General features: G+C 52.4%; 2 protein-coding genes and 1 long non-coding RNA gene across 6 annotated transcripts; 1 reads left to right on the forward strand and 2 right to left on the reverse strand.

Annotated features, from left to right (window-relative positions):
• Positions 1-51,957: 51,957 nt before the first annotated feature.
• Positions 51,958-54,435, reverse strand: LOC134169278 (uncharacterized). Its single transcript, XR_009966847.1, has 3 exons — positions 54,307-54,435; positions 53,940-54,019; positions 51,958-53,529 (listed from the first exon to the last, which is right to left on the reverse strand). It is a non-coding gene; the product is annotated as an uncharacterized LOC134169278 (long non-coding RNA).
• Positions 54,436-65,792: 11,357 nt separating this feature from the next.
• MRPL14 (mitochondrial ribosomal protein L14) lies at positions 65,793-74,872 on the reverse strand. The gene is made up of 3 exons (XM_062629639.1): positions 74,738-74,872; positions 67,878-67,971; positions 65,793-66,410 (listed from the first exon to the last, which is right to left on the reverse strand). The coding sequence occupies exons 2-3, from the start codon at positions 67,949-67,951 to the stop codon at positions 66,044-66,046; spliced, it is 441 nt and encodes a 146-aa protein (XP_062485623.1). The 5' UTR covers positions 67,952-67,971; positions 74,738-74,872; the 3' UTR covers positions 65,793-66,043.
• Positions 74,873-75,160: 288 nt separating this feature from the next.
• Positions 75,161-120,563, forward strand: TMEM63B (transmembrane protein 63B). Of its 4 annotated transcripts, none has more exons than XM_062629635.1 (24): positions 75,161-75,249; positions 102,330-102,528; positions 103,160-103,239; positions 105,025-105,063; positions 108,577-108,667; positions 109,405-109,442; positions 110,165-110,307; positions 110,577-110,628; positions 110,892-111,000; positions 111,528-111,598; positions 112,416-112,496; positions 112,605-112,728; positions 112,809-112,942; positions 113,088-113,225; positions 113,504-113,657; positions 113,863-113,969; positions 114,778-114,864; positions 116,420-116,485; positions 116,625-116,787; positions 116,914-117,019; positions 117,174-117,341; positions 117,464-117,579; positions 117,815-117,895; positions 118,937-120,563. In XM_062629635.1, exons 2-24 carry the CDS (start codon positions 102,352-102,354, stop codon positions 119,099-119,101), a joined length of 2,490 nt encoding a protein of 829 aa, XP_062485619.1. In that variant the 5' UTR covers positions 75,161-75,249; positions 102,330-102,351; the 3' UTR covers positions 119,102-120,563. The 4 variants fall into 4 exon arrangements, with proteins under 4 accessions (XP_062485619.1, XP_062485620.1, XP_062485617.1 ...); XM_062629636.1 differs by having other exon boundaries at positions 75,174-75,198; XM_062629633.1 differs by lacking the exon at positions 75,161-75,249 and adding an exon at positions 76,782-76,804.
• Positions 120,564-121,896: the final 1,333 nt, after the last annotated feature.

Raw genomic sequence — 121,896 nt, forward strand, 5'->3', positions numbered from 1 at the left:
CTGAGCAGTGGGATCACAGCACCGGCTTCTCTAACATGAGAAAACAGCCACTCAGGCAATAGCCAGGTGGACTACACAAAGCGGTGCATAGCAAGCACACTTGTTCGAAAACCCAAAACCAGTGTTTATCATGAACTACACATGAAAGAGAAGCAAGTTTCTGGTTTAGAGTTTGCTGATGAAATGACCCAATATTAAACGAAAGAAACTGCCCTTTTCAGAAAGGCAGTGTCAGTGCGTGACAAATTTTTGGATGTTAAAGCCAATGAGGGCTATGTAGTTCATAACACAGACCAAAACACCTCCCCACAAAGCCAGGGCTCAGTTATATCCATACTTTACAGAATGTTGTCCTGTGTTGCCAGGTAAAATTAATTTAAATAAGGGAGAGGCACGGTTCATGTCTGCTCGAGGCTTTGATGCAATGCTGAAACTTGCACATACATAAAAAAATATAAGCTTACAGCAGAAAATGTGAAGCTGACACAGCAAGGTGCCTGCAGACTTGGCTCATGTGGCCAGTGGAAGCTGACCTTCAGTAAGAAGGACATCTGCAAAGGAGTAGAGGATAAGGAAAGGTTCAGTGGCACATGGGTGTCCTTTCATACATGGCTCATTCAGTCCATTTAGTCCATGTTGGCTGGTGTCACATCTCCCAAAGGCTTCAGGGCTCTTTCCTGCCCCAGGGTTTCAGAGTTGTTTCAGCTGCAGAGTCCACCTTCACCAGCCCACCATCAGCTGCAGTATCTGCGTCCCAATAAATCACTTCCAAAAGGATGGCAAGTCTCCATCAAACAGCTTCCCCTCTGGACTGACACAATGTCAAGTTTCCTATGCCTGTCACTCCCTACACATCCAGGGACCAACCTGCTGCAGCCAGAACAGGGGCTGCCCTAGCTGGGACCTGGGACAACCTCCACAGTGGGCATGAATGGGTGGTGGTTCAAGAGAAGGCAGTGAAAATACTGCGGTTCACACCACAGTGAGAGACCCTGCACTGTTACTGTTGAGCTCTGTCCCTCGCTTTACCTGCGTGCCTCCTCCTTTCTCATCTCACCATTTCTTCAACCTCCACCACAGCACAGGCCTCCCCAGCAGGCCTGTGCCCTCTCAAACAGCTCACATCAGCAGCATCCCAGCCACAGGCTGTGTTTTCTATTCTTTTACTTGTTCTATTAAAACACTCACAGTAACACATTCATTAAGAGGACAGAGCAAGTAGGAAACACAAGGTGGGGTGGAGTGAGTTGACCAGCTATTAATAACAGGTAGAATAAACAGACAATTGTGAATTATGGGCTGCTGCTTGGTATGGAGGGAGCACTTGCTACTGGGAGACCAGTCTATTTGTTTGCTGTTAAAATAAAAACTGTTTATAACGATGAACTCCAGGCTGACAGATCTGCTGCTTTCTGGGAAAACATTACCACTTAATGGACACTTGCAGGTGTTTTTCCTACCTGCTGTGCAGTACTTGCCCCGCTCCACATGCCAGAGGCAAGGCAGAACCTTCTGCACGCGGACTCCCCCTGCCACAAAGCCTTGGGATGTGCTGGCAGCCTGGCAGCAGATTAGCAGGATGGGTCACAGCACATTAGCTGAGCTTAGGGGAGGTTTAGGGCTTTTCACAGAAATGAAGGATTTGGGAACAGAAGGTGTGGGTAGATGAGGGGAGCACAGGGAAGGCTCTGTCCTCAGGGGAGCACAATCAAGGCACAAGCCCAAAGGCCCATCAAGGGAAGCATGACCAGCACCACGGATGAGCATTGCAAACATTTCTGAGCTGGGGGAAGAAAGGATGCCAAGACAGAGGCTTGTCCTGAGACGGCCACAGAGCCTTCATGGAAAGGTGTCCCGGGCAGCAGGGATGGTGCCTCTGAGCAGCCCTGCCAGAAGCCGCTGGAAGCTCTTCTAGGGCGCAGAGGCTCCAGTATTTCGTTTTCCCAGGAGGGCAGGTTGTTGCAGAAAGGAGGGGTTGCCCAGTATGGCTCTCATAGTGGTTGGCACCAGGTCGATGTGGGTGAACAGCAGACATGTTCCTGCAGACGCAGCAATGACTTCTCCTGGCCACAGGCCACCACTCAAAGACCATTGCCTGTGGCTGCTTTCATACAGACTAAACCCTGCCTTCCCCCAGGCGATAAAATGATGCAGGCTTCTTTGGGCCATGCAAACATCAAAGCCCGTTTTGAAGGTGATTGTGCTCACCACTGCCCTGGGACAGTCCCTGTGGGTGAGGTGTTTGGGCGAATGGTGTCTTTTTCTTCCTGAATGAAGAAACAGCAGGACTTCTCAGTCTGACTAATGCTCTGCTATACATCACCAGCAGCTGAATTTCAGCCATTGCTGCAGCTGAGCTCAGTACCTTGCTTTTATCTCCCAGAAAATCAGCCTGTCTGGACACAAAGCCGCTAAAAGATGGGGAGCCCCAGACCCCTCCCGCTCTGTTTCAATGTGTGCCAGCACCCCCCAAGCAATGTGCCTCATTTCTTATTTACATTTGCCTGGCTTTCAATTGCAATCCCTGCTGCTTGTTACACCTCTCTCTGCTAGATTAAAGAGCCCTAAAATGTCACCTTTTCAGTGTTATCATCTGCCCTCTGCTATTATTGCCTCGCAGTAAATAAAAGGGACTTCCCAGTCATTATTTTATACCCCACAATCACAGTGCTTTCTCAGATCAATTAGTTTTCACTCCTCTTATCTGCATTCAAGCCTCACCTCCCTTTCAGTGTTTCCATTGCCTACTCGGGGACCTTTCCTATGTCTCCTCTGACCTCTGGGAGAGGAGCCTAGCTGGCTCAAAAGGGGGGCCTGGTGAGAGGACATCCGATCTGCTTACACACCAGCCAACCTAATGCTGAACACAGCCAATGCTTTTGTGCATGTCTGAGCTCCTCACTGCACATCCTGGGAAGATAACATGATTGCTTGCTTGCCTGTAAAGTTACATCCCCTTTGGCACGATCAGCTTGTATAAGACATGTCAGTTTGCATGACTTGGTACTTATCTGTAAGGACTTTCATCTTCTACCTTGTGCTCGATTACCTTTCAATAGGATACTCTTAACTGAAACCATTTTATTTTGTACACTCTCCCTTTCCTTCATGGAGTACATAGAAACATCAGGGCAAAACCCCATCTGGAAACAACTGCAAAAACTAACTTGACTAGGGATGCTCATTGGATTTTCTTCCTCTCTGTTCTAAATCGGTATCTTTTTCATTTTGACAAGAACCCATGCAATTCCCCAGTCACTGCTTCATTATACATGGGAACCAGAAATTAATCTTAAAAGGGTCAGACCACTTTCGTTGCCCAGCTTGAGAAAAGTTTAAAATCTAAACTATCAAGAATACACATTAAAAGCCCCTCGGAAGCCATTGAAGGCTCGTTTGGACTACGTGCCAGCAAAATGTCTTTTAAGGGCTGGTAGGAAACTGAGTTTAGCTTTAAATATAGCTTTTCAACCCCCTGGTATGGATTTACAAAGTAGAAGCAGCATCACTATTCCCCAAAATATCCTAACCAGATCATGTCAGGAACGGAGCTTTACTACTTCACTTTGTTTCCTAGCTACCGACAATTTTTTTAGCTTAGTAGTAGAGATGAGCCGTGAAATTTGGCATCCAGGCTGTGACTCCATAAAAGCCTTTAAAAGATCTCATACATATATATACACATGTATAGATAGATCTGCAACAATTGCGGTTGCTGGCATAGTCACTCTTTTCAGCAGTGTTTCAATTACCAACCTGCATCCCGGATGCGCACTCATTCCTGTCCTGCAGCCCCCTCCACCCCAACCCCCCGGCTCTACCCTACACTGCTTTCCCACCCAGTCCCATATGCTGTTGGAGCACTCTCTCGTCTCTCCTCTCACCCTTCCAACTCTACCAGTCCCTTTGCATTCATCACATTAAAGAAAACATTTCATGGTCATCTCTTTTATCTCCTTCAGTGAACAGTTAATCAGAAAAAATGCTTTCATGTTGCTAAATCAGGGCCAGTGGGCAAAGCCAGGCTGACAAGAGACATTTTCCTCTGCCACTAACCTGGGCTAAATAGTATTAATTACAGAGGCTGGGCTTTGATTGCTGGAGTGTGGTGGGGCTGGCGAGAGCTCCCTCCTCCCCTCTGCTCCCTCCCACCAGAGACCCAACTGCGCCTCCCTACCTGCCTGCCCTTTGCCACCATCCCCATTCCATGTCACAGCAAAACTGCAAGGCTTAGAGGTCCCCTAAGTGTTCATCTGGGCTGCTCAGGCAGCATCTCTTGGAGGGTTGGGTCCCTGGGATGGAGGTCAGGGACGGACCTCCCACCCCGCTGGGGGTTGGGGTATTTCTGCCCTTGTCTCCCCCCAAGGTGAGGGCCTGTCTGACCAAGGTGATGCTTTTTCCAGGGTAGGGACTGCTTCTTCCTACATGTTTCAGAAAACCCGAGGGCTGGGAGGCAACTCAAGAGCCATCACCCTGTTCAGTGTTTTTCAGCCTGTGGTGTGTGGGCCACAAGTGGTCTGTCAGATGTCTAAAGGACCACAAAATGACTGCAGACAATTTTAGGGGACAACACATCCATCCTCACCCATGCCAGAAGAGGAGCAAAGACAACAGGCAGTGGGAGTAGACGGCAATTTGAGGGCACTGTGCTACAACTCAGCCCTCCATGGGGAGATCTAAAGGTGTTTATTGTTCTTTTCAAAGAAAGAAAGTTCAAAAAACACCACCAGGCCAACCTAGCCCTGCAGAGATGAGCTGTCCCGATCTCTGCACATCTCTGTGGACATTATGAAGGAAGTGATGGGAGCTGGACATGCCTGGAAGGCTTCACTTGAGCCTGATGCTGTGCCCCTCTCTGTGTGGGCATTAGCATGCCCCAGGTCTTCCCGGTGGAGAGGGCAATAACCTCACATCACAACAGCAGCATCAGCAAACAGCGGGTTAGCAATTCTGCTGAACTGGCTTTCCACAAGTTACCAAAACATGCCAAATCCCGAAACACATGAATCACGGCTGAAACACGGCTGCAGAATGCCACTAACTGCTTTCCCCACTGCTCTCCGAGCTGGGCAGAAGCTTACGAAAGTGACCACAGGAGGGATGCGCGCAGCGGTCACTCTCTGTTTCAGACACCCTCCCTTGGGATGGGTGGCACAGCTGGGGGCCTGAGTCAAGCCGTGGTTTAAGCCAATTAAGGTGCCTGTTCCTGGTGACCCATGGGGATAAGTTTTGCTCTCTGCAGCTGGTGGGCAGCCTGGCGGGAGCACAGTGCCCAGGGCAACTGGTGCCTCCAGACTCACTACAAATCTCAGCTGGAGCAGCCAGGCAGGCCAGCTGTTTAAAATGCTTTTTTCTTTGTTTTGAGTGTTTGGTGCTGTATTTCAAGACCTGTTTCTCCAGCCAGCACACCGGTGTGGTTATAGCTGGTTATAGTTGCCTTTCCACCACATAAATACCCTTGGTGCAATTCCAGCTCCATGCCCTCTGCAAGTCAGGGTCCCGTTTCCATCCTATGATAACTGCAGACCCCAGGTCCTTCCTCCTCCAGTCTGCAGCTGGGTTCTACAAGCTCATCCTGCCTTCCAAGCCAATGTTTTGCTCTACCCTGCAAAAGCACACAGAGAAGCAGAAGGTAGATCTGCTCCATTTTGCCCCAGTCCACACTTTGACCTTTTATGTGCTTTTCACCAGGACACACGGATACATTCCTCCCAGACAGCAACAACAGATTGGAGTCTGCACCCAGGTAGATCAGCACAGGGCCTTGGAGGTCTGCTGGCACATTCTAACTGCTCTAGCCCTGTTTGTCCTGAACACCAAAGAACTGAAGAATTGGGACAACACCTAAGGTGCTCAGGGTCCAGAAACCAAAGTCAGCTAAAACTTGACATACCAGTAGCTTGCATAGATCCAGCAGCTCAAGGCAGGTTAACTCCAAGTTCTTTGGGAACAGGCCCCTCTGGACTATCTGGATCTCTAGGGCAAAAGACCACAGACTTGTCAATAGCTTAATTCACAGCTTCACATTGAATTCCAGCACTTAACAGGCTGAAATATGCAAGTAACCCAACCAGGCCATTGTTCCCATGCTATTCTTTTTGATATTCAGATGTATTTTAAGCTGACAGAGCTGTGTTTACAGAATACAGCACAGCAGTTACATGCGACACCCTAAAAGAGTTGTTAAGGAGGCAGAAAGTGGGATTTTATGGCTAGGAGGGCACTAAAGAATCTAGGGGATAAGCACATTCCCAACCAACATGCAGTAGTGAAGAAAGCTAAGGCTTGAGTTGCCATTACTGAGCTGAGAGTAATCAGACTTTTGACACAAGTGACACTTCAGAGCCCTTGTTGCAGCATACTTCAGACCACAAACAATGCAGTTACATTTTTCTGTATTAGCTTCAAATATTTAGGGTTCTCTTCATTGCCAGAAAGATGCAAAAGATCTCTTCTTTTTTTCTTTTCTTTTTTTACAGTAAAAATGCAGACGATAAGAATGGGCAGCCTGGATCAAATTAAGCTTCCATCTAGACCAATGTTTTCTGGTGGGCTGGTTTTGGTGGCTTCTGAGAGAAAGGCAAGAAGCTTTGCAGCAGTGGGATACTGTGCTTTGCCAAAAGAGTTTCTCCTTTAGAAGTTGTCTCTCTTGCTTAGAAGTTGTCTTCTGCCCTGAGGCAGGATGGTTTATGTCCAAAGCTACTTGATTTGACTTTGTTCTTTGTTTGTTTTCAGCTCTTCAGGCTGTCACTGTGAATAATGGGTCTTTGGTGCTGGAACACAATTCTCAGACAAATATTGGCTTCCCTGGTAAGTTCCAGGGCTGCTGAATTGCAGAATAAATCCTACCTCCATTGAGTGGGTGGCTGGTGTCTTTGGGGAAGGTACAGGGTGCTGCTATGGCTCCTCCCTGGCAGTCCACAGGAGGACATAATTCCTTGCTGAAGAGCTGCCTGTGGAGGGCCAGGCCATCCTCCAGCCTGAGCAATGAGCTGGGCCTGCACGAAGCTCTCCTGAGTTCCACACTTGGGTATCTGCTGCCACATGGTGGCATCCACTCTCTCTTCCTGGCTTTAGGAATCTCTCCTTGGCTTCCAAGAGGTAGCACGTGTGGGAAGAGCACTTCTGAGCTCTGTATTGCAACTACCCACCAAGTTTCCAGGGACCAGCTCTGGAGCTGCTAGGGGCTTTCCCAAGAGCATTATTTCTTGCTCTGATCTACACAAAAGCATCAAGGATGTTGGCAAAAATCCTGAGAGGATCTTAGATGCTTTGGGGTCAGTGGGTAGAACCTATAAATGAAAGTCCTTTACCAAACCTGATGGCATTAGAGGTATTTTTACAAAGCAGACCAAAGTCTGCATCTGTCTGCTCTCATTTCTGCTCTGCAGCAGTTACAAGGGCAGCACCAGGCAGGAAAGGGAACTGCTGAGATCATTCCTGTTCCTGACAGAGACTGAAAAGCAGAAAGTCAATTGTCACAAGAGCTGGTGGAGAGCATCAGTCTCTGGCTGTGTGCAGCGCTGTGAGTTTTCAACACTGTAGCTCACTTCTTGAGGCCACAGGTTGCTTTGTCCTGGGTAAGGCAGCCATGAGCTGCTCAGAGAGAAAGCATTTACAAGGCAGCAGCTCAAAACAAGGCTTGGTGCTCCCTTCCAGAAGGGTGGTGGCACCTGTGGGTGGAAAACCCATGGGAAGTGCCCTGGGGACACCTTTGAGACTGCGAGGCAGCATGCTCAGAGCCTGCTGTTCCCACCATGCTGCTGTGCACAGTGACGGAGATGGCAGCTTTAGCCAGCAGGCTTGCGCGGCTGGGAAAGGCAAGGAGCCATTCAGCTGAACAGGGAGGGTGGCAGAGCAGTGGGTCACCGAGGTAGGGTCACTTGGTTTGCAGAGGAATGTGGGGAACCTGCCCCAAACCAACAATTCCCTGTCTGGAGTCTGGGGACTCCAGAGTGATGTCTGGAGTTGATGGCATTCCTGCTCTCCACAAAGTTCAAGTCCACCCAGGAGCAGCTCCTGGATGCAGGAAAAATACAAATTCTGCAAGGGTGGAGACTTACCATGGACCTTCTTCTCATCCCATCACAGCCCATGCCCAGGGGTAAAAGCTGCATCTCTTTCCTGTTCCAGCTTCACCTCCACTGCAGTCCTCTGGCAGTGAGAATAATGTTGGGTCCAGCTAAGGTCCAGCTGTGGGGAGGAACACAGGATAGGCACTGGGAGCACTAAAGCCTGAGAATAAGGATGGGGTGGTGTGATCCCCAAGGAGGGAGAGTGACTGTCCAGGAAGCAGAATGGGGAGGGGGAAAGGAATAAGGGTGCTGTGGGCAACATATTAGGAAACTCTGTGCCATGGTGACATCTCTGTCTTGGTAGGACATTGCTGCCCAAAAGCATTTAGTACTGAGGCTTGCAGAGCAGGGATTGGAGAGAGCATCTCGCCAGTGGGCCAAAGGGACATCTTCATGACATGCCAGAGAGTTGCCCCATCTCCTGCCTCTGCTGAGCCTCAGCTGCCTGAGCTGTAAGGGAGGAAAGCGTGGCCAAAGAGGGCAATTTTGTACATGTTGGGACAAAATAAGCAACAAAGCTGTTGCAGTCCCAGGCACTGTCATTCCCCATGGTTTGGTGTCCTGTGGCAGTATGTGCAGGCAGGAGGCAGGCTTTGAGATCATCAGTATCCAGCTGCTGAGCGTGCAAGCCTCCAGCCTGTGTGGCTGTGAGCAAGCCCACTCATTCATCTGTGCCTCTCTTCCTCTCCTAATGGAGACTGGCTAGCCCTCTGCCCCAGATCCTCTCTCCCTGCTGCTGCTCTCTGCCCTTGCTTGCTACATCTTGTTTCATGGAAAAAGATTCACAGTGTGGGGCAGAGGCCACATCTGTGCCCTGGAGGGTCCTGCTCTGCCTGGGAGACCTCAGATATCGAGGTACAATTAAGAGCAGTGGAAGGTATGGAGAAGTGCTAGGGTTGATTATATGGGCCGCAGCAGAGGCTCTGGGTGAACACATCAAAGGAGGTCTCCCTTTCATCTCAGTGCTCCAAGCGGACGGCTCTGAAGCATCTCTTCCAAGGACAATATGGGGGAGAACTCTAATAACCTTACAGTGTGGAGCCCTGCCAGCGCTCCCAGCGGCCGCTCCGGCGGCGGCTAAAGGGGCGCCTTCTCCGCTTCCACCCTAATTGCCCTTAATTGGCTCCTGCCTGCTGGCAGCAGAAAGGAGAGGGCTCTCCAAGGATCACTGCTCCGGAGAGACAACCTCTGGAGCAGGACTGCCCTGCCCCACCGCCCTCCCGCTTTCCCCCGCCCAAAAGAGCAATACAATAAAACCTTCTGAAGTACGAGGCTTTGCTGTCTGTGCGTGACTTTTTCTTTCCGGACCCTACTCCCCGCTTCCTCGGAGGAGACTTTGCCACGCAGCTGGGGAAAGGGAGCGGTGCAGGGTCTTTGTCCTGAGCCTGGAGGGGTGTGTGTATGGTGGCGCTGGGCAGAGGGGGATATAAGTGTTGTCCCTTCACATAGCACTGAGGCTGCCTTGCCCAAGAGTGTGTGTCAGTGCTGCTCTGCTGCTTGCCCAGACTGCCTGGGAAGGCGACCAGAGCTTTGAGAACCATGCAGAACCAGCATCCCGGGGGATTCAGCTCACAAAATCACTTTTTCAAGGGAGAGGTGCTGCTATCCCAGGGCAGCCAAGCGGGAATGGAGCTCTATCCCAGTGTGGTGTCCTGGCTATGGCTTGCAGGGAGAGCTTCTCTTTGCCCCAGCTGCTTGTCCCAGCACTAGGTGAGGTCACATGGAGCAGAGGGTCCCCACTGCCCCCCTTCCCTGGGCAGGGCTCTCCAGGACATGCTGGCTCTCAGTGCGTCTGGCTCCGGTTTCCTGGGGCAGACCTCCCTGTGCTTTCCCCTCTCTGCTTGACACCTGCACCAGCCGCTCCCTCGTGTCAACAGGAGGGTGGGAAACGGCAACGCAAAAAGCACCTTGTAGCCCATCCAGGCTGCCTCCCTGTAGCCCCTACCCCACTGCCTCCCTGCTCCAGGCCAGGACAAACCCTTGCTGCTGCAGCAAAACAGAGCCAAGCATCTTCCCAGTCCCTCGTGGTTACCCGCATCCCGGCCAGGGCCAGCCTCCACAGGCCGTGGGCATCCATGTGAGCAACACGCTGAGCGGCGAGCTGGCAGGGGCACGGCAAGGCAAACACAACACAAATCCAATTCTGATGGAGGGAGCTGCGATGTCTTTCCCACTGAGGTTATTTTTAAACTGTTTATCAAAGGCCTGCTGCTCTTGGCAGCGGGGTGGTGGGCTATTTTCGGACGCCTGCTTCACCTCTCCACGGATATGGGCTGGCATAGGCTCATCCCTTCTCTTGCCTGGCACCCTCAGACCTCCAGCGGTCTCTGAGGTTTGCCCCACTAAGGTCACCGCTGTATGCTCACCCACATGCAGGGGGACCTCCTAAGCAGGAGCTACAGCCTCATAATTAGCACTTAATAGCAAAACTCCTCTCATTCTTTCCTGCTATGGGTGGTGACACAGCTGCTTGGGTGTGGGTAAAATGCACACTTTTGCCTGCCATTGTACTTCATGATGGTGACATTTGTCCTGGCCTAAGCCTGGCACTCTGGAGCTTTGCATTCAGGTGATGTCTCTGTCACTGCTTTTGCATTTGCTGCTGTCATGTCACTTTGGTTGTCTAGAAGAGCAAGGCCATATTTCCATGCTCCACTGGGTTGCTGGGACAAGTAATTGGAGCAGGCTCACTGAAAACTCAGTGTTGTCCTCAGAGAGCCTCTTCTCTGTGTATGGGTGAAGGACATGACAAGCTTCACTGAGGTGGGACATTGGGAAAGGTGGTCTGATAAGGTGGGGCTCAAAGCAAGTGCAGGGAGATGATGGAGGTGCATGGCAGCACTGCAGCTGTGTGTTGGAGTCAGTGAAAATGCAGACTAAAATGGCAACATGAAGCAAGCCATCAGGCTTTGAGGTTAATAATAAGCTGCCTGAGTCTTGACCATGTAGAAGAAAATCAGTCCTTAAAAGCTCACTGGCATAATACTTGGCCCTGACTTAGTTGTCCACAGGAGATCAAACAAATTACTGGCCTCATTACCAGCCCTCAGCCAGAAGCATGGTTTGAGATACTCCTGGGCTCACATAAAGAAATCAGTATTGTCCACACTGTCCTTCCAGTACCAGGGGAACAGTCTTGGAGAAGTTTCCCAAGAACATCAACAAATCCAGGGATTTCCTTTTGCTGACAAAGCACAGATCTTCTGCTGAAGGAAGATTTCCTACATTCAAATATGATTTCAGAGAGCCAAATGTATGTGCAGGCCAGGAGCATCTCTGCAGGAATGAAGACAGAAGAAAGCCAGTGCTGGCATGTGCAAGAGGATGGACATGTCTTTGCTTACAGAAAGGGGCTGGATGAAAGGTAAAAAACACTTAACCTTCAGTGTCAGGGGTGGTTAGGTACCCTACAATTGTACTCTCCAGCCCTGAGAGTTAAGGGGCTCTCCTAAATGAGAGACTGGTAGGAATTCAAAAGCCCCATTGGCACAGACACAGGAGAAAATGAGGGGGAGCCCATTGTCACTTGTGACAACAACCACCCAGTCACCCCTGTGGCCTCAGTGGTCACCATCTCCATGGACAAGACAGTCAGAGGGGACTGATAATGCTGGGGGCAGCAGATCAACAGCAGAGCTCAGGGGGGAAATCCTTGGGGTAAAGAACCGAGATAAACACCAAAGGAGAAACAGGGGTGAGGGATGGGAAATGCACCTCCATGTTGTGGACACGCAGCTATACCCAGCAGCACCCACAAGTGCCGGTGCGTGCCAGCACAAGGCAGCGTGCCTGGGGAAAGAGTCAGTCAGATTTCTAAGCAAGTTAGGAATAAAATGGGCAGGGTCACTAACGAGCTCCTGCAGACACACACCAGGGGAGGTGACCGCAGAGTGCTGCTGGCTGCAGGAGCCAGGGCCAGGGCAAACCTGCTGGGGAGGGCACGCTCGTGGTGTGAGTCCTTTGGGCACATGGAGGCTGCTGGCACACGGGAGCGCTGCTGGCGTGAGGTCTCGCTCAGGCGAGTTGCCCCGTGACATCTGTGGGCATGTGGATATGAGCAGACATTCCCGTGGTGAGTAAAGTTAGTGCCATGTGGCACAGGCAGGAAGGCACGTTCGCCATGAGAGGGTCCAGAGGAAAAACCATGCCCTTGGCCCTTCCTCTTACTAACTAGGGCAGTGACAATGAGAACCTGGAGCCTGCCTGGAATAGGGATGAGTTCAGTGTTCCCAGAGAACTCAAGAGGACAGACTTTTGGGAAGAGGAAAAAAAAAGAAGGGGGGTGGGGGTGGGTGGGGAAGTGAGAAAAAAAAGAAATACAGCATCAGAAGTGCTGTTGCTGTGAGCAGGATTCACAGGTTAATGAAAGCAAAATGCATCCTGTCACTCTACAGATGCCCCCCACGTGTGGAGTCAGAGCCCACCTGGTTGCTTTCTGACCTTGGTCACCTACCAAAGAGAGATGGAGAGAGATGTATTGAAGGGTTTTGCGCAGCGCTATGGCCAAGAGTCTGCCAGAGGACCTTGGCCTTTCAGGGGGCTTGACAATACAGAGGTCGGTTTCCCAGGTATCAGTGCAAAGACTTCAGGATGGAAAAGCCCTGGGTTAGAAAGCTGTCAGAGAAAGGACTTGGTGAAGCTAGAAAAGAGACAAGGATGTGAAGGAACGGTGGGGACATGGACATCATCTTGGGCATCACAGGGATGTTAACAAACATGAGAGCAAGCAACCCCTGTACACTGCTAATGTCCAGAAGGGTCCTGGTGTCTCCCTGCTTACCCTCCACCATCCTTTCAGCTGTCACCAGCAGACAACATATAGGCCCTGCAAGCACTGTCAACTGTTTCTGCCACTGTTCTGACGAAGGTCCTTGTCACCAGGCACTGCCGTGTTTTTTACCACCTCTTTCAGGCTCACCACCTACCCCAAAGCCTGAGCCAGGCCACCCAGCCCTGCGTGTCACAGCAGCACCCTGAGGAGACACAGGTGAGGAGGGGAAGTGATGGTTTAGCCCATGTTGGGAGAGGTCCAGGGTTGCAGCCCCACCTGCCAGCAGTACCCCTCTGCTTTGGGCAGCGGAAGCAGGGACCAAGACACAATCCCAGGCACAGCAGCTGCTCAGAGAGCACTGCTTCCCCATGGAGGACATGCTTCCAGCTTGGCACCAGTACTGTCCGCTCCTCCTTTGTGGCATGAAACAAAGAGCAGAGAGAGGGAAGGAAGTGACTTCTCTGGAAGCAGTTGAGGCAGTGGGATGAGCACCCATCTCTTTCCGGACAGGCAGAGCAGTGATGCCCCCAGCCCCTCTCCCATCCCCTCTTGCCTCACTGCTGGCATCCCCTCTCTCTCCCCCCACCTTGCCTTCTGCAACCGGGAGAGAGGAGAAAAAGAAGGGGGAAAAAAGGCAGCGAGAGAGAGAGGGAGGAAGCAGATCCAGGGCCCTGGCTGGCAGGAGGACAAGGAGCTCAGCAGGGGCGGCTGGCAGCCCGGGATGCGCGGCCGCTGCCAGGGCCTTCTGGGCTGCGGGCATGTACGTGCGGTCAGCAACGTGCGAGCCAGTGTGTGCCGGGGCCGGAGGCACGCGGAGCTGCCCAGGCTGGCAGCCGGCCTGCCCGTCAGCTGAGGCTCCCTGCACGCAGCCCCAGCAGCTGGCAGGCACGGGACGGGTGACGGGCGGCTGACGGCTCACCCCCCGAGCAGCACGTGGATGTGCCACCACGCACATCCCCAGCGGCCCTGCCGGCTGGGGCCATGCGGCGGATCACAAGCTCCCAAGCAGGCGGGTGTGCTGCTCTGTCACACCGCCCTGCCTGCCGGGCTCGACCTGGGAAAGAGACATCGTGACCCGCTCCGTCCCAGTCCCACCACCACACACCTCCTCCGGCTGGCTCGCAGGCGATGCCACGCTGGGGAGCACGCTGCTGCTGCTGCTCCCTTCTGCCACTGTCAGCAGTTTCTGAGCAGTTCCCAGGCCAGCACCACTCCGTGCCCTTGAGGAGCCTGCAGAGCACTGAGGCTCCCTCCCTCTGCTCAAACCCCTGCAGCCTCACTTGTGCTCCAGCACCGGGCTTTGGGAGCATCCTGCCCTGCTCCCTCTTCTCACCCACCAACTAAGGAGCAAAAACAAGTCACTCAAAAACGTCACCCCAAAAGCACCCAAAATTCATATTCCACACTCAGATACAATGTCCTCTGCATTCATAGCAAACTCACATGAAGGGAAGGGAAGGGAAGGGAAGGGAAGGGAAGGGAAGGGAAGGGAAGGGAAGGGAAGGGAAGGGAAGGGAAGGGAAAGATCAGACATAGTGCAGTATTCTTCAAGTGCACTTCTGTGCATTATGTCATGGGTCAGCTGGGAGTTAACCAAGTCTTAGTCGCCTTCTCCTCATCTCCTGGAAATGAATGAGGTTTCCAGCTGTTTTGGAGACTGGAGAGCAGTCTCCGGAGCCGGAGGTGTGCTGAACCCATGAGTCAGCAGCTGTCAGTAACAGTTACACACTCGTGGGTGACACGCTGGGATAGGAAAGTCCCTGTAACATCAGGCACCAGACAATTGGCACGTAGTAACTTGGCTACTCAAATCCAGCCTTGATGCAACTAGGAATATACTGGCACCACAACCAAGGTGTCCCTACATCCCAGAGAGCACGTACTGCTTCAGCCCCGCAGGGATAGTCTGCAGCAGCCTCCATGGGTCATGGCTCTCAGTTGCATTCCCTTGAAATCTGCACCTGCGTTTGCTCACTTTTGGGATATCCAAACCATTCCAACTGCTCCTCACAGTAAAGCAGACTCACTGAAACCCTCTAAGAAAGATATACTCGCTCTGCAGCAAACAAACACTGGGGAAGTGGCAGCACAAGGGGTTGTGAGGGGTGTCTGCTGCCTTTTCAGGGTACTGAGATGTCCCTGGGCAGCAGGTCACCTCCTTTGCTGGGTGTCACCTGCAGAACAGCCCGGCAGGGCACTGCCGCAGGGCCCCTGCTCTTTGCATGGGAAACATGGAAAAGGCTGTGTACAGGGAGAGGCGGATGTCACAGGGAGGCAGGAGCACCAGCTTTTGAACTCACACCAGTTGTGCTTGCAGATATTTTATTCATTTCTGTTATTCACTGTAGCAGGCCACCACCCAGCCTCTGGCTATGAGAGCAAAAGCGTTACAGAGCATTCAGTGTATAAGCAGGCCTGACATGCAACAACTGCTGCATGAAGGCAACACTTTTCATCTTCATGTCCTTACTGCAGGTTGCTAGCCCGGTCTCAGCCCCCCTGCTCTGCCTCTGCCCCTCACTGCTGCCCCGCAGCATGCCTGAAGGCCATTTAACACATAGCATACACAGCGGATTTGCTATCTATTCTCCCATTCCCAGAAAAATGTGAATTTTCTGGGGGGGTGGGAGTGGGGTGAGCCAAATAATAATGCAGGTTTCTTGAAGCAGATGAGTAATTACCCATCTATAAAATGGACAAAGCTAAGCTGGCAATGGGATGCCATCACATTCCCTTAAACAAAGGAGGCAAATGAGGCAGATCTAATCACATCCTTCATTCACCCCATCCTGCAAACTGCCTTTGCAGTGTTCAGCAAGGAAGGGTGAGCCTTTCATCCAGGTGGCCTGAGCTGAGCAGCTACGATGGGTAGAGACGAAAACAAAGTCCAAGCCTCTGGGTTCAAGCAACTCTAGAGAGCTCTCCAAATGTGGGGCTGTTCACTGCTGTGCTTCTAGCGAAAAGGCATCTTTGCCGATTGGCCAAGGTATGGCAAAGTCCAACAAAAACGTGTTGGACTTCATTTCAGACCACTGTGCACAGCACTGGGGTGACGTGACAGTGTCTTTGCCATCATGGGGCTAAATAAAGGCCCTTCTCCCCTGAAGAGCTCTGCCTATGCCAGGTTCTGGCTGGCTGCAGATAGCTTTCCAGCCCCAAGCCCAGCGCATCCCCTCACTTCTTTGCTCAAGCTGCTGAAGATGGGCATCACCAACATTTTCTTCCTCAGATTCTTCATTGTGAAGGGCATGACCAGGTGAGCTCAGAGCCTGTGCCAGCAGCAGCAGAGGAAGCACAAAGTTCCTACTCCCATTTATGAGAGCTTGTGGCACACAGGCAAAGCTGGCCACTGCAGAGACTTGTTTCTGGTGTCTATGGAGCAAATTCAGCAGGGCACTGCTGGGACAGGGAAGTGGGACTGTGGAGAACCTGCCTTCCATGTTCTCCAGGGCCTCTTTGTTTGACAGGTTTGTGTTTTCTGCCATTTGCAGAAGGAAAGGTGTGTGCTTACCCCAAGTGGATGTCAGAGGAGGTTCAGTTTTCCCTTTCTGCCTCTGGAAACCAGTCAGACACAGCTCTACTGGGAGCATTAAACCTGAAGGCAGGTGAGGGAACCTGGGTCTTGATGGCACAGAAAAGGAGATGCAAAGATGCCAAACTTGTCAGTCCAGCCAGGTGACGAGGGCAGATCCCCATCTGCTGTCAGCTATGGTGACTTCCCCTACACCAGCGGCCCTTTAGCAGGCACAGCCCGGCAGACCCAGTGCTGCTGGGAGGCTGCTGTTTGCCGTAGGAAATGGGAGCAGCAGCTTCTCTGACTGCATCTATGTGGAGAGCTCAGCCAGGGCATTGTGCTCTGGGCTTATCGCCTGCCCAGCCTTTTTCCTGCTCTCCGCAGGGGCCCGCAGCTCTCCCAGGGCATTCCCCACCCCAGACCCCTGGAACCCTCTGCCTGCACACCAGCAATGATGTCCCCTCAGTGCCTCACTCCAGGCAAAGGTGGGGACTGCTGAATCCCATAGCAGGGCAGCTGTGCTCCCACCCATGCTCCACCTGCTCCTCGATTTCCTACTAGCACTGATCCAAACAGCTAGGTGAGAGCTGCCTGTGGGAATAACAGAGGGTATTAGGCTGAGGCTACTTACTGGGGCTGTCTGTCCTAAAGCATTGGAAGCTTCTCCTGTGTCAGCCCCATGCTTGTCCCTCTGCTGCCAGTGTCAGGATGCTACACCTCTGAGTTTACTACTTCACCCCAGAGTCACAAGCACGGTGAGGATACCCACGTGTCTTCCCTGTCTCCTTCACCACAAGCAGCTCAGTGGTTGAGAGGAAGAAGAGGGGCCAGGAAATAGCAGAGGCAGCAGCTGGGATGAGTAGAAAGCAGGGATGAAAAGTTAAATGAGTGATGGGATCACACAGGGGAAGGGGCAGAAGGAAGGAGCCAAGGTAAGGGATAAACAGAAAGGACTGGAATTACAGGGGTCGTTTAAACCAAGAACTACCTGGGACAGAGACTCTCTCCATGGTTGCTCAGCCTCCAGGCCTGGATCCCAAATGAGCAACAAATTAATAGAAGTGAGAACTAAAACAGAGTTTAGAAGGGAGGTGAATGGGTGGGAATTACCAGCATTCGGAAAACAGAGACCTCCAGACCCAGAAAGGCAAACATAGAAAGAAGCTGGAAATGCAAAAGCAGCCAGGTCTCTGCACTGAAATCCATAACACAGGGAGGGAGCATGAAGTAAATGATGGAGCCAAGCTGGCACACTGGGAAACAGCCTGGCCCTGCCGTGTATTGCCAGTGCTGCTTCAGGGGAGCTTAGCACCGGAGCACTCCATTTGGGAAATGCTTCTCTGGAAATAGCCCACTTGGTAGTGAGATCATTCATTCTTCTCAGCTGGAAACCTGACCCTGCTGCCAAACTTATTTTCCAGACTAGAAGCTGATGTTTATGGAAAACTTTGGCCCCAAGGTGCAGAGAGATCCTGAGCTTGTCGGTGCCAGGGTTCAACACCTCGGCAGGCTGCACAGTGATCTCGGAAGTCTCTCTGGCCTTGTTGCAGCCTGGCTGGTGCCTAGGTTGGGGAAGAGGAGCACAGCCAGTGTGACGCTCCACGCACCATGACCAGCTCCCAGGCAGCCCATGGGCTGGCTAACCTCGGGTGTGCGTGGAGTGCTCATTGGATGGCCTTCAAACAGGTTTTACAGGGGCTAAAACCGGGCAATAAGTGGCAAGGGTATAAAAGGGCTCACATACCTGGTTTGATATTAGGCCTCCTGGCTGCCATTAAAGGGAGTTAATTCCTCCTGGCTCTCTGGCAGCAGGGGGGGACATGTTTCTGGAAGACTTTTCTGGCTCCAAGCATCACATGAATGAGTGGAGATGTCAAAAACTTTCAGTCATGGCTTTTGTCACGGAGTCATGACTCTGCCAAACCACCATCCGAATTCTGAGGTTTTGGGCGACTTCCACCACGCCATGCCGGGGCTGTGAGCCATTGTGTCGGCAGGGTACCCCCCCCCCCCCCCAGCTCTGCACTACCTGCCATGCACACTGCTTCGGCTGCTTTTCCATAACCAGCTGGCCCCAACCCAAAGAAAACAGCAGCAGCAAAGCCATGCCATTGCGAGCGTCTGCGGGAAAGCCAGGCCTGCCACAGGCAAGCAGCCTTCATGGAGCTCGAGGGGAGGCTGGGCACTCTCCAGGCCCTGTGCCTAATATTTGCCGTGACACCCAGATAATATTTGTGCGCGCCTGGCAGGTGCTCACCTCGCCTCGGCCGGGTGGTATTTGTGTGTGTGGTGAAGGCGTGAATTATGCCCTGTTTCAGGCACGCTCCACTCAGGCAGAGTGCTTGAGGGACAGCCAGGGCTGCAGGCATCTCCCCTGCCTCCAGCCTTGGTTGCAGACACTTCTGCAAAGCTCTGCCCTCCCTGCCTTGCCCTCTCTGCAAAAAGCACTGGTCAGGAGGGATTATGGCAACACCGTAAGCCTCCAGCCACTTTGTTGTCAGGCACCCCAGGGGAAGCAAGGGATGATGCTCCTGAGGATCTGAATTTGGAGTGTCAGGAGCACACCACCTGGGAGGCTGGAGGGAACTGAAATCCCAGGTGCCCGGATGGAAGGGTGGCCCACGGGGGCGAGAGTCCGTGCTCTGGCCAGCAGTGAATAACCATTATCCAGGCTGCCTACAAAGGCCGATGCCTGTGGGCAGACGTGATTGCAGGCACAGCCTCGGCTCCCGCGCTTGTGGGAACCGGCGGAAACCCTCCCGGTTTCCCTTGGGTTCAGCTCAGCTACGCGGGGAGATTTGCATTGGCAGCGGGGCGCCCGCCCCTTGCCCATATGCTGCCAGCGTCCTCCAGTGCCGGCAGCCTTTCCCCTCTGTGAACTTTTTGTCTCTCGTGTGAAAGGGGAATGTTTTTCAAAGGGATCATTTAAACATTGGCATCTTAATTAGAAGTGGGCAAATGGCACGAGGAGCGTACCTTTGGCTTGGAAGCACACCTTTGCCCATTGCTCCTCTCTTGCCTATAGGCACCCTAGCCTATAGGTCCAGTGTGTGCCTGTGCGTTGCCTGTGCAGGTGTCCAGCGAGCTCCTTGCTTTGTCGCAGAGCCGTGTCCTGCACTGAAGTGACTCTTTGTTACTACTGTAGCTCGGCACCAGGTCCCTGGGAACCTCAGTGGGCCAAGCCCCTTGATCCACCCTGGCAGCCTGGAGCATGCCCAGAGCATGCCCAAAGCCCCCCACTGCCCCCAGCCCAGCTGCGTGTTACGCACGGCTGGGTCAGTGCCCCCTTCATCCCCTATCCCAGCCTCCTGTGGCTCTCCCAGCCCTGGGACCCTGCCCCCTTCCTGCCCCCCTCGCCCCTGACCCTGCTGTCACCTATAGCTGTAGCAGCTATTCAGTCTATATCCATTTCTAAACGAAGAATCCTCTGTGAAGCAGCAGAAAAGCCCCGGTTGTACAATGCAAGGGGAGTGAAAAGGGAAGGCTGTTAACACCACTTGGAAAGGGGCCGGCATTTGACAACAAACACGGCCAAGTTTCAAGCTCCTCGCTAATTAGTCTATTAGCTATATGAGCAGAGAAAGCCTCTCACCATCCAGCGCCGCTCGGCTCTCGCTCTTCAGCCCTGTCACCTCAGGAATCCCCTGCCCCATCTCCGTGGCGCGGTGCTACGTAGGCATCACACCAGTGGCTGCCTGGCCATTCGCCTGCGCCTGGATGGGAGAGCCAGCCGGAGATGGTTCCTCGCCGCCGATTTTCTCTGAGGGACAAAAGCTGCTTAAAGAAAAGGGAGCCAAAGCCCCAGGTGCTGCTGGGATGCTGTGCTGCGGGAGGAGAGGGCACCCTGCAGTAACCCACAGACCCATGTGCCAGCGGGATGGATGTTCCCAGCCTGATGGGGATGGCAGAAGCCAAGGGAACAGCCCTATGGAAGAAGATGTTGGCAACAACCTGTCCCCCTGCAAAGCCCCACAGCTCCCAGCCATGCCTAAATGCCAGCGGAGCTAAGGAAGAGGCCACTCTCTGATGCACCTTCTAGCAGGGAGCAAGCAAAACCATTGCTGTTCCCCCCAGTGCACAAACCCACATGCCTCTGTACCCCCAGCCTTGTAGCACCTTTCTGGCAACCTGGCCAGCCAACCCAGCAGAAAGAGGCTCCCAGTGCTTCAGCAGCAGCTGGGGAAGCATCTGTCTGTCAGTCCACCCATCCTTCCATCCGTGCGTCCATCTGTCCAACCTAGGGAACGGGTTAAACAGTCCGTGCCCCACCCCTCGAGGCCAGCCTGGGCTTCCAGGCATGGAAGGGAGAGGTTTACATCTGGGGCTCATTACGGGGCAGCCATAAAGAGGGTGGAGGCACTTCCTCCCACACTGATCAGAAGAGCTGTGCAACTGTGTGCCCTGGAGCCAAGGGATGAGGTCCAGGGCTTGTTTACCACCTTCTGTGAAACAGCAGAGTTCTGTCCACGCCAAGGAGAAAGACAGCTGGTCCCACCAAGAAGTGGTCTGTTGTGTGCTTCCCTGAAGTGAGGGGACCACTTGATGACTACCCAGTTTGGCTTTGGTTGACTTCTCCAAGTCAGGAGTGCCTGATCTGGCTGGCCTGGCTTGGGATATGTATTCATCTAATATTTCCCCCCACCAGGAGACAAGAGGAGATACTGCGTTCCCTAATCTTCTACTGAGGGTCTCCTGCTTACAGAGCTGTTGACAAGCCATGGGAATGACTCTGCTGCCTGAGAACATGGAGCTGCAACAGCAAAAGGTCCAATTCACTCCTGCCCTGTGCAGGACCCTCAGCAATCAAGGGAAAAGAAGACGCAGCCTTTCTCAGTTGGCCACAGTGCCCTGAGGGATTGACACCAAAATCTTCAGACGCTGAGCTCTTGCCACTCAGACTGTCCAAAAATCTTGGAGATCTTGGAGAAATTTAGCAAAATCCTGAGGGATGTACTAATAGCAGAGGAACTAAGCAGCTGCCATTTTGTCGTGGGGATGGCATGTTGCCTAGCCGGCAACAGATGAATGGAAACCCATGCGCCAAGGGATGCCAGAAGCGCGGCCTTTTCCCTTGGAATGACAGGGATCTCCACATGAAGAATGGATGACTCGCTCTCCAGAGCACCACAGTCAGACATGGAGGGGAGGAGGTCATGTTACTCCTCCAAATTCAGCCCCTGGAACGAACTTGCCAGATACCAAAATGAGATGTTATGAGATGTTTGGCTGGTGTGGCTGGTCTCCCTGCTTTACACCCTTCAGCAACAAAGCAGTGCTGGCTGGTAGAAATCAATACTGTAGATGTAATCCCCAGCGAAAGCTGGGAATGTCTGTAGGGCCAGTTGTAGCCTGTGAGGGTTGCTGGGATGGTTGTGTACTTCTTCATCCGGCAGAACGAGACAAACTGCTGGGCAGTCTCATCTTGGCTGAGCGGGACAGCCAAAGAGGGTACTTTCCAATATGTGAGCTGTGTTATCCGTTGTGACCCCTTTCTCTCCGCTTCCAAGCACAGGGGATTTTATACTCCCTGCAGGATGGCCTTATTAAATGGTCTTGAGCTACAATACAATGTCTTGGAGGAAGCTGTTCCCCTTGGTTTCATCCTGCACTGTTACACAGGGGCAATTCAGCCAAGGAGTTTGGAAGAACTGTTTATTAATGGGTCATGAGATCACTGAGGTCACTCCTCTGTGAAATCACCAAGGACCAGAAAACAGATCATTTGCCTCAGGTCCTTGAAAATCATATAAACCTGTGGGGAATGTCTCTGCTCCAACCCTCATCTGCTCTTGACAGATGTTTATACAACAGTGGCCTCTCTTGTCTCAGTGTTGTAATCCAGGCAACGGACAGCCCTTTCATTGCCAATGCCTCCTTCAGTGTGCGCGGTGGGTTGGCTTCTCAGTGTCAGTGAGGCTTAGGGTCTAATTTTTCCATGCAGCCTCCACCCAGCCTCTGTGAACAAGCTTACCCCCTGGCAGAGGCACTCATTTGCTTGTGCCAGCGTTTGCAGAGCATCTTGAGTTTGAAGGAGCAGTTTGTATGCCTCAGCACGGGGCTGACCCAGCACAGCCTTGAGAGGATTTCCCATACAGACTATGGCACCAGGCCTGCTCTGAACACCCTTCTGCAGAAGTTTGGTACACCTCTGGTAGTCTCCTTTAGGTTTGCTTTCCCACTGAGCCCCTGGAGGACTCACCAGCTTCAGTGTGCTCTCCTCCTGAAGGACTGCTGCAAAGTCTAGTGAATAATAGGCCCTCTTTTTTCTGCCATCAAGAAAGCTCATTCAAGGACTGATATTTACTCCACGCTTGCAGCTTGCCCTGCATTAGTGATTCAATTTCAGCCACAACAAAGGAAAGGCTTCATCCACCACTTATCTAAATCTTTACTTGTTAGCTAGCCAGTACCAGATGAGGGACCCATTCAGGAAGACTTCTCATCTGATTCTTGTAGATAGGAATGATGTAATGAGCCTTTCTGATTGATCCCCGGTTCTATGGAGTTAGGAGCCTCTGTGGTGTGACTAAACCACTGCGTTTACCAGTAAGCGGTGATAGCAGCCTGCTATCCTCTGTCTGCTGAAGGGTAGGGCTGTCTGAACAGTGGATTAAGCTTCATCTACACAACTGTTTTCTGGTGGTGTGCCGTGTATCCTGCAAGGCTATCCCCTTTTTGGAACAGCGAATATAGTGTGGTGTCTGGACAACATGGCAATGTGAGGAGAATTGCTGTTTACCGATCTTCAGCAATGCCCTTACTGTCCCCCTGCAAAGACCAACTCACTCCTGGAACTGCACAGCTGCGCCTGACCGTGTAACAACGTAAGACCAAAAGCAGGGCACCTAAGACATTATCTAGATGTACCTCTGCCAAGGAGGGGTACTGCTGTCTAACCACAAGTATTGGTAATACCTTGGGTTTGGAGATTTCTAGAGAAGGAGATTGTGTGGTCTCTGCAAGGCACTCTGAACAGCACAGGAGCCCTTAAGGGCTTAAGGAGCTGTAAAGTTTTTCTGGATGCCTAACCTTACGTTTCCTGAAGATGGAGAATAATCCATGCTGTTCCTTTTTCAGACACTTTTTACAAATCTGAAGGTTGTCATGTGTTTCCTTTCTTTCTCTCCTAAGCAGGCTAAACAAATGCAGTTCTTTCAACCTTGACTCATAAGCCATGGTTACTAGGCTGCTGATCATCTTCCATGGACTCCAGTGGGTACAAGCCTTTCCTGATCTGCATTGCCCCAGACTGGATCTATCCGAAAGTATGAGGCTTTCCTAATGCTGAATGAAGTAGAACAACTGCAGCACACATGGTGCTGGTGGCACTCTTGTTTATATAGCCTAGTAGGGAGGTTTGTTTTTCTTCACATCTGTGTGTTGTCAAGTCACTCACTAACGACACCCATCACCACAATGACACCCACATCCTTTTCTGAAGGTCTTGTTGCCCCCTTGTATATTCATACAGCAAATTATCCTGCTGTGGCTTGCATTTGCCTTTATGAATTGCATCCTGTTTATATCCATTTCACCAATGTCACAATCTGCCTGAACTCCCCTCCTGATCTCCAAAGTGCCTACAACAACCATGTGGCAAATCATCAGCAGCAAATGTAATATGCATCTTTGAAAACAACACCCAGGCTGATCATGCAAGTAGCTCACAGCATCAGAGCCAGGACACATCTTCTTCATCTTCTGCAGCCTTGCCCTCCAACCCTGTTGTAGAAGGAAACCAAGCTGTTACCAAACCCATATTGGCTCTTACTTCTCACCTGGCTATCCTGGTCAGTCTTACCAATAGGGCATCTGCTCCAGGGTCCTTGAAGGCAGACTGGTAGGGCTGCCGTCATGTGGCTACATTTCCTTTACTTCTTTAAGAACAGGTACCACCCCTCGCTCTTTTTTCCCCGAGCATCTGGAACCTCACCACTTCTCCTTAAGGTAATTGCTACCACATTTAAGACACTTCCAGCCAGGATTTCAGCAGCTAATCTGAAAGAAAGGGAGAGACTCATTTGAGGTCACCGGCAAAAGGATGCGGGAAGTGGTGACTGCCCTGGCCCAGGGGGGCACATGGCTCCAATCTCTGTGCCTGCCTCAGGGGTACGCTGCAGGTGCGAGTCCAGCATCTCCTGCAACGCAAAGAGAGTACGTGAGCCTGCAGACAGCATCCCACAGCATCTGTCCTGTTTACATAGCAAGGAGCTTTAGTTAACATCAGGAGGTTGGCCAACGAAGGGAAATTTTACAATTGCACCACACAGCTCTGTTGACTCAAAAGGAAGAGTTAGCTTCAAAGCAACAGAGGCTCCACGTAGCCAGGCTCACGTAGTCCAGCCAGCTGCACAATGAGGCATTTCAGCGGAGGGCCGGGAGGCTGCTGGATGGATGCACAACATTCACACGGGGCAGATAGCCGCTCTCGCTAGGCAGCTGGCAAACGGGCAGCTCCTGGGAGCCAGAGAGCGCCCTGGGAAAGGGGCAGGCAGAGAGGGGAAACAAAGGCTGTCGGGAGGCTGCGGGTGCGAGGCTGACATCCTCTCCATCAGGCAGGAGCTGGCAGCTGCCTCTGGGTACCCGGGAAGAGACGGGGGATGAACAGGCCGCCGAGTTCCCAGGCCCCTTGGGGGCTGTGACAGCAGCCACACAAAGTACAGTTCTGTGCATCAGTGAAGGGGGCTGCCCCAGCGTTGTCCCCACCACCTCACCCGCACTATTTTCCATTTCTTTTCCCAGATAGGAGTGGCCCAATTCTTTGGTGAACGCTTTTGCCTTGTCCTTACCTTTAGCCATGAATGAATTTATTCTTTGCCCTTCTTTTTGGTCCAGCAGTTTTCCCAAACAGGCAGTGAGAAAGGCAGGCAGGGGGAATGCTACACCCAGCTCTCAATCCCTTCTCCCCTGCTCTCTGCAGAGCCAGGCAGCCCTGCACACCATTAATTACAGGGGACGGAAATGCCCCGTGCCCAATATCCGGTGAGGCTGAGTGATGACAGCCCACTAATCATTTCCAGAATTTGTGATTGGAATTAAAGGGCCGTGTTTTCTTTTGGTGAGTGTGGGCAGGGCAGCTGGGGGAAGGGAACGGCCCTTGTTCAGGTAAGGGAAGAGTCAAAGCTGTGCAGACTATTACTGTGCTGCTGGAGCAGCTCAAGCACTCGCCAGCTGAGACGCGATGTATGAGCCTATGGGACAGCCATAGATGTCCTGTGGTACATCTCATGACAGCAAAAGATCACAGCTTTGTGGGACAGCAACTTTCCTCCCACCCATCACACCCAGAACCTCCACTTCCAGCATCCATGTGGTCCCTCTCCACCTTCCTTACACTCCTGGAAGAGTCCTGCCTCCACTCTGCCAGCCCTACCAGGCGATCAACACTGCCTGCATGCCTGCTTTCCCAACAGGCGCCTGCATGTTCCCTCCCTTCTCACCCACTTGTGCCTGGGAAAGGCTTCCAACACACCTCCTCCAAACCACTTTCTTCACCATGGTGCTTGAGAGCGTAGGAAGCCCAGCCACTTACTTTATCCCAGCTGTGGACTGGCCACTGGATTCCCTGGTCCCCAGTGGCCAGTGGTTGGGGCAGCTCCTTGGCTACTTGCTCTGGGAGATGTTCATCCTTGGAAAGCAGCCATCTTTCATAGTTTTGTGTCTCAGCAGTACACAGCAGCACCCCAGCGACTCTGCTTGCAGTAGGAGTGCTTGGTCAAAAATGGCCCCCTCAGCTCCCCCACTCCAGACACAAGGTGTGAGCCAGGGTGCAGGACACCAAAGGCAGCAAACCCCTTTATTATTATTTATGTCACCAAGAGACGAGCACTCCAGAAGAGAAACAAGCCTGTGCTTGCTGACCTGGCTCGTTGGCCTGAAGCCTCTTATCCAAAAAGCAGCCCTGGGAGGGCCTCTGAGATGCTTCCCTTTCTAAGCACAGGCAAGAGCTCTTTTCTCCTGGGAACAAGGCACTGGCCCATTTTCCTTCATGCCCCTTTTAGAGGCTCCTCACATCTTTGCCTGAAGCTAAGGGTCTGCACTATCAGGCAAGGAAGCCCCCCGTGGTCTTCCTGTACATCTCCACCCTGGGCCCCAGCTACAGCACTCTTCCGAAAGGAGACTCGGGGCAAAGTCCTGTAGAGATTGAGCTGGCAAAAGCTGTGGAGAGGGAAGCCAGCGAGAGGGTGGGATGCCTGCAGGGCTGCAAAGAAACTTTTAATTGTGTCAGAGGAAGAAGAGATTGGGCTGTGGAATGGAAATTAATAAGCTGTCTGCAGGGCATGTGCAGGACAGGCAGGGAGCCTCCTGGAGCTGGGCGGCCAGCTCCTGCAAGAGGGACATCATATGTAATACCCTTGAGTCGGTGCTATACAAGGAGCTTTGGCAGCAAGCCCAAAGCCAGCCTCATTTTGGGATGAGCCTCACTGCCTGACTTCCAGATAAGGATTTTACAGAGATTACTTGCTCCCAATTTCAAACCACTGCAGATGTGACGTTTCCAAGCTTCAGGTGGCCACTTTTTTCCAACTGCTGCAGGCAGGGGTGGGACCTCCTTTATCAAGGGTCATCAGTGTGGGAAACTTCCCTGCCTAGCCTGCCAAACGCAGGGCTTGACAGCCTTCTGCAGACCCCATCTGCCAAAGCAGGGCAAGGAAGATGCTTGCAGAGAGCTTGGGATGAAATCTCAGCCTGGGAGGTCCCTTACACCAATTTGCAGCCTCAGAGCTGAGCCCAGTGCCCAGCAAGGATCCACTTTATGAGCCGTTGCTTGATGTGAAATCTCCATCCTGAGCCCAGGGATTGAGATAGATACAATTAACAGATTTGATGAAATAACCGAGATAAAAGAAGGTGTCTGATGGATGCCAGGCCAAGCCCTGCCCAGGATCATGCCAACACATATTTTGGAGCTCAAACATGCATCAGGAGTGGGAATTAATTACCCAGGCTTGCTTATCACCGCTCTCCCTCCCTGCCTCTCACACCCCACCCCAGTGCCAGGCTGCACGTACGGTAGCAGGGCTCTGACTAAGGTTTGCCTGGGGATCACAGGCATCACGCTCCCATCAACACACCCCAGCTGTCTCAGGTCCTGCTGGGCTGGGTGCTCCCGCCCCAGCCTGGCAGGCAGGGCAGAGCCCTGGGGCAAGCTAGGCAAGAAGGTGGCAGTCTGCACCCATGAGACCTGAACCCAGCTCGTGCCAGCACCTTGCAGGCCACCATCGGGATTGCAGCTCTCTGGCTAATGGGGCTGATCAAAGCTGGGGGGATGCCGGGGTCCTGGTGAGCTTCCAGGAGCAGGACAGTAGCTGCTGAAGACCTGGGTGACAGTGGGATCTCATGGGATGATGTGGGGGAGGTCAGACTTTCTCATATGGAGAGCAAAGCAAGGAGGGACTTCAAGGACAGAGCAGTGGCATCGGGGCAGGCCTGCAGTGCATACTGAGGGACAGGGATGCTTGGGTGTCAGGGTGGGTTTGCCCTGCTCCGACTGCCAGGGCCACGCTGAGGGAAGCTTCCTCTCTCCAAACCTTTAGTCCCACTTCAGCACATCCCTGAACGCACAGCAGAGCTGGCATGTGGGTGCCTGAACAGGATGTGTGCCTGCAGCAGTGGAAGTGGTGAGGGGTGGGGGAAGCCAGACCTCCCAGTGCAGGGTGCCTCCCCCAGGCTAGCCCCATCTCCTGGGCCCTCCCCTGGCTCCTGATGGGCTGCATCTCCCATCACCCCACGGTCGCCTCTTCCACCATTGGCCACCAAGAGCTGGGTCCATCAATGTTGTTCAGATCAGCCCATCCCAGGTTGTTCCATCCAGGGATGCTACTGAGGAGCTGGAAACAAAGAAAACACATACCACTGCCCAAAGATCCCACACACACTCTGAGAGCAAAATCCCCCTGGCTTGCAAGTGAGATGCAGCCACTTTTGCAGCTTATTTGCAGACAGCACCCTGTGATCACCCTCCTAGCACCTCACTAAGGGGTCAGGGTAGTACAGAAACGATGAGAAGGTGGTATATCACTGATGCCTTCCGGCTAAAAAGACCCACAACTTTCTGAAACACCTCACGCTGTGCATGCTGACAGACTTCTGTGAGCACTGGCCATGCTGGGCCTGCAGCTTGCAGAAGAAGAGGGCTCAGATCTTTGAGAGAGCTTGGACATTGTTAAAATCTTGGGAGACAAAAGGCCAGGCTTGGATGTGGGATACTCCAAGGAAGAGAGAAAGCTTTTAACCAGCTCAGAGAGAGCAGCTCGTGGGAGGACAGGGAGCATGTTCTGCGGGATGGCACGTCGCAAGGTCTGCACACACAGAGCAATTCCTGTGTGCAATGAGCTCTTGGAGCAGCAGCAGGGAAGGGATTCAAACGTGAGTCAGATGGGTGCTTACTTAGAGGAAGGAAATGGTCCAGCGGACAAACACCGGACAGTCAGGTGGAGAGAAAGGCCAACAGCTCCTCTCCCAAAACACTGCTCTGACCCTCACTTACCGCAAGTTCTGGCAAGAGGAACCAGTAGCAGCACCTGGGGGAAGGGTGAAGATCTCCCCAGCTCAGATCAACAGAAATGGGGAGCTCCTTGACATGCTGGTTAATAAAGCATAGCAGCAGCCCAGGCACTCACCTTACAAACATGTCCTAAAACACCCTGCCCACCATGTGCCCCTTGCCCTCCAGCGATGTCTGAATGTGTATTCAGCCTGGACAGTGTGTGATACAAGGTGTGGAGACAAGGCACAGGGACTGAGACAAGCTGGTGAACTGCCCGATGCAAAAATTCCCCCCTTCTCCCACTCCATGTAAGAATTTACAGCAAATTTCTTGACTCCACTGGTATCTCACTCAGACACACAGCAGAGTACTTACTGATGGAGGGGACGGACTCTTGGGCTCATAGGATGCTTGTACCAGAGAGCATATGTGCTGTCCTTGCAAATAGCACAGCAGGCTGTGAAGGACTCTCTACCTGTCCCTAAGGATGTACCCAACCTGGCATTAAATCCAGCTGGCTTGAGTGCCAAGAGCAACGAAGCTCTGGTCCCACAGACTTCAATATGAATCATTTACCCCCTGGATCATGTCCTCGTGGTAACTAACTATTGGCACTGCTAGCTCAGAGGTGTCTGTATATGTTCTATACCTACCTAGCTGCTGTCCTTCCCTAAAGCAAAGTCATCCCACACACACAGTCAGCCCTTGGGCTCTACCAGCAGTACCTTGCACAGGTCCCACTCCTTCGCAGTGGCTTCTTCACAGTGCCCTTGCCTTGGCTGAGGGGCAGCACAGCTGTGCTGTGTGTGCTTTCCCTTCCCTGGTGCTGCAGCCAGTCTGTGGGGACACTGACTCTGTCCTAAGACAACAATGATGGCAGAAATCCACAGCCCACAAGCACTGATGCTAACCTGGTTGCCACACTCATTCATGACCTATAAAGCCTGTCCTTTCTGAGTCCCTGGCATTCTGTTTTCCTTGTCAGGGCAGACTACACCGAATGTTGGGTATTTAAAGAGACCCCCTCTCACTAGAAGGTTTCCTTGACCGTCCAAGTCCCACCAGCTGATGGGCCTCTCACACACATCAATACACACAAGTGTATTTGTGTTCTGGCCCCAGGTCGTGAGGAGGCTCAGCAAAGGGCTCTTCAGGGTTTGCCTGGTTGGTTACCGGGTCACCCTCCTTGGTTACCAGGAAATATTCCACTGGAAAAGAGAGGGAATAAGTACCCCTGTGCCCCTTCTGGGAGCAAACCAACCCCAAAGACACTGACCAGACCGCAGGGGAGAGACACAGAGGACCCCCACAGCTCTTCCCACTGGGAGAGAAGCAGCGCAAGAGATCTCAACCAAGCCATGGCTCCCAAAAACCTGCTTCTTCCCCTCTGCTTCCCAATACCCCACCAATGTCTACGCTCCTTCCCTCCCTGCTGCTGCTGGGTCAGTCCGGCTGTGCTCGCTGTGTGATTCGGTCATTTCCTGACATTCAGCACTGCGCAGGATGACCAGGAGCAGATGTACACGAACAGGGAAGAGTGGGAGATCTAACGCTGCATCCAACAGCATGCTGACAGCATGTCGGGCAAGGGAAGGGAAAAAAAAAAAAAAGAAAAGAGAAGGAGAGGAGGGGAAAAAAACCCAAGCCAACCCACACACGGCTCAATACTTTCCATGTGCTGCGCTGAGAAGGAAATCGCCTCCATTCGCTACGTGCAAAGCCGGGTGTCTGCACAGCGGGTCGGGAAGAGAAGGGAGCCTGTTTCCCAGGTGGGGAGGAGGGGCTGCCGCAGCATGCACAGAAGGGAGGAAGGTGCCCCCCACACCCACGAGGGAGCGGGATGGCGGGACGGGGTGAGGGGCTGAGCTGCAGGTAGCGGGGGGAATGCCGCAGGTCAGAGGCTGTGCTGGAGGAGCACGCTGGGAGCAGCGCCAGGTTGGGTGCTGCCTGGATTTCCCCATCGCCAGCCTGCAGAACAGGGCGGGAAATCACTGCGGGAGACCAGCTCCTTGTCCAGCACCCCACCTGGCTTCTTGAGCAGGGGTGCCCCCTCCCATGGGGTACAGCGATGGCAGAGGATGCAGCACTGGAGGGCAACTGTAGCCCCCACTGGGATTTTGGGGTCTTATCCTGTGGAGGCACCCAGCATCCCCCGCTGGAGCCAAGCACCTTATAGGATGGGGGTCCCCTCTTTCCAATCACTCCTCCCCATGCCTACTATCCCCACCAGCACAGCAGCTACCCCTGCTTCACCCACACTTGTTCCCAGGCTGATGCCACGCATTTCACACTCCTCACCCTACCCTACAGCACAGCAAGACATGCTGCAAGCAGTCAAAACATACCTCTCCTTGCCTGCACCCAGGACTGGGGTGCAGACCACGCCATATACAAGCCCTGCCACAACGCTACCTCCTGGCACCCAAAGTCCATGATCTGCCCCAATCACCCTTGGTCTTTGCAAGCCAGGGAAATTCCATGGACTACAAGATGAGTAAGATTAGGGTGAGGAGGGGGGTTTAGCCTGGACATAGGCTTGACATCTCATTGGGAGACTCTCACATCCAAAGTGTTTCTCCAGCTGTGAGTGAGGACCACCAGAAAGACTGGGAAAATACTTGTCACTGTCTATAGCATGCACCTCTGCTGTAAACTGTGAAAGTCAGCCTGGTTCCTCTCCAGGCTGCTTAAACACCCGCCCAGAGCCCTGAGCACCTTCCCCATGGCATCTGCAGGCTCGCAGCTGATGAGGAAGTTACAGTCCTTCCAGACACTCACTGGGAAGCCACTGCTCTGTCCCGATCTGACCCACATCCCATGGGCATTGTCTAACCTCATTTGCACAGGTGTCCCACAGGTGGGGAACCCTTGGAGCCCACAGATCTGCATCCATGTCAGTTAAAGCACAGTCAAGCTTTAGGCCACTGCTGTTCCCTGGGAAACAACAGGATTAACAGGGCCAAGCAACGGAAATTCAAATGGCCCCTTTCAGAAACTGGGCCTGCTACAGGAAAGGCTGGGGAGGGGAGACAGTATTTTGAAGGCTGTGGAGTCTTCGTCAAATCCATTGACCATAAAACACAGGGAAGAAAGTGTGCAGCACAACCCATACAATTTTGGCTGGTCCACCCCTTTTCCCAGAAGACCCATTTCAGGTTTTTGTGGGGCACACTGGGGTACAGATCACTTGGAAAAGCCTTCTGTGATATACAAAGGAAAGCTTCAGACCGACACAGCCAGGTCTCCAACATACCAGTGAGCAGAGGAGAATGGCATTCAAGCTCCCAAAAATGTCCCCTAGTTCACCTCCTGACCCAGAAGGCCCTCTGAGGGTTATGGTCTTTGCAGGATGACACAGGAATCAGGATCCTGGGCAGTCCACACTGAGGCCCTCCCCAACCTTTTGCAAAGAGCAGAACTTACCTCCAAACACCTCCTGACACGTGGGACTCTCCCCATTGGGATGTCTTATGGTTCCCTTGTAAGGTGCCATGGCTGGAGACCTCCTGTGCACCTACTGCAATGAAGAAGGCTGTTGGGCGCAGGGTGATGAGGCTGTGTGTCCTAGCTCTGCAGCTGGCAGCCAGCTCCTGCTCGCTGGAGGGGCTATCCAGCTCTGTATCCGCCACCTCTGTGCTCTGTGGCTGCACACTGTGGTCAAGAGCTGATGGTGACTACTGAGGAAGCTGCAGTCCATCTACCTGTAGGATGGATGGCCCCCTCAAAATATGGAGAGAGTGGAAGCAGCCCCAGAAACGGAACTGGGTGCAAAGGCATAAGTCAGTGGCTTGTTTTTTCTTGGGAGCCAGTGTGGTGCCCAGAGGAGCTAGCAGCCCCCAAGAAAAGCAGGAGGACTTCCAGCAGGGACCCCAGTTCATCTTCTAGGAAGGTGTTGGGTGGCAGCATCTTCTGCTTGCTGATGGTGAAGGCACAGTGGGGATGATAGCACACCACGCTGCCCGGGGGGGAAACAACTCTGAAAGTGGACATCCCCTTTTACTAGGCATCTCCCCCTCTGTTGGTTTATGGATTTACTTTTCGTTTTCCCTCCCTCCTTCTCTTCCTCCTCCTTCTTTCCCCCTAATCCATGACCAAGACTCTCAGAGCTAGAAGACAGGCACAAAGCAGCACAGCTGCACACTCCATCAGCCGCGCGCTGGCAGGCAGGCACACACAGCTGGAGAGGGGAGCATGCTCTCACACACACAAAGCAGCACCAAATGGAGCGCATGGATGAAGGCCAGCTGAGGACAGTGACTCACATACCCCAGCCTCCATTAGCTCCACACTGAGGAACATCAGCAGATGACCGAGGCTGGCAGGAGGTTCTGCAATGCTGGAGCCATGCTGGGCACCCACTGACCACCCCAGTGAAGGGTGGATAAACTTTCCTGATCTCAGAGGCTGCTCAACACATCTTGGTGACAGACAGATGTATATTCATGTTATAGTCTATGGATCTGAGTCTAAATATTTATTCCTTCATCCAGGTCTTGACAAGTCCTTCCTCCCTCCTTCCTTTGTCAGGTGTGTCCATATCACCAGTGGCAAGAGGTGCCTAAACTGGAGAGTGCCTGGTGCCACAGACCTGGCAGAGGGGCAGAAGAGCACCGAGATGTGGAGAGCCCTTCACATGGCCGAGCTGGGATGCAAGGAGGCTGTTGTAAAACTGCAGCTGCCACACCAGAGCCCCTGCTCTTGGGGTATTCTCTCCTCTCCCTACAACACAGCAGGGTATGCAATAGCTGCCAGATTCTCCTTGCTCAGAGGCTATTCAGTGTCCCAGAGAGAAAAAACATGCTTATGGGAGACTGGCAGCAGAGCAAAACTGGCACCTCTGAGGACATGTAATGCCTTTGCAAAGGGCGGTGCTGCTCCCCAGCCCTGCCTGCAACCACTGCAGCACCACTATGGCTGAGCAAGCTTCTCACCTTCTTCACCATTCCAGGTCACAGCAGCAGTGCAGGAGAGAGAGGAGGGAAAAGGGCACTGTGCTGGTGCAGCATCCATACCCACCTCTCAGTGCACAGTGCTGCAGTGAGTGGTGATAGCCAGGGCCTTCAGGCTTCTTCCATTCTTTTCAATGCCTCCACCACTGCAGTGTAGCTCTATGCCATTTGCTGTGGCCCAGCCATACATCCCAATGATGGTCTCCTTGCAGTACAAGTTCCTCTCAGTCCTGGGCAGCATCACTTTTATTTGGGATGCTGACTCCCCACCTTGACAGAACACAGACACACTACAGAGCACCAGAAGGGAGGCTGGTGAACAACCACTTCATCACACTGCAGAAAAACGGGAGGGGATACTGCACAGACCTGAGCAGTGGTACAGCCTCTCCCAGCCCTGCCTGCCCCTGGAGCGCTCATCTTCTGTGATTTCTTCTTGCACAGCCCCACTTCCCACACATCAGTCAGTGATGCCTGACTCCCCTCTCTCCTCCCCTCCTCACTCTGCTGCGAGGACCGCGCAGCCGCTCCCCGATGCAGCATGTGTTGCAGAGTACACCACCAGTCAGATCCATCATGAGGTATAAGTCTGAGATAGCTGGAAAGCACTGGTATAAGCTGACCAGCTCTCCTGTGCTTAAGCAACCATACCCTATCCGCCCCAACCTTCATCTCCAGACCAAGGCTGGAGCCTGGGTATCACTCACAGGTTAAAGACTGCCATTCTAGCCTGGGGCGAAAAAGATAGTGAAGGCAGGAAGGAAAAAAGGAAGTTTTAGGGCTTTCTTATACTTCCTTCACCCCAACCAAACATGATATGGCCACTTCAGCAGCTCTGTGAAAACAGAGAAATAAGAAAACAAGCATTGCAGGTAGGTGCACTCCTGCCAAGCGCTATGAACATGCTGTCACTCTTCCAAACCAAGCACCAGTTTTCAGCTGGTTTTAACTTGGCCATGCTTAAACTGTTTGAGTTGAACTTTGTCTTGCTGGTTGGTTGCCTAATAGTGAACTATCTATACAAATATAGATATAAAATATATAATTTCAGCCAAAATGTTTTATCTGCTTCCAAGAACATTGTAAGGGGAAATACTTCGGTTTCTCTTGCTTTTGTTACAGAGAATCTGATGACCTTTTCTTTGAAGAGCTCTCAAAACTGCATGTTTTTGGCATGCGGGCTTGAAGTTTGGCAAAAGAAGGAGCAGGGAAGGCCTTTGGTTTAGTCCAGGTGCACCCTTTGCTGCTGCCAAACTTAGCCAAGCCTTTGAAATATTCCATTTCACATGTGCTCTCTTAAGACAGCCTTACAGTGCTCACTGGCTAAACTCACTGAAACTTTTCCTCTTTCAGGATGTGCTCCAGCCAGGGGCTGAGGAGGATTTCCAGATAAGCAAAGCTGTGGATCGCTGCAATCCAGACCACAAATCCAGGGCCTCCCTGAAATTAGGCAGCTTCTGCCTCCTCACACTCCCCATCCTGGCAATCCCAGCATGAGCAAGGTATGCATGGGAAGATGGGGAAAGGAGCTGACCTAATTGAGAGACATGACCACAAGAACTGCTGGGAGGAAAGAGGATTTAGGGTAGGGATTTGGCTGAAGGAAAACTGGACTGGATCCAGGAGGAAAATGAAAGGTGAACCTCTATGGGGACTCAGTATGAAGAACTGCATCCAACTGAGAGCACAGCACAAGGATGCAGAGGATCCTGCAAGGATGCAGCCGTGGAGAAAGCCAGGGTATCCCAGGAGCCAGAGGAAATGAGGAGTGATGCAGGAGGAGGGTGGCAGCCAGCTGCTGAGTATCACCAGCACTAAATGAGGCAAAGGCCCTGGCAAAAACAAAGAGGTCTTGAACAACATCGCAGGCAGAGGTGGCAGCCAAAAGGTGCACAGGGTGCGTAACAGCTGATGTTTGTGGGTGTCAGGACGAGATCACATCTGCAAAGAAGTTTCTTTAACATGAGGCATAGAAGGGAAGTTGCACATCATGGAAACATTATTATGAGTGCTCCTCCTAGTAGGAGGTGACTCAGTCCTGCACCATGATATCAGGGTCCTGCCCTGCTAGTGGAAATCAGCAGAGCTCTGTAAGTGTGAGCTGAGGGTCTCATAGAGGAGTGCAGGACCCATGCTCTGAAGACAGTGGAGGAATTCATCAGAAAGTAATAAACTGTGACTCTGAACATTGCTTCCAAGCAGGGAGAGACACATCCTGCTTGGTATGGTGCAAATGAAACCCTCCAATGTGGCTGAGGCTCAGAATAGCTCCATTTGTTTATTTATTTTCATTGTGATGCTCTGGTTTTGCTTGGAAGCAGCCACACTGAAATCTTCGCAGCTCCGAGGTCTCTGACCTCAGCCTCAGCCCAAAGGAGGGCAGAAGGTTTGGAGCCCATCCAGGCAAACATTTGAAGCTTGTGAGCCTCGCTTTGCACTAGCATTAAGAGCCCCTTCACAGTCATACTTCATTAGCTCCAAGCACCAACGCAAACCATCTCTCTATGGACATTAGCTGGCCTTTCATGGGACTGCTGTTCTCCACGGATGAGCAGTCAACGCTACAGTCTCTGGTTTTGCTTTATTTTTCCTTTAAGGAGGAAAATGTTCTTACAACTTCCTTAAAAATAATTATTAAAAAAACAACACAGACAAAAAAAATGTACTTACACTCACAAAACAGTGACACCTTTTCATTTTAACCCCAGAAACCCACAGGAAGCCCAAGACAAACCTTATCACTTTTTCTGAGGAAACACATCTCCTCTTCCTCATCTCATACCTATGCAAGAGCAGAAAGTTTGCATTCAGGCTGTGTCAGCAGCACAGGGGTGACTTGTCCATCTTCCAGCTCGGGTGCCAGCCAGTGACTCATCGGTGATGGAAATCAGGGAGCATGAAGAGGAGAAGAATGCAGAAAGCAGTGGTCCATGTCATTCCCAGTGCGTCACTCCGCCAGGAAACGTTCTCCTGTGCAGATGGGGTCACAGGCCCTGGCAGACACGGTGGACCTCAAGCTGTGGGGAAAGCTGGAGTGGAGAGTGTTTGAGCATGCAAGCATCTTTGAGAAAGGGAGCATCTCTGGGCAGCTCTCCACTTAAATGCTTCCTCTATGGAGTGGCTGGACATAATCTGTTGGAGCTATTTCTTTGTATTGAATCTTTTATTTTAGTTCAACAGCAGGTTCTTGATCCTGAAGGAAGCTTTTAGTTTTTAACACAAACCTGAACTCCTGGAGGCCAGGCAGTTTGGCCAAGCACCATTCCTCCCTCAGGCCTTGAACCCCAGGTGCCCGAACCCTGCCTTGCCAAGCTCTGTCTTGCCATGCCATGCTCTACCCTACCCTGTCATGCTCTCCCCTGCTGTGCCAGTCTCCCATCCAGCACCGTGGTCATGCCACTACTTTTTGTTATCAGGGCACACAGTGGGATCAGCAGTCTAACCGGGGTGCTGGGCCTGCAAAAGGGCAAGAGGGGCACAAGCCCCAGGAGACAGCAACATCGAGAAGTTGTGAGTGTGACTTTTTTCTTGGCAGGAGCTGAGCATCTGGTGAAGGAGCAATTCTTGACCAGCTCTGCATTTTAGCCTCCCTCTCCAGAGGAGGGTCAGGCAGACATCCGAACAGGGGTAGTTCTCGGAAACTGAACAGCAAGAATGGCTTCACAGGAGCATTTGGAATTGGAAGAAGAGCCAAATGAGATTTGGCTGCTGAAGTCCTTCTGCCCTCCACTTTTCCTCCCCAGGCTGGCTCCTGCCAGCTGTTCCTCTGCCGCAGCACTGCCAGCTTTGGCCAAGCTGAGAGATGAGCCTTTCCAACCTCAAAACTAGGAGCCTGCCGAGGGAAGCTAGACCTTAGCAGAGATCCTTAACCTCACAAACTGATCTGAGAGCTCCTCATCGACACCATGAAAGAACAGTGAGCCCACCATTTCTCTGCCCCCTACCTCCACAGGTGTCTGCAGAGCCATCAGTCCTGCAGTGCTCAGTGACTCCAGGCATCTGCTCCACTTTCTCCAGGAGAGACAGCCAGGGTGCTTCCCTGGGCGCGAGCAGCTCCCACGCAGCGGGCCAGCGCTCAGTGCCAGGGGATGTGTGTGCAGAGCCAGCCGGAGGCAAAGTGTGAGCCTGCTTTCTCTGAGACAGCTAGAGTCAGGGTTTACAACCAGCCATAAATGGCCTCAGTCCCTAAAGTTCCCATGGTGACAGTCCTTGGGTGGGAACCAAGCTGTCTCCTGTGCCCCCTTCCCACGTCGGGGGTGCAGCTGCCTGGCACAGCCCAGCTAAGTGCCCCCAGCTCCAGTACCCCCTGAGATGGGGAATGAAGTGCAGCCGCAGCTCCAGGGGAGCAGCAGACAGGGCACCTTGTGAAGCATTCCTCCAGGGCCAGGCTGCAATTCAGCAGCTTTGAGGTTTGTTGCTTCTCATTTGGCCAAGTGCAGGGTTTGTATTTGCCTCCACTCAGGCTCCAAAAGGCAAAAGATCAGTGATGATAGCAATGGATGTACCAGCTCTCCCTAGGACACAGACACAGAACGCCTCCCACCAAAGCAAAGGCAAGCTTTCTGGAGAGAAAGACTGTTAGCAACCCATGATCTTTGCTATAAGCTTCTCTGGAATTCACTAGCTAGTTTGCTGGTTCCTGGCCAATTTGACTTACAACTTTCCCTAGCACATGCTTGTTTTATCAACTTGCCTATTCAATGCACCCACATGGGGGAAGGCCCGTTGCAGAAGCATTGGCATGTGACGCAGATCTAGGTTTGCTCCAAAGAAAGGCTTCCCTTTGACCTGCTGTGAGACCATGGGCAAATTACTTTATCCTTTTGTACCAAAAATACCCATGCATTAAAAAAAAGACATAGCTTTCAAAAAAAAAAAAAAAAGAAAGCCAAAAAGTTTAAAAAAAAAGTTTTTTAAAAAAAAGTTTTTTAAAGAAAAGACAGAACTTTTGCTCTGCCTTCCATGCTGTTTGAGAAAAATCTTGTGGAGATAGATGTATGTACTACATCCCACTGTGGGAGCTACTCTAGACTTCCTCCAAGTGGGATTGGTCCCACCAGACTATCCCCAGTATGGTTGCTGCTGCCTGAGCTAATTACCCCAGGTTGCCTGTATAGCTGGTGGGAAAAAAAAAGCATCTTTAGGACTTAATAGGGCTAACCTATTTCAATTGTCTACTTGAGGCTGAAAGAACTGATGCCCCCTGTAAGTACTGCTGGCTGCTCATGAAGCCCAGGACATCTTGGTCGCATTAGATGTCTCTGCTGCAGAGCCTGAGACACAGGCAGACAACTCATGTTGGCCACGGCAGCTGCAGTTTGGATGCACAGATGGTGTGACCCTGGTGAGTGAAAAAGATGACTTTCCCCAGTCATCTTCCCGAGCGAAATTCCACTTAAGGCAGAAGGCCTTCCCTTGGCTGCTTACAGCATCACTGTGCAACGAACGTGAGTCACTGCTGTAACAGCCTGAATTACGACTCCTTGGTTGCTGGGTTTAGAACAGAGGAAGGCAGCTTAAGCAAACGGAAGGGCCTAAGCATGTGAAAAATGTTCCCTTTTCAAAACTGCCATTAGCCAATTGAAAATCTTTGTATTTGGGCTGCAAGTCTGTGCCAAGACTCTGTCTGAAGCTCAGTTCAAACACTCAGGCTATATAATCCCTTCCAGTCTGGGCTCATAATGGAAACACCAACAGACCGTTAAGCACAGTGGTATTGCCAGGTTCTGCTATAATTAAACACACACAGGAAAAGGTATAAATAACCAGGTTAAATTAAGGCAGGGGCCTGTGGTTGATGGGATCTCCGGGAAAGCCGGCAGCCTGATTGTGTCTGATGGGTTCAGGGGTGGTCGACTGGGGATGGAGGCTTTGTGGCTGGCCCAGGTGAGCCCTCTCCAGCAGATGCTGTGTGTTAGAGCAAAGTCAGCAGGCTGTGATCACCTACAGGGCATCATGTTCCAGCCCCCAGGTCTGTGCTCCTGCCCTTGAGGCAAACTGCTTTCTTGCTTTCTTACAGAAAGCCAGGTGAGAAGAAACATGGGACCCCTGCTACCTTCCGAGCCAAGCACAATCTTACTGGGTTATTTGCCTCACTGGGAGCCCATGTTTGTTGTTTGCCACTTTGTCCTCAGTTCCACAACAACCAGATGAAGTACCCTGGGGAGATGATGAAGAAGAAGCCATAGATAGAAAAAGTTCAAAATACAGCAAAGAAAGAGTGTCGGGGGAGGCAGAGACCTCTTTCAGGGACATTGCTCCCTGGGGACCACTTCATCCACAACCTTGGGATCCTCCAAGGGAAGCACCTCCCAGCAGCACACAGGTATTGCAAAGTGGCCAGCAGAGACGTGACAGGTCTTGCTCTCTCTTCTCTGCAGGTTGTTACCATTTCCATGTCCCAGCTGCCTGACCAAAAACCTTCCTGCATGTAGATGCTGGAGAGAGGTGGGGCACCCGCAAACAGGACACTGGTCTGGCTGTACCAGCAGACAAGTAAAGTGAGGAAAAAAAAGGCAGATTGACAAGAGAAACAGTCCCACGCCAGCCTCTTTCCTTGTGCTGATGGGTGCAAGAAGTGACTCCAGGGGAATGCTGTAGAGCACTCAGGTATGGCAGAGCAGGCGGCAAGATGCACCAATGTCACCACAGAGTCCCATGCTCGCTCAGGACAGTGGTACTGGCTCCCGACCTTTTCAGCAGGATTAGCTGTACACGCATGGCCCTCCTGGTTTTCCTCTTGTGACTCCAAGCTCAGTTTGACTGAGTTTTCTGGGCCAACTTTTCTAAATGTGTACAAGTATCCAGGGAGCTTTAGTAAATAGTGCAGTAAATATTTGTTTTCAATATTTGTCTTTCAAAAAGACAATGAGGCAGCAGCCACGGAGCCACGCACGAGGACATGGCCACGCGCACGACCTTGTGCAATCACAAAGCATCAGAAAACCGAGCCTCACTTTTCTATCTGAAGAAACAGCTCCAGCAGGATTTACATGTAAAAGACCCCCTCTGATGAAACCAGATACACGCATGCTGCAGCACATATGTATATTTGTGTGCACTCATATATATTTTTCTGACCGCAGTCATCAAGCATCAAATCTTGCACTATCCAAAAAAAGAAAAAGCTCATTTCCAGCCTGCAAGACCAACTGTGACCTCAGCCTGTGCTTCCCCAGCTGAGCTAATAACACTCCCAACCCCCTGAATACGGAGGCAGCTCAGAATGGAAATGTTAAAGAGCTGTAATTCCAGAGGATGTGAATGGCTAATGCTGTACATTCAAATGAAACAGAGGGGAAATATACTGAATGGAGCCCATGTATAAGATCATATGAAATGTAAAAAGACTTGTTGTTCAGTGCACACACTGCCTCTTCAATCTAGTTCTGTTTAAATGCCCATTCTTTTCGTTTGGCATCTCCTTGTCCCTCGATGGCTGAATCAAAAGAGGAACGAAATAATGACACAAAGATTTTAAAAAACTCAGCCCCAGCTGCAGCAGGGAGAAGCCTGAAGCGAAATGTGAGAGCGTACGGCTCTTTGTTAAGGTTTCCGTGGCTATAGAATATGGTATATGAAACGCCTGGCGGATCCCATTTGGTCCTATGGAGGGAGAGCTCTTAAGGTGGCTCCCTTGGGTTTGGGGAGGGCTGCAGGAAGGCTTCCCCGCATTTACAGGCAGCAAGCATCCCACCTGCGGAGACCCCTGGGCCCGGCAGGTTCCCCCTCCAACCACTGCGGGGCCTGGGTGCTCTCTCCCCAGACAGTGGGTGGTCCAACCTTTTTATTTGTCTTTTTCTTCATTGTAGCTGCCACTTTACATTGGGAAACCAAACTCGGTGCTTCTTCATGGGAGATGGTTCCAATTTACATACATTTCCAGGAAATAAATGTTTTTTTCCGTGCCTCTGAGGTACGTTGTGCATTCCCATCCCCAGCCGGCAGAGCCATGCACACAAGCAGCTATGAGGCGCTGGTGCCAGTGGGGCACAGCCCACATTCTCTGGCCACAGCCCTTTCTAAACCCTGCATTTGGAAGCTGGTGGAAGAGCTGATGCCCTGAACACTGCAGGGACCCCAGTGTCTCCATCCCAGCAGAGCTAGGGCAGAGCTGGGGCAAGGCTGCCTGTCACCTCCTGGTCTCCAGTGCCCATGTCCACAGGAAAGACTGGCAGACCCTTGCACCAGATGACCCACCACAACCTCCTTGTAAATGATGCAGGAGACAATGCTTTTTAGGAGAGGGCATCGCCCAAAGCATCCACTTCTGGGAAGGAAACACACCCTTTGCTCAGCTCTCTGGCTAAAAGGAGCAACTAGGGACAGAAGAGTGATGGGGAGGAGGAGGCTTAACAGGACAGAGCCAACTCTTCCCGCTGCCACCCAGCCACTTGGCCAGTGCCATGAACAGAACACCAAAAGACATCTAGTAAGTGCTATGGTGACCAGCTCCCCACAGCTGAGCAGCTTTGAGCCATATTGCTTAATCTAAACAAATGTTCTGTGAACATCAGCACTAATTCATTTTCTGTGGGCCGTACAGTTTTCCTCTCAGAGGCTCTTCCAGCAGTTGCAGCTGATGTCTGCTTCTGCCCAGCATGTCTTCCCCAGGACTCCCCACCTTCACAGGCCCCAAGACGGTCCTCAACATATACACTCACAGACCCCACCCCTTGGGACATGCAGGAAGTGGGATCTTTCCCGGGATTCCCTGTGGGAAAACCCAGTGATGTTGGGATATCCTGAGCTGGCATCAGTACTGCAGGCCCAGTGCCCAACCTGTGCCACCAGAATAGGTACTAAAATTATCCTTGTCATTGAGGGATTCTCTGTATTGTGTGTTACCTGGCACAGACTCAGGCAGCAGAGTCCTTGTATGTTGTGCGCACCCATCTCATAGCTGCTGGGCACCCAGCACCAGCCAAGTGCCGTGCTGGGCCAGGAAGTAGGATCTTCCCCACTGCAAGGAGCACCAGTGTGCTCTGCTCAGCTCTTTGCCTGGCAGAAGGGCCTTTGCAAACCACAGGTGAGACATTTCCAAAGCATCAGGTCACCCCGACACCCGTGGCTATATTGGCTAAACCCCAGAGGAGGGGTGCCATGACCACCGCTCCCTCCTGCCAGGGCTGCACCCCAGCCACGTGTGCTGCCAGCACATCAGGAGACTTGTCACCTGCCTGTCCCCAGAGCTAGTGAGGAGGAGCACGTTCCTCTGAGGCCACTGGAGCCACCTCATGACGCTCGCATGCATGGCTGCCAGGAGGATGGCACAGTGCAGACAAGGACAGCCAGAGCAGCCATGTGATCCCCTCGCTGCTATTCCTGGTCCTGGGAAGGCTGGAGGACTGTCACAAGGAGCGAGAATCACCCAGCTGCAGCATACAAGCCAGGTGAGTCCAGCTGTGGTGACAGCAAATTCCTAATTAGCTCATTGCATCAGACCGGCCAAACACTCACAGTCATTACCCAAGGACGGCCTACGTGCCGGGCAGGGTGTACTCCCCTGATCCCTGCTTCCCAAAATGGGACTGGGAGAGCCAGACTAGCTTGCCCTGGGAAAGGGACATGCTGTGTTGCTGTGCCCAGCAGGCTGACCAACTCCAGGTCCTGCAAACCACATGGGGAACAAAACAGTGAGACCAAGTGCCAGGCGCACAGCTAATGGCCCGAGTGTGTCTGTCCTACATGATGAGCTCTCATCCTGCCCCATGCATTGATGTGGAATGGGTCTCTCTTACCCATGGGTCTCTCTTACTCATGCCATGGCCACAGGGACCTGGGCACAGGATAGTAGGGTGCACACTGGCTCACCCAAACTGCTCCCCTGTACCTGGAGCTGTAGGAAGGCATGGCCCACTCCTTTTGAACTGCTTCATGAGGTTGGGGAGCTGTGTGTGTGTGAGGAAGCCCCTCAACACAGTGGTGGCAGGGCAAGTTCTGTGCATGCTCAATGGCAGCTTTGGAGAGCTCTCCCTCAGACACTGCCCAAATGCTGGCTGGCAGGTCGGAGACCTGCCATGCACCCGCTCCCGGCAGCATCAACAGGCAGCAGCACCGCTGCCTCGGAGGTAGCGCAGGCAGGTTTGGCAGGGAACTATGTATCTTGGAGCTGTTTTCCCTGTGGTGGTAGCTGGAGTTCATTCTGAATATTTAGCTGGTTTAATATGCAAACAAAAAATCCCTGGATTGTCAGCTCCTCCAAGCTAGGGACCATCCAAGTGCTTGGCAAACATGCAGGGTGTGGTGGGAGCTGTGGAAGCCAAGTGGCAGTAGCCAGTGCTGATCACAGGGCAGAGGTAAGAAACTGCAGGCCCTCCGATGGGCTCTGTTTCATGCTTGCTCTGAAGTTCGGCTGCTTGCCCTCACTCAAGCCAGGCTTGCACAGGATGGCAAAGTGTGACCCAATCCTCCCTGGGCTTGAGATCCATCGAGGCCTGTACTGCTGGTGACTTTGAGGTACATCAGGGCCAGGCAGGGACCTCCTGCCAAACATGAGGAAGCACTCACACCACTGCAGGCTCTCCTGTCCTCCTCCTGTATCACCTCCCAGCCCTGGGGGCACTTCACCGCATAGGCTGGAGAGTCCCCCCCTTGCCTGCACTCTGGATCCTGCAGGATCCAGGATGCTGTTGAAGCATGGGCTCCTTTAGAGTGGCATGCAGTAATCACCTCCCAGCACACAGCAATCCTACCTAACTGGTTCGGACAAGGGGTGACAAAAAACCTAGTCCTGCTGAAACCCTTGTGGGATTTAGGTCAGGCAGGCGGGATCACCCAGGCTGGAGCAGGACCAGTGCGCAGGACATGATGCCCAAACAGTGCCAAAGGCACCACCAGATCTGCAGGATACCATGAGTGAGGCACAGCTGGCCACACTGAGGGTTGAGTGCTGCAGCACCAGCCTTGTCTATCCCACAAGTAATGTGGGCATTGCTGAGAAACGTGGCCCAGATGATGCAAGTGCTGGATTGGTGCTTTCTGCAGGGTCTCTTGCCCACACCCCGTGACAGCTCTGCTCCTCTACTGTGGCGCAGGGCTGGCACAAGGGTAGGCACCCCCCAGCAGGGACCAGATCAATATGCTGTTTGGAAAAGCCATGCTAGAATGTGTCTCCTGGAGAAGCACTGCTCTCAGGTGTCTCTTCCACAGCTCCCCTGAGCATCTCTGCACTGCCCCAGAAGCAAACAAGCCTCACCAATTCAGGCAGGCAAAGCTACTGATGGAGGAAATTCTATTCCCCCTGTGGCAGCATGGGCAGGGTGGATGGGAAAGTACCAGTTACCCCAGCCCACTGCCTCCTGGGAACTGCAAGAGCTGTCTGTGCTGTGCTGTAGGCACGACCCACACCAGCCAGGGTGTTAGAAGGAAGATTTGGGGGCTGTGCACAGTCACTTCGGCTGCTCAGTCATCCATCCCACAGATGTGACAATGATGCTAACGTCCAGGTCCCTACAGTGCGAAATCCCAGCTGCATCCAGAAGCCACACATGCAGTCCCAGGTGATGCCTCAGAGGCCCCAGGGAAAAAAAAAAAGGGCTTTTCCTCTCCTTATCTCAAGCACTCATCACCCCCAGCTACTCCACCAGCAAATGGCAGGGGGCTACTCAGCTTCTTCTCCAGCTTTCCCCACCAAAGGGGCCCTCTGATGCAAGTGGAAGGTCAAGGGAGAGCGGGGGGGGGGGGGGGGGGGGGGGGGGGGTGGTTGGTGTGAATGAACATCCCCCGGGGCACAAAGAAGCTGCAGGGGACGAGGATGCCCCACACTGCCTTGTGAGACCGGGCACAGAAATGGGTGGTGGGGAAAAGAGAGTTTGCTGACAGCCAAAGGCGGCCCAGCCTGCTCCCAGACCCCAGCACCCCCACACTGGGGCTGACAGCTCTCCCAGCGCACGCCAGGGCCCAAGGTCACGGTGGCAGCCCGGTGTAAAACCCATGGGGCCACGCTCACACCGACCCACGCTGCGCTCGGGGGTCGTCCTGGAACGCCGTTGCGGCGGGTGCCGGGTGCCAGGCGGGAAGCGGCAGCGCCGGCATCTCGGCGAGGACACCTTAAAGCCGGTGCCTGCGGGCTGCCTCCCCGCCGCTCCGCTCCGCTCCTCGCCGGGAAGCAGCTGACTCGGGGCGGCTGCCAGCGCTGTTGGCTGCTGGATCCGGCCTCTGCAACGTGCAGCCTGACATGTAAACCCGGGCAGGCCTATGCTAATGGCTGGGGGAGGGCGCCTGGCGCAGGGGCGAGGGGGAACGGAGGTGGAGGCCGGAGCCCAGCCAGCAAATTCCCCCCCCCCTTCTCCATCACCACCTCCCTTGATCCATCTGCCTCCCCTCCTCCTCCTCCTCCTCCTCCATTCATAAATCCGGGCGGCACTGCCACCTACCGTAGCGACCGCGGCCGGCACTGCTCGGCCCAGCGGCACCCCCCGACCTTCCGCCCTGCCAGCATCCCCCACCCGCGACCGTGGGTCCCAGCCCCACCGCGACCCCTCGGCCCAGCAGCGCTCCCAAAGCCCCCACGGGACTTTCCAAGCGGCAGAAAGGCGATCCTGCCCTCGCCCTTAGGGCCAAGTTGGGGTCTCTCGATTCAGCCCCTCACCCCAGCCTCAGGCCTGCCTCAGCTGTATTCAGGGGGTCTCCTCTCGTCACTCTCTGGGGCAGCATAGCCAAGATTGAGCAGTCAGCCCCACTGATGGCGACCAAGCAGCTAGAAATCCAGAGGCAGAGAGGCAGCAGTCCTCTGCTGTCTGGTCTCCCACCCTTAGGAAAACCCTCAGCTCGTGTTTAAAAGCACCTCCCTAAAACCTTTCTCAGCGCCAGGGGATTGGGGAGATAAAGCCCAGCTTCTCCTGAAAGAGCCATGGGCCCGAGGCTTAAAAAAAAAAAGATGGAAGCAGCACGTGCTGTCAGGAGAAGGGTGAGTTAGCCTGAGCCATAGTCGGGAAGAAACCCTCCCAGGCCCAAGCAGCCCTCTCCAGGAGGCTTTCCCTCTGCAGTGCATTCCCAGTTCCCCACTGGGGGGGGGGGGGCTGGGCTCCCACTCTGCTTTGCTTAGAGTTCTATTCTTCCTCCACAGTGTACAATGAGGCAATCCCTGGTTGGAACTTATTCCACACCCCTTACTATCACCCACAGGAGATTGTTTGGCCCCCACCCAGCCACATCAGGGGACCCTCCCAATTCTCCATGCCCTCCCTTTTCTTCCTTCCTTCCCTCTCCTTGCTAGGGAAGGTTATCCCTGTCAGCCAAGATGGCAACCCCACATCCCAGGGGGAAGCAAGCAGCCCTGCAGGGCAGCCCAGGCCAGACCTCTGGGCTCACAAGTAGGAGAGCAGGAGCAGTGGGCTCCCTGGCTGAGTCTCCCCCCGGCAGCATCTCAGCTCACACCAGCCTCCCTCTTTGTTCACCAGAGCTCCCCCTGCCAGCAATAAAGCCCCAGGGAAGCAGGAGGAGGGCAAGGGTGTGAATTTGCACCATCCCAATAGAACAACCTGCAGGCAGGTCAGCGTGTGCAATGCAGGTGGGAGACTTCGTGCTCGAAGCTGAATGGGGAGCACTGTCTGAGCATCAATACAGGGAAGAGAGAGGGAGGGAGGGAGAGAAGGGAGAAAAAAACTCTAGTGAGTGCAGCGTTTGCAAAATGAGCTGGCGGTAAATAGCTGGAGGATAGACAGCGTCTCTGTACGTGAGGCACGGCACGGAGAGCTGCACCTGAGCGAGGCTGGGCCACTGCTCGCTCCGGCATCACATGTCACTCACTGGTGCATCCTCCCCAGCCTGCCCTCTCCCTGCACCAGCTCCCCCGCCTCCGCCATGAAAATGCAGTGGGAAAAATGGGTTCACACACACACACCCAGAGCAGCCACAAAGCAGAGATCTGGGAGAGGCGCAGCTGAACTTGATTCAAGGTCCAGCTTGTGCCTGCCCTGGTTCCAAGGCACACTGAGCAGCAGGAACCTCCTGATCCCCTCATCCTGCTGGGGATCCCCACCCCGGTGAGCCCTGCCAGATGCTTTCTTCCCCAAGCAATGGCAGCTGTGTCTGCCAACACCCCCTGCTTGCAAGCGTCACTCTCACTACCTAAGTCCCTTTGTTCCCCTCGCAGGGCTGCTTTCCTCTGCATTCTGCAGCGAGAGGCTGAGTCTCAGCACAGCTCATCTCACGTGGGGTGCTCCAAGCAGGAGACCACCTCCTCTCCTGCCTCTCTGTGAAAGACCAGGCAAAATTCACACAGCACCTGGAAATCTTAGTTCCGTTCCTGCGTGCCGTGAGGAAAGGAGCAGAAGCCGCCTTTCCCCTATAGAAAGGAGCTCTCGGGGTACCGGTTACAGCAAACGCGGGCAGTGATTTCCCATTTTCCAAGGCTTCTTGTCCAGGCCCACTGGGCTGGCGGGTCCCACGGGTGCGAGCAGGCGGTGCTCGGTGGGAATGCCGGCACCCGCCTGACACCGTGTGGCGGCCGCCCGCCTTGCAGGGACGCGGGCAGGGAGCGGGCCGGACGGCACCGGGAAGGGAACCGAGCCCCCGGGAAGGCTGCGTGGCGCTGGGCATGCAGGGTATAGCCACGGCTGGCTCTCAGCAGAGCCTAAGGTTTCCCGCTCTTAGCTAGCCGGAGCGGGGAGAAGTCGGCAAGCAAGAGGATGCCTGACTCCTGCCACCCGCCATCCAGGGATAAAATGCTCCGTACTTTAATAAAGAAGCACATGTGTGTCCCTGCAGTTTCCATAAGTGCCCATGGATTCAGCACAGCATGTCCAGGAGGAAAAGAATTTCAATTTACTGCTAGCTGATGCCACAGCCTCATGTGAGGACACAAGACCCCTCAATCTATGGGCAGCACATGACAGCAGGAGGCTGCTATTAGAATGCCTCAGCAGATGATAGGCCCCTACAAACAGTCATATGGGTTTCAAGCCCATCAGAGAGTCCTTCCCACTGCACAGCAGAGCCTTTCCACTCCCAGCCCTTACAGGCCTTTGCTCACCTCCTGCTAGAAGGCTGAATTTCCACTTCCCAAAGCACAAAGGTTGGGGTCTATGCAGGGACTGCACAGGAGCAAAACCCAGTCATCTGCACCGCACCAACCCCACGGGGTGCCCATTTGCTGTGCCCATCTGTGAGGGTCAGAGCAGGCCTGTATGGCACATGTTGCACACAGGTCAGGGTGGGAGACACACTTCTGCAACAGTTGAAACACCCCAGCTGTTCCCATTGCTCAGAGCTGACCCTGCAGGAGGTCTGACGAACCACCAGCAACTACAACACTGCAGGACTGCAGCCCAGGGAAGCTCAAGCTGCAACTGGGGATGGGGATTTCACTCATCCTTCCCAGGGAAGCTGGAGAAATGTCTCTGCCTGGTGCCCCAGGGGAATTACTGACCCTCAGCATCCCCTCCTGCAGAGACAGCTGAAGTCTGCTCTCACCTTTGGAAAAGCTGCTAAGACAATGGGGGCAAGGGGAGGTGTTTGCTGAGTGGACTTTGAGACCAAGCCACCCTGAAGCAGGCAGCCCTTGCTCCAAGTGCTTGCCCAGTTACCCCAGTGAAGCCCTTGAACCTTCATGAAAAAGCTTGTCTCCATTCAAAAGGGGAGCCTTTGGATACCCTCACTTAGAATCATAGAATCATAGAGTAGTTATGGTTGGAAAGGACCTTAAGATCATCTAGTTCCAGCCCCCCTGCCATGGGCAGGGACACCTCACACTAAACCATGCCACCCAAGGCTTTGTCCAACCTGGTCTTGAACACTGCCAGGGATGGAGCATTCACAACCTCCATGGGCAACTCATTCCAGTGCCTCACCACCCTAATAGGAAAGAATTTCTTCCTTATATCCAATCTAAACTTCCCCTGTTTAAGTTTTAACCCGTTACCCCTTGTCCTGTCACTACAGTCCCCAATGAAGAGTTCCTCCCCAACATCCCTGTAGGCCCTCTTCAGATACTGGAAGGCTGCTATGAGGTCTCCACGCAGCTTCTCTTCTCCAGGCTGAACAGCCCCAACTTTCTCAGCCTGTCTTCATATGGGAGGTGCTCTGGTCCCCTGATCATCCTCGTGGCCTCCTCTGGGCTTGCTCCAACAGTTCCATGTCCTTTCTATGTTGAGGACACCAGAACTCTACACAATACTCCAGGTGAGGTCTCATGAGAGCAGAGTAGAGGGGCAGGATCACCTCCTTCGACCTGCTGGTCACGCTCCTTTGGATGCAGCCCAGGATACGGTTGGCTTTCTGGGCTGGAAGTGCACACTGAAGCCTGCTCACGTTCATTTTCTCATTGACCAACACCCCCAAGTCCTCCTCCGCAGGGCTGCTCTGAATCTCTTCTTTGTCCAACCTGTAGCTGTGCCTGGGATTGCTCTGACACAGGTGTAGGACCTTACCTGCTTCTCCTCTCCATTTTATAAACCCCAATGGATGTCCCACTCTAGCTCATGTGGGGACCTTGGAGAGAGACATCCAAATCCCACCAAGTGCTGAGCATGGCCTCCAGCTTAGTTCTCATGCAGGTATAATCACACAAGAGCACTTCTGCTAATTGAAGACATGCTGAGAGACTTGGGATTGTTCAGCCCGGAGAAGAGAAGGCTCTGGAGGGACCTTATAACAGTCTTCACATACCTAAAGAGCATTTACAAGAAATCTGGAGAGGGACTTTTTACAAGGGCATGTAGTGACAGGACAAGGGGGAATGGTTTTAAACTGGGAGAGAGGAGATTTAGATCGGACATTGGGAAGAAATTCTTCAGTGTGAGGGTGGTGAGGCACTGGCACAGGTTGTCCAGAGAATCTGTGAATGCTACATCCCCGGCAGTGTTCAGGGCCGGGTTGAACGGGGCTTGGAGCAACCTGGTCTAGTGGAAGGTGTCCCTGTCCATGGCAAGGAGTTGGAAGTGGATGATCTTGAGGTCCTTTCTAACCCAAACCATTCTATGATACATTCATAGCCTCCCCTGGGCATCCCCAGCTCTGCACACTTCTGAAGGGAAAGAGACCATTTCTCATTCCTAGGCCTTCTTGGAGCAGAGCTCACCCTTGCTGTAGAGCCCATTGGCAGGAAGGCACTGTGGCTATGAGCTGCTTTCACTGCTCTGACTTCAGTTTCTCTAAACTGGCTGCAGTCAGAGAGATTTTGATGTGATACTCTGCCCCAGCACCTCCCTCTGGCTGGAGCCCAGCAGGGAGAAGTGGAGACATTCAGACAGCACTTCACAGGAGAACCATTTTAATTAAAAGCGATGCTGTAGCCAGCGGGGCATAGGCTTCTTTGCGGATGCAGGGAGGAGGAGTAGGCTGGGTGAGTGACACCACCTGTCTGCTCAGGGTTAGCTCTGGGTTCAACAGCCTTGAAAAGAAAGTGGGAGGCAATAGGATGAGTTGGTGCTCACTTCTCACAGGCCTCACCATGGGGTAGTGCTTACAGTGCTCTGAAAATCCAGTGCAAACTGGGGCACTCCCCCAGAGCCAGAGCATTTGTTCCTTCCTAATACCAATCTATCTCCTGGCGGAGGAGGAGGATGTCTGTGCGCTGATTATGGATGTTTGGGGGTACAGGGACCTCATGTTGGCTCTTCATGTCAGACAGACATGAAAGCTAAAACCTCAGGAGAGCCCTGCACCATGTGGCTTATTGCAGCTTGCTGGGCAGCCACCTCAGCCACAGTTGCCATCGGGAGGTGGGAACAACCATTAGGTCTGATGTTGCTCTTGTTGAGCTGTAAACCCTACCATGCTGTCAGCTCTGGTGGCCAAGGGGATCTGTCACTGCCAGGGATGTACTAGGAGGAAGAGAAACAACTTGCAAGTAGGTGTGGAGTTTGAGAAGGAAGGAATTAGGTAAGGAGATGTGTCCTCACACTGAAGTGCAGGATCCACAGCAACTGGGAGGCTTGACAGAGGGCCAAGTCCTGGTGTCCATCAAAAGGAGTCTCTCTCAGGCTGGCCTCCCAGCTAGAGCCTATTCCAACCTGAGTAGCTGCAATCCTCCCACTTTCACCCAAGGTTTCCTTGATGCTCTGGAAAAAAGCTCCCAGACATCACACCATGTGGTTCCAAATCACCAGGAAAGTGTCTCCTTCCAAAAACCCGCCAGGTCTGTTTTCTGCTCCCAGGGCAGATGTGGAAAGAAACAGCCAGGCGCTACCCACAGCCATACCCCTGGAGGAGCAGCCTCCAGCCTGGCACAGGGGCAGGTGATAGTGAGCAGCGCCATGCTCCTGTCACAGCAAGGACGTGTCCCACCACCTCCCCACCTCAGCCAGAGGCAGCCCGGCCATGTGAAGCCACAGCTGTATTTGAGGCGAAGTGGGGAGTATTTCTAGCCCACACCACCAGTCGCTCTGAAGAGCTCTACTTGCCGATCAGCACCAGCGAGATGAAGGGAGGATGGGTGGCACGGGATGGAGGTGGGGAACCTGTGCCAATGTCCTCAGCAATGCCTGGCGAGACAGCGAGGAAAGGGTGGAGAGCGACTACGTGATGCTTTGCAGGGAGAGCTGATCTTATTAATAAAAGCTGCTTCTTCCCAAGGCCTTGATAATCGCTCCTGCTGCAGATTATTTACAGCTGTGGAATTTAATACTCCAATGAACAAAGCTCCCTGAAGCAGAGAGGGAGTGAGCAGACTGTTAACCCTTCTGCATGGTACAGGGGCTTTTGGCTCAGGTTTGGTGTCTCAGTGCTGTGGGCATGCTGAGTGGAGATACCAGCAGTGAAGGGAGCCCAGGGAGCAAGGGAAGGATGGATCCTGCCCTGCAGAGTCCAGCAGGTGTTTAGATACCCTCTCCCGCAGGCAGGAGTTCGGCCTGGCTTCCCTCTCCCACTCACTGCACAAAACACATTTGTCTGTGCCAGCTCCGCGTGTGCTCTCAGCATCAGCAGCGTTTTGCTCGCACTCCTCTGAGGAGGCATCCAAGAGCAAGAGCTGGCACAAAGGAAGCGACGATGCCTCCTGTGCCCAACTTCGCAGCCCGCTCAGTCTGCGCAGAGGCCACAGGGGTCTCTGCCCTTGTCCCAGCCCTTGCCCTGCCCCAGGTCTCGAGTCTGCAGAGCAGGGCAAAGGGAAGCACGGGTGGGGCAAGCAGAGCACTGCCTGGGCAGACAGGGACTGCCTGGGCTTTCCGCTCTTGCTCTCAAGCAGCATGGTGTGGCCCTGGGTGGCTGGCGCCAGGGAACCCATTGCTGGGATGGCCCTAAGTGGCTGTGTCCCCATGTCCTGGAGGAGGTGGCTGTTTCGGGGCAGACAGCAGGGGACAGGGCTGTGCCTGTTTTCCTGGAGAGGCAGGCACAGCCCCGAGGGTGAGCAAGGACTGCTCTTGTTACTCACAGCCAAGTGCTCGATGCAGGCCTCCTCTGTGCTGGTGCTGCATGTCCTGCGCAGCCGCTGGTCCTGGAGCTTCCTGCCCAGCTCTGTCAAGGCCTTCTCCAAAGTGTGGGGCTGGGACAGCAGCACATCCTGCATGGCCAGAGCAGCACTGCAGGCCCAGAGCACTATGTCAGCAGGGGTGTCTCATCCACCACATGGTGCCCAGGCCAGTCCTGCAGCAGCCAGGCTCACAGTCATGGCACGTGGCAGCCAGGGAGCAGCCCTGAGGCCTTCTGGCAGCACCCCAGCACTTACCCTGAAGTAGAGAGTAGCATCAAGGCCCTCCATGTCTGCTTTGGTGGGAAGGAAGAAGATGCTCCTAAAGCAGACCTCTAAGAGGCTTTTCTTGTGGCCCTCCAGTGCCATCTCCACCTTGCTGAAAAGGGAGAGAGGGACCTGTCAGACCCTGGTGCTGGGAGCGCTGCCTCCTGCCTTGGGCAGCTGGGCACAGACCTCTGGAGCAGAGGTGCCCAGAAAGAACGGAGCCCTGTTGTGCAGAGAGCCCTGCCAGAAGGTGCCTCCTCCCTCCGTGACACGGCCCAGGCCAGAGGACAGTCCTGGCAGGCAAAGCCTCTCACCTCTTGCTTTCGGGAGCAGCCCAGACGTGGCGGGGGCCTGCAGGACCCCTCTGCTCTCCCCTGCATCTCTCCACAAACTGCAAGCAAGGCAAAGCACAGCCCCCCTGACAGCACCATCAGACTTATCCTGGATGGGGGATGCCCTCAGCCAGGCTCAGGGCCATGGGCTGTGCAGAAGTGCCAGCCAAGCCAGGGGCTGGGCATGTACCTCAATCAGGCGATGGCAAGTATGGCTTGCTGCCGCACTGCCACGTGCAGCTGGTCTGTGGCCTCCTCTTCCACCAGTGCCTGCAGAGCACAACCAGGATGGTGCCTGGCGGCTGCCAGCACCCACTGCCAACAGACCCAGCACCAGGCAACAGGGATGGAGGAGACCCTCTGTCCCCAGCCAAGCATCAGCCCCCAGAGCGGCCCTGCTGCCAGGGCTGCTCAGCAGCACCCGCCGCCCCTCAGGCAGCTCAGTGTCTACACACCCTGGTCCTTGCCCTCCCCATGCATGGGTCCTGCATGTACTCACAGCGTGCTGGTGCCTGGTGACTTGCCCCCTTCACCAAAGCAGCCACGTGTCCCCTCACCTGGATCTTCTCTGCCACCTGGAACTCGTGGTAGAACTCCTTCAGCTCCTGTGAGAAGCCCTCATATCTGGCAGCTTTGCACAGGGTGCAGATGGTCTGCAGGAACTGCATCTTCTGGGCCTCCTCCTGGGCAGCCAGGGGCAGAGACACGAACAGGCAGCGTGAGGGGGGCACACGTGGCCAGCAGGACTGGAGCTCTGGGGCTGCAGTGCTGTGCAGGAGACCCGGGGGAGCAGCTCTGCCCAGCCAGCAGCCCCCAGCAGCCTGGCAGCAGAGCCAGTGGCCCTGCAGGAGATGCAGGCACTGCTGCCCTGGAAATGGCTGCAGTTACCTTGACTGAGCTCTTCACAAAAGTCTGGATGAACTCCATGGATGATTCCTCCTTTGTGCAGAGAGGCATCCAGCCGAGTGCAGCAGAGGAGGCACCTAGGAGAGGAGGAGAGCAGGGAGGTCTATAGAGAGGGGCCGAAGGCAAATGCAAGGAGAGGAGGGAGCTCTGCCCTCTGTCCAGCCCCACGCCCGCTCCCCTGTCTCAGTGTCCCTGTGCATGTCCAGCCGGACACTGGCACGAAGGATGTGGCTGTGATGCTGATACATGGCACAGGGTGTGAAGCCGTGTGACCAAGGGCACATCACAAAGGCACGTCACAAAGGGCACCGTGGTGGGTCACGGAGGGCGCATCACTAAGGGCACTACGGCGGGTCACGAAGGGCACGTCCCTAAGAGCCTGCAGCAGAGGCATGCTCCCTGCAACCTGCCATCCAGAACAGAGAGGCAGGGCAGGATCCTGAGCCCATCAGGCTGTGGTCGCTGTCCCCAGCCCAGCAGGGCCCCTCACTTACTCGTCTGCTTGGGGTGCCCTGAGCTCCACGTTTTGCTCATGTTAGATGGAGTCTTCTTATGGCAAGATACCCAGCACGTGTCCTAATGTTCAGAGCCAGACTAGTCAAGAGGACTCAAAAAGCCATGAGTAGAACCGTACGCGCACTGGAGACGGCATTAGATGACCGATGTTTTCTTGTCCAAGTCCTGCGTTTAAGAAGTTTAGGGGGTCAGGGATGGCGGGACGCAGAGAGGAACAGCACCTGGGCAGGCTCAAGGGCAGGGCAGCCACAGGCCGCTGTGGCAGAGAGGGACCGGCAGGACGTGGCAGAGAGGGACCGGCGGCTCCTGGCCAAACGGCTGCGCTCCAACTGGGAGCAGAGGCAGGCATGGGAGTTCCAGCGGCTGCGGGAGCTCACCCAGCGGCAGGAGCAGATCTGCCAGCTGCTGCGCTCCAAGGAGGCAGAGCGGTGCAAGCTGCAGGGGAAATGCAGCACCAGCACGCCGCCGCCCGTCAGGCACAGAGCCTGCAGCAGCAGCTGGCGAAGGAGCTGGCCAGAGGAGCCTGGAGCAGCAGCGAGGCCCGCGCTGAGCTCCGGAACGAACTCAGCAAGCTGTGCTGGGAGAACAGGAAGGAGCAGCCGCCCACAGCCACCACTCCCAACGAGCTGCTGCTGCTGCTGCTGCAGAGGAGCTTCTTCCTAACGTCCAACTCGGAGCCGTTCGAAGGCGAGCAGCCAGATGGCTGCGGCGAGGCCAAGGCCAGGGCCTGGCACCATCTGCAGCCCCTCCTGAGCTGCGGGTCCATAGGGCCCTGCCCATTGTGGAGCCTCGTGGCACACAGCTCCCGCAGCGGGCAGCCCACGGGCACTTCCAAACTGGACTGTGCCAGCAGCTGGGCAAGGAGCTGGCGGGAGGAGCCTGGAGCAGCGGTGAGGCCCACGCTGAGCTCCAGGATACCCTCAGCAAGCTGCGCTGGGAGAGCGGCGAGGAGCAGCCGCCCACAGCCGCCGCTCCCCATGGACTGCTGCTGCTGCAGAGCCTCTTCTAACATGCGTCTTGGAGCGGTTCGAGGGCGAACAGCCGGGTTCCTGCGGTGAGCCCAGGGCCAGGGCCCATGCCTGCACGCGGTGCTTGACCCATTTCTATTTCAGCAGCTTTGCAGTGATGAGGTGGGCTGAGAGGACTTCAGGGCTTCCTGAGAGGCCTGCAGAAGGGGACAGGCATTTGGGGAGGTTGCAGACAGGGCTTGGGACCCGAAGCCCTGGCCCCCAGCACCTGCAGAAACCTCTGGGGACTCTGGTGTTCAGGCCTCGGTGGCCATGGGCTGCTGCTGAGCCCTGCTGAGGGCACACCTTTCACAGCACCACTGCTCAAGTCTGGGATGTGTACCATGGCCACGCTCTCGGTCTCATCACTCGTGTGCAACACGAGTGGGATCAGCTACTCCACGCCCGCATCTGCCGCTTGTGTTTCTAAACCACCATGTGCATTAAGTCTTTGAGGATGCAGATGGAGAACTTTCTCACCTGGCTTGACTCCAGGTAAGGGAGGAAGACAGGAGGACTTCAGCTATGCCACTCCCTGAGCACGGGTGTCAGCGTGGCTGAGGGGAGGGAGCTCAGGTCACCCAGAGCCATCACCCCCCCAGGGAGAAGCCATGTTGGGCTGCACAGCCGAGAAGGCATCAGCATGAGAGTGCAAGGGCATGAGGAGGGCACAGACCTGCCCAAGTGCTGTCCTCTGGCCTGGGCCATGTCACGGAGGGAGGAGGCACCTTCTGGCAGGGCTCTCTGCACACCAGGGCTCTGTCCCTTCTGGGCACCTCTGCTCCGGAGGTCTGTGCCCAGCTGCCCAAGGCAGGAGGCAGCGCTCCCAGCACCAGGGTCTGACAGGTCCCTCTCTCCCTTTTCAGCAAGGTGGAGATGGCACTGGAGGGCCACAAGAAAAGCCTCTTAGAGGTCTGCTTTAGGAGCATCTTCTTCCTTCCCACCAAAGCAGACATGGAGGGCCTTGATGCTACTCTCTACTTCAGGGTAAGTGCTGGGGTGCTGCCAGGAGGCCTCAGGGCTGCTCCCTGGCTGTCACATGCCATGACTGTGAGCAGCACCATGCTCCTGTCACAGCAAGGACGTGTCCCACCACCTCCCCACCTCAGCCAGAGGCAGCCCGGCCATGTGAAGCCACAGCTGTATTTGAGGCGAAGTGGGGAGTATTTCTAGCCCACACCACCAGTCGCTCTGAAGAGCTCTACTTGCCGATCAGCACCAGCGAGATGAAGGGAGGATGGGTGGCACGGGATGGAGGTGGGGAACCTGTGCCAATGTCCTCAGCAATGCCTGGCGAGACAGCGAGGAAAGGGTGGAGAGCGACTACGTGATGCTTTGCAGGGAGAGCTGATCTTATTAATAAAAGCTGCTTCTTCCCAAGGCCTTGATAATCGCTCCTGCTGCAGATTATTTACAGCTGTGGAATTTAATACTCCAATGAACAAAGCTCCCTGAAGCAGAGAGGGAGTGAGCAGACTGTTAACCCTTCTGCATGGTACAGGGGCTTTTGGCTCAGGTTTGGTGTCTCAGTGCTGTGGGCATGCTGAGTGGAGATACCAGCAGTGAAGGGAGCCCAGGGAGCAAGGGAAGGATGGATCCTGCCCTGCAGAGTCCAGCAGGTGTTTAGATAACCTCTCCTGCAGGCAGGAGTTCGGCCTGGCTTCCCTCTCCCCCCTGCCCCAGTGCCTGCGCTGCCAAGCCTTCAGGAGAGAACTGCCTCTGCGGCTCTGCGTTTGATCCCCTGGATGCCCCTGTGTCCTCAGCTCACCCTGCTGCAGGTGTGGCCTCCTTGGGACCTGTCCCTCCTCAGCAAAACAGTGCCAAGTCTTATCAAGGGAAACCCCACAGACTTGTGAAGCGGGTTAAACCAACTATTTACTGCTGTTAGCATCATGAAATGCAGATTCAAGGCTTTCTACAGCTTTCTAGGGCCTGATGGAGAACTGCCTAGAGCTGAGCATGAACCTCAGGAAACAAGGCCAAAGATAACATCGACCATCCTATCACCTCCTCTCCTCACTTCATCCACCCCTCTGAGGAATGAGTTTTGTGCCATCAGTGAACTTTAGCCTTCCACACCATTCTTCAGATGCACATAGGGGATCCTGGGCCTTCCTTTGAAGAGGAACATAGACATGCTTAGGAGAAAAGCTCAAGTGGCTGGGCAGCATGCAACCATTTTCTCTGGTCCAGGCATGCATGAATGCAAAAGCCCAAAAGCTCATCATGCAAAAGTAACAGCCCCTCCTGTGCTGGAGACAAATACCACCTTCCCAAGCCTCCTGTGCATCCCACACAGCTTGGACCAGACCACGGGGCAAAGTGTGAAAGTCAGTACAAAACAGCCCGTGGGGGGTGGCAGGCTGTGCTCCCCTAGGGATGACCTCAAGCGCAGTAGTAAGAAGCACACTCTGGCCTGTTCAGCTTTTGACATCCCTGGTGAACCAGGAATGGTCTGCTGTCATCAGGGTGCTGCTGCTAGGTCAGCAGTATGGGTTAAGCATCACTGACCAGGTTTGGCGGGACAAGGATGTCAGGGAATACCCTGGGCTCTTCCTACCTCCTGGATGCAGGAGGTAGAACATGCTCTCCAGCAGTACATTCTGTCCTTAATGCTCAGCTGCTGCTCTCTAAACCTACAAAACGTTGCTCATTTCAGAGCTGAGAAGGGACTGCCATGATTTCCAATCCCTGTATCGTATAGACCCAGAAATGGGAGGAAGGTTTATTTTTACCTCCTCCGGGGTCAGACTCCAGTGTCACAAGCTACAGCAACAAATCCTGTAAGCCCAAGAGATGTATCTAATACAGAAACCACACTGGGATGCCATGGTCACAGCTGGAGTCCATCAGAGGAGGAGGTCTGGTGCAGAGACTGGGACACATGGCCACAGTTATGAGCTCCATGATGACACTTTTGGGGCAGGGGTGGATGTCGGTGATGTTACCCTACCTGGGAGGTTTCAGCTCTCAGGGGCTGAAGGTCAGCCACCATCCGCATTCATACTGGGGAGCTAGAGCAACAGTCAGGAAGCCCACCAAAGCATTGCCCTTGGTTTTGGTATGAGTGTAGCCCCAGCCAGGGGCTCTGCTAAACAAGGGGTGGAAGATGAGAATTTCCTTGGTGTGCCCCGACCATTCCTTTTCCTGCCCTGGGAGATTCTGGCAGAAAGAGCAACTAATGGGCTGTGAATGCAGCTTTTCCTCCTCTCCCCACACACCATGAGCACACACCTCTCCCCACACACCTGCCTGGGGTGCAGGTACTGTGGATCACCACTGGAAGCACCTCAGTGCCCAGGACAGGATGTCCACAGAGCTGCAGTCCTTCAGCAGACTGAGGTGTCAGCAGAGCTCACCCCACCATGTCATCAGGCAAGCAGAGGGATAGCCTCACTGCACAGGAGCCATGGGACCACCACATCCTGGCCTTGGCCTTAGGGAATACTCACGAGTGCCACCCCTTACTCCACACCCAAGTGCTATGAGGCCATAACTATGAAAAGCAGCCCATTTGAGCTAGAGTGAGAAAGGTACACTCTTGACCAAATGACCTTGGATTTGCTTCCCAAGCTCTGTCTTGGACCGTGTTGTATCCTGGGGCTTGAGTGTTTATTTTAGAAGAAGCACATTAGGTTCATGGAGTTTATAGCCTTCAGATATTTTCAAAGCAACCTTGTATTTCAGGTGCCCAAGTGACAGCCTGTCATTGGTGTTTGCACCACAACTGAGCACATCACTTCCCAACCTTTTGGGGAGGGTGTGTGTGCTATTCACATTGAGCACGCTCACCCTTCCTGGCACGGAGGTGAGCGCCCAGGTTCATTTTGAGCTGTGTTAAGCAGTGAAGCTTGCTGGTGCCCTGGAGTAATGAATTCCATGGGGCAATTTATGCTTTGGGTGAAAGGAGAAATGAAAGAAGCCAATTTTCTTTCCTCGCCAGACTGTTTGATCGAACTTCGCCTCTACTGCACATTCAGAGAGGGTGAATGGATGTGCCTCATGTGCTTTCTCCACATCCTTCTTTCTATCCTTCTGTCAGGAGCCCTCATTAATCTTCCTTCTCTCCAGGCTAGACACTCCTGAGCTTTCCAATTCTGTTTTCTTGTTACAGGTGTATCTGCTACCAGCCTAGGAAAATTCCCATCCACTACCCCTGACAGTTGCTGAGATAAGCTGACCAGCCCGGCACGCACTAGCTCACGTGAGGCGCTATCACTGATTTACACAACAGCATTAAGACTAGATTCAGTATCATTCACCACCCCATTCCTTATGCTGGAAGAGAAACTACTCAGAAAACAAGCTGACAAGGCTGCCATCAGTGCTAGCTCACTCACGGAAGACCCCTTTGGGCAGTGACCACACAAGCTTCTATCTGTGGGCTCTGCCCTGGCAGAGGTGCCAGCCCCAGAGTCCTCCCCTCACCTCCAGCTCTTAACCCCTCCAGCTTCTGAGAATCTGGGTTTTCCAGTACAAGTGTCCAGCCCATACAGTCTCCCTGATGGACACTCTTACCCTACCCTTGTCTATCTTGAACAGTAGTTGCAGTATATAAACAAGTGAGGCCCCAGATCCAGCTGTTTCCCAGTCCTCCTTGCTCTCCCTGGGTCATGCAGATCTTAAGCAGCACAGCCACATCCAGAAGAGAAGCAGACAGCTAAAAAATGACAGCCCTCATTGTCTCATCAGAAGGGCTTTGCAGGGTCCTCCCACTGCCTCTCTGTGAGTGGCCGGGTGGAAAATGCTGCTCAGCCTGTGAACCCTGCTCACCACCTGAGGCTTGGCAAGCTTCAGGGAAGGGGATTTGGCATCTGCCTCTAGGTAAATGGCCCCAGCAGGGGTCTCAATGCATTTTGAGGGCTTATTTTGCATCAAGAGATTGGGCCAGCTCCAGGCTTCCCAAGAGACCCAAGCTGTGCCTCCCCACTGCCCACCTCTGCCTCCTGCTTTGCAGCCCACTGCCATCCAAGAGCCAGCACCCAACTGCTGGGTAGGGCATTGTGTCCCTCTTCTCCCTGCCACGAGCAGCTACAGCCCTGTGGGAATCACAGTGCTGCTACAGAGCCCTCTTTCCATTGATTTCCCCTCACCAAAACAGGACAGGGTTAGATGTGACCCTGCTGTGCCCGGTCACTCAACACTTCATGGAGACAGAGCTCAGCCCCAGTCAGACCTGCCTGGCTCTCACTGGGTCTTTCCTCAATGGACCTGGTCAGGTTGGGTCACTCCAAAGTCTTCATCTTCCTCCTCCTCACTGGCTATGGCTCCGCTGCCCTACTGTGGGCCAGCAGCTGGGGAACATGCTGACGGAGCGAGATCTGGGCTCCGATACTTCAGTCAGTCAGGCTGAGGGGCCCAGCAAGTGAGTGGCATGGGGGCTATGGGGGCAGGCTGTCAGGCACACCACCATGCCCACATTGCCATCTAGCCTCCAGCTCTGGGATGTGCAGCTTGCCACCCTCACCCCTTGCTAACCGATCCAGACCGAAGTCCAGCCTCCAGCTGCATCGGCTCTGTTTCGGCAGGCATGTCAGCTGTCTTCCCCTCTTCCCAGCCCCCAAAGTCACTAGCTGCCTCCCTCAGCTCTGTGGTCCATCCACTCTCTGGCATAGGGCCACAAGACAGGGCTGCCTGTCTCTCAGCCTCGGTCTCCAAGCAGATGGAAGACATCAGCTCCTCGCTGCATCCCTCTGCGGTAATCTGTCTCGCCTGCTTCCTTTTGGGGACACCCCTTCTCACGGCCAGCTAATCCCCAGTGCTCTCCTGTCTCTTTCCAGACCCCAGCCCTCACTAGAGAGCCCCATCACATATCTTTTCTGGGCAAGCATCTCCCCGAAGGCCATCTCTTCCTACCCATGCAGGATGACCTAGAAAAAGACCCCTTTCCCCCATCTCCCATGGAAGAATGTCTGAGCACAAAATCCCCACTGTCACTAGGGGAATAGGCACCCTCTTGGGAACTTCATTTGATGCAAACCCTGGATCCAAACACATGGGAACGGACACAGACCCAGGGACCCACTCAGAGCTGACCAGAGAGGTACATTTGTAATGGGGCAAGAAGACCCTGGGAGGACTCTGCCTTTGGCTTCTCCTTCCCTCTGCAGCGGGTGGCAGCTCCCCCAGAGGCTGCCCAGGAGAATTCCTCTTAAGCACCGCCTCATGCTGGGAAATTTTCCCATTTACCATATAAAATCCTGTTAATCACAGAATAATAAACATAACAAGGAAGCAGGGGAAAGAATGACCCAGCAGCAACTGAGGTAGGTGGCATTTTGTTTTGATTCCCTCCTCTAAGGGAATAATCTCACCAGCCTGCAGCTATCCTTCAAGAAAAGGACCTGCAAGAACTGCTACCCATGGAGTAAATCTCATCTGGTTTCCTAGCAGGATGGAAATCACAAGGAAAAGCCTTCCATTTGAGGAGAGCTCAGTCTCAGGTGGATGCCAAAAGAGGATACTACATGCTGGAGCCCAGGAAACCCAGCAGCTGCTCCTGGGACACCACTGCCTTGCTGCTCAGAAGGCTCTGGCATGTCTGGAGCAGAGCTGGGCCAGCTGGAAGTCGAGAACAAGCAGGTATTTCCCCCTGTGCTGAAACAAAAGAAAAGACCTGGCAGTGTTCAAGGCCAGGCTGGACGGTGCTTGGAACAACCTGCTCTAGTGGAAGGTGTCCCTGGCCATGGCAGGGGGTTGGAAATGGATGAGCTTTTAAGGCCCCCTTCTGACCCAAACCACTGTGATTCTATGAATACAGGGTGTGCTCAAAGAAAAAGAGAGCCCTGAGAACCTACATCAGCCTAGGCCACTGGCAAGGCACTGTCCATCTGCTCCTGCCTGTGCAGCGCAGATGGATGGTGCCAGAGCAGTCAGGGGCTGACCATTCTGCACCTGCCTGTGCAGCGCAGATGGATGGTGCCAGAGCAGTCAGGGGCTGACCATCCTGCAACCATGGTGGGGCCAAATTCAATGGGATGGCTGGGAGCAGGCTAAGGGCTCATCCACAAGCTTTTTCCTGGGCCTTTTCCCCTCAGAGAGATGCTGCTGCAGGCAGCACCTGGAATTTGCAGTGGGACAGGCATTTCTGCCGAGGCTGCGTTCCTCGTTAGGGAAAGACAGGTAAAAACTGCAGGACATGCTCTATGGAATATGCTTAGCTCAGCTGTCTGCATGTCTGCTTATTAAGCTCTAAGTTTAGGGATTTAGTTCCACATATCAGTTTACTTAGAAATAAAGCATCGCTTCACATTTTAATCTCAAGCATGCCACATTGTCTTGCCCGCTTCCTCTTGTGCCCTCTCCCCAGGACCTCTTCCCCAGAGAAATGCTGGAAAGTTATTAGCAAATATTCTGTGAAATATTTAATATCCAAACAGCAGGGGCTGTGCATCCCAGGAGACTCATAGCCCTTATGCTCAGGACAAGAAAAACAAGGATTGTTTGCAGGCCCTTAGGTCCTACTGGGAGACGCTTCAAGGCTGGAGTTGTTGCCAAGCAAAAACTTCACAGTAAAGCAGACTTTTAGACAAGTTATAAGGTACTCCAGCTTGGGATGGACTCCTCTTTCACTGTGCCCACAGCCTTTACACAGAAACAAAGGATATTTTGAAAATGTATTTTCCAGCCCTACATTAGTGGAAGCCAGCTTCTTTGTCTGTTCTCCAAAGGATTTAATTGAGGATATCTGAGCTCCTTCTGTCTGCAGGAAGGCCACGGCAAACATGTCAACTGGCTTACGATTATTGAAAAACAAACAAACATATAAAAGTATTTGTTTATGTGTTTACTGGGGCTTGGGACTTTCAAAGGTTGTGGAAGGTTTTGTAAAGCAAGACCACGAAGCTGTTAAGTGGCAAAACCACCTTCCCTAAAATGCATAAAAGCATACACCCCTTTTCCACTCAAAATACTTAAGCCTGCTGGAGGGATGAGCTGTGAAAAAGCTAGAACATACCTCAAGAGAGCTGTGTAGATTCATCCGCGCCACGGCAGGGCACAGAGCTGACTTTCCCACCCCTTCCCCTAACTCACGTAGATCCAGCACTCTGCAGCCCTGCACAAAACTTCCCCGGTGCCAGGCCGGGACCCGCGCTCCCAGCGCTCCCTAAGGCCCCTCGGACTTGAGCAAGGCCTGGCTTATTCCCACCCCTCCGTCCGGACTCCGCACCGCCGCCGCTAGAGGGCCCGGGCGGCTCGTTGCAGGCGGCCGGTGCCGGGCAGCCCCGCTCCATCCCCGCCGGCCGGGCGCGCTCCCCACGCCCGCAGGACGGAAACCGAGCATCGCCAAAAGACTGCGGAAGCCGCTCATCCCCCCCGAAGCTGCCCCGCCATCAGCCCAGCATGATGCGGGAGCACATTGAAGCAGGGAGAAAAAAGCAGCAAGCGGTGCCCGAGCAGCTGGAGTGTGCCATGCAGGGAAGGAGGCCAGTCAACACCCACTGCACACACGGTTTGCTCACCATCCTGCTTAGCTAAATGGCATCAGCATCACCTTTGACCCCAAGTTCCTCCTGGAAGGCGACTGCACTCAGATTCACTGGAAAGACTGACAGCAGACAGACGAGCGCATGCTCCACTGTTAGGCCAGTGGGCAGACACCTATGAAGCAAGCACGCCAAAAGCTTAAAAGGCAATGCCTGCACGGTTCAGAGCAGCAGACCCAACATCCACTGGCCCATGGACAACAGCAATCAAGGAGGATGCTGCCAGCAACAGCTGGTTCTGCTTTCCCACAGAACTGGGCAGCACAATAGTTTTGATCCCCTCTAGTTCACAGGGTGGGACAGCGTCATTACTTAAAGGTCAAAACTGAATTTAAATTCAAAGTATCTCATCTGCATTACCTGGAATCATGGAGAACAAGGATTCAAGACTCAATTTTTCCATGGGCAATATGGATTCCACAGCAGGGAGTGTGGGGCAGATATAGCTGCCAGAAGTAACTAAAATGTGGAATAGCTCAGCACTGAAGTCTTCAGATCTTCATATCGGGGTGATGCAGGGCCAAGGTAAGGAGCTTTCCCAGCTCAACAGGGAGGGTATGGGGAAGGACAAGACACTGCCAGCTGCCACTAGACGTGAGAAATTGGCTGAGGGGCCCAAAGCTGGCCAAAGTCCTGTGGGCTGCAGCCCTCTTCCCCAGCACTGCTATTTCTAGGAGTGCTCTGCCCCCTGTATTCCTTTACCTGCCATGAGAACCGAGTTTCTGAATCCAGCCCTTGCATTACTCAGAGAACACAATTTCCTCAGGTTGGTCAGGTGGAGAGCACAGGCTGCATCTCAAACCTCCCCTATTCACCTCCCCTTCCTAACTTTGCTTCCCCATCTCTGGTGTATCCTGTTCGATCACACACCACTGAAGTCTGTAGACCATCATGCCCTCCCAGTTCTGATTACTCCTGAAGACTTCTTTTAGGCAAAGACATAGAAACTTATCCTTTTATTGAATGCGGCCAAGGCACCAACAGTTCATTATGTAACTCTTCTACTCTTATATGTGAATCCGTTTTGTAGACCCCATTGGAGCAGGGACTGTCCTTTGTGCCGTGTTCCTGGGGAACTGGGAAAGGCAGAAATACAGAAAAGAGAGCATAAGCAGTACAAAACAGGACGGATTTTCATGATCTCATTTTAATGATTATAGACACACTGCAGATGTTCTGTGAAATAAATCAACCTTCTTTTAGAGCAAAACAAGGTATTCCAACATTTAAATTAGTTGCCTGCAATTCTTATACATGAAGAGACTCTTGATGAACCTCAACCTTTTCACTTTTTACCATTTTCTTTCTTAGAAAAGGACTGAGGAACACCTACTGTATGAAAGCATATAAACACAATTGCCAGACACCCTTCTTATCTTTCATACAAAGTTGTGGGCAATGGCCAATATTTTGGAGAACTCTCCTTCTCTCTGTCGCAGGCTATAGGGTATTGGTGTTTTTATTCTAGTCCCTAATGGATTTCCATTGTCATCTATGAGTACCACATTGTTGGAATCAAATCTAGGCGTCATGGTGGGACCAGGCATCTTGTGCCCTACAATTAAAGCCTTCTTCTTTTCCCCTTTAATAGCCAGAAGGATCTTGTCTCCTACTTTGCCAACCCCAGTCTTGTTATACACATGGATACATTTTGGTGGCCGGTGGTACGGTGTGTTCCCCAAGGTGCTGTTGTCCACCACTCGCACACGGGTGAGCTTCTGTATTGCTAGGCATGCTCCAGTGGTACTAGCAAAAGACAGGAAAGAATAAGACAGATCTCCTCAGTAATCCTTTGGGAGCAAGGGCAAACTCAGCACAGGATCTTGTCATTACACAAACTGTTCACAAGGCGCCAGCAACAAATTCATACCATATGGGTGACACACTGACTGCATTCAATGTACTCTTTGAAAGCCAGATGCTACTTCAGGCTTTGCACTCTCTTCACTAAATGTCAAACATAGCAACCGCTCTACTTTGAAACACGACTAAAAGATGGCACGAAGAGTGGCTTGCATTTACTGGGCTTTTTAGTGACTGCAGATGATTTCATTCAACTTCAATTACAAGCAAAAAAATGTGCTTGCTTCTGCTACAAACAGGAAGATCAGGCTCAAGTCAGACTCTTTCAATCTTGTACACAACCCCCAGAGATAAGGGTTTTTTTGACCAACCTTCTTTTCAGTGAAGTCTGTAAGGGTCTCCCATCTTACTCTGCTCTCAGTAAGACACCTGAGGTCCTGCTGTTGCTGCTAAACTGCCACTAGCTAGAACCTAACAGATCGCCACTTTCCCCACATGGGAGGAACCCAGAGGCACATTCTCTTCTGTATCTGTTTGCTCTGTGAGGTTATCAGGAGTAAGAAACAACAGAAATAAACTGCACTAAGTTGTTAGATTTGACTCTGACTGTGCTTAGGAACAGCAGGAATAAACTGAGAAACAATTCAACCTCCTTTACAGGAACAGCTATTTGTTTATCCAGTAAGCTAAAATTCAAGTGATACGCTGTCTTCAAAGGAGGCCCAAACATCGACCATCAAAAAAGCAGGAAGATCCTTTCTACTGGTGAGCAACTGATTTGCAGGAAGGTACCAGAAACATGCTGGTAGAGTTATACGCTAGAGACTCCCCACACCTCCACTGAATGCACTGTGCAATTAGGCTCTAAGCTTTGTGCAAGGCATTGTAAAATATGAGGTCCATAAATTTAAGAAGTTTTAAATGCCTTGAGCTTGGAACAAGGACCTAAAGAAAAATAACAAAATGGGCACTGTTAAGGGACAAGGAAATAATTTTTCGCGTTACTTTTGTTCTAAATACCTGAAATTATAAACTCTGGAATAATTTTAAACATGTAATTGGTGCTGCATTCAGCAGGGTCTGGCTATTGCTTATTTGCACTTGGCTGAAAAACACAGGCACTTCCAACTTCTGCTTGCAGGCCACTGCATTGCCCTCAGGGCCTTTAAGCCTCCTCACACCCATATGAAAATGCAGAGTTCAGGCCACATTCAGGCTGCCAGGAACCTGTCTATGTTGTGTTTGGGTTCACTTTGCAACCTGGGAAGAGAAAACTGTGAGATTTTTTAATTATTATTACATTATCCTTTTTGAATCACAAATACTTTATCTTATGCTTGACCTACTTAACAGCACCTCCTTCAATCAGAAAACTCTCCCAAGAAAACAAAAGCAAGATCTGAAAATTACCTCAAGTGCCGCTGGATCACCGTACTGCTTAGATGGGTTAAGGATAAACCCAACCGCCTGTTCAAGAGAGCCATTTGGATTCTGGTAAGCCACCCTGCATAAGAAACAAGAGAATTATGAACTCTGGAAAATGGACAGAATTTGTTTTGCTTCCTTTCCCTTATGTGAATCACACACTAGAGCCTCAGCACCTCTTTAGACACTGCAATCCACAGCACAAGGAGTGGTAACAAAGCAGCATGCCACAAAGCAGACCAAAAATTCCTGCTTGAATTTAAGAGACAATATAATTCAGATGTGTATACTACAAAGCTGGATTCAGTATGACTGCATTGCAGTTGCTTGCACATGTAAGTAAGGACTCTTCTGTGTAAATTGTGAACCATGTAGCAAGCAGCAGGTTTGAGAATTTCAGATGTTTAGTTTAGAGGCTGCAGCGACCTACCATAGTTACTTGTAAGAGTTACCAGTGTTACCTATACAACAAGCTAAAAGCCAGAAATACCCTGCAGATTGGCACTAGAGCTTCAAGAAAGAATTTGCCAGACAAGAAACAAAACAAAGTTCCATAGGTGAGGGCATGCTCTCCCTTAGCATACACAAGGTGCTCAGCAGCCTATGGTTAGAGGCCAGGATCGTACCTTTGCCAATCCTGCCCTGTTAAGGCTGCACAGATCAACCAGCTCCCTCTAACTTCACAGTGCTCAATTAAGCCAAACCAAAACAGTTCCCAGACTGCAGCAGAGCCGGGCTACAGGGGCAACCTCTAACTGAGTGTTCCACACCCTCTTCCCTGACTACATCTATAGCTGTTCCCTAACCTCATTCTGTCAGGCTGATGGCAACCAGCTTGCACACGCAACTGCAAAGTCTTACCTGGACACGGGTCACCTTGACAATGGGTAGTGAGTGATGACCCAGGCAGATCCAAAAGCAGGGAGAAAAACAACACAGGCCAAGAGCCAGTCCTCTTTCAGGCCAGCTCAGGTACAGCTAAGACTGACTGCAACCACTGCTGTGTGACATTGCTTGCTTAGGCCTTGGCAGTGCAATCAACACATGCTCTGCTTCTCTCCTTTCTAAAGTAAACATTAAAAAGACATTGACCTCTTGTCTCTCTTTGCCAGTTTTGATGAGCCAAACTGTAGCAGTACATTGTAAAGCCATTTTCTTAACTTTTAACTCTTAATTTTCTTAACTCTAAAGAGTTAATATTTTTAACTTTTAAACCTTTTTCTTACCATTTGCTTAACAAAGCTGACCTAATATCTCTATAGATAAAAAATACATCCACAGAGCCTTCTGACAAATGACACCACAGCTGGTTTTATTAAACTAAGTAAACCCCAGTCTAAATCTTCACTCTCCCTCTGCTGTTTTTATTTTTCCCCAGTGTGTTGTGTTTGCTTGCTTGGGGATGTATGTAACTTTCAGGGTTTGCAGCAGTCCTACAGAGCAAGCTAACGCTGACAGCAAGATGAAGAGCACTGGAGATGTGCACCACAGCAGTCCTGTAGCAGTGCTCCCTGAACAAAGCACATGATTTGCAGCAAACTATCTCGCCTGTCATATAGGCAGGTCTGGAACAGAACAGCAACAGCCAAAGATGTCCTAAACAAAGACACTTTTCAGTGGGATAGAAGACCTTCAAATGAGTCCAGAGCCTCCTCCCTTCAGAGCTTGCCTGCACTGTACCCTCTCTCAAATGAGACTCCCAAGAAGGCTGTGCTTTTGCCACAGCTCCTTACCTCGCTGTGTAATCCTAATGAAAACAAGGCCCTGTGGTATTTCCAGTGCTGCCGGCAAACAAGGTGCGATTACCTGGGCATTCCTGCTCCCAGGATTTCTATGCAAGTTCAGCTACATTACCTTGCTATAAACCCACACTCTGTTAGCAGCCTGTGTCTTGCTCTGCACTTGGGTGTGCCATTTCCCTGCGTGAAACTCAAACTCGGTAATACTGCTCCTACTACCTCCAGAATCACACTGAGGCTTTGAATCCCCCTAGAAAACCCAAAGAGCAGCAGCAGGTTGGCCTGTCTGTTGTCTTTGACAGACACTTCCTGGAGAATCCAGCCATCCCGGTCACCCCTGCCTCTATTCCCCTGGCAGGCATGGTGGCCTTGTTGGCAGGAAAGGATGGACCTCTTCATCCTCACCATTATGTAGGCTGATGGGAGAGGTCTGCTGGCTCATGGCAGGGCAGGCACTGGCACACACTATGCCTTTGTCACAGTGACAGCAAAGTCAGGCCCAGCATAGCAAGATGTGCTTAAGGCAGCATGTCAGAGTCCTAAAGCGCTGCCTAAGCTCTGAACTCATCCCCGCTCTGGGGAGGAGTCACCATCTGTTTCTACCCTGTGGCAACAGTGAAGGTTTGAAGTTTAAAAACTACCAGCAGGAGCATCAACAGCATTAAATGCCCAAGGACTGTTTATTTTTCCAGATGACTCAGTACCCCCTTCTTTGCTAAGAATTATTCCTCAGCACATTAAGATGCGTCACAGGCTAAGAACCTTCCTATGATTGATTATTTGGTATGAAGCATCCTGTTAGGAACTGAGTAAACAGGGGGGATGCTTCCAATTAGCATGAAGGGTGGAGGGAAGAGAAGAATGCACCTGTGGCATGGAGTACAGCATTCAAGGGTGCAAGCAGTTTCACAGAGTGAATCACATCTTCAGCTATTGTAACATGCCAGCTTCCCTTCTAGAAAGTTTGGGTCTGTCTCCAGGTGCTCCTCAACCAGACCCAGTCGTGACTTACTCCCTCAGCAGCTGCAAGCTTTATCTCTTTTGCCTTCAGTTTTCCCCTCTATGGAGCAGCTAATTACCAAACTAAACTCCAAAGGGCACAGAAGCCACTCAGTCACGCTGGGTGCTGCGACATGAATGATCCAACTTAGTGCCAAAGTTGAAGATCTGCTATAAAGCGATGACAGCCATCGGCCCCAGCACACCTAGCGCCTCTCTCCTTCCCTGTGCTGCCTCACAACATTAGGCCTTAAATCGTTAGGTACTTTATCACTAATACACTCCTGCCAAGGAATTATCTTGAAAAGGACTCCTGGAGGTCATCTAGTCCAATCTCCTTCTCAAGCAGGATTAATTTCAGAGTTCTTAGTGCTAGGCAAGAACAGTGTTTAAACAGATGCTATCCTAAAATGAAAGGCCCAATACAAGGACAATTGATAGAAACATCAGCCACATGTAGCTGCATCAAAGCAGTGATAAAGAATTGTGCACAGAGACCTCTCCTGGTCCTACCCTGCTGCCCATAAGTTCTAGCAGTGGCTCTGTCTCATGGTCAGAGAGACTAACTCTTTAAACCAGAATCCAAGACACTTTGCTTCTCTCCACTGCACATACCTGTTAAAAGTTAGCACAGACCCGAGACACAATTTGGAGTAAGATTCAGAAGAAGGGAGGAGTTTATTAATCAAATATCACTGAAATGACCCAATTTCTACTTTACTGAATAAATCTGAGCACGTAATAACATGCTAGAGCAAACACTCCCTTCTTGAGGGCCCTTCAGCGTCACCCCATTCAATCCAGCAGACCAACATCAACTTCCAGCACCGCACAAGAAGAAATTCTTCACCAGTTATAAACCCCTGGAAGTTAATTAACCACTGTGCCGTTTTCAAGTGCCATAATAAAGCTACCATCTTCACCCTTTTTCCTTGAGATGAAAGAAATAACTTACATTTATCACAATCCTGAGTAGCTTTTGAATGGAGGAATGCTGGAGAATTCCATTCCAGCTCACAGAAGCAGGCCACATACCATATTTTCGTCAAACATGCACAAATGCACAAGCTGACCACCTCAGGGAGCTGATACAAAGCAAGGACATCTTCCAGATAAGGGGAACAGGATTACATACTCACTTGGAAACTACATCAGGGCACACAGTACCAGGAAACGAAGGTCTATGTCCCCCTGACACACATTTTCATCACCTCTCTTATGCTGGCTCTAGCATACATGTAAATCACAGTGTTCAGCTAAATCAGTTCCTTGATCCAACTCACCCCACAGCTGTGTGAATGCTGGTGCAAGGGAACACAACAAAACATAAGACCAGAATTCCTTTCACTGCCAACCCAGATTTATATGATGACATTATCTCTGGAGAAACACCAGGAGATGTGGACAAGAAATGGATCTCTTTCATTCCAGAAAAATATTGATGCGCCTCACAAGAATAGTCTGTATGAATGTACACTATTAACACAACTATGGGAACTCATAAAAGGCCTCTGAACACTCAAGAGGCCAGTGCAATGGCTCTGACCAAGTCTTTATCAGTGGTGTGTATTTTGAAAACCAGTCAAGGTACCATTTTTAGCCTGCCTGCATCATAGAGTAAGCATAATTTTAAATATTTATCTAACAATCCAGTATTAGTTCCCTTTTAAATCACAAATTTTGGAAATGACCCCTGCTCCCTCTATTCCCAAGATCTGTCATTTCACAACCATTCAACTATTTCTTTTCCTTCTTTCTTCTAGTAACTCATCCAAACAGGCTCCAGAGAAAACCAATAGATGCTGCAAAGCAAATGCTGAAGAGTACTCCTCAAAGCCTGCTGTCAAACATACAAAATAAAATAGGGAAAAATATTCTTCACTTTAATAGCAGTAACCTGATCTGCACAGTCAAACAGTGGGGGCCAACATCCCCTTTATTCTTCTAAGAGAGCAAAACAGACATGTTCCAGGCGCCACAAAGATTTTAACTGCATCTGTCATCCATCATTAGAATGCAGGAAATAAATCCAAGATAATATGTGCCATGCAAATACCTAAACCCCTACTCTGGCACTGTGGGTTTATTTATAGACCATCTGCCAGGGTGAGCTACCAGAGCCAAGTGTGAACTACAGGAATCAATCCATTCACGACTCTCCTCATAAAGGAAACGATGTGATTAAGGGCGCGCGCGCGCATGTGTGTGTGTGTGTGTGTGTGTGTGTGTGTGTGTGTTAAAAATACACAAGATATTCATTAACAAGACATAACTGGTTTTACATTAATGACAGCCAGAAAGGCCAGGAATTAAGTCTTTTTGAATTCCATTTATAAATAAGATTAGCTGTTAAGTAGGATATTTATTAATCCAATTTACCAACAGAAACTCACTACAGGTACATCTGTGAACAATTTTAAAGCAAAGCACACTAATCTAATTTTCCAAATCACAATCAGGAAAGGCAGACGAAAAAGAAGAGCTGAATACCTTTACTAGAAAACTTACTTAAAATGTCAAAAGTATCCAGGCAACCCAACTCTAAGGTTCTTATGGCTCTTACATTCTATTATCCAAGCACCTTAAATCATTCTATATACTCATATTCACAGCACTGTACTAAAATAGGGAGGGATTACTCCCAGTGCACTGGCAGGAAATTAAGCTACAGAGAGGACAGCCTGTGTGAGGTAAAACGAAAGGAGCAGTAGAGCAGGTGCTTTACCCCAGAAGCTCTGCTCTGGTCTGCGGGGCTGCAGGTGAACCTTAGTGAGGATACTCCCTGTCTCTCTCTGCCTTCTGGAATTACATGTGAATTCAGAGAACTGCCCACACTCCTGTAACTCAATGCTGCTATCATCTCTCAAAGGTATCTTCACTACTTCTGAAAGCATTGAGGTCTCAAGAACAGGACAGGTGGCAAGCCACAAGGCTAGATTCTTCTCCCAGCCCTGACCTGGGCGACCACATCCCAGCCAGCAAGGTGCGATCACAAACCAGACAGCAGCAAGCGCACTGGGGGGACCTGTGGCAGGGAGAAGGGCACAAACAAGAAGGGAAAAAAGGTGGAGAGCTGTGGCTCAACTATTAAAATAAAGCCAAGAACCACTAACCTGAGTTACTTGTTCACAGAACAAAAAAAGATAGTGGCTCCAGGCCTTCCTGATAGAGCCATACCAGAAAACGATGCCTAACAGACAGAATTCAGGGTTAAGAAAAACCTGCCTTGGAGACAAAGGCACACTCATGGTACAAGGCAACACAGAGCTATCTGCAGCTTTGCTAGAATAAGCCTCGCTTCTCACGCAAAAACTTCCCTTAACTCAGTCTCCTTCCTTCCAAACATGACCCTCCCAGGTAAGCTGGGAGAACTCTCAAACCAGAGAAGTGAACACAGCTCAGATGAGCATTTGTAACCTGCATTTACAAAGACTGTATGTCTGCTTTTACTACAAGGAGTAAGCTTTACACACAAGAAATCTGTCATGATGCCTTCTTCAACTAAATTGCCTCCCCTTACTCACTGGACCTCCAAAAGCATTTTTTGGAGAACCACCAGCAAAGCACAGACTAGCACCCACGCTTCCCGAGTCCCCATGACACACACAAGTAAATGCCACTCTTGTCAGGACACAGGAATTTTGGTTTAACTTTGCTGCATGACTACTCATACCTATCCACAAGCATAATCCCGGCAGCTCAGCTCCCCCTGGATTCTGAAACACTCTGAAGGACACACACGCAGTAATCACATAGGCCAAACTGCTAGGGCAGGGCAAGAGCACAGGGTGCCGCCTCTCGGAGAGGCAGGATGCTAGCCGTGACCCCTTCTGCAAGCGACACAAAGGCTCCGGGCTCCACAGAGCTCAGGCTCCCAGCAGCCTCTGCAATATGCCACCGCTTAGCTGCCCAGCTGCCTGCCACTCAAACTCACCCCCGAGGAACCTTCGGGGCCAGCGTTCCTAGAGCAGCAAACAACCTACACTCAGGGCTTAGACGCCTGAGGCCTTCTGGACACAGCACCACCGAGGCCCGCAAACGGCTCCCTGTGAAAGGCAGCAGGGCCGGCAGACGAGCGAAGGGAGGACCTGGGCAACCCAAGCTCACCCGCCCTACCGCCAGTTCTCGCTCAGCCCCAGCGCCGAGGGGGGCCGCCCAGGCCCCGTCCAGCTCGGCCACGAGGCTGTGTGCGGGCCCAGCTCCAGGTGAAAGCCGCACACCAGGAGCAACAGGACACAGGCCGCGGTCAGCCCCATGTGGGAGTCCTAAGGGCCCGCTCCCCTCCCCGCCACCGCCGCCGCCGCTCCCCACTCCTGCCCCGCGCACCTCCGAACACCCAGGCCCCGCCGTCCTCCTCCCGCGCGCATGAGCAGTTTCGTCACCGCCCACGAGCCCGCCCATCGCTGTGCAGAGCCGGTGCCGCTGCGCCGCGCCGCGCCCCGCCCACCCGGGGCCCCGCCCCGCCCCGCGCCCAGCCGAGCCGAGCCGAACCGAGCCGAGCCGAGCGCAGTCGGGCGGTTGCCGCTTGCTCGCGTGCGCGGCGCGGTACCGCAGCGCCCGGCCCGGCGGTGAGAACCGGGGCGGCGGCCCTGGGGAAGCCAGTACGTGCCTGACACCGGGTAAGTGAGTCGTCGGCGCGGCGGGCTGCGACACGGCGGGGCGCGGCGGCAGCGGCTACCTCCAGGCCAGGCGGGCCCGGGGCCGCAGCGAGCCACCGCCTCGGTGCTTGCCGAGGTGGGGAGGCTGAGGGAAGGGCAGCGGCCGCATCTCCGGGCGGTGCGGGCAGGGCCGGGCGGCGCTGCCGTTGCGTGGAGCCCCTCAGCGGGGGTGGCCGGGCGGGGGGCGCCGCTGCCATCTTTGGGGCGGAGTGGAGCGGGCGGGGGGCGCGCCCGGGTGCGGCGCCCGCGGAGAGGCCTGTGCTGCCAGCCGGGGCCTGCCGGCGCTGCGTGGAAGCGCGGCGGGGGGGGATGTTCGGGGATTCTCGCCCGTCCTGTGCCGTGGTCCTCGGTTCGGCCGCGGCTGGGTACCGTGGTTTCTGCGCCCCAGGGCTGGCACCGGCTACCATCTCACCCGCGATCGCGTCGGAGGTGCTGAGCCTGCTTTTGTGCGTGCTGGAGAGCTGCCTGTCCTCCCTGCCTGTCCTCCAACCACCGATGTGGCGGAGAGCAGCAGGGAGACAGGAGTGATGTTTCAAGGGTGGGAGCAGGAGGCTGGTACCGCCCTGCCTCTCATACCCTGGAGAACTTAGCAAGGAGCTATCAGATGGGGCTTTTGTCCATTGCTGTGTAGTCAGGCAGTCCCTTTCTGCTCTTGTCTCGGTCGCCATTCCCTCCAAATCAGCAAACCGTGGTTTCTCCTCCTGTCCTAGAATGCTCGTGTGTGGAGCTACCTGCTGCAGGCATCATGCCAGAAATCTATGATGAGGTTGCAGTCAGCCCAGTGCTCAGAGCAGGTTTGATAGCTCTTAGCTGGATGGAGACCAAGTGTTTGGGGAGTTTGGGATTTTGGGCACCTCCCTTCTCTACTCTTCCCTTGATAGTCGGTAGGAGATGGAAGCAAAAGGCCAATCGGTGCATGCTCAAGGTGGCTAATTTAGTTGTTCATAGTCCCTGAGGAGCCTCCCCCCCGGATTTGTCTGTTACAGTGGAAGTGTCCTCCTCTGGAGTAAGCACATGTGGAAAAACAGCGGCTGCAGGACAGGAGCATTCAAGTAGCAGTGGTCACAAAGCCACCAGAGGGTTGTAGGGCACAGGCAGCTGCCTCTTGGATGGTCCTGCAGATGCCCCACCTGAGCGTGGGACAATGCCTTCACAAGTGCAGGGACTGGTACCCTTCCCCTCCAAACACTCATGCCATATAGTCCCTAATAGCCTTTATTCTCTTAACGCTCTGAGAGTGGAAAACTGTCCACTCAGCTCAAAACCAAGTTCAGGAGAACTCTTCAAACCAAAAATAGCAAAGCATTAAGGACGTTGCTTCTAATGATGGCAATTAGCTGGTATCTACCTAGGAAAGGCCTTTTCATCTCAAGCCTTTTAGTGATAGGAACGCACATTGCCTTTACAGGGAGAGAAGCCTTTTCGGCAGTCTTCACCTGGGTACCATAGGAGCAAGACAAACATGAAAGAAGATGCCTTTGAGGGGGTTGGGAAGACACTCTGCTTTGGCTCATAAGTATGTTTTGTTGCACTCTTAGCTCTATTTTTGTCTGTTCCTGTCTTCAGTAACCTTGGAAGGAACTGAAGCTACTGTATTTTCTGAGGGTGTCGGTTTTCTTATCAAGAAGGCATTGACGTGGGGCTTTGCAATGCTCCACGTTCTTCCCTTTGACCAAAGTGTGGTGCGACTATCCTGAAATGTCCTGAAGCTGCAAGTTGAGTCAGGAAAAGAAAAATACTGAGGGCTTTGCTTCTTGTTTGTTTATGTTGCGGGGTTTATTTTTTCCTTCAGGGCTTTTAAAATATCCTTGGTGATATTTTTTTGCTTTCTTCAGCAATGAAATGGGCTAGGAGCTTGCTTGGGGTTTTGGGTTTTGTTTTTTGTTTTTTTTTATAAATATCCCCATGAAGCTGCTTTGTTGTGGGAAGCAGGACTCTGGAAATCCCAGGTAGTGTGAGATTTGCAATGAAAGCCTGGGAGCTGGCAGTGCTGAGGGCCTGCTTTTTGTCTGCTGCTAATTATGCTTTCCATGAGCCCTGGAGTGACATAGGTCACGGGGTCCCCGCAGTGTCCTGCCAGCGGCTCCTCTGACACCCTCCCCGTGCGCACCGAGGTGAACGCAGCCCGTGTCTCTTTCTGTAAGAGCCCCATCTCCGTCCTAAAGGCCAGGGTGAGGCTGTGTGCCGGGGACCCCGGGGCTGCGCAGGCGGCACCTCCCACTCCCAGGAAGGACAGCGGGACCTGCGCTGTCTGACGTGAAGCCTGCGCAGCCGTGGGGCGCCTGCTTTGTGCCGGAGGAGGCCGTGGTGGAGGATATACCCCGCACGCTGTGAATTGCAGACGGTGCTGGTTATAGATCCTGTGCCTGATTTACATATCAAAGCATCTCGGAGCTACGCGATGGGTAAGGATGGGCAAGAATGATAAGGCTTGCTGGAGGCTGGGGATGGATCTTTGTCGGGGCTTTTTGTGGTGCATAGGTGAGACAAAATGATGGGGATGTTTGGCAAATGGAGATTGTTTCCGTGTCCTTGAATGACAGTTCTGTAAAGGCTTTTTTAATCTAGCAGCTGCTTTCCAATGGGTGGGAACCAAGGAGAGGGGGAGCAATCCTTGGTGGCAGCCCCTCCAGATGCTTCTGCCCTACCTTCTTCCTGTTAGTGAGAACTTGCTTGGCATCGTCCTGTGTTGAGCCCAGCAGCCATCCTGACCTCCCACCCCCACCTGCCTGTGGCAAGCAGCTGATGTGGCAGCCTGCTGCCTCTTCTCATATCTGCCTCTTGAACAAGGAGTTGGAGGCCCTGCTTGGAGCCTCAAGCAAAAGGGTAGGTTTGCTATTGCCTCAGCTGGCTCTGCAGGGTCCCAGGTGTTGCCTGATGGCTCGGGAGGGAGGCATTGTGGGGGGAACAGCAGAGCCTGGAATGGGCTGTGGCCCCTGGGATGCTGCCTGAGTCAGAGGAAGGTTCTCCTGTGTTTGGTCTAAGCACAGCTATCTGCTGTGCCTCCTGGCTCTGCAAATGAGCCTGGGGAGCTCAGAGCTTGCTTGCAGGGAGGGAGTCCCCTGTATCCCTCCATCACTTTGATTTTCACAAGTGTGTGGCTGGTCCTGATGCTCTAGCTTTGAGGGGTCATGGCTTGGGGCATGCGCATCTCTGTGCTCATTGTGGAAGTGCCTGCTGCCTGGAAATGCAGCGTTCAGCCTCTCTCCTTTGCCCTGTGTAGCTCAGGCTCTTGTTGGAAGGACTTCTTGTCTCACCAGCCATATGGGGAGCTGTGTGCAGGAGCTGCCCTGAGCGTGGACTTCTCAGGAGGCATCTCTCTGCCTGCAGCCCTCAGCCTGTTGGCAGCTCTTTAGCTCAGGGGAGGTGGGGGGGAGGTCAGGCCTGGTGCATTGGCTAGAAAGCTGGTTAAAAGGAGAAAAACAAAAATCAGGAAATGAAGAAGAAACATGCATGTGTGTATGCACTCTGCAAGAGAAGGGGCAAGATTGGTGAAACCAGTGCCAGGCTTGTAGAGCAAAGGCTTGCAGTATGAAATGGCTTTTCTCTGAGCCTGCAGGCCTGCGGTTGGCACTGCCTTCTCCCTTCATGTCTGTCCAGCATGGAGCTGAGTGTCTGCCCTCTGCTCCAAATAGACATCAGCTGCAGGAAGCCCGACACTCTTGCTAAGTGCGAGACGCAGAACATTTTCCTTTGTGCTTCTCTGTGCAGTGCTCGCTGCCCTTCCCAGGGCTGTCTCTGCATGCTCATTATGTGTTCCCTGCACATGATTGCTAAGCAGTGTTAGAAATACCCCTGTTCCCCCCATGGCCCTTGCATGTTGATATTGCATGCCTGCTGTTCTTCCTCTTGTGCTTTCAAGTCCCTTCCTTCCTATCCCTCATAAAAACAGGTGGGAGAGTGGGAATGCTTTCCCAGTGTCTCTGCTCTGCTTAAGCCAAGCTCATATAGTGGCTACACAGCTTGTATAGGCAAGATAGGCATCCTGCCGGCATAGCCTACTGCATCTTTTGAGCAAGATCTCCTGTTCTTGATGTGCTTTGGTCTAATTGGTGATGCCAGCAGCTTCTGCCCGTGTGGTTATTGTGCTGGGAAGAGAGAGAGGTCTTGTTTTATGTGTGCTTCTTTTCCCCAGAGAAATTGGCAATTGGTAGTACAGGTCTGGCTTAAAGCAAGGTTTTGAAGATTTCTGTTTGTGTTGCCCAATCTGGGAAGATCTTTGTGCTATTGCATTAAAGAAAGGGGCTGGATCTCTTAAGGGACTGTGTATCTGAAAGGCAGTGTATTGCATCAGCACCAGGAGAAAGCAGTTGCAGACAGGATTCATGTATGCCTGTTTTCAGTATGTTCTGCAGTTGCTTTCCTGACCCATCACTGCCTCTGAGCAGCAAGCTGAAAAAAAACCTGCTTTTCTCTGGCTGGAGGAGTTGCTGCTGTGGGCCTTTCCTGTCTGAACATTGTTTCCTAGAAGGAATGTATGTGCCCAGAGCTACTCCTGTGAGTCCCTGAATCCAGTGTGCTCATCCCCTCTGTAACCCTGTAATTCTGTGTGTGGAGCAGTTGCTTGCTTTGACACCCTGTTCCCTTTGACATCCCTTTCCGCTAGGGAGTTATTGCTAGTTTCTGTGCTGGTGTCTGCTCCTGGCTCAGTGCAAAGCATTGCCCTGCAGAGAGACAGCTGCCCTGTTATACCAACAAGGAGGCCGTGTGATGTGGCTTGAGGGCAGATGCTGTGATCTCTCCTGTTGACCTGCAGCTCTGACAGGTTCCCTCAGAGCATCCAGCTGTCTCTTGGTGTGTTGCTGGCAGGGGTATTACCAGAGTGCATTTAGCAGGAGAGTTGTGTGTTGGCCTGGGCCCTGCTTTTGCTAGTTAAAAACGGTGTCCTCTAGTAGGCTCTGTCCCAGGTCTCTTCATCAAGCCAGGGGATGAGGCAATCTTTGCATGGGGAAGACAGTCTTAGAGGAAGCTCAGCTGGAATCAAGCCTTGTCTTCTGCTTGAAATTATTATCAACATCTGATGTCATCTGCTTGGAGGTCAAAGATCATGGCAGTGACTGACAAGGGTGTCTGCGCTGATCTGGGGATACTTGGGCTCTTCAGTCAAAGATTTAGGGGTTTTCATTTCAAATGGCAATCTTAAAAGGGATTAATCCCTCAACTCCCTGTGCATATGGTATAGACTCCCTCTGTGTGAAACCATTGAACTCTGGAGGCTCTCGGGTGATGCTGGTAAAGCTGGCATCTTCTCCAGGATGACTGCATATGCAAGTTGGTAATTTGGTTTTGCTGGGTTCTTGAGATCTCTATGCTTGAGACGTAGACCTGGAAGTGACCTATTGTGTGTCTGCTGAACTGCGGTAGTTGCCCAGGGTCTCACTATTAACCCACAACACAGAAAAGGCAGCTTGATTTGGCATGAGTTACAAAGTTATAAATTTGAGAGAAAGAAACCGAATTTGTGCTGGATGTGAAACTCAGTGTGATCTCCCAGCTAGGGCAGAAGGAGCTGATGCAGCTATTGGATAGAAGAAAGAATTGGCTTCTGTCTACATGGAAAAGAGGAACAATAAAATGTGACAGTAAGAAATTTGTCCTCACCTTGCAAAGAAGGTCAGGGTACAAAGTTCTTAAAGGAATTAATGTTAAAAAGCAAATCCAAGCATAAATTGGAAGAAGTAGCAAGACTTTAGGTAAAGTAGATGTGGTCATGTGGGCAAAGTTTTGTAAAATTACTTAAAAGTACTCAAAAGGATAGACTTAAGGCAACTTTTGCATGGTGAGCAGCTCCCTTGGAGAACATCTGGTATTTCAAGGCTTGATCCCTTGAAAGAATGGCAGTACAACGGCCTGTTTAAGCAATCTGGAATCAACAGTTAAGCAGTTAGTGTGTATCTTGTCAAGGAGGTGGGAGAATGTGCTCATTAAAAATCCACCAGTGTGCATTTATCTGGCACATACAGTGACAAGCTGGTCAACACCCTTACCTGAAAGGATGCCTCGCCCAGTGGCTGAGCAGGGATGATAGATGTAATACATCTTGACTTATGTCAATCTGTGCTAATGACCCAAGGGTCAGCCTCATAAACAAATGAGGAAGCGGCAGGAGATAAGAAGAGTCCCTCAGGTGGACCCACAACCAGTTAAAAAGCTGTACTTGGAAAGGTTGCTGTCTGGTAAGGAGGCTGACTAGACAGGACAGGAGAAAATGTTGGTATTACCAGAGTTTGGGAGTAGGATGAGTGCTCAAAGAATCTCACCAGATTCTTTGGTTCGAGCCTGGCAGTTAGTGTGAAGTATTTGATGCTTGCAAGGGCACCAGTGAGTAGCCCTTGAATGAGACTTTACTGCTGTAGAAGGTTCTGGGAAGACTGGTACTAAAATACATTGTCTAAATCCAGTGTCAGTGCTCAGAAAAGGATGCTGAAAATTTGAAGAGAATGCAGAAAAGAGTTACAAGATAATCTGAGGGCTGGAGAGAAAGCTTTATGGTAAGAAACATAAGGAGATCAATCTGTTTATCTAATCAAGAAAAGATTACAGTGAGACTTGCTTATCCTGCGTAAGCATAACATATCTTCTGACTGTGTATCATTAGCTTGGTAGGATGGAAGTGCCAGGCCATGAAGAGTAGCAAGAAAAACCCATGGTGAGATGCTGGGGCTGTGGTCACCTTCTGGGCCATGCACCCTGTTCTGCCTTCTCTTGCACAGGTGGAGAGCTCTGTCTTTGCCTGTTGCTGCTTTCTTAGTTCTCTGGGGTTTCAAAGCTCTCCTTGTTTGTTGCTCCTGCCTTGGTATTCAGGCCCTTCCCTTGAGACTCCTCTAGTTTAAGAGGAGGCATCTCCAGTAAAAGAAAGCACTAGTCTGGACCCAGCTAATGTAGGGTGATGCCCTGGCAAACCCATGCCTGCTCTCTGCATGTGCCTCCAAAATTACTCTTTGCCTTTCCTTGCCCCAGCCCATCGTCTGCCTCTGAGTGATTTCTGGCATCCCTTCCTCTAGCACTTGGCTGCTTTGCCGAAGAAAGAAGATACCTGGGAGCAGCCAGCACCTACCACTGCTCCAGACTAAGTGCCGTGGCTGGTGAAAATATGAATGGAACCAAATGTCACCCTTGCCTCTGGTTCCTGCCAGCCTGCAGTTCAGTGCTCTGTCACTTAGAGCTGCCAGTTTGTTTAGGGTCATTACACCCATTTTTCAGTCCATGAGGTGATGTTTCTGCCTTAGCCTGATGAGCAAACCTCGACTGGGTGAGATGCTGCAGCAGATGGCTTGTTAAAATCTTACTACATCCATGACTTCCCTTTCACCCACTAATGCTGTGATGCTGTTAAAAATAAAGATAATCCAGTGTGCCTGACAGGATGTATCCCTTGTAAATCCCTGCTGCCCAGTGCTCCTGGAATCTCACACTCTCTTATCTTCATGTTTTAATATTGCCTGGGGTAGGAGGGGAGTTTCAAAGCTAGTAGATAGCTCCTGACTATGGTTGTGAGTCAGGGGGGAAGCAAATGCTTTGATAAGCTATGAGAGAAGGGGGAGAAATCCCCATGTTTCACTCCTTTGGTTTGTTTTCTCTCAAGCTTTGTACCATTTGATGTGAGCAGAGCTTTGATTGTAGGGAATAACCCCAGTAAGCATTTGTCTCCTCCTCTGGGACAGCTGCTACAGGGTGGAACAGCCTGAGTAGCTTCAGAAGAGTGTTACGGAGCAGCAGCCATAGCTCAGCCCTCCTCTGGTGGGTATGAGGTGAGGGATGTGCCTTCACAAATCAAAGGCATAAAAACATGGTTTGGGCTGTGTCTGTAGGGTGCATTAGGTGCTTCCTTCAAAACACCTGCAGCTTCTGGCCTGCATGATGTGTAGGACTGCCTGTTTTGATTGCTCTGCTCATACATTATTTTGGCAAAAATGCTCCTGCTTCCCAGCCTGGCTTTCTTCCACCACCTCAAAGCAGAAGCAGTTTTGCCTGTATAACTGCACTTCCATCAGTGCAGCAGACTTACACCTGTGCAGACATGTTGATGGCTTGGGTCTTTGCCTTGATGTCTGACCCAGCTGTGCTCACAGATGTCTCTGGAGTTGGCTTGGTGCGAAAGATCAAACAGGACCTCTAGCTGGAGCTCAGAAATCGGGTGAAGAAAAGAGATGGGGCAATCAAAGTAGAGGAAGTGTGCAGTTTTAATAAACCTGTATTCAGAATACATGGGAGTGACTGATGTCTGGGTAGGAAAGCAGTGCTGGAAGTGTGTGGCTGATAAATAGAAAACAAAGGAGTCAGTTTTGGAAGGGGGGCTTTGCTATTTGGACTGCAGCACATGTGCTGTCTCTTGTTTGCACTGCATTTCTTCAAGCAATGAAAGTAATTTTTAAACCTAGACTTGAGTGAAGATAGACTCTAAGGCATCCAAGCAGTGATGGAAGTAAAGGTGGTGGTGCTGTGGCCAAATGGGTCCATGGACTGGAAGCTCCCAGCCTAGTCCTGAAAAGCTACTGCAGGGTGATAAGCCTGTCTGGCCCCTGCCTGCTCTTCCCTTCCCCCTGGCTGTTTCCAGCCTGTCAGTCATTCTGATCAATGTTTAATTGCCTCCCAGCATTTCAGAGCACCCCTTGACTTGCAAGCTGTTAGTGATTGTGAAGCTCACCCTTCCCACCAACCTGTCCTTGCAGAGCTGGCTCTGGAGGCTCAAAGCAGAGACCTGGGGCAACACCCTCTCCTCCTACCCCAGCACGGGAGCGCAGCTGCCTTGTGATTCCTGTTCTGCCTCCCCACTTAGACCTGTGTGCATTTTCATGCCCCATTTTGCCTGCAGGAACCTCATGCCAGGTGAATTTCAGGATCAGTGAGAGATTGAGATTCAAACATGGCTGGAGGGGAGTAGTTTGAGATTGGTTGGTTGTTTTACCTGCCCATACTTCTTAAGGCATGTGTGTTGGGGATGATGGGACAAGAACCAGGTCATCCCTTATTAACCCAGTAGGTGAAAAGATCCAGAAGGAGGCCCTCCTGCCTTCCATGCCAGGGGAGGAACCTTCTGCTCCTTCCCCAGCTCTGTGTTACTACTATCAGTACTACAGATCCCAAAGGGAATAGCAGAGATGTGGTTTATACGTTCCTAATCCAGTGACTGGATGCTGGGTAAGAAGAGCAAACCACGCAAAGTGATCAGCATATATGCTGTTCCTGCTGGAATCCCCATGTAAGGCTGGGGATTGGCCTGGTCCTGATGTAAACCTGAAGTCCTCCCCAGGTAGAGAAGAAAGGGAAGGACTAAAGGAGAAAAGGTGACAGTGGAGACAAGCAGGTAGCAGGAGGTGACATGTAGGAGCCATGTGAGGCACAGAGTGAAATAAATGCTGTGGATGGGGAATGGCAGAGCATCCTGCAGCACCACTGGTCTCACAGGTACCCGAAGGCAGGCACAGCCCATGGACAGGAGAGGTCATGCTGGGCCTGGCAGGGGTCCTGTGACTCAGGCCACGGGTGGATAGGGAGCATTTCATTCCTTCTTTCTTGCTTTTTGAGACAAACTTGCTGCTCAGTGCCACTTCCCTCTCCCTCCAGGGCAGGGGGCAGACCTCATTCTGAAGAGCCTAAGTGCTGACTTTGGATGGAAGATTAAAACAGCAGTAGCAAAACTTCCTAGGGTGCACTGGAGTTGACCTGAGCTGGGAGAGGCAGTGTGAAGCTTGTGTACTTGCAGTTATCCCTCAAACAATGGGGAAAGCATTCAGAAACATCTTTGGTTTTATCCTGTAGTTGATGCTCTTGAGCAGGGAGAGGACAGGTGTTCCTCACCCAGAAGAGGGGTAAATCCAAAAGGAATGGGCAACAGTGCCCTGCTGCTTCCCCAGACCTCACCAATGGGAGCAGAGGACTGTAGCTTCAGGACATACCCTTCATTCCTAGTAACTCAATAGGGATTTTGGCTGACTGTAAGTGAGGGTGCAAGCAGCAAGAAATACTTGTGTGCCGTTGGTTATGTCTAATCTGGAAAGTGGACTGTCTTCCCAATGCTCATGAATTAATTCTGTGATCTCCCTGGGAGGGGTTTATATGATTCCAAAGGACAGAAGCAGAGACACTGGGCATATCAGCAGCATGCTGTCGGACATGCAGCCGGTCTGGGTGGGATGAAGAGCAGAGCCAGGATGTCCTGCATCATGGTTCCATGCTGCTTCACTGCTGTTCTCTGAAGCAGTGCTGACAGCTTGCCCTGTGACTGGAGATGCTGGAGGCAAGCTGGATGTGTGAGCAGCAGGGATTGAGTCAGTGCTGGGGGCGAGTGAGTTGGTGCTGGGAGGAGGGGGGTTGAGTTGGGACACGGGTGGGAATGGCCTGGAGCTGCCACATGGACTTGTGGGAAGCTGGCAAAGAGTGGGGGCCCAGCAGCAAACACCATGGTGAGTCAGGAGGTAAGGATCATCCTGGGCACAGACAGCACCACTGGCTGGTGCCTCAGCCTCTGGCAGTGCATTGAGTGCAGAAGTGTACCCTCACTGAGCCCATAGCTTGTGGGTGGGGAGAAACCATGTTGAAAGATGTCACGTGAGGTGAGCTGTGTGCATGGTTTATAGCTGAAACTCATGCAGTTGACTTGTCATGATGTCTCATATTCCCTCAGCTAAAGCAGTGTGCTTTAGGCACAAAACTGGACTTCAAGCCTTGACTGAATACACACCCAGCTCCAGCTGAGGCTTTCTTGTAAAGCCCCTGAGCCTCCTTGAGCCCACTAGGAACTGTTAAAAACTCAGATATCAATCCAGCCTCTTAATGTACATCCTTGCTGGCCTGTTTGGGACTGGTAAGTGCAACGGCAAGGGAGACTGATCTGGGAAATGGCAGAAGAATGGAGCCAGGAGGTCCATTACCAGTTTGGTAGGTGGAAGAGGTGTTGGCTGTTTGAGGGCGGGAAAGCAATAACTTTCTTGAAGACGGAGAGGAAAATATGAGGCTGTAAAAATGAGCCTGGCATTGAGAGATGGCGGGATGCAGCCTGGAGGGAGGAACGGAAAATGTGGTGGTGTCTCTGGGAGGAGCCCCAGGGGCTGGCACTGTTTTTTTTGCCTGGATGGACTTCAGGACTCTGACTTGCCACCATATGGGTGTGCAGCTCAATAACAGTACACAGGGTCTGTTTCCAGCCACCCGGGAGGGGGGATAGCTTGGGCATCAGGGAAAGTCTGCAAAACTGAAGGTGCCCTAGGAGGTACTCATTTCATACCTTCTGTTGTTCAGGAGCATATTCATAGACAGTATGCCAAATATGACACACTGCTATGGGGGCCTTGGGTTCTAATCCCTTTCCTCCCCCTACCCCACTTTAAGACCTGTAGCAAACTTTGTTGTGGTCACCTCTGCCCACTGCTGAAGGCAGGTATCATTAGTGCCTCAGATGTCCTTGCTTTGTACAGCCCTCCACACTGAATTCTACCAAGAGGTGCTGAACACGTGCAATGATGGAGCAACTATCACCAGAGCGGAGCCTGGGTGAGCAGCACAGAACAGGCTGCAAGGGGATGCTGGTGCACTCCTGTGTGCTCAGTCTGATTTCACCCTTTCTCAGGAAGATCTTCCCAGACCTTAAGGGTCTGGTGTAAAAAGAATGCCGAGTGTGCATTTAAATCTGCTTGTGTTGGTGAGGGAGCTGCAGGTGATCAGCCGTGCTGCAGCACCCAGCCCTAAGTAACTCTCCCCCAGTCCCCTCATCTTCCCATGACAGGAGAAAGGTCCCTTGTTCATGCTTCTTTGACTCATCCTCCACTTCTAACAAGAGTGCTTGGTGTTGGTAAACAGCATGTTATAAATAGGCAACTGATGCTATATTGGGAGGAGTTTTGCCTGCTGGTAAGCACAGGCATAGTGGGACCTGGGCCTGGAAGCTGTGAGCTTGGCTGGCAGGCATGTGTAGACACTGGTGACCCCTTGTCAAGTGACTGTTGTGGATGTGGGTGGGGGAAGCTTCCTGAGCACCAGGTCTGTCCCCCTGGCCCTGGGAAGCCCACCCCTACCAACATGTGAATGGGATCATTGGAGAGGAGGGTTGAAAGCAGCTGGGATTCAGGGGGAAGAAGTGAGATGCAGATGGCTGTGTTGGGCTACAGTTATCCCTGAAGGGCTGCAGGTGTTTCACGCAGGGACCGAGGTACCGAGCCAGTAGCAGTGAGGTAAAACTTGGGCTTGGTAGCTGTCAGCTTCCTCCTGTTGAGATGATCCCAGACTCAGGAGAAGGTATCTCAGATACCCAGGTATACTCATATACCCAGAAGCCAGCATCTCAGCGAGACTCTGAAGATGAGCAGATGACTGCCCCAGGCTGCTTTGCAGGGCCCACTGGGGTCCCAGGTAGAAGGCACCAAGTGAGGGATCTCATTTTTGTTGCTACCCGGTGTGTGACTGTGCCCCTTGGGGAGCAAGTATTGGCCTCAAAGCGCTGCTGGGCCTGTGGATTCCTGATGAGCTGCAGTAAAGCAGGCAGCCCTCAGTGTGGAGCCCAGCAGAGCTGTGTGTGGCAGGGTAGATCTCAGAAGTCCCAGCATTGACCCTGACAGGATGTGTCCTTCTGCCTTCAGACCCAGCAGTCAGTTCTCGGAAGCTATGCCTGGTGACTGGCACTGCCACCTCAGCAGAGGCCTGATTTCCTTACGCTAGGATTCCTTGCAGGCTCTGATCAGGATGCCGGTCAGGTGGCGTAAGAGGAGGGCAGGGTGACAGGTGAAATTCTAGCCTCCCTGCTGGATTATGGAGCTGTGGAAGGATTGCCATGGCAAGTGTTGGGCATAAACAGGCAGGTAGGATGGCAGCAGCGGGGCTGGCTGCCTAGGAAGAGAGGCTGGTGGAGATGCTGCCGTTCTGCATCCCTGTACTTTCCCATTCTGGGTGCTGGAGGAGCAGACCATGGCTGCCAGGTTTGCTCTGAGGGCAGCCAGGCACCTTCCCCTCTGGAGGCTGGCCCTAGAGGTGTGCTCCCAGCCCTAGAGGCACAGGATGGAGAGGGGATGTCCCACCACAGGTGGCTGTGATTCAAGAAGGAGCTGTGAGTTGACATGCCTGTGATGTGCCTCCTGCTAGGGTGGTGGGAGGCTGCTGAATTTGTGGCGTTCTCCCCTTTCAGATGGGAGGGTGACTGGGAGAAGGAGCAGCTGGGCTTGCCTGGGAGCTCTTGGGAGGGAGGTGGTGGCTTGCAAAGTGCAAACTGAACCTGGAAGCTCTCCAGTTTGAGGAGCGGAGACCTTGCTTGGTCCACTGCTCAAATAGGCAGCATTGTCCATCCTTACTTTGCATTGTCCAGGTTGTGTTTTAAGTCACGTAAACCTAATGCTGCCTAGTGCTTTCCTGTGAAGTATCAGGCTGGCTCCCCTGAGCTGACTGTGAGGTGCTGGAGGAGCCAGGCAAAAGGCACCCCAGGAACAGCCTGATTGGAGTATGAGATGAGGTGGTGTAGCTGCGCTTTCTCCATTGATAAAAAGCAAAATGCCCTGAAAGAGGTTCCTGCCTTATCTCCAAGGTATAGCACGTCTTTCCACATCATGATCTGAAAAGCAAATGCTAGGAAGCTGCTCCTTCATCATCATGCATTAATGGAGTTCATCTCTGCCCTTGGTGTCTGTAGGTTGCCTGCCCTGGCAGGAGTGCAAGGGTCTCTGGATCATACAACTGCCTGGGCAGCTCTGAGGTACTCAAGTGCTTTAGTGCAAGAGGCATTATCCGAATCCCTCATAACGGTGATGGTGACACAAAGGCTGTGCCGATTGTGTGGTGGTGTTTGCCAAGAGCCAGCAAGCCCTGATGCTGATTGTTAAAAAGTCTGGCAGCAAGGTTCACGTTTGTGTCCCAGGGTAAAAATGGGACAGCTAGGATGTTTGGATGTTTGTGGATATAAATGGGAAAACTGAAGATCACCATATAGCAGTTGACACTTGTCAAACTCCTGTGTTTATTTGGAAATGAATAAAAGCTTGGTTTGCCCTCCCGCTCTGAACAGTTTGGGCACCATGGGCAGCAGCTGTGCCGGAAAGAGGTGGAAAGTGAGAGGACAAGCTAGGATGACAGGATATAGGGGTTTAGATTTTTGGCTACAATACGACTGAAAGAGGACTCTTTGGCCTCTTGGGCTATGAAAGCAAAGTAGTCATGCTGCAGAGCAAGGGGACCACAGTACAGTTATCTCTCTGGCTCTGGCCATATCTGTGCTTGGGACTTTTGGGCACAATACAGCTAGAAAGATGCTGACCACACAGAGAGACATCAGCTGTGGAAACAGTCAGAGGCTAGAAAGGTGTGCTTGGAAAAATGCTTAGTTTGAGGATAGCAGGGGCAGGTGAGATGTCTCCTCACAGCAAGGGATCTCTGGTCTCTTTGCTGAGAAGGGGCAGCAGTGTTTTTGGAGGAGCAGCAGTAATGAAGTTTGGAAATGGGTTCAGGAGGAGTGGCATACTTTTCATTCTTGCCAGAACCATTTCTCTGTGAAGAAAGCTTTCTGATCTAGGACCATTTATTTAACCAGCTGCTATGAAGTGTACTGCAGGAACCTACTTCTCATCATCAAAGAAAAATTGTGGTTAAGCTACTTGGTCTTTGCTGCCTCTACCCTGAGACACTCAACTGGGGCTGGGTTGATAATCAGTGCACATGGAAAACATCTGGTTCTTGAAGTAGAGCACAGTGCTCAAGTCTGACCCTTTTTAGGTAAACACTTGAATTTAGCCATGTACTTAATTTATGATGACTTCAGTGAGAGCGTTTGAAGTGTGTATTTAGGAGCTTTCCTGAGGAGGGGCGATTTCTTTCACATGAAGATACTTCAAGAAACATCTTAACAAGCTGAAACCCATACAGCTGCCAAAGCTAGATTTATGTTGGGAGAAATACTAAGCAGTAACCTCATCTGGGTTATTAATTAGTAATTATCTCAGGATGCCATAAACTACTAATTGTTTTAATAGTCCTGCTCTAGTGGTGTGTTTGGGAAGGCCAGGCAGACTTAATGCTTATAAGGAAAATTCTGGAGGAAACTGCTTGCTCTTGTGTCATTTTATATTAGAGGCCTCAGCCGCTGCTTTAGTGAGTCTTTTTGTGCTGTACATGCAGTGTGTTGTCCTCATCCAAAACAAAGTATGGAACGGCATCCACACCTTCTCCAGTATGTGAACCAGTTTTGTTGTCTGAAGGTACCGTGCTTGTCAAAGTATGGAACAAAGTATGGAACAGCATCCACACCTTCTCCAGTATGTGAACCAGTTTTGTTGTCTGAAGGTACCATGCTTATCTTTGGGGTCCACTGGCTTGTATATATTTATCCTGCTCACCTCTGTGATACTGTACTTCACATTGGTCCATACAGTTGGATGCCCCTTCCATGGAAGGGGAATAGCCAGGACTGTGATTTCTTGGTGGAAACCTACGGCATGCTTTGGTGCATCCTGCCAGTGTTGTGCTGTGTGCTGGTACCCATGTCCAGGGGAAGGTTAGGGCTGTGGCTATTCAAAATTGAAGACTTCATGCAAGGGTGGAGACACAAGATCAGAGATGAGATTCACCCCAGGCTTGGGGCACTTGGACCCCAGCCATCAGTGCTGTCATGCTGTTTTCTTTTGTCGTTAGAAGTCATCTGTGGAAGCACAGGATACAGGGGAGTGCTTTGGGAAGGAGATGTGGTGTTGGGAAACATGGCCAGAATAAATGATGGGTCTTTGCTCCTGCTGTCACATAAGGATCAAGTCTGAAGGACTTAGCCTGGCAGCAAAGGTGATCTGATGAGAGCAGCACCATTCTGAGCATGGTCACTCCTGGGGCTGCTGCTGCAGTTCCAATCAGACAGTTCCCCACTGATTCACACTGTTTAGGTGGTGCTTTCCATGGAAAGCAGCCTCCAGATGCACAGGTTGCCTTACAGCAGCTCCAGGCTATGATGCTTAGCTGCTCCTGGGAGTTCTCCAGGCTCAAGTCCATGGAAAGCACCCACTGCTGGTTTCCTTTCAACACCACAGCTTGAAGGAGCAGAGCCTGGGAGATGCTGTGGCTGCCTGACGGGCGTACCTGAGACGGCTGCCAGGAATTCAGTCTTAGTTCTGTGTGATGCTTGTCCATAGGAGGGCCCTTCCTGACTTCTCCTCCAGCAGCCCTTGGTGCGCAGTATTTGGTGTGCTCCACATTTCTTCTGGGGGGAACCTCCAAGCTATCTCCTTCATGTCAGGTCAGGATTTCAGTGGTCTTAGTAAGTGTGAGCACCCTGGCTTCAGCGGGAGCTGGGAGCAGGAGGAGTGCAGGTGACCAACTGCAAGTCATCAGTGGACTTTCCTAGGCTTGGTATTTGCTTTTGTGGAGCTGAGCTCCATGGATAAACAGTGAGTCAGAGCAGCTTTGCCCAGTTAAAGTACTGTTTCTTTGTTTGTCCTAACATTGAGATGGAGTCTGGATGACACAAGATTTGCATTGCCACGTCTTGCTGAAAATGCAGTGCCCTCCTCTAAGTCCAAGCAGCCACTTCATCTCACACACCTTTATCTGTGGTCTGGGAGCCAGGCTGCTTGTCTTGAAGTACCACTTTGGTGTTCCTGATCGCAGCTAGGCGCCGTCGTCTCTGTGCCCAGCGCCTGTCTGGTGCTTTGTTCCATGTTTTCCCAAGCCAGGCCCAACTCCTTTTGCCAAGCCCCACGGGGTGAAGGGAGACCACTGAAAAGAAGAGCCCAGTCAGCATCTCTCAAGTGCTGGTGGCTGGCTGAGAGCCCAGCATCCCCAGCCTGGTGTGTGCAAGTGAGTCCTGCCTGCAGACCCCAGCCCCAGCTGAGCTGCTCTGCAACTCAGAAAGAAGTGTTCCACCCTCATTCTTCCCAGCAGATAAAGGTTCCTGGGTAGCTGCCTCTAGATTAGATCCCCCTGGCAGCATCAGAGCAAACATGCTGCAGAAGAGGAATTGGCACTGATACGCCATGTGAGGTCCAGCAGTTCTCTCTGTAGCATAGATGAGGGCCTGGGGGCAAGGAGAGTCTCAAGGCTGTGTTTAATGTCCATCTCGCTCTATGACCTTTGTTACTTATTTCATGCCCAGCACAACTCAGAGTTGGTGTCTCACAGCCTCTGTCTCCCTTGTTGGAGTTCAGCAGCCACTGGGACAGAGTGTGTAAGGTGCCATAAAGCCCCAATTTTTTTCCAGTGTCAGTGTCCTAGTTTGGACATCATTGTGGCCAAGGTTTCCCAGCTGCTCTTGGTTGTACTGGGTGCTGTGCCTGTACTGGGTGTACTGTGCTGGTGCTGTTCCCTGGGTTGGGCAGTACTGCTGTTGCTGGAGCTCTGACTCCTGTCATGATTTCCCCAGCAGATGAAGAGTGCTAGCTCCTAGATGTTCTCCTGTCCTATCCTGGCTTGCTGACTGTGTCCAGATCTCTTGCTTTGAGAGCCCTTTGCTGATGTCTGCTGTTGTTGAAGAACAATTGACTTCTTTCCTCTTCCTGCTGTGGCTGCCGAATCTCTTCTCAGCATGGAGTCATAAAGGGAGCTCAGTTCTGCCTGCTGCAGGGTTGTGATTACATTGACCTTTGTTGCTTGCCTGTGCTGTGGGTCCTTTGTAGGCCAACCCTGCAAGGCAGCTTCTACCCTAGGAGAGCTATAGGGAAGGTGAGGAAAAAGTGAGAAAATCCCCAGCCTGCAAACTGCAAACACTTGAAGCTGCAGTCTTCCTTACAGACCTTTGTGAAGAATCAACCTTTATTATAGGAAAGGTGCAGGTGTCAGGATTTGGAGTAGATTCTCCTGTTGTAGGAGCAACACTAAGAGGCTGCTTGTGCTGCAGGTCATGCAGCATCCTGGGTGCTTGTGCCTCAGTGCCCATAAGGGAAGAGGTTTCCCTAGGCATCCTAGTTTTACATCCTGCGTGTTTTCTGCTGGATGAGAGAGACAGGCTAGTGAGCCCTTCAGTGCTAGTGCCAGTCTTTCTCACCTCCTGATGTGAAGGGGGGGTTTCTGTGTGCTGCTAAGCGTCATCTCCAGGAAGGCTGCTCTAAGCAGCCCATGCACCCACTTTGCATCAATTCAGGGATGGTGGCAGGGTTTCAATTTTCCTGGGTCTCAATGGAGTACTTGCTGAGAGAAGGACATGAAGCTCTTCTGAAGTACCATCCAAAAGAGAATGCCCCATCACTGTGCATGCTGAGTGTGGTGTGTTAAGTGCTCAGGGCAGGAGGACTGGGCATGAGAGCAATTTACCCCAAATAACATCTGAGTGAACAGCTTGCATGCTGCAGAGTAAGGAGGAGGGATATTTCCAGGTCAGATGCAGTAGGTGTTCTACCAGCCCCTGGTGAGGAATTGGCTGTGGAGCCCTTAGAGGCAGGTTGGACAACTGAGAGATGTTTCTTACTGCTGCTTGGTGATTTCCACGACCAGTGGTTTCTGTGGTGGGAAATGCTGATCATACTGTATAGGTAAGCGATTGCAGTCATGACCAGTGAACAAAATTCCCGTGTCTTTGAGCACTGTGATGCAAAGAGGTAAAAGACTCCTGTCATGCAGAAGTGAGGAGGAGGAAACAGTCAATGTGACCTTGAGAAACTAGCTCAAAAACCTGGTTTTATTACACACATACATTTTGCTCAAGAGGAAAAGCTGGGTGTGGGTGAAAATACCCAGTCTGTGACAAACAGATATGGGGTATAAGGGAAGGCAAATATGTTATGTTCCCCTGTGCACGTAGAGAAACAAGAAGCTTTGAGATGAGCTTAAGATGAACAAACGAAAAAGGGAGAGGTGCAAAGCTGCTAAAAATGTGTACTTGTGCAAAATGGCCACGATGGCATTTGGTCACTTCAGAAACTGAAGGGAGCATGGAAAATTTCAGAGTAAATAAAGGATTGGCAAGGACTCCTTGGTCCATGTTTCAGCCAAGCTAGATGTCATGCACCTAAACACTGTGAACACTAAGTAAGGGCTTAACATGCACTGTTATGTTCTCCTTAACAGTGCTCGGAAGCCAAAGTGGTACTTGTACAGTAAAGATCCTATATGAATAGACACTCTCACCTAAAAAATGAAGTATGGAAGAGCCAACCAGGGTGGGGTGGTCCCACAGGTGTATTGTGAGGAAGGTGCAGACCATGTACAGGCAGCTTAAGCGCTGGTAATAGACATGCAGGAGATAGCCAAGAAGGCAGTCCCTGAGGATCAGCCCATGTGCTCCTAGGTCCACAGACCAGAAAGTGGAAAACCACTGGTGTTAAGAAGTGGTGGAGTCTCCATCCTTGGGTTTAGTAAATGTCCATTGGGAACTGGTGGAGTTGCTGCTTCTGGGGTGTTGGGTAATAGGTGAGGAAGCCCTGTTTTCTGGGACTTACTCCCAACCAGGGCTTGGTTGCCATATGGCCACTGCTCTGTAGAATATATAGCGTGAAGTCCAGCACCTCGTCAGTCTCACCACTCAATCTATTTATGTTGTGTTTGCCGTATCACTACCAGCATATGCCTACAGGAAACATGGGGAGCCAAACAGAAAGTGATATTTCTTTATAAAGTACAAGCTGGCAGGCAAACTTGATTTCTTTCCAGTAGATTTACAGCCCAGGAGCTTGAAGGGAAAATGACAGATATATTTGGAACCAAGGTGTTTCATTCAGTGAGTCATGAAACCTAACACTCAAAATTTTAATGTGAATCGGGTTGGCTGTGATGCTGCCGTGCAGACTGAGAGCTGATTGATATGGAGAGCTGTTGGATAGGTTTGGGCTGCTTCTTGATGGAAGAGGAGGAGATGGGCTCTTGTTGTGGGCTAGGGTGAGACACATGGATGGGACCCTGGGGATGTCCATGTGGCTTTGAGACTCCATAGTGTTTGTCAGGAGGCAAAGCAAATGGGGTTGGTGCTGGGTACTGTGGCTGTGTTTGTTCCTTATAGCCAGATGGAGGTGGTTGGACTGTCTTCTTGGCAGCAGAGCTGCAGCATAGCATGGTGCTGCACTGTTCCACCAAACCTCCCTGGAGGGGAAGGGGATGGAGACACCATCAGTCCTTCCCTGACAGCCAGAACAGGGATGGACACCACTTGCCCAGGAGCACCTAGTACAATGGGATGTGAAAACTGAGGCAGGAGGGCAACAAGGTGCGATGTGGGAGAAAAACACAGAGCCAGAGCAACCAAAAAGTCTTTGAGGCTGAAGGCAGATTAGCCAGGAGAGATGAACCAGGATGAACTGTAGCATACTAGGGTTTCAAGCTGTGGTACAGCCCTCTTGGCATGGAACATTATGTTCAGGGCACCATATGACTTGAAAGGACTACCCCCAGATTGGAGGGAATTGCTGTAGAAGAGGCATAATAAAGACTGAGCTGCCTGGAGCTAAATCCGTATCGCTTGGTAAGGCTGGCAGTTTCCAGTGGGTAAAGGCAGCATATGAAGGGTTTTGCTGATGTTCAAAGGGAAGGTTTTGTGATTGATTATCCTGGGGGATCTTGAAAGGGTCAGAGGCATGAAATGGACAGGTTCCCTGACCTTCATGGAATATAGCCCCCAAAACCTTTTCCCCTTATTGAAAATCATGAATTGGAAAATAACCTTCAAGAAAGAAGTGAGATGTCAAGGGAAGATGGTCAAGGACAAAATGCTGCAATAAAATGGCTTGGTTTCCCCTCAAACTTGAAGATTTCCCTGATGCTGGGATTAGCCAGCTTGTGGAGTGGTTTTTCCCAGGGAAGGGCATCTTTCAAACAACCCCATTGCAAGTCTTTGAAACAAAGGAGCAGCCTGGTACTGAGCTCCAGGAAGTAACTAGGAGTCTCTAACTCTTCAGTGTCCCTTCAGGATCACCCTCTAGCAGGTTCAGGACAGAGTTCCTGGAGGAGTTCCACTCCTCCTTTCAGGTGGGGGAAAGCAAGCCATGCTTCCTTCCTGTTTGCTCATTCGGTTTTCTCTGTAGGCCTCAGTTGCCTTTAGGAGAAAATCTAATCCTGGTTTCTCATAGATCTGGAGGCTCCCTGCTGTTACACTCTATCCCTGTAGTTACAGTTAGATTACAGTTCCATCCCTGCCAGGCACTTGTGTGGTTGGCTGTGCTTCCAGCTGCGCTGGGAGCAGGACCAGCAGGATGGACACAGCCAGCAGTACACAAGCTGCTGCAAAGCAGTGCTCTGAGCAGCGTGGGGCCAGGGGCTGGCTCTGACAGCGACAGTACCTGCCAACCCACGGGCTGGCAAAAAGGTGTGCTGCCCTTTGCTGGCACATATTTGAGGCTTGGTGCAAAGCCAGCTGGACCTAGGACCCAGGACAAGGGTGTACTTCATCTTTGCTTTGAAGAAGCCGAGCCTGCCAGATCAAAGCTTTGGAGGCCTGGTGTCTGCCTGGCTAGCTCATACAATGATGAAGCATGCAGGGAGCTTTGTAGAAGGAGATGGAGAGCAGGGAGCTTTGTAGAAGGAGATGGAGAGGAGGCAGAGGGATGCAGGGCTTTGGCAGGTCCTCCTCCTTTCTGGTGATACAGGACTGATCCCTGTTGTATGCTTGTCAGTGCTTTGCCCAGGCTTATTTGAAATGCATTGGTAGCACATTTACTTCTTGATGCTTTTCCCCTTGGCCTGCAGATCGTGTTCCTCCTTGATGCACCCAGCATGTCAGCATTTCTCCAGCCCTCAGCTGCCTGAAGGCCCCATACCAGGTCTGAAGCATGGTGCAGGGCAGCTTTCCCACCACTCTGTCTGCAGCAAGAGTGGTTTTTACCTCTTTGTTTCGCTGTTGTACTCTGGGAAAGGCTTTCAGCTAATTTGCTGACCCCTTCTTCCTATCTCTCCTGAGGCTTTTCCCTGCTTTGTTCTCCAAGGGTCAGCCTGTTCTTGTGATCTGTTCATGGCTGCAGGCGGTTGGCACAGAGCTCTCTCTGCTGGGCTTCACTGGCAAGGTGTAGGTAACATAACGGGGTTATGTTTGGAGGGTGAACAGGTTTCCTCGGTTTTGAGCACTGGCTGCTGTATGAGGGTCCCCAGTGCCCAGTGCAGGCAGGTCTCTGCTGCACTGGCAGAGGGTGATGCACCGTTCAGGCTCGAGCCCCTGGCATCATGGCACAGACCCCCTGTGGTGCTTGGGTGACCAAGGGCACCCCAGAGGAGCAGGTCTGCAAGGTACAGGCCATGTCCCCAGCACACTCTGGGGCCAGGAACCAAAATGCACCTCACCTCCCTGAACACTGAATCCTAGAGATTTAGCACATTTGGAGTTGGTTTTGTTTTGTTGGTTTCATTTAATCTGGAAATCTTTTATGTTGTAATCCCAAGCCTGCTGGTATCCAGGCAGGTATCCTGCCTGTCTCTGTGCCTCCGCTCTGTTGTGAGGCTTTCACCTTTCCATAAAGGAGTGTATGTGTACCAGAGCACAGTCTCGCTGTACTAATTACAGATGGGTTATTAACATTTACCGGTGAGAAAACAAACGAACATAGCTTGTGTGCTGACATCACGCTTCCTGCAAGTGCAGGCCCATGCTTTATTGATTTACATTTTTCTGCAGGCATTTCTCAGGTCACCTCCTCATGACATCAGTGGCATGGCTGGAAGAATGCAGCTAGACACTTGCCCGTGTTAGCTCATCTGTCTGCCTGTAAGCCGGCTGTACAGCTTCTGCATCATTCCTGCATGAGTCCCAGCAGAATGCTTTCTCTTTCTTCTTTCCCTGGTGTCAGGGGTTTGGCAGAGGATGCAAACACTGGGCATGAGGGGCAAAGAGCTGGTGAGAACAGGAAATGCTGCGTTTGGAGGGGCCTGCAGTGCTATTTTTATTGTGTGCCTAAGCTATGCTGTGCCATGGCAGAGTTCAGAGTGGGGAAGGCAGCCTCCTCAATGGGTGCCTCCTGTTACCCTGCCCTGCAAGAGCCCCTCAGGCCTCTGCTAGACTGGAGGATGATTCTGTGAGCATCCTGATGCACACCCTGCAGGCTGACACACAGCCATGGAAGAGCCAAGGCATGTCCTCCTAGCCTTCTTAGCCTCATGCCGCTGCCTTCCCTCTTCCCCTTTGCAACGGATGGATGAGAGCTTGCAGGCTTGCTTGGCTTCCACATGGGTGCTCATCCAAGAGGAAAAACCCAGCAAGATGTCATGACCTGCAGACCAAGGACAAAGGCGAGGAGGAGGAGAGCCCCTGCCTTGGCAAGCCCTCTAGAGAAGCAGTTCCCAGCACTGCGTTTACACAGGGCTTAGTGGGTGGGAGCTGGTGCCCTGCAGCACTCAGTGGGATGTGCTTTAGGGACTTCAACTAGGAAGCAGGATGCTTCTGCTCCTGACATGGAAACATGGGACAGCATGGACATGCCATCCTACTGGGTGTGTGGGGTAGGGAGCAGGTTTCTCTGGGGATGGGGAAGCAGGGGGACTGCCATTCCTCCCTCCCCCCTTCCCACTGCTCACAGAGAAGTGGATGGAGTCCGGAACTGCTGAATAAGAGCTGAAAATGCTTTTTGGCAGGTTCTTCTATGCTGTCTTTGCAGTTTTGAGGAAGTCAGCATTAAATGCACGTAGTGCAGGAGGGGAAGACTTTGGGGCTTGCATGGGACCTGGTTTGATGTCCTGGTCTTAGTGCCTCTGGCCCCACTGTGTGCTCTGGTGGAAAGCTGTGTTAATGGTCAGGAAAGGGCTTGGACACCACAGGCTGGTTCCCATAGCCCCATCCATTGCAACAGCCTCCCACCAATTGCCTGAGCCTTGGCTCTTTGTGCTTGTACTGATGTTAGCATCCCAGCCCAGGCAGAGCCATGCTCCCTCTGTCCTACAGCACACCAGGGGAAGGAGGGACCAGGAAAGGCACCTTTTAACCATATCCCTGCAAGCTTTCCCAGCCCTCCCACACCCCTGAAGCACTTCTGTCTCCATGGGGAGCCCCTTCTTGTGCTTACCAGCCTGGTGGGAGCTTGCATACCAGAGGATGGTGCTGACTGCCACTGTGCCACCTGGCTGGGCTGATGAAAAGGCAGTGTAAGCCTTGGGCACATGCCCCAGCTTTTCCATTACTGGGTGTTCTGGTTGGGTTGCTGGAGAAGCTAAGAAAACTTATCTCCATTCCCTTCTAGGCCATCATCTAGGCTTCAGGGGAAAAAACTACATCTCTGGAACCTGTCTCTGTGAAATGTGGCTTAAATTACCCATAGGCTTGCAAAGTTCATCTTGAACATATAATGGTTTATATGAATAATGATTATGGTAGGCTCATGGGCAATGTGAGCATGTGAGCCTCATTTTTGTAGAAAGACTACCAGAAAATGGGTCTATAAAACATGCAGGAATGAGGTAAAACAGTTTGCTCTCTGCAGAGGAAAATCATACCTCCCTGATCTGTTGCAAGTCTTTCAGTACTTCTGTAAGATAGTAGGTAATATTCAGGCAGCTTGTATAACTGGCTTGGGTATTCAGAAAACCTCTGAAATCCTTCACAAAAGACTGTTAAGAAAACTGCCAACTGGAAGAGATGCATATTCATGGATCAAAAATTGGCTGAGGGTCCACCAACAAAGCCTAGGAATGAACAACTTCAGTGTGACAAGAGTGGAGGGATGAGGTTTGTGGTTAATGATCCAGAAAAGATAATGTGCAGCAAGGTGCCTAAAGTCTGCCAACACCCTGGAGTTGTTGAGGTCTGTTAGGATGAAGTGCCACCTTGTGAAGTGGTGTGAGGCAGGGAGAAAGTGGGTCCTTAGAAGTGTGCAGCCAGGTGTATTGGAAGGAATGATTTGTTCTGGGACAACACTGGCTTCTAAATTACTGTGGCTACTCAGGGCAGCAGCATTGCAGGCTGGTTGGAGATACTCGTCCTCAATGTGCAGAGGTGCCATTGGAGAAGTAAATCATGCTCGACTGCACAAGGAGTAGTGTAAGGAGAGATGCTGAGAGCATCAGGATGCTGTTCTGGCAGCCAAGGTCATTTTCCTACTCAGGATATTGTATGCGGTTCTGGTCACCTTTCCATAGGGTCAAAAGAGAGGATATATTTGGGGTATGTGGTGAGAGTGGTTAGAGCTGGAAGAGACTTTGTGTCATGGGAAAGAGAAGGCATTTAATAGTAGTGAGCTTAAGTCTAGAAAAAGCAAAGGCTTTTATTCTTTAGCTTCTCTCACTATGCAAGGAGAGCTGAAGGCTGGGCAGTTGCAGTAGGGTCATAGTCTTTTATTCAATATCTGGAACTCGTTGCTGCAAGATACCATATATAACCTAAAAGTTTGCAAGATTCCCCAAAAGAGGAATGAGAGGTAATTTCTCTTTGCAGTGAGTCCATCTAGGCTGGCACTTGGGAATAAAACCAGAGGGATATAAGCATCCACACTCCAAAGCATGTGACTTCCCTTTGCTGAGTTTCATCCCATCATTTCTTCTCGTCTCTCCCCTGGAGCTTCCAAGTTTCTTGTTAATTCAGCCAGGGTGAATTATCCTGCCTGGCTTCCCAGTTGTTTCCCAACTGTGATCTCATGGCTTGGCTTTCTTTTATACTCCCATTTTCTGCTCCCAGGAGCCCCACTCCAGCTCTATACCTGTGACTATCTTTACAAGCTGATTGGTGGCTTTTCCAATTTGGCTGACCCCCCTCAATGCCTGTACCCAGCTGGGCCTTTGCTTGTTGTGTTGCCCTTTATCGCTGGTGCTTCAGCTGGTTTCCAGCTGTGCATCCATACCAGCTGAGCTGGGAGGCCTCACTTGGAAGCAGAGCTCTTCATGACAATGCAGTGAACGATTTGGTGCCCATTATTCAGCCAGTGCTGTGTTGCGATGCTGATAAATCTCTGCAGCCAGGCAGGAAATTGCCAGGATGTAGCCGTGAGCTGGAGGGAAGAGCCCTGTGCCCTCCCTGCCAATGTAACCATCCAACACAGAGCTGCAAGGGCTGGTGGCAGGGGGCATCTCTGGGACATGTGTGAAGCCAGCACAGGGCAGTGGTGGTGGTGGCTTTCTCATGCTTTGAGCAAGTGATGGCTCTTTTGCCCGTCCCACAAGGATAACATTTCTGGGCTTGGGTAAGCAGCACCTGAGCATTGCCCAGAAGTGATGTTATGCCATCTAGCCTTCCTATGTGTTACACATAGTAGTGAAGGATTTGGGATGGTTCGTCGATGCTGGGTAAGAGGAGAGATTCAGAGATCAGCAGCCTGGGTAGGTGGTCTTATCTGTTATCAGTGCTTCCTTTTGCAGCTGATGAGAATTTTCTCTCCCTGTTACACAAAGTGGTTGTGTTTTTGCTGTCAGTTTATTATTTCTGTATCATCCCAGTGATGCTCAATTTTCATTTATCCATTGCTAGCATAGTCTTGTCTGTGTTTTCCATGGAGCTGCTCTGCACAGGAGAAAGCTCTCTCCATGTCCAAGCAGTGACATTGCAGTGGTGCTGACCCAAACCCACCTGCAGGTCTTGTAGCAATCTGAGGTGCACCAAAATAAGTATTTGACAGGCTAAACCTCCTCTCCACCCTCTGTGTGGTGGCATCTCAATGCATCCAAGTCAGAGGAAAGAAAGAAAACAAGCAGGAGGTGTAACTAGCCCCTGATGGGTGCCCTGGGACCTGGGGGCTGAGGCCTGCAATGAGCAGAAGGTGGTGAGTCAGCCTAATAAAGTTAATGGCACGCAGACAGGCAAAGGAAATTGTGGGATCATGATGCAGCAACTGTCCCATAGCAGTTTGTTTCCATCATCCAGATGTGACTTCATCCCCGCACCACCCCACCCCTTTGTTCTTTCCTGTACCTGAACATTCTCTCTGCTGAGGTGGAGGGGATGACACACCATCTCCCAGGAAGGGTAGCAGTCTGAGAGAAGGAGATGCACCTAAAGGGCATGAAAGTGGGGGAGCAAGAAAGGGAGCTTAGGAACTGTGTGTGGTGGGACCACAGCTGCTGAAGAACCTGGGCTTTTCCAGCACCCTCACATTCGGTAGGTTTCTCCAGATGAACTGTCCCTGGACACTGGTGCCCATGGAAATCCTGTAGGGCAGAGGAGGCCTCAGGTAGCAGGCAAGGCAGGCCCCAAACTCCAGCAGTTGTTGTTCAGCTGCTGTGCTTCTAACCATGCCTTTCTCTTCTTTCCCCAGGGAAGACGATGAAGCTGTAGAGATGCTTCCCTACGTGATTGCCACCCTCGGCTCGGCGGGGGCCACCTGCAAAACCTCCACATGCAACAACAGCACCAAGGACTACTGCTACAGTGCCCGGATCCGCAGCACTGTGCTGCAGGGGCTGCCCTTCGGAGGGGTGCCCACTGTCCTAGCCCTTGATTTTATGTGCTTTCTCGTAAGTACCTACTGTTGCTTCAGCACCTTCTTCCATGATTAGCCATGAAGGGAGGTCTTTAATGTTGAGGGCCCCAAATGCCATCCATTACTTCGCTGCTGGCTTACTTGGCTACTGGCTGACTCTGTGGCCCTGATCATGGCCCTGATTATGTCCCTTACCTACTGTGGGCTTAGCCACTATTGACTTAACTCAAATACTACCACACTGAGCCCATGGAAGGTTTTGCAAATTTTCCTAAGGACATGGGTCAGATTAGGTGAGTCCCACATCCCAAACCTCCTGCTTATGGTCTCAGGTCCCTGCAGCTTTACCCACCCAGAGGCTTTGCTTGTTCCTCCTTAGAAACTGCAGGACCACAGATACTGTAGGAATAATCTCGCTTCTCTGGGACCTGAGGGGCCTTTTGATCCTGTGGCTAACTTAGCTACTGTGTTGCACCCTGGACCTCTGCCTGCCACAGCCATCCAGATAGTCTGATTTTAACAGCCCTGGGGAAATTGTGCTGTCCCATGATCCCAGTGTGCTGTTAGCTGAGCAGTTCTGTCGCCTCCTACCCTGCCTGTTCCTGTGGCTCTGCACAGAGTTGGACAATGCCTCATCTCACAGCTCTTCCTTTGCTCTCTTCTAGGCACTGTTGTTTGTCTTTTCAATTTTGCGTAAAGTTGCTTGGGACTATGGACGCCTGGCCCTGGTGACTGATGCTGACAGGTAAGCATGGGAGAAGGGCATGCATGGTACCCTTCTTTCTGTGGGGCAGAAAGGATAAATACCGCTGCATGTGCTGGGGGCAGCTGGGGAGGAGAGGCAAGCATCCCCTGAGCTCCAGGAACAGGAAAAATCCTCACTTACTGGCTTTTTTGCTACAGCATCCTTCTCCCAACACAGGGAGTGGCTACTGGCTCCATGTAACTTATGGTCCCTACAGTGACAGTTGCAAGAGCCCTTACAGAGGAACAGCAGATGGAAGGCAGAAAGAGAGGAAAAAGGTCAAAGGAAGAGTGAGGGCTGCCACAGTGAAGGCTTTGTTAAGCCTCTGAAGGTATCTTTGATTCTGCTGGGTGCCATTCTCATTAAAAGCACTTTCAGGTGGTAGGTTGCATTTCCAGGTGCAGTACTGCTGTGCTAATGTGAGTTTAGCTTGCATCTTAAGTGCTGATGAATCGGTCTGGGTATGGATCCTTCCTACCCAATGCATTTTTGAGCTATAGTGTCTGTTGGCAAAAGCTAGGGACCATTAGGGATGGCAGCTCCACAGCAGAATGAGATGCTGTGGTTGTTTTTGCTGGCAGCAGTAGGAAGGACAGTGATTATTTTCTTTCACTGCAGAACAAGGAACTCTCCTGGATTAAGCCAGAAGGGATGTGCAGGTAGTCTGCCCCTCTCCAGGGGTAGTTTGCTGTGCCTGTGGTGCTTTGTCACGTGCTAGAGGCAAAATGCAGCTTCTGAAGGCTGGCTGTGGTAGATGGTTCTTCCCTTTGAATCAGCTCCATGAGCTCATTGCACCCGAAGGCTCAGATGGGGCTGAGCTCCAACTTCTTTGGTTCCTTGGCAGTACAGATTCAAGCAAGCTGCTCTTTAGGCACTCTGTGCACAACAGTGCAAAGAGTTGTTTTCTTCCAGCAGCAAACCAGGAGCTCTTCTAGTTTAAATAAGTGGTCCTGGATGGCATTAGATAAGCAGCTGTGTCCCTGTGGCTCCTCGGACCCTCCTTTTCTGGCCTGGCTGGGGGAATCAGCAATGTAGGGACATCGGGGGAAAAAGAGGAGAAGGTAATAGCTGTATGAGGGCAGCAACTCCTCAGGGTAAAGCTTTCTGGGCCTACATGAAAGCTTAGGTCATGTAAGTGCTTACTGTTGGTCACATGATGCACAGGTCTGGACTTAGGTGGTCTTTTTCTGATGCTTGAGGTGATGCTTGAGTACCTTTGGTGCAAGGGAGTGGGAGCAGTGGCTGTAGGCAGAAAGGCTGAGGGATGCCAACTCTCTGGTGAGGGACAGCTGGTAAGTGTATGGTGTGGTAAGAGTTGTGGATTACCAGGACCAAGATCCCAGGGAGGACCTCCTGCTGCTTGACCCATGTGTAGGGTGGGATGAGCATTTGGGGAGGGTAGCATGCAAGTGTGTTGGCTGCCTGGCTGGGGAGTAAAGGCATGGAAAGGGAGCTTAGACGACAGCTGAGCAGCCCTGGCAGGGTGTCCTGCCTGGCCTTGTCCCTCAGGGACTCCCTGGGGCACCTATGGTGTGGAGCCAGGCTAGCTTCCCTTTAGCTGGCAGCAAAGCACTCTGCCCGCAAGCTGTTGGGGGCTCTGGGTTGTTGTGATTTGGGGTGATACTGGGCTCTGGAAGCAAGGTCTTCTCCAGTCTGACCATCAGCCGGTGTCTCTCCCCCAGGACAGTGTGGAGCCGTGCTGGGTGCATAGCTCCTTGTGACAGAGGAGACCCAGCACCTGCTCCTAGGGTTGTAACCTCTCCCTTTCTGTTTCTGTGCCCCCAGGCGCCGACGCTGGCAGACGGAGCGAGAGGAGCGGGAATAGTATGTTGTTTTCTCAGGGTCTCGTTTCTTCTCTCTTGCTTTCTCTCTTTCTCTCTCTTTCTCTCTCCTGTTCTCTTGCAGTTTTCTGTCTTGCTTCTGAACTAATCTAAGTGGCTGGGAGTTTGGGCTTGGATTTGTGCCTTTCAGTGGATTCACACTCTTTCCCTTCCCTTTGCGTCAGCCACTGCCACAGCTGGATGCGCCCTGTTTTTTCCCTGTAGTCTTTAAACACTTGCAAGGGCAGCAGTGCCAAGGAGCTCCCTGTCCTGACCGAAGTGGAGGTTGCCACATCGTATGTCCTGCTCTATCACCTCCAGCTGTCCTGCCTTATGATGGAGAAAATAAACCCAATTGAGCCCACAGCACGCTTGGTCACATCCTTTGCCTGATCCTTCTTGTGCCAGGGTGCCACGAGGACTGCTCCCACACTGGCTGCAAGGGCAGATGGATGCACAGAGAGGATCCGGTTGGCAGTTGCAAGACTTACAGCTTTTTTTTCTTTACCTCATGAGGCTGCTGGGACCAGGGCAAGTGCTGGCCCTCGTCTCTTGCCACATGACCCCAACTGGCAGCACACCCAGCAGGGCAGCAGCACTTTTGTCCTTTCTCGCTCCCCCTGCAGGAGCAAACTTTTTGTCTCAGCACTGCTGAGAGCATCCTCCAGCACCATGGCCTGGCATTGCCCGTTAAACCTTGCCATGGACCCTCTCTCCCTGCTCTTCCCTCTTGCTGCTTTTATGGCTAAGAAAAGAGCATCCCTTATGCCTCACCAATTGGCTGGGTGGTACACACCACAGAGGAGACAGTCAGCTGGTGTTGCAGAGCCTGCGAGGTCACTCCAGCCAGGCTGACACAAGTCTAAGGCCAAGGCAGCAAGCTGTAGCCTCACTTCTCATACTCCAACCACTTCCAAAGCAGGGGCCTGCCACTGCTACTGCCTTGAGAGGGTACAGGGGTGCTCCTATTTTTGTAGCTGCTCCTTGCCCCCAAAGGAGCAGAGCAGTTGGAGTTACAAAAATAGAGATGGTGGTACCTGTGGTACATGGCATAGAGGGGACCCCTTGTTCATGCTTGAGTGCTTCACTAGTGTTTTGCTCTGCTTCAGGTGTGTCTGGCAACTTTTCCTTGCTAACACCTTGTGAGGGAAGTAAGGCAGAGTTAGCAGAACCATCATGCTATGAGGTTTTTGCAGGGGGGGCACCTCAGTTATCCTTGTGAGTGCTTGTTTCTCTCCAGGAGGCCACTTCCTCCTGCTCCTATTCTTCATCTGAACTTGCTCTTGCTTCTCCCCTTCCCCCCAAAAAACCTACTGCTTGAGCTGGGACAGTGTTGGTAGCCAGAAACTTCCAAAAGCCTGTGGAGCTCAGAGAGGAAACCTTGTCCTGGCTGTGCTCCTCCAAGGCTGGTGGCACTTTCCCATCCCAGCCGTGCTCTTTGCTGGGGCTCAGGGACACATGTATGCCACCTTGTGCTCCCAGCCCTTGAATGTGCAGCATCGCTCTTGGTGCAAAAGGGTATGTTTGTCTGGTGTGTCCACTTGCCAGTTCTCAAGCAAGGGCCCTTGTCCTGTCCGTTGCCAGGGCTTGTGATAGCCATCAGCACTCAAATGGTGACTCAGTGTATCAGGAATTCGTGGCAACCTACCCACACCTCTGTGTAAAGGCAATGTTCACAGAGCCCTGTGGGGCTTGCCACCTGCACAGCCACCTCCTGCCTCATGCTGTAGCAAGCCCTTTCTATGGCATGCCTGGCCTCCCATCCTGGAGCCTGTGATTCCCTTGGCCTGAAGCTAGCCATGCCTGGACCCTGTCCTTCTCCTTCACTGGTGGGGCGGGCAGCAGGTAGGGTCCCACCTTAATCTTCTCATGGTTTAGGGCAGCCTTGCTGCCATCCACTTGCTTTGTTAAGTGCTTTGCTTTAAAAAGCCTCCAGCTAGGTGCAGCTACCATTGGAGCTCCCTCTTCAGCTTCTCATCTTTGGCATCTTCTGTCTTCTTAGCACTGCAGGTCATCCTCATTGTCTCTGCATCCCTGCAAATGGAGCTGAGTTAGCCTGGTCATCTCATAACATGGCACTCAGTTCTTCCCTCCAGTGCTGCTTCTGCTCTGCGCTTTGCTTTTCCAGTACTGAGGAGCCAAAAGCACACCATGTCATCATGCTGGGCTCTCCTCGGGGCTTCAGACAGCAGAAATTTGCCCTTCCTCCCTGCGCCCAGCTTCAGGCCCTCTGGAGCTGAAGGTCCAAGAGCTTGGTTGAAACTTAGGCTGTCCCTCCAGCAGAGCAGGGCATTGGGCTGCACAGTTGCAAGGCTGCACACCACTGTTGAATCTGCACTGCTGTAGTCCCATGACCTTCAGCTGATTTCTTCTCCATTACTTCCAGCTAGGGACTCAGCAGGTGCTGCTGTGCTCTGACAGAGGCTGTGCGTCCCATGCTCTTTCCTTCAGCAAGGTTGTGAGGGTATTTTGCTCGTTCTCATTCCCATAGTGTCATCCACCTTGTCTCTAGCACTTGTCTTTCAGCTGCTTCTCTGGGTTCTTGTCCATCTGATCCTCCTTGAACCTTTACTGGTTACAGGGAGATCATGTTTTCGTCTGGTTTTATCCTTTGCTTCTAACCTTCAGATCAGCCATATCTCTTCTTGCACCTCCATGGTCCCAGCCTGCTGTTGTTATCTTGCAAGTGCTATTTAAATTAGGTCTGATCATTTTCCTGTCTCATTTGCCAGCTGCCTTCTGTTTCCATTCATAGCGGGGGCTGTTGTCTGCCTTGGTTGATTCTGCTGCAGGTTCTTCTTGTAGGACCCTGCCTGTGCGTGGAATAGAGCGGTCTGGGATATTCATCTCTCTTGCTTTCCTGTCCTTTCACTTCTAGCTGTCTGCCCTGCTCATGCTGGAGGGATTTCCAGGCAGGAGGCTCAGCTGAGGCTGTAGAGCAGGTTGGGCTCCAGCCACCCACTGGGGCTCAGCTGCGTTCCTCTTCCTTCTGGGTTTCCCTGTGCTGAAGGTGTGGAGAGCTGGTCTAGCAGGATCGAGCTCACCAGACTCCCAACCTTTCTCTTCCCCAAGGCAAGTGTGGAGCTGCTGCCAGCGCCTCTCAGGAGCTCTGGGGCTGCCGCCTTGTGGCCGCACTAGAGCTGGAGGAACTGCGGCTCCCTCTGGTTCCCCTTCCTCTCCTCGACAAACTCTGTGCTTAACAGACCTCGTCTGTCCTTCATGGCAGGCGCTGCCAGCCCCTCCTCACAAGTGCTGCTGCGTGTAACACAAGTGCCTCGCAGAAGGTGCTGATCGAGTAGCATCCGTGGCCAAGCCTGTGGGTCTGCAAGGCTCAGGGTGCTGTCTGAGGAGGGGTCTCTGTTTACTGCTATCTCTGATCTTGCATCTCTCCATCTCAACCGGAGCAAACTGACCTGAATTAACCTCTGGGTCAGTCTTCTGGGTGCTCTTGGTTCCTGGCCAGGCTGCCTCCTCACGTCTCCTAACTTTCTCCCTCACCTCCCGCTTGTCATTTTAGCGTAGCCTCCGCCCTGCATTCTGACAACCATGACCGCTATGAGCGCCTCACCTCCGTCTCCAGCTCTGTGGACTTCGACCAGAGGGACAACGTGAGTAGCAGCAAGAGTCAAACACCTTGCCTTGATATGGCCAGGAGCCCAGAGCTTGTCTGAACCAAGGACTCTTCAGAAGAAACACAGTTTGCCTGTCCCCAGGCATTAAGTCCCACACCTTGTAGTGTGTGAGTGTGGTGTAGACCTCAGGGTGACATAACTGTGGCTTCTAGACATGTGCTTAAATAAGTAGGCTGTACATAACTGTGGCTTTAACGGACATCTGTCCAACATGTTGTCTCAGCATGGCAAACAATACTTGCCAGCTTCTCTTCACACTGCTGGCTACTACTGTTTTCCTCTCTAAAGGGGAGGCAGAGTTCAGTAGAATAACAGGGGTGATGGATGGGTGGTGAAGCACCCAGGAAATATTCCTCCCCCAGGTGTCCTTTGAGGAGCACTGGCTTGGCCCAGCTTTCCCAGTCCCCACAGAGCTCTTCTTGTTCAGAAAGATGGCTAAAGTAGTGCATTTTCTAGGTGCCCACAGAGCCCATGGGTTGCCTGGGAGGTTGGACAGCCACATGGCAGAGTCCAGCCTGTGTTGTGCCCCATGGAGTAGCACAGTCGTCTTCATCTTGGCCTCTCCATGGCTCTGCATGTCTGGGTGTTCATGGTCTGCCCTCCAAGTCTCTGGAGGTGCATGGACACCAGTGTGGTCCCAAGCCTTTGGAGGAGGGAGTGGGGATAAGGGAACACAGAATGATGTGAGCTCCTCCTGTATTCTTTCTGCACAGGGTTTCTGCTCCTGGCTGACAGCCATCTTCAGGATAAAGTAAGTGGCCCAGGACCTGCAAAGGGGACCCACATGGGGAAGAAGGAAAGGCATGGCAGGCCCTTGGAGCACCCAGTGCAGTACAGCTCTGTGAAGTGGCTGCCCTTGCTGCAGCCTCCTCTAGTGAAGAACACAAGCAAAGTGTGTCCTCTGGAGAGGACAAGCAAAGATGGGACTAGATAAAGAGTCCTGAAGCCGAAACTAAGGTCACATAGTGGGTCTGTGACAGAGAAGGGCACCAAGCCCAGGTCTCCCCTGCTCCTCTCCCTGGGACTCTTAGGGGCACTGCTATCCAAGGAATTGCTACGAAGGGGGAGCTGGGTGATGCAGGGAGACATCCCCAGCCTGATGATGCTCAGGCATAGTCTCCCAAGTACTTCTTAGCTTCAGATCACTGTGGGACAGTATCTCAGCAGGGGAGGCAAGGTCCACCAGAAGGTGTGTGCTGGGGTTTGCACGTGTCCAGCTGCCTGTCCTGGGGGGGGCTGAAGGCCTGGCACATGGGGAGTGGGGCTGCAGTAATAGTTGAATGGACAGGTTTCTGCCCAGGCTGGTTCGTGGGTGAGTGCTAGGCTCCCTACCACAGGGCCTGGTCACAGATGTGTATGGAAGGACCAGGGGTGCTGTGTGGGCTCACCAGGAGGGCAGCCATGCCCTTGTGCTTTTCTCCATCCAGCACTTGAGGGAATGTGAAAGATTGAGGGTGTTTCTCTCCCTGGCAGGGATGACGAGATCCGGGACAAGTGTGGGGGTGATGCGGTCCACTACCTGTCCTTCCAGAGGCACATCATCGGGCTGCTGGTGGCTGTGGGTGTGCTCTCCGTGGGCATCGTGTTACCTGTCAACTTCTCAGGGGATCTGCTAGGTGAGAGCAGGGAGGTTTTGCTGGGCTTGGGGACCTGCTTTCAGCACCATGGCCCAGACCACTGGAGAGCAGTGGAGGGCAGGACAGGACTAACACAGACAATCCCTCACTGCTGTTTCGCTTTGAGTGTGGTGCATCCAGAGGGTCATCCTGGGCAGCCTGGGTTTTAGGGTGTTCTGCAGGTGACATTCCTGCAGTAGCCCACCCTAGTGGTGCTCTGTGCCACTCTGTGTAACTGAATGTGCTTGTGTCTGCCTCTTTCTCCCTAGAAAACAACGCCTACAGCTTTGGGAGGACAACTATTGCTAACCTGAATTCTGGGTATGTGTGGGCAGGGGTGGGATAGGTAATTGAGGCCCTTGGGGGGCATTTTGTAAATGCTTATTTGTTGCAGAGCCTCACCTCTTTGAAGGTTGTATTTCTGCCCTCACTCTGAGGCTAGTGATTGTAGGGCATGTGGTTGTAGGGCATGTGGCCATGCTGGTTACACTGCTCATGGCCCCAGCACCTTCAGGGCCTGACCAGCCATACGTAGACCTGTAGTGGTAACCTTCCATTGACCTTTGTGGTCTCCCTTGTGACAGGAATAACCTGCTGTGGCTGCACACATCTTTTGCCTTCCTGTACCTGCTGCTGACAGTGTACAGCATGCGCCGGCACACCTCCAAGATGCGCTACAAAGAGGATGACTTGGTGAGCAGGATCTGGTCACTCTCCCAGCCATATTTTCCCATGCCCTTCTGTCAAGGTAGCCTTGACGAGAGTGCCGAGCACCCCATTTCCCACAGCAATTTGGGACATTCTTGTTTTGACTGCTCTTTTATTCTGCCTGGCCAAAGGCAGATCTCCAGAGCGGCAGCCCTGACTGCCTGTGGGGAAACAGGAGACATCTGTGCTGGGTGAATGTGGGGGGGAACTCGTGTCTTCCTTGGGATTTTCTCTAGCTGCTTTTGCTGCCTTCTTAAGGGTACCCCTTGTTTCTGTTCAGGCAGCTGCAGTGTAAGACCTTAGGCTGTTGGTCTGCAGCACATCAGGATGCAGGATGCCAGCGGCTTGTGGAAGCATAGGGGAAGGGAGATCCCTGGGTGCTAAAAGTGATGGGGCTGCATTTTCCTGTCACTGACTCAGGCCTTGGAGGGTTTTGCTGCCATGTGGTCTTTCATGCCATCCACACCTGCCTGCCCTCTCTTTTTTTTTTTCCCTTCCTTTCTTCATTCCAGGTTAAGAGAACTCTCTTCATTAATGGGATCTCAAAATATGCTGAGCCAGAGAAGATCAAGAAGCATTTTGAGTAAGTCTCCCTGTATCCCTAATTAAAGGCTATTCTTTAACAGTGATGTTATTTGGGGTAGTGCTACTGTGACCTAGAATGGCAGTAATATACTGAGAGCAGAAAGAGGTGAATACTTTTATTGTGGGCATCTTGCTGTTATTTTTCTGCACATCTTATCTGAATGTGCAGTTTCCTTAGTATTATGCCTTGGGATATGCCCACCTATCTCTGGCAGAACCATACTGATCAGTGTGCTAAGTAGTGGACAGGGCATATCCTGAGATACAGTCGAGTTCAGAGGTGAGATGCAGGCAGGAGATGCTCAAGCAGTGACTGTGGGATGTTGTGCTGCTGCTTCTGCCATGATCACAGTCCTTGCAGAAAAGTATATTTTTAACAATAAAATTAAATTCCTCTCCTGTCAGGACCTCAGTGAATGCAGTCAGGGCCATGTTTAGAAGGGACACATTTAGAAGTGCCATGGGGAGAGGAGAAATGTTTTGTACCTTTTGGGAACCCTTCTGCCTCTTCCCAATCCCAAACCCTGTGGTCCATGAAGGCAGAGGGGGTGTGGGGTTAGAGGGGTTCTTCGCTGCCAGAGGGTGAAAGTCCAAAGAGATATCTTGTGCTAGAGCCCAGAGGATGTAGTGTTTGTCCTAGGTGTTGCCTCTTCTGTAAGGGACAGAGCCTGCAGGCTCCCCTGCTGTCCCCAGCAAACTCTTGCTATGCATCGTGATGCTCAGCCCCAGGGCAGGACCGAAGCCCTGGGTGCATGGGGTTTGCTTGAGGATACAGCCTTTGGTGCCAGGTGATGAGCTGGTGCTTCCATCTGCAGGGAGGCCTACGCCAACTGCACTGTCCTGGAGGCCCGTCCCTGCTACGACGTGGCCCGGCTGATGTTCCTGGATGCAGAGAGGTAATGCCTGGTTTGGGAGAGGAGGCAGGGTGGGCCGGTGCCACAGGAGCTTTTCTGAGCCACCCTGTTTCTTTCTCTCCTTCCTTCTCCTCCGCTTTCTGGTTTCAGGAAGAAAGCAGAGCGTGGCCGAATCTACTTCACCAACCTGCAGAGCAAGGAGAACACCCCATCCATGATCAACCCCAAGCCCTGTGGCCACCTGTGTTGCTGTGTCATCAGAGGCTGTGAGGAGGTGGGGGAAGAGCTGAGGTGTTGGGTGGGAGGGCACACGGGAGCTTGGGTCTCTGATCTGACCTTTGTTCCCCTGCCCAGGTGGAGGCCATCGAGTACTATACCAAGCTGGAGGAGAAACTCAAAGATGACTACAAGCGGGAGAAGGAGAAGGTGAATGAAAAGCCTCTGGGGATGGCCTTTGTCACCTTCCACAATGAGACCATCACAGCCATGTGAGTGCAGAGTCCTGTTCTCCACAGGAAGATGACCTGTCCCATTTCTCGCCTTAAATCAGGGGAATGCCAGCACTAAGGCATTCTCCTCGGTTTGTCCCTGCCAGCCCTTTGTTGTCAGCATCTCCCTCTTTCTCTTCTCCAGAATCCTCAAAGATTTCAATGCTTGTAAGTGCCAGGGCTGTGCATGCCGTGGGGAGCCCAGGGCCTCCTCCTGCAGCGAGTCCCTCCACGTCTCCAACTGGACCGTCAGCTATGCCCCTGACCCACAGAACATCTATTGGTGAGCAGTTCTGTGGGGCTCAGTGGGCCCTGCTAAGGGGAGAGGGGTGCACGCTCTCTGTCTCCCTCCCCACCTGCTCCTCTGGTAACTGAATGAGTTGGTCTTGCTGAAGCCCAGCCTGGCTGAGCTAGCAATCTGATCTGACTTGGAAGGGGAAAGCCTTGGGCTGGTGCCTGAAGTGCTGTTCCTGCAGGCTGGGCTGTGGTGTGTATGTGGGGCTCTCGACCTGCCCTTCTCCCCCATGCAGCCATCCTGATGCCCTCCTTCCCCTTTCCCAGGGAACACCTCTCTATCCGGGGCTTCATCTGGTGGATCCGCTGCCTCGTGATCAATGTGGTCCTCTTCATCCTTCTCTTTTTCCTCACCACCCCTGCTATCATCATCACCACTATGGACAAGTTCAATGTCACCAAGCCTGTGGAGTACCTCAATGTAAGGCCTTCAGAGACATGTGCAGGATGGGTAGCATGAGAACCACCCCTATGACCTGCAAGGCTGGGGATAGGGAGAGAAATTGGCCAGGCTGCAGTGGCAGCTGCTGTGCTGGGCCATCAGTGTCAGCAAAGGCAGCAGTACCTACGGCTGGTGCAGAAGCTGACACACCATGTAACACATGGTCTCTTCTCTGCCATTGCAGAATCCTATCATCACCCAGTTCTTCCCCACCCTGTTGCTGTGGTGCTTCTCTGCTCTGCTGCCCACCATTGTGTATTACTCTGCATTCTTTGAAGCGCACTGGACCAGGTAAGGACAGCCAGCGCCTGCTCTGAGTCACACCAGCATGCTGCCCGGCCACTAGACATTATCACTGACGTAAAGCTCCTGCTGGATCCTTCTGCTTGACCTTCTGTTTTCCACTCCAGCCATGGTGTTACATTGCACTTCTTCGACACCTGGGGTCTACCATAGACAGCTGTTCTGACAGTCTTTAGCTGCTGTTGTGCAGCATGGTTGTCTGAGCAGAGCTTAACATAGGTCTACAAGAAGACGAAAGCTGGCAGGAGTTGAGGCTGTTTACTGGTGGCAAATGCTAGTAGCAAGGGAAGTCTTGGCTCTGGTGGGCGGGCAGGAGTGGTGTGCCTGTGCCCATGTGTAAGTCATAGCTTTTCCAAGGGAAAGATCACCTTATTTGCTGTGGCTTCTGGACATAGGGAAGGTATTTGAAGCAAAGAGCATTAAGAATGTGCTGGTTGTGATGCACGTTCCCCACAGGACATGCGATGTAAGCTTTGCTCTCTGCTCTGTGTTGCAAAAGCTGGTGGGGAGGATGTGACCACATCAAGAGAGATGACTCTGAAGAGTCATTATCAAGAGAGTCCTCTAAAGATAAGAGGGGTGGGAGGGCCTATGAAACAAGGAAGGGAGGAACTGGGACTCAAGAACAGACTTTACACTCAGTGGAAGGACAGGGAGCAAGTCCACATACCGGCAGTGGACAGGGTAGGATTCAGATCAGACACTGGGAGGTGCCCTCTGATGGGAAAACTATGGGGATGCTTCTGGTCGTGGCAGGGTAATGGTGAAAGATTAACGGCCTCCTCTCTGCCCTCAGATCTGGAGAGAACAGGACAACCATGCACAAGTGTTACACCTTCCTCATCTTCATGGTCTTGCTGCTGCCATCACTGGGCCTGAGCAGGTACAAATGGTGGGGAGGGAAAGCAAGTGCAGAGACCAGGAGCATGGGGAGGGTTGAGATGCACCCCTGGTAGTTCTCCTACACGACATTCTTTTCCCACCGCACAAGTGCCCTGGTCACCACTCTCTCAGGAAGGTGACAGTTTAGTTCTGGCTGGGTCTAGGTTGGACCATACCTGTTTGTGCCTCTGAGAAGCTCACTGAATCAACATGCAGATGCATTGACACGTGTCGTGGTGTTAGAAATAATGCAGACAAAATTGGCATGGTTCGTGGATGCATGTGAAAAGCCTGCTCGAGATCTGCTGGTGAAGGAGGCACTCCCCACACCTGTGCCTTGCATGCTCCAGATTTTGCACAAAACTGGTGAACTTGCCATTCGAGCCAGCTCAGTGTAGGTTACACCTCTTGACTGCATGGGCAAGTTATGTGTAGGCTGCAACAATGCTTGTCTGTTTGGATGTGAGCCTCAGATCTTCCTGCAGTTACAGAAATGCTCTGTGGCAAACACCAGCCTTAGGCACGGGCTCCCAGCATTGAACGGTGGCTGAGTAGGGAAACTAGGAGGTAGGAGTGGGACTGGGGGTCCTCACTGATGGGAATTGATTACACATGATAGTGTGGGGGATCTTTACCTTCCTAAATTCAGGATTCAGGGTGCAGCCCCTCACTGGTGAAGTCAGGCAGCTCTTGAGAATAGACAAACTCTGAAAGAGGGAGAAGAATAGTCCTCCTTCCCAGGGCATGTAGTGATATAGGACAAGGGTAACAGTTTTAAACTGAAGGAGGGTACATTTAGATTGGATATAAGAAAGAAATTCTTTATTTTGAGGGTTGTGAGGCACTGGCACAAGTTGGCCAGAGAAGCTGTGGCTGCCCCATCCCTGACAGTGTTCAAGGCCAGGCTGGACAGGGCTTGGAATAACCTCATCTAGTGGAAGGTGACCCTGCTCATGGATAACTAGATGAGCTTTAAAGTCCCTTCCAACCCAAACCACTCTGATTCTGTGATACAAGCTTACAAATGAGGCAGCTAAATGCATTTTGACTAGAATACTGTTAACAGACCACGCTTCCTTCTGAGCGCTCAGTCCCCTGCTGTTGCCTCTGGAGCCGAGTACTCCAGCAGTGCCCAAGGTGCCAGAGGACTGGATAGTTTTATATCAGAAAATCAGAATTGAGGAAAATGGGATTTCTTGTTTGCTTGTTTTTAATCTCTGTTTTGGAGAGGACCTTGTACCTAAACAGTTTCTTCTATAGAGTCAGTCACCTGTTCCTTGCATGAGGGAAGAAGAAAATACTTTACTGACAGGATCAGGTCAAAAGGAGAAGAATACACGAGAGCAGGAAGCTTTACACCCCTTTTTGGGTGCTGCACTGTTTTCTCCAGTGTTTGATTTACATAATTGCTAGTGACATATCCCAAGAGGGAACAAAGAAGTCTATGGTCAGAGCTTTGGGTCCTTCTAGCACAGCTTCCACGTCCTTGCACGTGCATGTCTGTGTGATCACTGTGTCTGACTGTTCCTCTTTTCTTCCTGCCTCCTCCCCCACAGCTTGGATGTGTTTTTCCGCTGGTTGTTTGACAAAAAGTTCCTTGCCGAAGCTGCTGTACGATTTGAGTAAGTAGAGCTGAGCAGAAGGCCCTTGTTTGCGATGTGGGGAGGTTCTTGTTGGTGTCCAAAGGTCCTGGGGGTTCCTGGCTACTGCCCTGCAAGGCAGGAGCACCTCCTGCAGCCTGCTCTTGCTGCATCTCCCTAGGTGTGTGTTCCTGCCAGACAACGGGGCCTTCTTTGTCAACTATGTCATTGCCTCTGCCTTCATCGGGAATGCCATGGACCTGCTGCGCATCCCCGGGTTGCTCATGTACATGATACGGCTCTGCCTGGCCCGCTCAGCTGCGGAGCGGAGGAATGTCAAACGAGTGCGTAGCGGGGCTGATGGGGGTGGGTTGTGGCCTCTCCATGGGGATGGGAGTGCTGGAGTGGGGCCCTGGTGGGGTTGTGTGTGTCCCAGGGACATGCTGACATGTCTCTGTTCCCTCTTGCAGCACCAGGCCTACGAGTTCCAGTTTGGGGCTGCTTACGCATGGATGATGTGTGTCTTCACTGTGGTCATGACATACAGCATCACCTGCCCCATCATCGTCCCTTTTGGTAAGTGATACCCCTCTGCCTCCCTGTGTCAAAGGCTGGGAAGAGCCTTTGAAGGTGGCAGGAAGGGTGGCTTGGGGGAGATAGAGGTCAGTTGTCAGTCAGAGGTGTTGGAAAAGGGGATGATTCTCTGTTGGCATACCTCCCTTTCTCCCAGGGCTCATGTACATGCTGCTTAAGCACCTGGTGGACCGATACAACTTGTATTATGCTTACCTGCCTGCCAAGCTGGACAAGAAGATCCATTCAGGGGCTGTGAACCAGGTGGTGGCAGCCCCCATCCTCTGCCTCTTCTGGCTTCTATTCTTCTCCACCATGCGCACAGGTGAGTGCTGAGCTGGGATGCCAGCCCCTGGCCTCCTACAGAGCCACTTCCTTTGCCAGGCTGTGGTCCTGGCAGCCTGTCAGTCCCTCTGACACCACCACTTCGGTTTTCCTTTGCCCCAGGGTTCCTGGCCCCCACTTCCATGTTCACCTTTGTGGTCCTTGTGATCACCATTGTGATCTGCCTGTGTCACGTCTGCTTTGGGCACTTCAAATACCTCAGCGCTCACAACTACAAGGTGAGGCAGAGTACTGGGTAGGGGTGTGGGACCTTCTGCTAGTGAGCACAGCTCAGCTACGGAACAGCCGGGGCTCCTAGGGAATCACAGCCTGCTCCCCAGAAGAGCCTCTCAACCCTGGGGTCTCTTCCCAGAGGGGACAGTCCCAAGGCTGTCCCTGCTGTCTGTATGCTGCTCTTGTGGTAGGACAGCAAACACATTGCCCAGCAGTCTTAACTTCTCACTTCCTTTGCAGATTGACCACACGGAGGTGGACGCTGTAGAAAACAGGCAGAATGGGAGACCTGCCACCAGTCTGCCGGCTCCCAAATCAGCTGTGAGTCCCTGTCCCCACCTCCGTGTCCTACTGTGCTCCTTACCCAGGTTTGGGAAGGGGGTAACTCCCTGTCAGAGTAACTTACTCTTCACTGCTCTGAGGCAGCACCCAGAGTCTCCCAGTGAGGGTGGGAGGCAAGTGTTAGGTGCTGTGCCCCTCGCAGGGTGGTGAACTGTAACACCACACATACACATGCATGCACACTCAACCCTTTCCCACTGCTCCTCAGATGCTGTGTGTTTACTCTCTGCCTCTCTCAGCTGGGACAGTGAATCCAGCTGGGTCAGTCTCACTTCTCATTCTGCATCTTTGCATGTTGCCTGTCAGCAAAGGCTGTCGCATACCACAAAAGCCACACAAAGGGGTCTCTGTGGGCATTGCCTTGAAGTCCATGAAAGTGCTTTGGGGATTCTCCCCTCCCCTGCCCAACTCTTATGATCCCAGAGTCAGTTTTCTGTATTTCTCCTTGGTTCACTGTATCATTCAGCTGCTTCCTTTCACCATGACACTTTTCTATTTGGGTTATGTGCAGAGCAGTTCAGGGGGTACATGCGGAGATGGGGTACAGCAGTGCCTCCTGCTTTCTCAGGGGAGCTGCCCTGGGGTGTGCGTTATGTAATGCAGGCTCCTTACTAGTCTCCATATACCTAAGGGAAGTGGCATCTTGCCAAAAGGAGATTCACATAGGAGGCAGGCACAGCCCCAGAGGGACACATATACTGGCAAAAAGGGAGCACAACCTTCCAGTCCACATGGGCTCCACAGAGCTGAGAAGCTCCATGCTTTCCTAGCCCTGGCTCCTAGGGATGCTGTGCTTTGGCAGATCCACTGTTGCAGGGCCAAGCCATCCCCACTTTTAGCCCCTCTCCCAGAGTACATCGTGTGAATTCTGGACCTTTCCTCACCTTCCAAATGTATCCCCACTCTCAGCCTCTTGCATGGCTCTTTGTGTATTGTGCTGTGCTGCCAGGAGAAGCCCCTGGGCTCACCTGTGTTTCTGCTCTCTCCCATCCCTCACCTGCCCTGTGCCTGGCCTGGCAGAAGTACATCGCCCAAGTGCTGCAGGACTCCTCACCGGAGGGCGAAGCAACAGAGTCAGAGGAGCAGGGCTCACAGGATGAAGAGCTCATCAATGCAGATGGCATGAACGACACGGATTTCCAGTCGTGTGAGGACAGCCTCATAGAGAACGAGATCCACCAGTAGGGACCTCGGAGGGTGGGAGGGGAAGGAGGCCCAGGAGCAGGGCAGGCTGTGCACATGGAGACCTAGGGAGAGGCACCCAAGGGTGCTGGCTGCTGCCCTTGCCCACCTGCCCCCCGGGGGCTGCTGCCTTCAGTGGGGGCAGGAGCCCTGTCACAAGCTCTCCATTTCCCTGCCCTTCCACCCTGCGCTGGCCCGGCAGCTCGGCGGGCATGCTCTTTTACTAGCTACCTTCTTCAATGTGTCCCCAGACCCCAAAACCCCAGGGGCTGGGGAGAAGGGGGACTCTGACCTCCATGGTGCTGCTCTGGACCTGCAGGGAGGAGGAAGGCTGGGTGAGCTGTGGGGAGGGGCACAAGGGGAACCTTTGGGGTCTTCTCAGCAGGCCCCTCTGTCCCCCTTCCTCCTGGCAGGAAACACTAATAATTTATTAGACTTGCAGGAAAATGATGAACTAAAAGCTTTAGTCAGTGTATGGGAAGCCCCACCTGGGGGGGGTGCCTTCTGTTGCACCTTCTCCCCTTGCTTGCACGTGCCCTTTCTCAACCCCTTGCAGCACCCACCCGTGGTGTGACATGCCAGGAGCTGGGCCAGGCACTGGGGTGGTGACAGACATCCCCCCCATGGGGAAGGGGCCAGCCTGGCCTCATGGTCAAGGGTGGCACTGCTGTGGGGAAGGAACGTGAGCCAGGCAGCCCCTTGCAGGGTGAGGGGTGCTGAGGGCAGGAGGAGGCGCAGGCAGCCTCTCCCCCAGGTCCTGTCCCCTCCTCCCCAGGGGTGCAGGCAGGTCATTTTAAGTGGCATTTTACTCCCCTTTCAAACAAATCAACCAGACCCCTGTTTGGTACTATGGCCCCCTTTGCTGCTCTGCGTCTGCACAGCAGGGTCAGGTCTCAGGGGCAGGGGTACTGTGCTGGGGGGTCTCCTGGGTGCTAGGGAGAAGGGGTCCTGGACCACAGGCCCTCAGCACCCTGTGGGGCCACCTCTGCCTGGTTTCAGTGGGGCCCCATGGGCTGCTTTCCCTGAGCTGTTGCAGGGTCTTGGCCCAGCTGAGGAGTTCAGAGAGGGAGGGAGCCCTGGGAGAGCAGCCCCTGGGAGCCCTCTCTGAGCAAGACCACAACTTCAGGAGCACAGAAGCTTCCTGGGGCTGTGCTGGCTTCCTTCAGCTGCCCTGACTGGGTGTAGGCTCCCCTGCCATCACCCAGCCTGAGAGAGGGGGGCTATTCCTGCCCTACCTCTGCCCTTGACCCTTTCCTGGTTGTAGCTGTGTCCCAGAGGCAGGAAGGGGACAGGTTGGATGGGAGAGGTGGATTGGAGCCCCTCACACCTGCAGGAAGGTCTGACCCTGTTTAAAGGCTCTTCAAGAGAAGGTTTCTGGACAGGATCAGTTACCCTCAATTGCTTACCCCTTCCCCTTGTGTAAAATGTAAAGGAAAATAATAAATCTCCCTGCTATTGAGCTATATTTATTTCCCTCCACCCCCGCCACCATCCTGTTTGGTGCTCATTGCAGACGCTACCAACTTCCCTTTGCCTGTCCCCTGTGGGTTGCTGCACTGGCCCAACTGGGGCCATACCCTCCAGGGTCTGACAGGCTGGGTGGAAGGGGACAGTCATTTACCTTTTCAGTCACCTGTGCTGGCCCTGGAGCTCCAGGCACTTTAATAGACCTGAACAAGTGACACATCAGCCCTGCCATTGCTCTGCTATGGGGCAGGGTGGTCCCATCCATGGCTTCTCTCCCCATCATCCCCCAGAGGAGAGGAACCAGACACACAGAGCCAGGGGCCTGCTCTGGGAGGATGTAGCTGACTTTCCTGCACGCCTCTCTGTAGGAATCCTAGGCCTGGAGGAAAGGGGGATGGAGGGGAAAAGATGTGGGTCTTCAGTGCATGGGGAGGGCAGGCCACCCGGCTCCTGGGGCTTGGCTGGGGCTGGAGCATGTGTGAGTGCAGAGGGGCATGGTGAGTGTTATCCATTCCCCCGGGGATGAGACAGAAATGACATGAGAGCTCCCAGGCTGAGGCAGGGAGGATGTTGATCCTGTTCCTGCACCCACTTACCCGCCCCCCCGCCCTGGTCCAGTGGCTGGGATGCTCCAGTCTCTAGGCACAGCCACAGGCTGGGCTGCCCCTGTGGCTGTGGGGGCTCTGCCCGCAGAGAGCTGTGTGTTCCGAGTGGCACTGTCTGTAGAGATGTGTATAATACCCTGTATATATTTGTGTACAAAAGAAAAGGAAAAAAGGAGCTGTTGTTCTTGCAGTCTTTTCTTTGTGGAGTGGGCTGGGGGCTGGGGCCTGGGAGGAGAGCACCCCAGCTGCAACAGGGATGCAGGAGCATGTGTGGTGCAAAGGAGGAGTGGGGGGTTGTGTGCTCTCCCTGCGTCAGTGCAAGCCCTTGCCCTCTTGCCAGGACCCCAGCCGTGGCTCACAGGCTCCCCAGCACAAGCAGACTTTCCCTCTGGCTTGCAGAAGCATCAGAGGCTTTGCTGCTAAAAGCAGGTGGATGGGGGAGCTGCATGCATTTACGCTGGGGTGCAGGAAGAAGCTTTGGGAATGGTGTGGGAGGGAAGGGGAGTGTTGCTGGTAGCCAGGTGGCAGATGTCAGCCCAACCCCAGAGTCTCAGTAGCCTTTTAAGTGGCTGCTCCTGCCACCTCCAGCCAAAAACCTGTCTCAAAGGCTGGTCTGGGTGGACAGCTAAAGCCTTTGGGAAGGGGTGAGGGGTGCTGGCCCCTGGCATGCAGCTTGGCTGAGTCTACTTTCCTGCTGTGTGATGCTCCTTGCAGCTCTGCTATCCC

Source organism: Pezoporus occidentalis, unplaced genomic scaffold, assembly GCF_034315485.1.
Source record: "Pezoporus occidentalis ecotype Australia unplaced genomic scaffold, CSIRO_AGI_Poc_V1 ctg34, whole genome shotgun sequence".
Taxonomy (NCBI): domain Eukaryota; kingdom Metazoa; phylum Chordata; class Aves; order Psittaciformes; family Psittacidae; genus Pezoporus; species Pezoporus occidentalis.

What these genes read in the sequence shown, in the direction of transcription:
- MRPL14 (XM_062629639.1), bottom strand. Translation starts at nt 67,951, where the DNA reads ATGGCTCTCTTGAACAGGCGGTTGGGTTTATCCTTAACCCATCTAAGC. An exon ending in GTGATCCAGCGGCACTTGAG is followed by an intron (nt 66,411 to 67,877) that starts GTAATTTTCAGA and finishes GTCTTTTGCTAG; the next exon opens with TACCACTGGAGCATGCCTAG.
- TMEM63B (XM_062629635.1), top strand. Translation starts at nt 102,352, where the DNA reads ATGCTTCCCTACGTGATTGCCACCCTCGGCTCGGCGGGGGCCACCTGC. An exon ending in TTGATTTTATGTGCTTTCTC is followed by an intron (nt 102,529 to 103,159) that starts GTAAGTACCTAC and finishes GCTCTCTTCTAG; the next exon opens with GCACTGTTGTTTGTCTTTTC. An exon ending in GACCCACAGAACATCTATTG is followed by an intron (nt 113,226 to 113,503) that starts GTGAGCAGTTCT and finishes CCCCTTTCCCAG; the next exon opens with GGAACACCTCTCTATCCGGG.